Source organism: Beta vulgaris, chromosome 8, assembly GCF_026745355.1.
Source record: "Beta vulgaris subsp. vulgaris cultivar EL10 chromosome 8, EL10.2, whole genome shotgun sequence".
NCBI classification, from domain to species: Eukaryota; Viridiplantae; Streptophyta; class Magnoliopsida; order Caryophyllales; family Amaranthaceae; genus Beta; species Beta vulgaris.
This window is the reverse complement of record NC_079209.1, coordinates 46,528,095-46,672,273: the sequence shown is the minus strand read 5'-3', so window position 1 is coordinate 46,672,273 and position 144,179 is coordinate 46,528,095. Positions and strand designations below refer to the sequence as shown.

At 36.0% G+C, this 144,179-nt stretch overlaps 6 protein-coding genes and 2 long non-coding RNA genes across 12 annotated transcripts; 6 read left to right on the top strand and 2 right to left on the bottom strand.

Moving 5' to 3' along the window:
- The first annotated feature begins 25,750 nt into the window (after positions 1 to 25,750).
- LOC104884246 (zinc finger CCCH domain-containing protein 64) lies at positions 25,751 to 38,371 on the top strand. 3 transcript variants are annotated; one of them, XM_010668867.4, is made up of 11 exons: positions 25,754 to 25,929; positions 26,031 to 26,304; positions 27,511 to 27,640; positions 27,751 to 27,870; positions 28,080 to 28,197; positions 30,177 to 30,619; positions 30,824 to 31,109; positions 33,668 to 33,761; positions 37,284 to 37,429; positions 37,520 to 37,834; positions 37,914 to 38,371. In XM_010668867.4, exons 1-10 carry the CDS (start codon positions 25,846 to 25,848, stop codon positions 37,652 to 37,654), a joined length of 1,830 nt encoding a protein of 609 aa, XP_010667169.1. In that variant the 5' UTR covers positions 25,754 to 25,845; the 3' UTR covers positions 37,655 to 37,834; positions 37,914 to 38,371. The 3 variants fall into 3 exon arrangements, with proteins under 3 accessions (XP_057247376.1, XP_010667169.1, XP_048491299.1); XM_048635342.1 differs by lacking the exons at positions 25,754 to 25,929; positions 26,031 to 26,304 and adding an exon at positions 26,425 to 26,486 and having other exon boundaries at positions 27,539 to 27,640; XM_057391393.1 differs by lacking the exons at positions 37,284 to 37,429; positions 37,520 to 37,834; positions 37,914 to 38,371 and adding an exon at positions 33,888 to 35,864 and having other exon boundaries at positions 25,751 to 25,929.
- Positions 38,372 to 49,199: 10,828 nt separating this feature from the next.
- LOC130589759 (uncharacterized) lies at positions 49,200 to 50,789 on the top strand. Its single transcript, XR_008967402.1, has 2 exons — positions 49,200 to 49,929; positions 50,601 to 50,789. It is a non-coding gene; the product is annotated as an uncharacterized LOC130589759 (long non-coding RNA).
- A 6,993-nt stretch (positions 50,790 to 57,782) lies between these two features.
- LOC130589620 (uncharacterized) lies at positions 57,783 to 58,874 on the top strand. Its single transcript, XR_008967167.1, has 2 exons — positions 57,783 to 58,020; positions 58,686 to 58,874. It is a non-coding gene; the product is annotated as an uncharacterized LOC130589620 (long non-coding RNA).
- Positions 58,875 to 62,444: 3,570 nt separating this feature from the next.
- Positions 62,445 to 63,065, bottom strand: LOC125492720 (uncharacterized). Its single transcript, XM_048635434.1, has one exon. It carries the CDS (start codon positions 63,063 to 63,065, stop codon positions 62,445 to 62,447), a length of 621 nt encoding a protein of 206 aa, XP_048491391.1.
- Positions 63,066 to 66,534: 3,469 nt separating this feature from the next.
- On the top strand, positions 66,535 to 77,860 carry LOC104884245 (uncharacterized). 2 transcript variants are annotated; one of them, XM_010668866.4, is made up of 13 exons: positions 66,535 to 67,276; positions 68,461 to 68,550; positions 68,639 to 70,879; positions 70,967 to 71,101; positions 71,663 to 71,782; positions 71,883 to 71,999; positions 73,453 to 73,554; positions 73,645 to 73,752; positions 73,843 to 74,214; positions 74,369 to 74,662; positions 75,660 to 76,037; positions 76,124 to 76,367; positions 76,872 to 77,860. In XM_010668866.4, exons 1-13 carry the CDS (start codon positions 67,198 to 67,200, stop codon positions 77,554 to 77,556), a joined length of 4,965 nt encoding a protein of 1,654 aa, XP_010667168.2. In that variant the 5' UTR covers positions 66,535 to 67,197; the 3' UTR covers positions 77,557 to 77,860. The 2 variants fall into 2 exon arrangements, with proteins under 2 accessions (XP_010667168.2, XP_010667167.2); XM_010668865.4 differs by having other exon boundaries at positions 66,537 to 67,276; positions 75,651 to 76,037.
- A 2,309-nt stretch (positions 77,861 to 80,169) lies between these two features.
- Positions 80,170 to 86,293, top strand: LOC104884244 (uncharacterized). 2 transcript variants are annotated; one of them, XM_048634492.2, is made up of 5 exons: positions 80,170 to 80,652; positions 83,160 to 83,260; positions 83,362 to 83,468; positions 85,877 to 85,955; positions 86,054 to 86,293. In XM_048634492.2, the coding sequence occupies exons 2-5, from the start codon at positions 83,258 to 83,260 to the stop codon at positions 86,099 to 86,101; spliced, it is 237 nt and encodes a 78-aa protein (XP_048490449.1). In that variant the 5' UTR covers positions 80,170 to 80,652; positions 83,160 to 83,257; the 3' UTR covers positions 86,102 to 86,293. The 2 variants fall into 2 exon arrangements, with proteins under 2 accessions (XP_048490449.1, XP_010667166.1); XM_010668864.3 differs by having other exon boundaries at positions 80,171 to 80,652; positions 83,127 to 83,260.
- A 6,473-nt stretch (positions 86,294 to 92,766) lies between these two features.
- LOC104884243 (WD-40 repeat-containing protein MSI4) lies at positions 92,767 to 105,858 on the top strand. Its single transcript, XM_010668861.4, has 15 exons — positions 92,767 to 93,174; positions 93,992 to 94,055; positions 94,795 to 94,881; positions 95,378 to 95,440; positions 96,209 to 96,274; positions 96,398 to 96,472; positions 96,583 to 96,658; positions 100,396 to 100,591; positions 100,707 to 100,788; positions 101,938 to 102,011; positions 102,259 to 102,370; positions 102,454 to 102,528; positions 104,226 to 104,302; positions 104,696 to 104,795; positions 105,228 to 105,858. Exons 1-15 carry the CDS (start codon positions 92,891 to 92,893, stop codon positions 105,327 to 105,329), a joined length of 1,533 nt encoding a protein of 510 aa, XP_010667163.1. The 5' UTR covers positions 92,767 to 92,890; the 3' UTR covers positions 105,330 to 105,858.
- Positions 105,859 to 125,038: 19,180 nt separating this feature from the next.
- LOC104884242 (transmembrane 9 superfamily member 7) lies at positions 125,039 to 131,112 on the bottom strand. The gene is made up of 7 exons (XM_010668860.4): positions 130,852 to 131,112; positions 129,664 to 129,828; positions 129,347 to 129,456; positions 129,166 to 129,271; positions 128,970 to 129,082; positions 126,561 to 126,702; positions 125,039 to 126,478 (listed from the first exon to the last, which is right to left on the bottom strand). Exons 1-7 carry the CDS (start codon positions 130,963 to 130,965, stop codon positions 125,321 to 125,323), a joined length of 1,908 nt encoding a protein of 635 aa, XP_010667162.1. The 5' UTR covers positions 130,966 to 131,112; the 3' UTR covers positions 125,039 to 125,320.
- Positions 131,113 to 144,179: the final 13,067 nt, after the last annotated feature.

Sequence of the window (144,179 nt, the reverse complement as noted above, 5' to 3'; positions counted from 1 at the left end):
AAATATAAACAATACAAAATGAAATATATTATTACAATACAGGTAAGGTATAGTATAAAAATCAAAAGTATAAAAAAATTACAACAAATTAAATCTAAAACATAAAACTAAAAAAATTAAAAAACAAATTAAAATTAAAAAGTAAGAAACCAAAGAAAACAATAAACTGAATTGTACATACTAGATACCACAAGGAAACAAAAATTCTCAACAAACGAAAATCATTCGTCAGCCTAACATATATTTATTCTTAACAAACTAAAATGAAAAAAACAAATCAAAAAGAAAAAAAAATGAAGTGCTTCGACAACTTTCCAGATCAAATCGTCAAAAAACACAACACCACAACGAACAAGTGAAATCCAGATGGCCGCCCGCCGCACGAACGACGAAGGACTGGACCGCACGAACGACGAACGACGAAGGACTGGACCGCACGAACGACGAAGGACTGGACCGCACGAACGACAAAGGATGACTGGAACGACGAAGGACGACTGGAACGACGAACCAACTCTTCGACTCACGAACGAGACCCCCGACGAAGAAAACCAGACGAAATCGCGTGATGATGATGAAGCAGAAAAATCTCCGATGTGAAAAAAAACCAGACGAAATCGCAACCGGCGACGAAGAGTAGAGAGGAGAGATGGGGCTGGTCTGATTTCGACAAACAAGCAACAGAAGGATTTAGGGCTTTAAGTTTCAACGGCCGAACAAACGAAAAGGAAGAGGATGTGAGGATGACGACCGGAATTCTACACGAGAGAGAGAGAGGGAAATTCCGGAGTGAGATGTGAGGGAGGGAAGAGAGAGAGGGGCTGGGAGCTTTGAGAGGGGGAGTTTTGAGAGGAGAGAGGCGCCCAGTTTATTTATATTTAGGGTTTACATGAGAGAGGGGGAGATATGAGAGGGGAAAGGCGCGCGCCCCACTTAAAGATTTTTACGATTTAAATTTTTTTTTAGCTATATTGCTGCGGTTTCCACGTAGGACCGCAGCAATATATAAAAAAATATTTTTTTTTTATATATTGCTGCGGTTGCCACGTGGAAACCGCAGCAATATTCACTGTTCAGGGGCCCACATGTTTTCAAAATTTGCCCGTTGACTAATATTGCTGCGGTTTGGCGGGAACCGCAGCAATATTGTAATTTTCAATTTTTTTTTCTTTTTGCGTGTTATATTGCTGCGTACAGGTAATACCGCAGCAATATCAGCGCAGCAAATAGCATTTATTCTACTAGTGTACTTTAAATTAAACCCTCTTTAAAAGTGTTTAAAAATCTTTGTAATTATTAAATTTTCAACTATTAATACTTCCTAGTATAGTACTACCATACTAGTTGTTGAACCCTAGTTTTGATGATGACAAAGAAACAAAGATGCAAACTAAGTAGTGAACTAATGAGTTATTTAAGTGTATGGTGTTTAAGGTATCAATGCAAGGAACTGGGAGAATACGAAGTCAATGAAGAAGTCAAGAGAGGATTTCAAAGGCTAAGTAAAGAAGTTTCTATGTTGATACTGGAGCAAGCATTGGATCAAGAAAATAGAAGCTAGGCGTTTTATTTTCTAGTTCCAATGTAAAGGAACAAAGAAAGAATGGTAAGGAACGTGGCAGTATTTGAGAATGAGAGTTTGTTCCTTTGTAAGGAACAAACTAAGTGGCACTTAAAAATATGTTAAAGGAACTAGTTAATAAAAGGAATAGACTTAGGCGTGAAATATAACGGTTAAAATATAATGAGTAAGTCATGCCTAATTATAGGAAATTAGTTATATCTAATTTCAAATGATAAAATCAGTTTTAAAAAAGAAAATCTGTTTTAGAAAAGATTTTATTTTTCGGAAAATAAGAAAATAAATATCCGGTTGTTAGAAAGATTTTTTTAAAGATATTATTTTCTTAAAGATTAAAATTCAGATTTAAAGATAAAAAGAGTTTATAAAAACTGATTTTCGGATAAGCTCAAGGAACTCCTATTACTTAGGAGTAATGGCTGATTATCCACGTTCATTATAGTTCATGGGATCATGGGACATGATGTAAACGTGTTCCTTAGGGGAAGGAACATCATGGGTAAATGGATTAAACTGTACTCTAATTAATCCCACGTTCTTCATGATTACCCTATAAATATAGAAGTCTAGATAAGTTCCAAATTGTGTCTGACTAAGTAATTAAGTGAGTTTAACTTATTAAGTGTCAGTGCCTTCATTCTCTCATAATAGCCATTTGTTCTTTGCCTTCTTACTCTAATTCCACTAAGCTTATTTCGATCAATTGTATTTTGGTTTTTGGGGTAAGGGAACTTTGAGTGAAGTTCTGTAAGAGAAAGGCTTTGAGTGAAGCTTGTATGTGTGAGAAAACTTCGAGTGAAGTTGAGAGGAACTGCTGTTAAGGGAACAGTGGTTCAGGAACTTGAGTTTAGGAACTCAAGGTGTGGCTCGAGTTAGAATTAGGTTGTAACAAGTTGTTTGGCCTAATTAGTGAAAGTGTTGAGTTTAAAATCCCTAGTGGTCGAGGTTGTTTCTTCTTGTTGGGCCCAAGAAGTTTTTCCTCGTAAAAATCCCTTGTGTTCCTTTAGCTTGTTTATTCGTTTAAGTTTTAATTTCCGCAAAAAGTTACGTTTATTTCTACACCTACAATTCACCCCCCCTCTTGTAGTGTTCCTAGGGAAATAACAATTGGTATCAGAGCTAGAACTCACGTAAGATAGGAAACCCTATTGAGAAAAAGATCCAAGGAACAATGAATACCACCGAGAAACTTGAAGAAGGTTATTCCACTCAAAGGCCTCCTATGTTCAATGGGAAGTACTACAACTATTGGAAGAACCGCATGGAGATATTCATCAAGGCTGAAAACTATCAGGTATGGAGAGTCATTGAAGTTGGTGATTTCGAAGTCACAACTACAAATGACAAAAATGAGGTAACTCTTAAACCCCTCTCTGATTATGACAAATCTGATTTTGAAAAAATGGAAGTAAATGCCATGGCTATTAAACTTTGCATTGTGGACTTGGACCCCATGAACATAATAGGATCATGGGATGCAAATCCGCAAAGCAAATATGGGATTTACTAGAAGTAACCCACGAAGGAACTAATGAAGTTAAAAGATCGAAAATTGATTTACTTATGAATCAATATGAACTGTTCTGCATGAAATCCAAAGAAAGCATCCGAGACATGTTTACTCGTTTTACTAACATTATAATGAGTTGGCTTCTCTTGGAAAGTTTATTTCATCTGAGGAACAGGTTCGAAAGGTTCTTAGGAGTCTTCCTAAGGACAGATGGATGGCTAAAGTCACGCTCTTCAAGAAACAAAAGACTTCACTAAGTTCAACTTAGAACAGCTGGCAGGGTCACTTATGACTCATGAGCTTCACCTTGATACTGAATATGGTGAAAGCTCCAAATCAAAATCAATTGCTCTCAAAGCAGATGATGAAGATGATTCGGACTCTGAAGAAGAAGAAGCAGCCCTCATGGTTCGAAAATTTCGAAAGATGTACAGGAACATGAAGAATGGAAACTTCAAAGGTAAAACTAAGAAATTTTCTAACAAAGCTGCTTGTCATAAATGTGGAAGTACAGATCACTTCATCAAGAATGTCCTCTTTGGGAAAAGACAAAACCAAAGAAAGGAACAAGGAACGCTTTGCTGAAAGGAACAAAGAATCAAAAGCACCTTTCTCTAAGGCAAATGTGCGCAAAGCTATGATAGCTGCTTGGGGAGATTCAGAGACGGAAGAAGAAGAGGAACAACCAACTGAAGAAACAGCAAACCTTTGCCTCATGGCAAACACTGACGAAAAAGAAGATGAAGAAAAATTGAGGTAAGTCAACATGGACTTGAGTCAGAACTAGATGGTAAAACTAGGACTGAAATATATGATCTTCTTTATGATGCAATTCTTGAATGTAGAGATGAACGTGAAAAACGTGAACAAACGGAACAAGCCTTAAAGGTTTGCAAGGAACACATAGAATGGCTTAAGAAAATGAGAACTGATGTCGAAACTAGATTTTTGATTTTTTGATAAAAACTTAAAAATCAAAGAATGTTATGAGAGTTTGAAAAATGAAAATTATCTAATTAATTTAGAGATTTCACACTTGAAGGAATTTGTCCCTGTTCTGAGTTCCTTTGATATAAGATCAACCCCTTTGAAAGGATACAGATCTGAGATTGAAAAAATAATAAAGAGAAAAATTATTTTAAAGGAACAGATCTGTAATCTTAAAAAGGAACTGGTTGTCGCAAGGAACAGAGGCAAAATCATGAAAGTTCCTAAGTGGATTGAGAAACAACAGACCAAAGGAAGGAAGGTCTTGGTTTTGAAAACTACAAGAAAAGGAACAAGACAAAGAAATATGTTGATCTACCTAGTGATAAGTTCTGTATGTATTGTGGCAAGGTAGGTCATTACATAAATCAATGTCAATAAAATCTGAGATGATTGGGAAAAAGTGACAATAAGTAAGAAAAAATGGGTTGTCAAAACAAATCCTAGTCAAGAACAGGAACCCACGAAAGATGGGGTTCCTTCAACTAACAACTAGTTGATTTTTGCAGGTTGGAGTGAGGGGGAACAACACTTGGTATCTCGATAGTGGTTGTTCCAAGCACATGACAGGAGACAAAACGAAGTTTCTCTCACTCACAACCTATGAAGGTGGAGTGTAACATTTGGTGATAATAAGAAAGGTAACATTGTTGCTATGGGTAAGGTCGGTAAGTCACCATTACACTCCATTGAAAATGTATTTTTAGTTGAAGGTCTAAAACATAATCTATTAAGCATTTCTCAATTCTGTGACAAAGGAAATACTGTAAAATTTGATAAAGAAAAATGCTTAATCATCAACATTAAAACTAAGAAGGTTATTTGGAAGGAACAAGGAAAGGGAACACATACATTGTGGATCTAGACCTTGTTCCTCAAATCAATTTAACTTGTCTTAGTGTTATTGAAGATGATTCACTTCTATGGCACAAGCGTCTAGGACATGCTAGCTTTTCATTACTTGAGAAACTTAGATCAAAAGACCTTGTTTTAGGATTACCATCCATAAAATTTCATATTGATCAAGTTTGTGATGCATGTGCACGAGGTAAACAAGTAAGATCCTCTTTCAAATCTAAAACGATTGTAAGTACCACTAAACCATTAGAGTTAATTCATATGGACTTATGTGGACCCATGAGAATTCAAAGCAGAAGTGGAAAGAGGTATGTACTTGTGATTGTAGATGACTACTCTAGGTACACTTGGGTTATTTTTCTCTAGTAAAGATGAAACTTATGATGAGTTCCTTGTCTTTGCTAAAAGAGTTCAAAACCTAAGTGGACATAAAATAATGCACATTAGATCAGATCATGGCAAGGAATTCGAAAATTATAAATTTGATGACCTAAGCAGAGATAATGGCCTAGATCATAATTTTTCTGCCCCTAGAACACCACAACAAAATGGTGTTGTAGAAAGGAAAAATAGAACTTTGGAGGAAATGTCTAGAACCATGTTAATTGCTAGTGAACTTCCAAGGAACTTTTGGGCTGAAGCTGTTAATACTGCTTGTCACATAATTAATCGTGCCATGATGAGACCTATCATTAATAAAACTCCTTATGAACTTTACTTTGGAAAGAAACCAATATCACCTATTTTAGAACATTTGGTGCAAATGTTATGTGCATAATAATGGAAAAGATAATCTTGGAAAATTTGATGCAAGGAGTGATGAAGCAACATTTTTAGGATACTCCTCACATAGTAAAGCTTATAGAGTATATAACAAAGAACTATGTGTGTTGAAGAAAGCATTCATGTAATCTTTGATGAATCTGACAAACATAAATCCAAGCATACAGGTTGATGACTATGAGATAGGGTTAGCACAACCAGTACAAGGAACACGATTCACAAGAAAGAAGAAGTGAAAGAGGAAAGGAACGAGGAATTGAAAATAATGACATCAATGAGTTTCCTGTTCCTCAAGGAGGAGAAGATGTCCTGTTCCTCAAATGAAGGAACTGAGTCCACCGAGGCTAACAGAGGAACAACTGAGCAGAGTTCCTCATCCACTCAAGGAACTCATGAGGAACAACATGTTCCTATAAGAGAGTTTCAACCAAAACCTTGGAGATTACAAAATCACATCCTGTGGAACTCATAATCAGCGACATATCCAAAGGTACGCAAACTAGATCTCAGTTAAGGAACTTTTGTGCATTTCATGCGTTCCTATCAATGATGGAACCAAGAAATCATGAAGAAGCCTTAACTGACTCTGATTGGATTATTGCAATGCAAGCTGAATTAAATGAGTTTGAAAGAAACAAGGTATGGCATCTAGTTCCTTCATCTAAACAACAAAAAGTAATTGGCTTAAAATGGGTGTTTAGAAACAAACTAGATGAATATGGAACCATTGTAAGAAACAAAGCTAGACTTGTAGTAAAAGGTTATAACAACAAGAAGGAATTGATTATGAAGAAACCTTTGCTCCTGTAGCTAGATTAGAAGCCATTAGAATTTAATTGCATTTGCTGCTTACATGGGATTTAAATTATATCAAATGGATGTTAAGTGTGCATTTTTAAATGGCTATCTAAACGAAGATGTATATGTTGAACAACCCCCTGGTTTGAAAATAAATAATCTCCCAAATCATGTCTACAAGCTTGATAAAGCTCTTTATGGGTTAAAACAAGCACCTAGATCATGGTATGAGAGATTATCTAAGTTCCTTTTAGAAAACAATTTAAAAGAGGAAAGGTTGATAAAACCTTGTTCCTAAAATCTAAAGGAACTGATATTTTGATGACATCATATTCGGAGCTACTAATGAAACATTGTGCAAAGAATTCTCAAGTCTCATGAGCAATGAATTTGAAATGAGTATGATGGGTGAGTTAAATTTCTTTCTTGGACTACAAATCAAACAAACTGAAAAGGTATAATTGTTCACCAACAAAAATACATAAAGGAACTATTAAAGAAATATGGCCTCGAAAATTCAAAGATAAATCACACTCCTATGGGAACTTCAACTAGATTAGATGAAGACTCCATAGGAACAAGTGTTGATCAAACAAAATATAGAGGAATGATTGGTTCACTTTTGTATTCTAACTGCTAGTCGTCCAGACATAGCTTTCAGTGTTGGTTTGTGTGCTAGATTTCAAGCAAATCCAAAGGAGTCTCACCTCACTGCTGTGAAGAGAATTCTTAGATATCTTAAAGGAACAGATGATCTTGGACTCTACTATCCAAGAAGTGATACATTCGAACTAAAAGGATATGCAGATGCAGATTATGCTGGAGATCTTGTAAATAGGAAAAGCACCTCAGGTATGGCACAATTCCTTGGTCATAGTTTAGTTTCTTGGAGTACCAAGAAACAAAACACAGTTGCTTTATCCACTGCTGAAGCAGAATATGTAGCTGCTGCTGCATGTTGCTCTCAAATGCTTTGGATAAAACAACAACTTAGTGACTATGGAATAAACTTTGAATGTGTTCCTATTTATTGTGACAATACAAGTGCTATAAGTATATCTAAAGATCCAGTGCATCATTCTAGAGTAAAGCATATACATATTTGACATCACTTTTTAAGAGAAAATGTTGAAAAAGGTTTGATTAAACTTGAGTTTTGTCAAACTGATTATCAGATTGCTGATATCCTAACTAAGCCTTTGCAAAGAGATAGATATGAAAAATTAAGGCTTGAGTTAGGTTTAATAAAAATTAAGTGATTGTTCCTATGTCAATTCCCCCATGTTTGAATCAATTTGAGTGACTTTGTGTGCTAAAAATAATTGTGTTTAATTGCCTAAGACCATTGCAAATTGGAATGTTGCAAAACATAAACATGAAATCAAAGAAATTAAACAACTCACAAATGTCACATAATACTCCCCTTACTGTTCCTAAGGTCAAGAAACATGCATGTATGAAGGAATTGATATGTAGCATTAGTTGTTCCTATAGCACAAGTTCCTTAGCATTTATTTTCTTTCAAAAATTAAAATTCATAAAAATCCGAAAAATCCAAAAATCCAAAAATAAGGGGAACCAGTTTAATCAAATCTTGGTTCTTTTTATCTTTTCGTTTTCTTTTCTTTTTTTTTTATTTTTTTGCTTTATTTTTTCCCGCGTGTAATAATTACTATTACATGCAAAACTTCCTCTTAATTCATCTAAGAAACCGTGTTCCTCTAAACTCTTCATCTTCACCAATCCGAAACCTCATCACACCCTTGATACTCCATAAAAACCTCCAAACCTTCAAATCATGGCAAAAACTTCAAGAAACTCCCTTTTCCCAAAACAACACCAACTTCAAAAATGGAAATTTCTTCATCTCCAACAAAACCCTTGAAACCGACATAATTCAAGAAAACCCCATAGAGGAACACAATTAGAATCTCCTAGAAGGAGTGCGAGAAGAAAATTATTGGGGAAGACGATGAAGAAGAAACCCCGGAACAATCTCAGGGGGAAGAAGAAGAAACTGCACCTGTTCCTTCCAAAGGAACTGTTTCTTCGTCTTCCAAGAAAAGGGTCGAACGAAGTGAATCTAGGTATGTTTGGGTTTTGCGTCGATTTAGAATGGGCAATATAAATTGAATTTCAGAATTAACCTCCATTCTAAAGGAACAAGGCATGGAATTCTTGTTTGAATTCGCCTTTAATAATGCTCTTGTTCCTCTAGCTATGGATGATTTGTGCAAATTTTGTTAATACAATGGAACTTGCACAACTGAGTTAGAGGAAAGAAAATAAGGTTTAATCAAGCAACTTTAAGCAAAGTATGGGAAGTTCCTTGCAAAGGAACTGATTTGTATTTTAAAAGGAAAGGAACTGTTTCCTTTCCGAATTTTCCTCAAGACAAAATCTTAGAATATTTTGGAGGAACAGCTGGCCAAAACAAACTTAACCATAACCTACTCTCTCCCCTTCACAAAGTACTTTTAACTTGGTTTGGAGAGCACTCATTCCTCGAACTGAAAAGAGGAATGAAGTGGGTCTCTTGGATATGTGTTACATGTTTTGCTTGGACCACCATATACAAATCAATTCCCTTCCCTCTTCATTCAACATCTTAACTACTGTATTGAGAAATATGTGTTATTGGTACGGTGCCTTGATAACTTCTTTACTTCATCACTTTGAAGTAAGACTTACGGTTGGACCACATAGGAGTCAAAAAGGGAACATCTTGAATGAGAAGACCTAAATGGACTTGGTTGTCTGTCCAAGAAGGTGTTCTCATTCAAGGAGAATGGTTCCAGTTCCTCAGGAAAAGAAAACTGCCCAACTGATTAGAAGAAGATAATGATGTAATCTTGGATAACCCTGTTCCTAACGCGGAGGAACCAAACCTAAGAGGCGCAAACACATTGCCACTAAGCCTAAACCCTCTGTTCCTTAGAGTGAGAAGAGCACTCGTAAAAATTGCTCCGTTCCTGTTCCTTCCAACAGGACTCTCCTTTAGTCCTTTCGGATAATGAGGAACAGGTACCCTCACTCTCAAGGAACCTACTCCACCACCATCTCCCAAACTCTCTGTTCCTTTCACAAAATCCCTCCATTTCACCTTCGTCCTTCTCTGTTCCTTCCAGTTTTGAGCAGTTGAAGGATGAAATAAAAGGCCAAATCCTTTTGCTTCCACCTCCACAACTCTTCCACCCACACCACCATTCTTCCTCCCATTTATCACCCTTCACCTTCTGTTTCCATTCCGGAACAGATGAGCCTTCCATCAAACCCTCCCAGTTCCTTCACAACCACCCATCTGCCTCAGTTCCAAGGGTAAGGAACAGGAAATCCGGATGAATCAACTGGGTTAATGAAGTCTGCTTCCTGCCAACATATGATAAAATTTTACAATCATCTTCATTGGACTTTGGATGCCAAAACTGATACTATGTAAGTCTTATGAAGAATTGAGTGATACGTGGTTGCGCAGACAAAAGAAGATGGACTCTATGGCTCGTACCTTGGAGGAGCTGAAGGAACAGGTTGACTCAACATGGGGTGGTGATGAAAAATTGGAGGATGTGGTTGAAGAAGAAGTTGTAGAGGAACACCATTCCCCTTCCCTTTCTTAGTTTTTTTTTTGTTTGTTGTTCCTGTTTCTTATCAAGGAACACAACTTTTGTTTTTCCTTTTTTTTTCTTTCTTTGTTTTGTTATGGAACAAGTGCTATATAATCAATGACTTTTGCTATATGTCTATGTTCTAAATGCTTTGCATAATTTCTTCCTTGGAATGGCTAGTATTATGTGATTGATGTTTGAGCAAGTTTACTCTTTGATTTTCTAACTTAACCACTAATGGTGCTTGCATATTGGTCTTAAGGTGTTAAATCAATTCATCAATTCATGCAGAGTCTATTCTTTTTGAGGATGACAAAGGGGGAAAAGGATTTAAGGAACAAACTGTACATAACTTAAAAAATGAAAATTGAAAAAAATTAATAAAAATGGATAAGGTAAATGAAAAATCAAAAATAGGTTAAGGTAAATGAAAAATCAAAATTCAGTTACTCACATAATTGTGTTTTATTTTTCATTTTCTTCTTTATGTTTTTATTTCATTCACTTATATTATTTGTTATTTTCCTTAGTTTGTACCTTTGTTGTCATCATCAAAAAGGGGGAAATTGTTGAACCCTAGTTTTGATAATGACAAAGAAACAAAGGAACAAACTAAGTAGTGAACTAATGAATTATTTAAGTGTATGGTGTTAAGGTATCAATGCAAGGAACTGGGAGAATACGAAGTCAATGAAGAAGTCAAGAGAGGATTTCAAAGGCTAAGTAAAGAAGTTTCTATGTTGATACTGGAGCAAGCATTGGATCAAGAAAAATAGAAGCTAGGCGTTTTATTTTCTAGTTCCAATGTAAAGGAACAAAGAAAGAATGGTAAGGAACTGTGCAGTATTTGAGAATGAAGGTTTGTTCCTTGTAAGGAACAAACTAAGTGGCACTTGAAAAATATGTTAAAGGAACTATAATAAAGGAACTAGACTTAGGCGTGTACATATAACGGTTAAAAATATATGGTAAGTCATGCCTAATTATAGGAAATTAGTTATATTCTAATTTCAAATGATAAAATCAGTTTTAAAAAGAAAATCTGTTTTGAAAAGATTTTATTTTTCGGAAAATAAGAAAATAAATATCCGGTTTTAGAAAGATTTTTTTAAAAGATATTATTTTCTTAAAGATTAAAATTCAGTTTAAAGATAAAAAGTGTTTATAAAACTGATTTTCGGATAAGCTCAAGGAACTCCTATTATTTAGGAGTAATGGCTGATTATCCACGTTCATTTATAGTTCATGGGATCATGGGACATGATGTAAACGTGTTCCTTAGGGGAAGGAACATCATGGGTAATGGATTAAACTGTACTCTATTAATCCCACGTTCTTCATGATTAACACTATAAATATAGAAGTCTAGATAAGTTCCAAATGTGTCTGACTAAGTAATTAAGTGAGTTTAACTTATTAAGTGTCAGTGCCTTCATTCTCTCATAATAGCCATTTGTTCTTTGCCTTCTTACTCTAATTCCACTAAGCTTATTTCGATCAATTGTATTTTGGTTTTTGGGGTAAGGGAACTTTGAGTGAAGTTCTGTAAGAGAAAGGCTTTGAGTGAAGCTTGTATGTGTGAGAAAACTTCGAGTGAAGTTGAGAGGAACTGCTGTTAAGGGAACAGTGGTTCAGGAACTTGAGTTTAGGAACTCAAGTGTGGCTCGAGTTAGAATTAGGTTGTAACAAAGTTGTTTGGCCTAATTAGTGAAAGTGTTGAGTTTAAAATCCCTAGTGGTCGAGGTTGTTTCTTCTTGTTTGGCCCAAGAAGTTTTTCCTCGTAAAAATCCCTTGTGTTCCTCTAGCTTGTTTATTCGTTTAAGTTTTAATTTCCGCAAATACGTTTATTTCTACACCTACAATTCACCCCCCCCTCTTGTAGTGTTCCTAGGGAAATAACACTAGTCATTAAAAACCCTCAAAAACTCATACTTTGACAATTAAAACTCCATCATAAGCATAATAAAAATTTCAGCAACTTATAATGTATCTAAAACCCTTCAAAACATGCTTAAACATACTAATAATCATAAGAGTACTCAATTTCATAAACTATAATATAATACTATGATTTTCCAAATCATAAAATCCTAAATATCCATGTTTTGATACTTAAACCTTAATTTAAACATAATAAATAAACCTGAACATTAATTACTTCACTATTTAAATTACATAATCTAACATTTATATTTAAATCATCAAACTATAAACTTTAATCAGTAAAACATTAAATCAATCCTCAAAAGTATAAACTTAAAATTAAATAAAAATAGAGGAGGAAGAAATAACCAAAGAGAGGGAGGAGGGAGGAGGGACGACGACACAAGAAGGAGGCGACTGACGTCGGGTTACTACGGCCGGTGCTAGTGGCGATGGTCCGGCTAGTGGATGCCGGTGGCTGTCGAAGAAAACTAAAGGAAGAGGAGAAAAATCGGGAGTAAGAGAGAAGAGGGGTGAAGGCCGAAAAAGAGAGGGAGAAGGAAGAGAGAGAAAATTTTGGAGTTTGGGGTTTGTGGTTTTGGAGTTTATACAATTAACCCTCTTACGCTTAGGAAATTGTGTTTGTACTTTCAATAATTATTTAATGATTCGATACTTGGCATTGTTAGGTTCCTCTAATCCATTTTAAAATCCTTTTTACTAAACTTAAATATGTATAAATTATTTAAATAATTTTCAAAGTATGACTAAATAAATTATTTCATTACTTAAAATCATTAAATAAATTAGCTGACGACATAGGTCAATTCGCTTTCATAAGAAGAAAAAAAAATCAATAATATTTATTAAATGCAGAATTGATTCACATAATTCTACTATATCATGACAAAATGTAGTTTATTATTTATTTGCATCTATTATATCAAAAAAAAAAATTGATTACTTTTTGTTTTTTCAAACACGAGTAGGAAATATGTGGCATTTTTCTAGGCAACCAGTGACTTCCGGTACCCATGACCTAACCTGAAAAATTTTGTAATATGAAAATAACAGCTCAATCAAACACATTAACAATGCTATGCATAAGTTGAAGAGGAATATGATAGGTTCTTTTTCACCGATGCAATTCTTTTTCAAGATGCTAAAGGATTATAATTATTTTTAGTGGCACAAAAGGGAAGAAGGCACCAATGTGCTAAGTGATGTACTCTTCGCACACCCGAAAACTACCGATCTACTGCGTTTATTTCCTTATGTATTAATATTAGATGCAACCTACAAAACAAATCGTTTTCAGATTTCGCTTTTGGAAGCGATAGGTGTATCACCAAGTGGTCAAAATTTCCATGTCGGTTTTGCTTTCATAAAGGATGAGACAACGGGGAGTTTCTTGTGTGTGGTACGACAAATAAAGATGTTATTTGGCGGATAGCAAGAGCCAAGAGTGATTGTTATGGATGGGGAGTTGGCACCATGAAAGCTATTAAGATTGTATTTCCGCATTCTAGAGCCTTTTATGTAGATGACATATTGCAATGGATGTTGAACGATATCTTACTAATTTACTAAAATGTAAAACATATTGTCGCGCCTTCAGTGTAAGGTGGCACAGAATTGTTCGAGCAAGGACATGGGATGAGTATTATTCACATGTGGAGCAATTATGCAAGTAGTGGTTTCGTTTACCTGCAATGTTATCTTATGTAAATATGACATGGTTAGAGCCATACCGAAAGAAGTTGTCACTCGATGGACAAAACATGCTTTACACTTTGGCGCGGAGACAACAAATAGGTATGTATAATGTTCGGCCCCAGCTGTGGCTGGAAGACAGTGTTTATTAGTCGTTGGAAGGTAGCTGGTGCATTGCGAAGGCCGAATGGCATTGTCAGCCACCCATAGATCCCTTTCTCAGTAATGAATGAGGTCTTGTCTTGATCTTCTGGCCACATCGGAATTTGATGAAAACCAGAGTAAGCATCCATGAAGCTTACTAGTGCATGCCCAGCCGTGAAATAGACTAACCGATCTATTATTGGCAGAGAAAAATTGTCCTTTGGACAAGCCTTATTTAGATCAGTGTAGTCCACACACATCCTCCAATTTCCATTAGGCTTAGGGACCATGACCACATTTGCTATCCAATCCAGATAATAAGTCTCCCGGATGAATTTAGATTTCAACAGCTTCTATACTTCTTGATCGACGGCTTGATTTCTGGCCGGACCCAAGTGTCTCTTCTTCTACCGGATTGGCTTTTGACTAGGATATATGTTCAGCTTGTGAACGGCAACTTCGGGATCAATTCTCGGCATCTCTTCTACCGCATATGCAAAGACATCTTCAAATTCTTTTAACAGCTTGACCAACTCGTCTTTGATCTTGGGATTTAGAACAGACCCAACTTTCAGCGGCCTCTTCGGACGTCTTTCATCCAAGTAAATCTCTGCTGGCACTTCCAGTGGCTCCGGCTGCTCTAGTCTAATTCCCATGATGGAAAGCTTTTTCTTCTTTGATGGCCATGCACTTCCTCTTCTTGCTCGGCAAGAGAATGGACGGTTTACTCATTTAGGGGGCCTTCGCCTGAGTTCTATTTACCTCAGTCTTCAAATCATCTATCAGGCCTTTCAGAATCTCGCTCGCCTCAACATCTATTGCCTTTGGCTGTTCTGATTTTTCTCCCATCCATGATGAGGGTTTTAAAGTAGTAAGGTAGCATTCTCTTGCTGCTTACCGATCTCCATATAGATATCCGATCTTCCCTCCATCACACTCGAACTTCATTAACATCAAATGAGTAAGAATCACTGCTTTGATGTGGTTCAAGGTGGGTTGCCCGAGAATGACATTGTAAGCCATCAGATCTCATACCACCAAGAACTTAACAAACAGCGTTCTGGATGCTTCCTTGTCCCCTACCCTGACGGGCGAGGTGACAGTCCTCATAGGGTGGACTACTCCTCCTGCAAACCCAATTATGGGATGATGGACTGGGACTAAGTCAGTCTCGTTAAACTTTAATCTTGACAAACAGTCTGTGCTGATGATATCGGTCGAACTCCCGGTATCAATCAAAATCCTTCTTACTCTTATATTGGCAATTTTCATCTCCACAACCAAAGGGTCGTCATGGGGGGTTCTTATAATTTTCCCACGATCCAAATCACTGACGACTACCTTAGGGAAGGGGTCAAACTCTGCTTGATTGGTAAGTATGATCTGGTCGAGTTCCCTATGGTTAGTTCTTATGCCCTCGGTTGGTTGGACCTCCTGCAGCACTACCCTCCAGATATGACAAGCACTACATCTTTGTCAATACTTTCACTTTCCTTTCTTCAGTTTTGACGGTCATCTCGTTTCTGAAACTTTCTTCCTCTTTGGGGTAGATATGAATTCATCTTCCCTTTACGAGCTAAATCTTCCAGAGCTCTCTTCAGATGCTTGCATTCATTCGTTTCATGACCACAATCGTTATGAAAGTGGCAATATTTGATCTTATCCCTGTTTCTGTAGGGAGTTTTCATTTCAGCTGGCGCCTTTCATTCATGTTGATCTTTTCCCTCCATAAGAATGGAGTATTGATCTTTAGTGAGTTCTATAGGTTTCGCCGATGTCGCTGGTTCACTTCTTTTACTTCTTTTGGATGAGGCCATTGAAGTCAATGCCCAAGTTTCAGCTTTCTTGGGATTGTTCTTCTTTGGCTGAACTACTTCTTCAGTCTTCTTTACTTTCGGATGCTTTGCCTCTGCACACACTTCTGTTGCATGGATTAATGCTTCAGCCTCCTGGAGGGCTTCGGTGAGAGTGGTGATCTTTTTCTTTACCAAATCAAATTTTAAGCTTCCTGGCCTCAGACCCTTTATGAAGGCGTCAAAGGCCACTCCGGCATTCAGATCCTGAATCTGCAATGCTTCTAGGTTAAATCTCTTCACAATACTTCTTAAAAGCCTCCTCTGGTCCTTGGATGACCTTCCCCAAATGCATGCTAGTTTTATGTTCTGTCGATTTGCTACAAAATGACTAGTGAACATAATACTAAGCTATGTGAAATTATTCACTGAGTTAGGAGGAAGGTTATTGAACCACTTTTGCGCTACTCCTTTCAAAGTAGCTGGAAAATTCTTACACCAAGTAGCATCATCGACTGCTTGAACATACATCTGATGCTTGTATGCTGATAGGTGATCGTGTGGATCAGTAATTCCGTTAAAGGGTTCTATCGTGGGTAGCTTAACCTGTGGGAACATAGGAGACTCCATGATTCTGGCCGAGAATGGGGTCAACCAGTTAATCTTGAGTTCCCCCGAAGGTCCCTCAGTGGGTATGTGCTCCCGTCGATATTCCTTTAACATAGGATTAGAAGAGGTGTTAGCTAGGCCTGGACGCCTATACACTATAGGTTGCAATACAGTTTTCTCTTGCCTTGGTTGGACAGCAGATGGTCCTTGACTCCTTCCTGTCGTTCTGGATGGCAGTTTTAATGGAGGATCTCTCAAATAAGTTGTGGACCCTGAGGTGAGGCTGAGCATTGTAAGGTTGCTGCCTTCTTTGCCTCCAAATACTCCCTAGCATTTGTCTCCATTTTGTGACCACTAGGAGGTATATTATCTCCTGGACAGACCACCAGCTTCCAATCCATTTTCCTCTGGGGCACACTGACCGCCGGCTACTTTCCTTTCGACACCCGCTTGGACACTTCCTGCCGAGGAGGCCTGCTTGTCCCTGGACGGCCCTCTTGAGACTGTCCCCTGGGTGGAGCTTTAGCAGTCGGGTCTGGATTGACTTGGAAAAACAACATGTTGTTCTTGATTTGCTCCTCCATGACAGCAACCATCCTGGCCTGAATGTCATTCCATACTGTTTCCAAATGGGTAGCCGTAACTAGACGCTCAGGATTTTCTTGAATGATAGGCTCCCTGCTTCGTCCAGAAAGGTTGACAATAGCAGGGGGCCTATCTCTTCCCCTTGGTGGCCTTTCATCGCCCACTGTATCCTCCACTTGAATCTCAACTCCGGTTTCTAGCCACATTGGATGAGTGACAATTAGTCATTGTTGCGTCTCCCTACAGACGACACAAAATGTTACGTAGTGCTAGACTCGTAAATTAATACTATTATACCCAATAGTAGGTTCCATAATAAGAGACTTGTGCAACACTGCATGGACCCAAAACCTTAACCTGAGCTCCGCTTTTAGGCCTGCAAAAAAGGGACCGATCCTGGAGGTTTAGATGGTATTTCCCCCCTCCGAAACTTAAGTCAGGTATCAAGATTAAAAAGGAAACTTTTAGAGAGAGAAAGAGAATTTATGGCAGAATAACAGTATCCCGCTTTGAAAAACGTACCTTTCCCCTGATTTCAAGGACTATTTATAGTGATTGTTGTACCTTGATGTCACCCTAATTTGAGAGAAACTGATTGACTGAGTAATAATTATATAACACGTGGCGATCATTGATTGGAGTGTACACATCATCAATTCTTAAAAAGATATCCTTTGTAATGCTGGGCCTAAGTACAGATTGGGCCAGAAAGAGGGCTAGTACAACTCTCTTTGCTCAGAAAGGTGTAGTTTAGGCCATGCATCTTTCTGGACCATGTAGTTTTGTGCACCAGTAAAAAAAAAAAGCCACGTGTAAGGACAAGATGGAGCCACATGTCCTACTTATAGCCGTTGATTTTTAGGCTATAACACTTTCTTTTGTTTGTTTTGAAAAACCAGTAGTAATGCTACTCTTTTGGCTCTTGAAAAGTTCCAAAGCAATCATAGCATTACTATAAGCACTCTTATGACTACCAACATGCTTTTTTATTATATCTAATCTATTTCAATACTTGAAACCATTGCTAACAAAAGCATCACTTTCGGTCATGTTATCATCCTTGAATAAATAGCAAGCGAAATAAAATGCAACCTCCTTTTCAACAATATACTCTAGCTAAGACCAAGTGTCGAACCAATCCACATTAAATCGATGATTTTCGGCTCGATAAAAGTTTGAGGAAACAGAAAATTTGTAGGATGACAAGGTTTTCTATCAAGGTATGTTCATGTTTATATTTTCAAGGTGAAAATACTCATCTAGCTCCTTATACCGGGGTCTTGTGGAAGATTAGCAATATCAAATTTGTTCAATTATTCACAAACAAGATGGGTTTTTGGAAATGTGTGATGGAGAAGAATGTTATTCGCTTTGTTGAGAGGAAGATGGTGTTCATCTAATTGAGATGGATGAGGAAGATTTTGTTCTTTTTCTTGAGGTGATGAAAAGATTTGGAGGAGGAGAAGGTGGATGAGATGGAGGAGGTGAATTTTGAGTGGGTGTTCTTTTAGAAAAAAAAAACTTGATATATCCCTCGTATTTTTCCTTTTGAAAATTATATTAATAATTTGAATGAGATTAAATAAGTCGATCGAATAGGTCATCACAATACAATAAAGCACACCAATACAATCACAATACAATCAAGAACATCATACATGATACATCATTTAAAATGATGATTTCGAAATCACAATTTGCCATCTTATAACCTAATTCCTAAATCACAACACAATCATTCTACTATCAATTTATCATCCTAACCTTAGTAACCTAATTCCTAAATCATAAATTCACAACACAATTATTTTACCTTCAATTTGGCATCCTAACCTAATTTCTAAATTACAACACAACCATGATTTCAATTTTCAGCAATAAATAAATTGCAAATGACAAATTTTCCAGCAACAAATGAACTCCAAATGACAAAATTAAATCATGATTCAGTTTTCAGAAACAAATGAAATCCAAATGACATAAATACACAATCCTTAGTAGCCTAATTTTCAGCAACAAATGAAAAAAAAAATCAATTTTCAACAACAAATGAAGAAGCCAAGAAGGTCAAGAAGAATACATGAAGTATGAAGAACTGACGACGAAAGTTGCTGGAGTGAGTAAACACGTCGCACACACTATTAAGCCTGCTGAGTGCCGCCGAAGAAGAATTGAAGAACTGAAGACGAAGAATGAATGGTGACGATTAACGACGAAGATCTGAAGAAGCTCAAGAAGCATAGAGTGGCTGAACGAAGGATTGAAGAATGGCGAGCACATAGATTGATGAATGAGCGGTGACTGTCAACCGTCGACGACAAAGGAACGCGTGACAACGTGGTGAGTCGTGGGATGTGGCGAGATTTGAGAACAAGAAAGAGAAAGATCAGTTAGGGTAAGTTCAGCGTTTTTTCTAGAATTAGTGGTTGGTCAAGTGATCGCATGTAGGTCCGCCACTGCTGGTTTGTCGATGCCCGCTGACAAGGCTATTAACGTGACCATTGTGGCGTTGGGTTGCACTACCAACTCCTTATGCTAGAATTGTGGTACAAGGTACACAACACACTATTACGTTTTATGATAAAATATATACTACAAAGAGATACATTGTTTAGAATAGTGTTGGTCCCATTACATTGGTGATCCATTTATTTAAAAAATTAATAGCAATTGAGAAAAACTACCTTTTGATAGTAATGGTGGAGATTTTGGAGAAATCGTGAGAGAAGGAAGAAAGGTGGAAGAGTTATATACTACTCCCTCCGTCCCATTTTATAGTTCCCGTATTCCATTTTGGGTGTCCCAAAATGTTGTTCTCATTTATCTTATTTCCATTTTTGAACATCACCTTTTTACCCTCTTTCTCCACCTTTTCACATGGCTTTTGACACCCTCGCTCATTCAATGTTCCTTCAATCTCACTGGTTTGGTATAACAAAAAAATATTTTTTTCACTCTCTCTCTCTCTCTCTCCTCTTTTCACATGTCCACCCATTTGATGTTCTATTTCTTTTTCATTTTTAATGACAATAATTCCAAAAAAACATAACAACTCTCAATGCAAGCACATAATAATTGTTGTTTTATTACTTCCCGTGCCCAACGTAAAACAGGAATTATAAAATGAGATGGAGAGAGTAATTTACTAATGAAACAACCTTTTCAATAAAGGACTTTTGTTTCCTTTTCCTCTTTAGTCCTTTCTTGATTTTATTTTCTTTACCCTATACTCCTATAGAAACCAAAGACTCACCAGATGTTGAGTTTGTCTTATAAGAGATGCCTGATGGTAAGCCCAATATCAAAATGAGGATTATCCTAATAATAACTAGGTTATTTTTTTCGGTGACTAATTTAATTCACTTAGTAATTATGCCTAATTTTATATTAAAATTAGACCGTCTGTTTTAATAATTTTTGTCAGATGTTTTACTTATATCTTAATATAAATACGAGATGTACATCGACAAATGTGGAAAAATAAGAAATTGTTGAGAAACGGTGAATTGGAAATTTTCACTGTTCAAGCAAAGTGAATGTCCTGACATGCATTTACCCGCATGTTAGGAAAGTTTTTCGTCCGCGCAGAAATTGTTGAAAATGTAATGTTAAAACAATATAATTTTGCCTATAAATACCGGTGTAAGAAATCAGTTCTTCACATCAATACATATACAATACTATCTGATATATTTACGTAACTTCTCTCTCTATTTCTCACAACACGTTATCAGCACGAGTGTTCTACCGGATTTTTTTTAAAGTCAAAAGAATGGGAGATCTAGTGAAAAGACAATTTAACATACTAGATCTATCTGGGCAAAAGTTTTTAGAATGGACGGTGGACGCCCAAATGAATTTAAAGGCCCAAGGACTGGAACATACAATTAAAGATGTGACAACCCAACAAGGGGATGCAACTACAACAGCCGCATCAGTTAAAATTGCGATTGTACAAGAAAAGGCAAAAGCCTTAGTCCTCCTAAGACATCATTTACATGAAAGTTTAAAAAGTGAATATATACTTGTGGATGATCCAAAAGAACTATGGGATAGCCTAAATGAAAGATATGGGCATCACAAAAATGTGCTCCTCCCAAAGGCACATTATGACTGGACCAATCTGAGGTTCAGGATTTTAAAACGTCAGTGATTACAATTCAACATTGTTTAGAATTGTATCATTGTTAAGATATTGTGATCATCCCATCACAGAAGAGCAAATGATAAATAAAACGCTCTCCACTTTCCACGCCTCTAATATCATATTGGCAAAACAATACAGGTTCAGAGCTTTCAAAAAGTACTCTGAGCTAATCTCAGTACTACTTGTGGCTGAACAAAATAATGATCTTTTGCTGAAAAATCATAATCTTAGACCTACGGGGTCTTCAGCCACTCATGAGATAAATGCAATAGAAAGCTCTAATCCACCAGAAGCAAATGCTATACATAGTGGTGGACGCGGTAATTACAACGGTCGTGGGAGAGGACGTGGTAATTACCTGCCGAGGGTGTGGACGTGGCAGAGGCCGATTTTCCCCAAGAAATAATATTTTAAACATTCTGATAAAAATTGGGGACAATCATATGAAAACCAGAGGGAGACTCCTATAAAGGAAATCATACTTGCCATGGATGTGGCATGACTGGGCACTGGGGCCGCACATGTCGTACTGCCAAACATTTGGTAGAACTATATCAAGCTTCAATAAAAAACAAAGGAAAAAATGCTGAAGCAAACTTTGTTAATGAAGCCACTACATCGATGCCCAGCCTTGATGTTTCAGATTTTTTTATGGATGATGCTGAAGTAGAAATAATTTGTTTAGATCACAATCATTAATGTGCTTAGTTTATTTAACTGCTTCAATATCCACTTTCATGTATTCGTTCCTTATTATTAATAAAATATGATTTTTTTCTTATCTATTTATTTATGAAGATATGAATTCATCAGAAGTTGGAACAAAGAACAATGTCTCCTGGACAGTGGGACAACACACACCATATTGAAAAATAAAGAGTATTTTTCAAAACTTACAATATTCCAAGCAAATGTTAGTACAATTTCTGGGACAGCCAAGCTAATTGAAGGCTCTGGAAAAGCTGCATTATATTTCCAAATGGGACAAAATTGATAATAAGACGCATTATATTCGAGTAAATCTCGAAGGAACCTCATAAGTTTCAAAGATGTACGTCAGAATGGTTACCATTTGGAAACAATGACAGTGAACAAAGAGGAATTCATATGCCTAACGGAGAAATACGGCAAGAAATACATCTATGAAAAATTGCCAGCAATTTCCTCGGGACTATATCGCATAGATATACGTCCGATTGAAATTAATATGATATCTAACCAGAAGTTAGATAATAGAAAATCATTTACTCTATGGCATGACCGATTAGGCCATCCCGGCACAGGAATGATGCATAGAATCATTGAAAACTCAAATGGACACTCTATAAAGAATGTCAAAATTCCTCGGTCAAATGAATTAACATGCTCTGCATGCTCACTTGGCAAATTGATAATCAGACCATCTATAAATAAGATTGCCACTGAATCTCCAATGTTTTTAGAAAGAATTCAAGGAGATATTTGTGGGCCTATTCACCTGCATGGGACCATTTCGTTATTTCATGGTATTAATTGATGCCTCTACTCGATGGTCACATGTGAGCCTTCTGTCAAGCAGAAATGTTGCATTTGCAAAACTTTTGGCTCAAATAATTCGATTAAGAACTCAATTCCCAGATCATACAATAAAGAAAATAAGATTAGACAATGCTGGGGAATTTACATCCCAAACATTTAATGACTATTGCATGTCTATTGGGATTATTGTTGAGCACCCTGTACCTCATGTACATACACAAAATGGTCTTGCTGAATCATTAATCAAAAGACTACAATTAATTGCAAGACCATTAATAATGAGGTCAAAATTGCCATCTACTACTTGGGGTCATGCTATATTACATGCAGCAACATTGATAAGATTAAGGCCGACAGCCTATCACAAATTCTCACCATTACAATTAGTATTAGGTCGAGAACCGAATATCTCACATTTGAGAATTTTTGGGTCGTGTACATGTACCTATTGCTCCGCCCCAACTACTAAAATGGGTCCACAAAGAAGGATGGGAATATATGTTGGATTTGAATCTCCATCAATTATCAAATATTTAGAGCCAACAACTGGTGATCTATTTACGGCTCGATTTGCCGACTGTCATTTTAATGAGTCGGTATTCCCATCCTTAGGGGAGAGAAAGTGGACCCACAAAATATAAAATCGGAAATTACATGGAACGCATCGCAAATGTCGTTTCTGGACCCGAGAACAAATTCATGTGAACAAGAAGTCAAGAAAATTGTTCATCTGCAAAGTATTGCAAACCAATTGCCAGATGCATTCACAGATTCTAAGAAAGTGACAAAGTCACATGTACCTGCTGCGAATGCTCCGGAACGGATTGAAATTCCTAATGACAATAAGGCAATTGAAAATGAGTCAATAGCACGTCGAAAACGTGGCAGACCACCCGGTTCTAAAGATTTAAAACCGAGAAAAATGAAAAGGCAAGGGGAGACAACGAACGAAATTAATATAAATCTCCCAAAGAGCATGATGAAAACAAAAATGAAGACAAACGTGTTCCAGAAGAAAAGGAACATGAAAGCATAGACAACAATGAAACTTCAATTAATTATGTTTCTACAAAGAGACAATGGAATCGAAAAGATGTTGTCTTGAATGAAATTTTTGCTTACTCGATAGCGGTTGAAATGACATACGATGAAAATGATGTAGAGCCAAATACAGTTGATGAATGTCGCCGTAGAAAAGATTGGCCAAAATGGAAAGAGGCAATTCAAGCAGAATTGAGATCACTTGAAAAACGTGAAGTATTCGGTCAAATAACCCAAATACCAAAAGGTGTAAAACCAGTTGGGTACAAATGGGTATTCGTGAGAAAACGAAATGAGAAAAATGAGGTTACTAGATATAAGGAAGATTAGTAGCCCAAGGCTTTTCGCAAATGCCAGGGATTGATTATGATGAGACATATTCTCCAGTAGTCGATGCAACTACACTAAGATTTCTGGTAAGTTTATCAGTTTCTAAAGGATTGCAAATGAGATTGATGGATGTAGTGACCGCATATTTATATGGATGTAGTGCCCAAAGAGATGTTCTCAATAAAATTGAGAAAATCACTCTATGGGTTAAAACAGTCTGGAAGAATGTGGTATAATCGTCTTAGTGAATACCTATTGAAAGAAGGATTCAAAAATAATCAAATCAGTCCCTGTGTTTTCATTAAGCGATCAAATTCAGGATTCGCGATCATTGCTGTATATGTCGATGATTTGAACATTATCGGAACTCCTAGAGAACTTGAAGCGACTGCAAAATACTTGATGAAAGAATTTGAGATGAAAGATCTCGGGAAGACAAAATTTTGCCTTGGCTTGCAAATGGAACATCTAAGAAATGGGATTTTTGTCCATCAATCAAACTATACAGAAAAAATTCTAAAACGTTTTTTCATGGACAAAGCCCACCCAATAAGTTCTCCAATGGTAGTGCGTTCCCTGAATGAGAAAGATGATCCATTCAGACCACGAGAAGAAAACGAAGAAATCCTTGGTCCTGAAGTACCATATCTAAGTGCAATTGGTGCCTTAATGTACTTGGCTAACAATACTCGACCTGACATAGCTTTTTCAGTAAATTTGTTAGCTAGATACATCAATGCACCAACAAAGAGACATTGGAATGGAGTCAGACACTTATTACGTTATCTTCGAGGAACACAAGATCTTGGATTATTCTATCAGTCGAGACCAAATGCGTCACTCATTGGATATGCAGATGCTGGCTACCTATCAGATCCGCAGAAGGCTAAGTCTCAATCCGGATATCTATTCACTTATGGAGGTACTGTAATATCTTGGAAATCCACGAAGCAGACTTTGACGGCCACGTCATCAAATCATGCAGAATTAATTGCTCTTTATGAAGCTGGAAGAGAATGTGTATGGCTAAGGTCAATGATCAAGAATATCCAAGAAGAATGTGGGATGGAAACAATAACAACAAATCCAACTATCATCTACGAAGACAATACTGCATGCATCACCCAAGTAAGCGAAGGGTACATCAAAGGAGACAGAACTAAACATTTATCACCAAAGCTCTTCTTCACTCATGACCTCCAAAAGGAAGGGACGATCAACATCCGACAAATCCAATCATGTGAGAATCTTGCAGATTTATTCACCAAATCCCTTCCGGCGAAGAAATTTGAAGAATTAGTCCGAAAAATTGGAATGCGTCATCTTCGTGATGTATGCTAAATTCATGGGGAGTATTATATGCGCTGCACCCTTTTTCCCTTCGATCAGGTTTTTATCCCACCGGGTTTTTCCTGACAAGGTTTTTAATGAGGCAGTTGATTTTAAGCATATAAGGATACATAATAGTTGTACTCTTTCCCTAATTATGGATTTTTCCCACGGGATTTTTCCTAACAAAGATTCTTAATAAGACAACGTCTATTATGAATTATAAGTGGACATTCAAGGGGGAGTGTTTAGAAACAGTGAATTGGAAATTTTCACTGTTCAAGCTGGCATAGTGAATGTCCTGACATGCATTTACTGCATGTTAGGAAAGTTTTTCGTCCGTGCAGAAATTGTTGAAAATGTAATGTTAAAACAGTATAATTTTACCTATAAATACCGGTGTAAGAAATCAGTTCTTCACATCAATACATATACAATATTATCTGATATATTTACGTAACTTTTCTCTCTATTTCTCACAACAGAAATGAAATAATCTTGTTAGGACTTGGGGACTCTTTAACCAAATAAAAAAAACGAAAGAAAGAACAAACGCTTCCTTTCGGTATTTCTCGTTCTCTCTGTCTCCCATGGCTTCTCCTTCTCCTCCCCGGATTCTTCTCTCCGGCGACGTAAACGGCCGTCTATCCGCGCTCTTCAAACGCTTCCTCTCGGTATTTCTCTCTCCACCATTTTCAACCCACCATAAAACTCAACTTAGCTCTTTAATTCAATTACTTCCTTTTCTAACTCAAAAACTTGTATCAAATTTCAGGTAAACAAATCAGCTGGCCCATTCGACGCTTTACTATGCGTCGGACAATTCTTCCCAGACTCAACAGAACTTCTTGAAGAATTTATGGAGTACATAGAAGAGCGTCGTGATATTCCTATACCCACTTACTTTATCGGCGATTTTGGCGTTGCGGCACCTAAAGTTCTCTCTGCTTCAGTTAAAGATCCCGCCAATCTAGGGTTTAAAATGGATGGTTTTAGGGTTTGTAATAATTTGTTTTGGTTGAAAGGCAGCGGCAATTTCACTCTTTTTGGTTTGTACTTCTTTTCTTTCATGATTCTTTTTACCTTCTATCTATTGCATGAATTTGGTGATTTAGATGTGGGAGTTTGATTATTTTTGTTAATTAGGTTAGCGTTATTCGTTTCTGGTAAGCTGAACTGGATTGATGGTAACACTTGCACGTGGTTATTGCTTTAGAAGTTGGAATTTGTTGTAAGTTGTGGCATTTCCTTTTGAACTGGATTTGTTATTTTTGGGTAGTAAGGTCTGCTCTTTTGGACTGAATTAATGAAAATTAAATTCAGTTCAGACAAATTCATTTCATTTCAGTTTAGTTAGTTTCCTCTTACAGTTTCGTTCATTTCAGTTTAGTTCAGTTCAAACAAATTCAGTTCACTTCAGTCCAAAAGAACATAGGCTAAGTTGGGGGGATTGTAGATAGGTAATAAAAAGCGAGAAGATCGGTCTTGTACGAGAGAACAACTTAGTGGGAGAGGTAATTAGAGAATGCAGTAGGGAAGGTGATGAATTGGGTTAACGAAGTAGCATAATATTATATGGAAAGTGAATTGGTATGTCTGGTGATAAGTTGAAGTGAAGAGTAGGTATGTGTTTGAAATATTAGTGACTTTTTTGTTGGGAGGGAATTATGAGGGCGAATGCTAAATGAAATGCACTCAAATGGGAAGGCTTACTTAGGATCATTTTATCAATGGAAGTAGTATGTGAGTATGACATTCAAGTATATTTCACGCAAATATTTTTATAATACCATCAAGAGAATTAAACACTTCGGTATAAGCACGGTGAAAAGTTAAGCAATGAAGAAATGGTTGCTTAGTAGCATGTATTACCTTAGATGCTTAAGAAAGCATATCTATGCGACTATGCCTCATGGAAGAATGAGGTATTTGATTGTGGTTTTCAGACATGATTACAACTTCCCTTTTGCTTTTAACATCAAATGGAATGGGCAGTAGATGGTAGAGGAGGAATAATTGTAAATTTTGGGCTCTGCTGTCTATATATTGCCATAGCAAATGCTAGCAGACATAATGGCTATTTGGTATGGCAAAGTCAGCTCACTTAACATATATTTGTTTCCTCTGCATCTGGGTGGACTGAGTGCAGTCAAGGGTTAGCTGTTTTTAAATCAAATCAATATTAGTATTATGGTTCATCTTTGTATGTTAATAGTTCCTTTTGTATTATGCTGATTTACCTCATTGATAATTAGGGTTGTCTGTGGCATACTTATCTGGTAGGCAATCACCAAGTGGACAACAATTTGGAACATATAGTCAGGATGATGTGGATGCGTTGCGGGCATTAGCTGATGAGCCTGGAGTAGTTGATTTGTTTCTAACATATCCTTGTCAGTTGCTTTATTGTTGGCTGCCTACTTTTTCTTCCTTACGAGCTATAATTGTTAGTAGTCTTAATAGTGGTCTAGTTTGGGTTTCTTAACTAGTTAAACTAATGAATGGCCTAGCGGAGTTACAAATAGGACTTCAGCCGGTGATATACCACCTGGGCTATCGGACTCCCTTGGCAGCGATTCCACTATAGCAGAATTGGTAGCAGAGATTAAGCCTCGGTAAGTTATGATTATATTCTGTTTATAGAAATTGCTACCGATGCATGTTTTGAAGTGGCTGTGTTAGGCTCGTAGTTTACATAGATGGGGCATTGATTTACATACATGTTTTAAGCTGTTGCATGGATGTTATTTTAGTAGAGAATCTCCTCTTTTTGTCTCTTTCCACTCGCCTTGAGTTTTCTAACATTGGGTTTTCTACATGATAGCTATCACATTGCAGGTTCAAAGACTGTCTTTTATGCTCGTGAACCATACACTAATATTGATGCTGTGCATGTAACCCGTTTCTTTGGCCTTGCTCCCGTAGGAAATAAAGAGAAACAGGTTCAATCTTTTTCATAAGCATTATGCAGTTCAAGTTTCATACATTGCGCTGCTACCTCATTGTACTTTTTTCTAGAAAGCTTTTGCGCATACCAGTCATTTTCCTTAATCATAACTACTAATAAGATGAACCTTGAACTGACCTAATTTAGACAGTCCTTACGGATCAGGTCGTAAGTATAGAGATATGCAAAGATTTAATTAATGAATACTTAGCTAAAATTGGTTACTAAATTCAGTCCCATCCACTTGTTTTGGGAACAGAAAAATCTGGACCATGGACCTGTGCGGTCAGATTGTTGGTGTATAAGGACTATGGAAAGAGGAAAAACTATGATGAAGCAAAGCTTGCAAAAAGGGCATGGTTTCTTGTCACCCATCTAAATTTTACCTTGTCTCCATGTTTCGTTGTCTTCTCTGGGTACCTGAAAATTTTAGGGAACCTTAAACTGGAACCAGCAAGCCACCAGATTTCTGAGACTTGATAATTCGTTAGTTGATGTTAGAAGGGAGGAGTTACATCTAATCTCTGGCCTCATATACTTTAGTCCTAATGTCATTTTGACCCTTGTTTCTTCTTCTAAGCCCAAAGCTATCACTATCTTGATTACACGATCATGGAAAGTCACCAGTTAAATTACAATCCCATTCCTGAATCATGAAATCCTAGGTTAATGTTCATGCTGAGACGATGGTTGCTGGCATCGGCAGCCATTGCTTTTTCTCAGAAGCTTTGCAACTTTTGAGGACAGATCTGTGAGTTTCTAGGCTTGATCCATATATGTTGAGCCTCTTATGCAAATTCACTTTATCTAAACTGACTTTGACTAAATGAAGTCGAGATGCTGATGGAAACAATTAGTGCTTCTAGAGGCTTAATAGAAATAAAGTCCAGCAATGATGATGAACAAGCTAAGGACGTTGATGAACCTAGAAAAGTCTGAAGATAAAATGCTCTTGAAACTGCTATGCTTGCAGGAGTCAAGGTTGTGGATGATGAGCTTGATGATGGGCATTTTTACATAAATGCTTAGTTGGATATATTAAAGGAAATCAAACAAGGATGTACACTTAATTTATGATCTTGAAAGTGTTGGAAACCCTCAACCTTAGAATTTTGGTCATATCAACAAATACATTATAGAAATCTAGTCCTTCGAACAAGGAACCGTAACCAGTTAATAACTATTTTTCAAATTTCTGCAAGAATGTTTAGTGTCCCTATTCGACGATTATGATAATGATTCAGTTGTTAAAGCATCTCAAGGATAATGCTTTTTTCTTTTCTCTAATGGTACTTAGTGGCGACTGGCACAACATCATGGGTGGTGATTCTTTGCATCACTTTCATTTGCTAAGTTTTCAGTAAATGATAAGCTGTTAGGTTATCTTATATTCTTCGTCGGGGAATTGGAGGGCATTTAAATGTTTTCTTGTTCTCCAGGAGATGTCATAAGCCAACTACTATTTACCCTGTCCACCACTTAATACTTTATATTTGTATAGGTTTCTTAGTGACATAATAGTTACAAATATGGTAAGTGGTCAATGGAGAACTAGGATGAGTGAGTGATTGCAGTTGGTAGGTGGTAAGTGGTGCCCGTGTTTAACAAACATGTATGAATAGTTTTCCTCTTAGCATTTATACACATCTTATGGGTTGTGTATTCGTGTCGGCCGCCATGCCCAGATTGTACCTTGTCAACTCATGGGTCATGGGCTTGTCCATAAACAAAATGCTATTGACTACGCATGTCTCCAAACAAAAGGTAGTCTGAGGAGGAAGGAGAATGAACAGTTCAATTAGGGAAAGACATCCTTCATGTACTGGTCATGTTCCTTTCTCCGAACTCTGATTGTTCAGTTCAACGATTCTTTTGTTGTGAGTGTTATTTTATACGTTCTCTCTATGATTGGTTTTCTGCTCATATATGCTGTTTGGGCCTTTCTAAATCTGTTTTCATTTGTGTGATTTTCAGAAATTTATGCATGCTATTTCTCCAACTCCAGCATCAACTATGACAGTGGCAGAAATAAGCACAAAACCTCCTAATACGACTTTATCTCCATACACAATTGTTGATGATACACCTAGAAAAGAGACTACCAAAAGACCAGGGGACAGTACTCTTGATGAACAGTATTGGCGTTATGATGTGAAAAAACAAAAGCAAGGCAATGGAAATGCAGAGAAGCTCTGTTTTAAATATTTGTCATGTGGTTCATGCCCACGAGGAGACGACTGCCGTTTTCGGCATGATGAAGACGCAAGAGAGCAATATATGAGAGGTGTATGTTTTGATTTTCTTAATAAGGGGAAATGCGAGAGGGGTCCAGAGTGTCAATTTAAGCATGACTTGGTTGCAGAAGGTGAAAGTATTGCTAACAGGAGGTCCAGATCTCATATGGCAAGTACTAATAGGTTGGTGGATCATTTAAAATTAACATTTCTTTGTGTGTTTTTGTATTGATACTTTTCTATGAGAATGTTTTGTCGTGTTGAAGGTTACGCATTTATTTTAGTGCTTCTGTTTCGTTGGACGACTTCTTAATGTCTATTGAACATGACCTGTTTTTCATGCTCTAGCTTAAATAATAACCTAATACATGATTGCACACATGTCAGGTCAAAAGAATGCTGGTTTTGTTTGTCAAGCCCCAATGTGGAGTCCCACCTAATCATTAGTGTTGGAGGAAACTTATACTGCGCATTGGCGAAAGGCCCACTGGTTGATGATCACGTGCTGTTAATACCAGTCGAGCATTCTCCCAGCACTTTATCTCTACCTCCAGATTGTCAAAGAGACCTAAATAGATATCAGAGCAGTCTTCGTAAGTACTGCAAAACCCAAAGGAAGGAACTCATCTTCTTTGAATTGATATCTAAACGAGGCACTCATGCTAATCTCCAGGTGAGGGTTAATTCACTGTTTATTAGTACCCACATGCATGAAAGACAGATGTCTCCTTTATGGCTCACAATTCCATCTATATTTTGTTCTTCCTTGTTGTACATCAAATTACTTGTACAATGTAATCTATGTCAAATTTTCCTTTTCAATTATAGTGCTTACTTTTGACCCTTTGGTTGGCGTATGTTATATACTTCGGCTGTCCGACTCCGAGCTGAATGAGAAACAGAGTGTTTAGTATATACCTGTAGGAAGTAATTGTCCTGGAGACCTGGACGCTAAGCAACTTGGAGATAAGCACCATCTTGATGCTTGTATTGGGGATTAAGGTTTCACTGGCGTTCTGTTCTGACCTTGTTATTCTACTGTGTAAAAGAAACAGCAATATATATATATATATATATATATATATATTATATATATATATATTATATATATAGGAATTGGATCTTGTGAAAACCACTCCTAGGCTGAAAACTGAAAACAGATGACCTAACCTAACCATTTTCGCACCACCCCAGAATTCACCTCTTCCTGCGACACCATCTTCTCCGATCTCCAATCCCTAACTCAACAAACTTCCCACAACAACATCTTCGAATACCAACTTATCTCCGACGCTTCCATCCGCCTCCACACCTCCCTCCTAAATTCTCTCTCCCCCCCAATCCTCAAAATGTGGCGTCCTTCACCGCCCTCACGCGCGCAAGTCGCCGGCGCGTATCGATCACTTCGAAAGAGTTTTTCGGCGGAAGGAACGCTGAGTTCCGACGAGTTTCGGGAGTTTGCTGTAGTTTTGTTTGCGGATGCTGTTGTTTCAAATGCGTCGAGATTTGTGGCGAGTAGTGTTTGTGTTGGAGTTGCGGGGATTGGTGGAGTTGGAATGGCAGCCAGAGTTGGAATGGCAGCAGAGTTGGGGGTGGTTTGATTGGGTTTGTTATTGGTGTTTATGCTCTTGGGGTTGCTAACTTGCTACTTCTGTTTATGTTAGCTTGGGTTAGGTTAGGGAATTGTGTTTGAAAACAGATGTACAATTAAAAGTTACTCTTATAATATTAAAAGTTACCCTTATAATATTAAAAACTACCCTTATAATACTCACATAATAAAGTTATCCTAAATGAACTAAAAGTTACCCTTATCATATATAAAGTTGCCTTTGAAATATATAAAGTTATCCTTAATATAATGAAGTTACCCTAAAACGGGTAAAAGTTACCCCTAAAGTATATAAAGTTACCCTAAAAATGGTAAAAGTTACCCCGTTTTCAGTTTTCAGATTAAGAGTTGTTTTCAGCGGATCCTACCCCTATATATATATATATATATATATATATATATATAATCACATGAGAATACTTCTTACATGAGAAATGAGAATGAATCTCAACCATACGATTGGATTGGATTAGAATATTTTTTTTCTAATATTCATTTTTTGGAGTTACATCACTTTTTAATTAGAGTTACATCACTTATTCATAAGAGTTATATCGCGTAAAATTCATTCTCATTTCTCATACAAGTATGCATTCTCATATGAACTCACTTCTATATATATATATATATATGTATATAAGTAAGTCCATTTTCAAGATATTACATGATAGAAAAATTGGCCTCATAAGGGAAAAAAAGGTTATAATTTAGCCAAAATGGATTACATATTGGTTATATGGGAGTACAACAAAGTGTTAATTAAGGGAGTACTAGAGTTAATCAAGTAGAGTAATAGAGTTGATTAAGGGAGTACAAGAGTTAATCAAGGCAATACTAGAGTTCATTCAGTAGAGTTAAGTCGTCAACTGATTATAGCTTTTAATATTAACTTCGAACATTTGTAACATTAGTACCATTAACAATAGCTTGGAAACTACTTTAAAGTAGACTTGGTTAATGGACAAGGTGGTCCAATGCGTAAGGTTTGGTCAAAGATTTTAGTGTGTTTACTAACGGACAGGGAGTTAGACAAGGTAAATACAAGACCAATACTTAGGCTAATAATTTCATGAAAGATGATAGAAATGGTAAAAAAAATTACTCCTATCCCCTATCTCCTTACTTCTTTATTGGCCCTCCCTTTTTGAACCGCTGTTGACCCAGCCTGCTCTGTCCCCTTGATAAGGCGACCCACTAATGACCTGACCTGCTGGACTGCACCAACCAAGTCCGACCCACCCAATAACCTGATCTACTAAAGTTCAAGACCCATGTATATATATATACTCAAAAGCTTGTAAATAAATTCAACTTATTTATTCATCCCTGTGAAAATATTATAACTGATGATATTAGAATGCAATAGGTTTATACTGCTCTTTGATGTGGAACCTGAGATTCATCACTTTTGTCTTGATTTATTTAGAATCTTGTCAATTGTCTCTGAAACTGAATCTTGCTTGTGTGAGGCGAATGCAATTCGCTACAGCAAGCTCCAGTTTTAATCATTTAGTAAAGACCAAATAACAACCTGTAAATTATATTTGGGTACAGATTGTATGATTTGCATTTCAATTTATATCAATATAGTGCACTTATAGTTAATATCTTTTGTGTAGGCAGTACCTATTCCACAGACCAAAGCATCTTCTGCGAAAAGTATATTCAACTTAGCTGCTAAAAAGCTGGGTTTTGATTTTGAGACAATTAAAGGTACCTTTAATCTATGATTAGCTGAGGCACTGCCATTGACTTCTTTTTGTTGCCTTTTCTGTCTTTCATGCTTTGCTATGAGTGGAAATGAATTTTCTTAAATGATAATTTGCCTGTACATGCTAGGGTTGCAGGTTGAGATGTATGTCCTTGTTAGCTGGAGTGTCAAATTTTAAGGTTTTTCTTCAGGACATGCAGTAGTTTGCGGCATGCATAGGAGTTGAGAGTTGAGACTACTCACTGATTACTTAAGCTCAACACGATTGAAGTTTGAGTTGGATGCCTAGATAGGTTCCCTCTCAACTCAAACCTAAGCTCAAGTTGAGCTTAAAGGAGATGACTGATGCTCTCCTCAATCTGACTCAAAAAGCTCATGACCAACTCTTAGCTATTACTCCCATGCTCTCTCTTTTACTTCTACCATATATACTTTGCACTTTTGCCAACACACAACTTTGAGCGTTAATATCTTTAATTGTGTAAAAGTAAAAATTAGAAAAAGTTGATAAATCTATATAGTGACGAATCTAAGAAGATCTCACATTTAAATGTTTTTCACTTATATACTAGTGGACAAATATGGTTGAACACTTGAACTTTGACTTTGAGGATTTTTTTGGGGCATAGGGGGATAACAATTAGAGAAGGTTGCCAACTGCTACCTTTTACAGAAGCACTTTCCTGACGTACTCTGCTCTTGTTTTGGTGCTACCATAAGAGTGATGGTCATGGAGCTGGTGAGGGTACGGAGGAGAGAGAGAAAGTGGAAGTAGGGAGCCATGAGTGAGGTTTTGGAATGTAATATGAAAGTTTTACAAATTCGACTGATAAAGTAAAGGTGGCGCTTAGTTAGCTCTTAATTTCATATATGCAGTCATGTGAGAATGTTCTTTTTTTGTCTAAAGTCTAAACTCTAAAACCTGGCAAAAGGTAGTTTCATAAATGGGAGAGAGTCTCTAAAGGATGTTCTTTTTAGTAAAGAAAAAAGAAAATTGAGCATATATTGAGTCACAAAGCACCCAATAAAAAGGAAACTCCTTTAGTAAACTCACTTTGCTTTCCTCCTAATTTGGCGGAATATGTATGGAGAAAAAGCTGTTCTCCTTCCTTTTCTTCCTATCATCTATGTTACTTTGACTCTACATCTTCTCCTGAACTCATACATATTTATGTTGGACTGTTGGACACTCATCACTCCAACAATGGGGTTGGAATTCTTACCCGACACATCGGTTTTTGACCAACACCTCAAGTACCTTTAACCACATATGTATGTGGATTTAATTTGTAAAACAACAGGAAAAGAGGAGAAAATTATTATGCTCACTGATGGGATTAAAATTGAAGTTTATATGAGATTTAGCAAACAAATCAATGTTATGTGCGAAACGTGTGCAAAAGTATTTTAGAATAAGGAATATATATCATGTATGCTGTATCCTTGTATCTATGTTCAATTTTGGGCAGATGTCCCTGTGTCCGAAATTTGAGCTGCCACGTGTCTGACACACATGTTTGTGTCTAAGTAACCTAGCCTATCAATGGGAAAAACCAAATAAGCTGTGAGAGAGATGGAGTTCATATCAATCAATTCTGAGATTGTCTGAATGTCAAGTTGAATCAAGTTACTGAAATATCTTTTGGCTTGGTCCGACCTTTCTCACCTGGGGAACAAATGAAGAAATTGCAGAACGGGAAACTTCCATTGGACGAAGTCTCAAGAAGGTAGACAGTTTTGCTAGATAAGAATGTCTCATGCTGGGATCAGCAAAAAAATAAAGCTCTATCCTCCTGTCTTTCACTTTCCTAAAGTCCGTACGAATGATAATTAAGTCTTGAGGATAATGATAAGGGTTATGCTCTTTTTTGTGGAGATTAGATGTTTGGTAGGAAGGAGTGGATTGAAAAGAAACAAATGGAATGCAATAAGCATCTTTCCTGCATTTGATTTAAACAATTAGATAAATTTTCCAACTACTACCTTTCCAACATTCACATCTCTGACGTACTCTACTCTTGCATTGGTGCATGGTAACAGTGGCGGTTGTGTGGTGTTGGTTGTGGAGGTAATAACTTAAGGGAGGCATGAGAGAGGTTTTGGAATGTGGTATGAAAGAGGTTAAGAATTATAAATTGAATGCTTAACAAACCCTTAACTACACATTTATACCCATGAGTGATTTGTTTTTTCTTTTTCTAGAATCTGGCCAAAGGTGTTCCCATCAATCTGAAAGTGTCTCCAGTCTCAAAAGGTTATTGTATCCAAAATAAATATAAGTTGCAGAAGCTATTGAGTCATGAAGCACCTAAAGAAGGTTATAATTGGGAAATATTTCTAACAACTATAATAGAAACGACGGACGAATAAAAGAAGTGACTAAAAACACCTTTATTAAACTCATTTTTTCCCCTCTGAAATTAGCGATATTTATATGGAGAGAAAGCTGCTCTCCTTCCTTTTCTTTCTGTTTTATCATTTTTGTCACTTCTGACTCTTTTTTATGTCTCAACTCTTACACATGTTGGACATTCATAACTCTGACAGGGGTATGGAATCCTTACCCGAAACTTTACTTTTGAATTAGGTTTTTCCGGTGTTCTCATTGAAATATGTGGGCGCTTTTTTCAAATGGGTGTATTTAGGGGTCTCTCACAAAAATATCTGTAGATGATCAAAGATCTAGAAGCACAGTTGATCAGCCTCGACGTAGTGCTGGTCCCCTGGACCGACCCATCCCGAGGACAATCTTTCAAATACACATTAATTTACCTTTCTTTATTGTTATTGCTGATTCCTCTCAATGAAATTTTCCATGCGTCTTCGTCTTTGCTGATTCAGTTGATGCTGCTCATTCGTCAGGATGGCTCGACGTGGGTCCCTGGTTTTATTTAACACCTCTATTATCTTGAAGACCTATTCATTGAGAAAATTCGTAAAACGAATGGGAAATACTAGAAAATTATTGTGCTTACAAATGGGTTGAGATCACATATTAGATGAGAACTAGCAAACAGTTCATTGTGAAATGTGTGTTTACTTGGTATATAATTTGGAACAGATATAAAAGCTCTGTAAATCAGGAATATGTTTCATGAATGTTGTGCCCTTGTACCTGTGTGCACCTTTAGGATAGTGTCCCTGTGTCTGAAAATTTGAGCTGCAATGTGTCTGACACTCATACTTGTGTCCGAGTACTCCAGTTACTAAAATTTAACAAGCTGTAAGAGATGCAGAGTTCATATCAATCAGATCTGAGATCATCATTTTTTGCTTGGGGTTCTGGTGCTCAATCCCACCTTTTTCATTTAGACAAGAATTTGGGGAACTCTAAAAGGTTGAAAGTCCTGCTAATGTAAGATCGTTTCATCTGGCTCAGCAAAACGCAAAGCTCTATTTTCTTGTTTTCAATATTCTAAAGTCATTATCTGTTCAGCTTTGGATTTTGACCACATAAACCCACCCCGTATCTGCTGCTGCATTAGGCTAGGTATCGTCAGTGTGTTTTTTCAATGTTGTTGTAGGTGATAATGATTCTGAAGCAAGAGAATTGTTGAAAGCAAAGTTTGAAGGTGCTTCTGGTTTCTTCTATGTGGAACTTCATGATGGCACGATACTGGGACACACTATAGACGAGAATGAGAATTTCCCTGTTCAATTTGGTCGTGAGGTGATGCTTTAAAAAGATAGCAAATACATTAGCGTTACTGACTAATGCTTGATGTCTGTGGGGTCTAACTCCTTTCGTAATGTTTGCTAGGTTATGGCTGGCCTGCTCAAAATGCCCGATAGGGCTGACTGGAGGAATTGTAAGCTTAGCAAAGATGAAGAAGTTATAAAGGTGGAAGATTTTAAATCTCAGTTTAAGAACTTTGATCCCAGTGAAGATGTCTGATTTTAGAGAGCTCGGAATGTGATCCCAATGAAATTGAAGATAATCAGACTTTGGAGGCGTAAAAGGCTTGCAAATGAAGATTTGTTTTTTGCATGTCTTCTATTCTTTTGCTAGGCACTTGTATCTTAAACTTTAGATCTCATTGATGTTTTGCAGGAATCATGCTGAGTTTCATGAAAGGTACTTCCGAATTTCATTGAACATTTTTTTCTTCTGTTAACGTCTGTATGTTGATTCCATGTTTCTGGACCTTTTGCAGGATTGGTGTTCTGTATTCACAGCTTGAAGCAAGTTTACTTTGAATCATTACAGAAAAGACAAGTCAGACTATCTACAGTTACACACTACCTTCTATTTTTGTTCTTTATTTGTGTACTATGAGAAAAAAAAATTGCTTAGAAGAATTCCTCTGGGCTGTCCTCGCACAAAGCCCCTACCCCAAAGGCCCATTACAAGCCAGACACCCCCCAACCCTCCTCCCCCCTTAAATCCCAAGTTAATTCTCGATGTTGGAATTGAACCGTAAACCTTGCTAGGGAAGAAGGGAAAGCTCACCACTTGAGCCAATCTCAATTTCTTATGTACTATGAGAGTCGGCTAGTGTTTTAAAGTTTAATGAATTGCTGCATATCTGGAGTTGTAATCTTAACCTACATTCATACTGTGTTTTGCTTCTGGCTCACCCTAATTCAATTGATAGAAATATGTGCTGCATTAGACTTGGTTTATTCTAATACTGAAGTATGTTCAAGTTTCATACTAATAAAAAGACAAGGAAACCTTTCAGAAAAAGGGATAAAAAAGACAGAAACCTTTCAAAAAAAAAAAAAAAAAGACAAGGAAACCTTTTAAAAAAAAGAAAAAAAAAATAAGACAAGGAAACCCTTCAAAAGAAAAACAGACAAAGGAAAAATAGGTTAAGTGGGCCTATGAGACGGTGTCTGTACATAAAGTTTGGACCCAAATTCAAATATGATATGAGGTCAGAGGTCACCTAGATCCAGGTCTGCCCTGTATTATTGGGTTTATTAATAATTGGATTGAGACCTTGAAAATTTTGTAGGGTCTACGCAGATTTTGATCTGTCCAGTGTCTATTGTTATCCGTGTTTACTGATGTCATCACCATGTCTATTCCAAATATATCAAGTTAAGCTTGATTGAGTGGTAAGGAAAGAACCTTTCAATTTTAAGGATGAGAATTTAATCTCCATTAGGGACATTTTGGAAGAGGGGATCACCTTATCATTCCACGCACTCTCAAAGTGTATATTCGTTAACCTGCGATGAGTTAACCTGTGAGAAGTTTCGGTTTGATAGAGCGCTTCACCTTAACATGCTAAAAAACATGTCTACTCCAAATACTATAGTGCTAAACTACTAATGTAGATATTTATGAAATTAAATTTTCATTTACTGTTTACTATGCATCAGTTAGACCAACATTGATCAGAAATATTTATGCTAGTACCCTTGGACCCACATTAGACAAATTGTTATCATAAATAATAACACAAATTATTAAATAAGACGGTCTACTTTTAATATAAAACTAGATCTAGTCATTAAATAAATAAAATTAGTTATCAAAAGAAATTAACCTAGTCACTATTAAGCTAATTCTCTTTTTGATATTAGGCTTATCATTGTTTAATTTTAATTTAAAAGTAGGTGGTCTCTCTTACAAGACAAACTCAAATAACAATATAAAATGATGATTGATCATACGAAGGGAGTATGGAGATGCGTACGCAATAGGAAATGACTTATTTACTTATAGTTTTCTTTTGACATATTAATTTTATATTTTTACATGGATATTCTTTAATCACGTGCAGCTTCTAGTGTTGGTGTTTTTGTAGGCAAACTTAAGCGAATGTTGTATCTAAAAAAGAACAAAAGTAGTTGAAATTGATTCCCGTGAACATGAAGTTCCACAAATTTCTTGAAAAAAGCAGGGCGAGGTTTTCAGCTTCAAGATCAAACTTTTAGAAAGTATTCCATTTATTAATTCTGTAGTGCTCTTCTTACCTTTTTTTCAAGATAATCATAATAACTTCTTGCATCCTGCACGTGTTGAGAAAACATAGGAGTGAATCCCACATTGATGAAAACAAGATTTTTTACTTTTAAAGTAATACGAATTTAGAAATGAACAGGTAATACTATATTTAACCTAGTTTTGGTTTAAGCCGTCATTAGTGCTAAAAACACATCTGTAATATGAAATTCCTCAAGAGCAATAAAACTATTCTCTCTCTCTTTGTTCGTGGACGTAGCCAACATAGCGTTGGTGAAACACGTAAATATGTGTGTTGTTTATTATTTCTGCATTCATTATTTGTTCGAACTTACCTCTGTTATAACACATTGGTATAAGAACTTTGTTTTTCAATCTGAGTGAGAAAGATGTCTGGGTTGAATGTGAAAATTGATAAATTCACTGGGAGAAACAGTTTCAGTCTGTGGCAAATCAAGATGCGGGGTTTACTGAAGTAACAAGGGTTTTGGGCATCGTTGGCAAAGAAGTCAACGGATTCAGTCACCCCTGAGATGGATGTTCTGGAGGAGAAGACACGTTTAACAATTATGATGTGTCTTTTCGACGACACAATCATTGAAGTTGCGGAGGAGGAAATCGTCGCTGGTTTGTGGTTGAAGTTAGAAAGTATATACATGACGAAATCCTTAACTAACAAGTTGCTCTTTAAGCAACGTCTGTTCAGCCTGCATATGCAGGAAGGTATATCTCTGAGGGACCATTTAGAAAATTGAATACTATCTTACTAGATCTTCGTAATATTGATCTTAAAGTAGATGATGAGGATGCTGCTTTAATTCTGTTAGTATCTTTGCTTTTATCATATGAGAATTTTTTGGATTCTTTTATTGTTGGGAAAGATAGTTTATCATTAGAAGAAGTAAGATCTGCTCTTCATACTAGAGAGGTTTGTCATCAGGCATCTGCTTCTAGTCTAGAAAATCAAACATCGAGATTAGTTGTTATTGGGGGTAAGGGACAAGAAAAATATGGTAAAAAGAAATTGAACTATAAAAATTCAAAGTATAAGAGTCTTAAAACTATTTGATGTCTGTAATTACTGTAAGGAGAAGGGGCATTGGAAAAATGAATGTCCTGAGAAAAAGAAGCAGCTGGAAAATAATGAAGGTTTTGCTGATGCTCTGGTAGAAACTGATGGTAACTCTGAGGAAGATTTGGCGCTAGTTGCTAATAACCAGTCATGTTATAGGGATGTGTGGGTTCTTGACTCTGGGGCGCCATATCATATTAGTCCATGTCGGGTGTGGTTTTTGACTTATGAGCAGATAGATGGGGGCAATGATTCTATGGCCAAAAGTGCTGTCTGCTAAGTAGTTGGAATAGGCTCCATTAGGTTGAGGACTCATTATGGTATATTTTTGCACCTTGAATGAAGTTAGGCATGTTCCATTGATGACAAAGAATCTAATATCTTTGAGTCTTCTTGATAGTAAGGGTTTCAGTTTTTAAGGTGAAAGTGGAGTTATGAGTGTCTGCAAAGGTTTGAAGGTGGTTGTGAAAGGTATTAAAAATGGTACCTTGTATTTTCTTCAAGGTTCCACTGTGACAAGAATTCCACTGTTGTTGCATCCTCTGAGATTCACAAGGAGGATATGACCAAGTTGTGGCATATGAGGCTTGGACATATGGTTGTAAGGGGGATGCAAATTCAGTCGAAAAGAGATCTTCTATGTGGGCACAAGGTGCAAGATCTGGAGTTATGCGAGCATTGTGTGTTTGAGAAGCTTCATCGTAGCAAGTTTCCCAAGGCCGTTCATAGGACAAAGGACATACTTGAGTATATCCATTCTGATTGTTGGAGACCTTCCCGAGTTATATTTATTGGAGGTCACATGTATTTTGTGTCGATGAACATATAAGAATTACTGGAGTAATTATGATGAAGCATAAAAGTGAGGCTTTCAAGAGTTTCAAGCAGTGAAAGGCTTTGGTGGAAAATCAATCTGGAAGGAAGATCAAAAGGCTGTGAACTGATAATTGTCTGTAATTTTGTTAGTCTGAGTTTAATGAGTTCTGTAAAAATGAAGGGATTGTTGGCCATCATACAGTCAGGGATACTCCATAACATTACAAGAACGCATGATTCAGAAACTAGAGCGAGGTGCATGCTCTCTAATGCTGGGTTAGCTACAAGATTTTGAGCAGAAGTTGTAAGTAAAGCTTGCTATCTAATCAACCGTGGACCTCACACAGGTATTGATTATAAAACACCTTACGAGGTCTGGTTTGGTAAGCCTGCAGATTATTCTTTGTTGAGAGTTTTAGGTTCTACAGTTTATTATCATGTAAGTGAGGGTAAATTAGAACCTGGAGCTAAGAAGGGTGTATTTGTAGGTTTTGGGAGTGGATTTAAGGGCTACAGAATCTGGTCACCTTATGAGAGTTGAGTTATACTTAGTAGAAGTGTAATATTTGATGAAAATTCTATGCTTAACTCTCTTGTGAAGTCCAGTGTGGTGTCAGTAAGTAGCAATGTTGATAATCAGGTAGAGCTGTAAGTCACTCATGATGAGAGTGAATCATAGCACCAAGGTGTAGAAGATCAACATGATGCTATGAATCTTCTAGTCATCAATCTGTCTCATCTAAAGCACATCGACCTAGCATAACACTTGATAGAGCTAGAAGAGTTGGTGTGGGACCTCCAAGGAGGTATGGCTTTGAGGATATGGTTGCTTATGCATTACAGGTGGCTGAAGGGGCGGAGTTGGACACTCATGAGCCATCTACCTATAAAGAAGTTGTTTCAGGTAGTGAGTCTGCTCAATGGCTCGCTGCAATGGGAGATGAGATGGAGTCTGATCTGGATAGAAATCAGACTTGGGAGCTACTTAAACGTCATAAGGAGAGAAAGATTGTCACATGCAAATGCGTTTTCAAGAAGAATGAAGGGACCTCACCTTCTGAGGGGGTCACGTATAAAGCTCGGGTTGTTGCAAGAGGTTTCACGCAAAGGAAATGAGTTGATTATAATGAACTTTTCTCACCAGTGGTCAGACACACTTCTATTAGGGTGTTACTAGCGATAGTTACACATCAGAATCTTGAACTTGAGCAACTAGATGTGAAAACAACTTTCCTACATGGGGGGTTAGAAGAGGATATTTATATGACTCAACCATATGGGTTCTAAGTTCCTGAAAAAAGAAGACTATGTTGTCATGTTAAAGAAGTCCTTGTATGGGCTAAAGCAGTCTCCTAGACAGTGGTACAAAAGGTTTGGTAGTTATATGATTGAGTTGGGCTACAACATGAGTTTGTATGATTGTTATGTATATCACAACAAGCTGGATGATAGATCAATGATTTATCTAGTCATGTATGTAGATGATATGCTCATAGCTGCAAAGTCCAAGTCTGATATTCAGAGGTCGAAGGGTCTTCTCAGTGCTGAGTTTGAGATGAAGGATTTGGGTGCTGCAAAAAAGATTTTAGGGATGGAGATTTATATAGGAAAAGAAATTACAGAAAGCTTTTCTTGTCAGAGAAAGGTTACATTTAGAAGATTTTGTTAAGGTTTGGCATGTCAGCAGTTAAGCCTATAGATACTCCAAGTGCATCCAATAGTCATTTGTTTGTTGCCTTTGCACCTAAGTCTGCTGAGGAGAAGGAATAAATGAGTCGGGTTTCTTATGCCAATGGAGCTTGATGTATGCCATGGTTTACACTAGGTCGAATCTTAAACATGCAGTCAGTATTGTTAGTAGGTTCATGGATGATCCTGGTAAGGAGCGTTGGCAGGCAGTCAAGAGGATTGTTCGTCACGTTAGAGGTACGTTTGATGTTGGTCGCATTTATGGGAATGATACTCAATGTTTAGTTACTGGTTATTCTGATTTTGATTATGCTAGAGATGTTAACAGTAGAAGGTCTATGACTAATTATGTATTTACTCTTGGTGGTTCTGTTGTTAGTTGGAAGACAACTTTGCAGGCTATAGTTGCTTTGTCTACTACTGAGACAGAGTACATGGCGTTGACAAAGATGTTAAAGAGGGAATATGGTTAAAAGGGCTAGTTAGTGATTGTGGTTTACATCATGATCAGGCTACTGTAAGTCGTGACAGTGCAATATGCTTAGCTAATGATCAAGTCCATCATGAGAGGATTAAGCATGTTGATGTGAGATATCATTTTCTAAGGAGTGAAACAAGGGTTACAGGGAGAATCTGGGCGTTGTGATCAATGCATCTGTTAATCTAGTTATCTGGTTCATTGTGAGAGGATTCAGCTTAAGGTGGAGATTTGTAAGATAATGCCTTGAATCGGTTTAAGTTCATCAAATTGGTGTTGTCGCAGGCTCACACAGTCAAGTCAGGCAGTGCCGCCCGACCGGGCGATGTCGAAGGTCTATGCTGGGGTTTGGAAGCAGGGAGCCAGATGGGATCGGGCGTAGTTACAGAAGACGACCGGTCGATGGTCGTCACGTGATCGGACCCGAGAGCATTCTGAGTTTAAAATAGGCCGCCCAACCAGACCGGATGGTGGTCAATTTGACGCGGGGTGATTTCCAAACCGAGTAATCTTGAAGTGATTTCATTGATCAATATTTATAGGGTTTACAAAATATAAATCCTAACTATGTTAGGAATAAAAAGATATAATAATTACATTAGCTACACCTTGATATTCTGCTTCAACACTTTACTGGGATAGTGTGACCTCACGCTTTGATGAACAAGAAATAAAGTTGTCCCTAAGAAAACAACAGTAGCCCAAGGTGAAACGACGTGTGTCAGGACACCCACCCCAATCAATCTCAGTGTAAACAATCAAATGCATAAAGGTGGAAGGATATCAATATAACCCATGATCAATAATACCTTGAATATAATGAAAGCAACATAGTGAGACTCCATGGTAAAACATCCCTACGACATCAAATCATCTGATTATGTCAGACGAACTTCCACGGATACCAGCACAAGGACCACTGGTCCAACATCTGAAAAAACCCATACTAACAATCGTAGATTCACGAACCAAGTTTTTCAGTTGGTAATTGTTCGAACATAAATCAATATCAGACTTGTAATTCCCCTCAAAAAAAAATATTAGACTTGTAATTTGCAAATCTTGGGGTGCTCCCATACACATTATGTTGCATATTAATTACACATTTTGCTTAAATAAATAATAAGTAAAATGTGCAAGTATAAAAAGTGTAAAAGAAATATAATGTGAAAGAGATATTTAATTTTACATGCTTCTAAAAACACTACAATAAAAGCTTTATAAGTTGTACACCTAAACTTCTTTTCGTTTTTCACATTAACAAACATCCAAATTCAATACAATTCCATGTGTTTGGATCCTCTAGAGTTCTAAAAAAACTCTACAAAGTAGAGTTGAATCCTGACCATATATTATAAAATCAAGGGCTCATGATTAATGAGAAAGAAACATATATGGGTAGGATATTCGGGGGAAAAATAGGGGAAATTGGATTAATGTATCAAATAGATTTTGTCACTAACTGCTAGATCATCCAATATATCATGTCTGATGTTTTCCACCGCCCTTTTGTCTTGAATTCATGAAATGGTGACCCATGTTTTGTTCCTGTCCCGCAAAATAACAATTACAATTATTTTCTGCAGGGTGCGAGGGAAATAGAAAATGATGATATTGGCAAAAACTTGCATGAATAACCCAATTTTCTTGCATATTACCACCGGATTAGATTAATCAATTTTTTTGACATAGAAAAGGTTTGCATAATCAAAATTCGAATTACAATATAGAGCTATGAGTCTATGACAACCAAACAAGAAACATAGCGCAGACTAATTAACACTAAAGCGAGCCTATCTAGTTAGTGGCGGATTCAGTGGATTCAGTGTGGGTTCAACTGATCCCCATAGATCCGGGACAAAAAAAGAGAAATTGGGAAAAATAAATATATAAAACGTAACACATTATATCAATTAGGGCCTTAACGGCCCGTTTGGTAGTTGGTCATAAATGGTGGTAATGAGAATGAATTTGTGTGTAAATTTGTGAAAAATATCATTGTCCATTACCATGATAATGCTAATTTATCCTAAAGTGTCCACTTTCTTCTTGAATTTTCATTCCTATCCAATACCACCTTGTAGAGTGGTAATGAGTGGTAATGAAAATTGCTTCCCCTTGGAGACAAAAACACAAGTTTAGGGGTGAGATTGCTTGTCCATGGAGAAAAAATGCCTCCCCATGGAGATTTTAAGGGTACTTCCATAATAAAATTACACTTAAAATTCATTCCCATTACCGCAATTTATTAACGACTACCAAACGGGCCGTTAGGGGTGTTGTAGCTCAACGGTAAGGCATGTATATTACTATTTGTTCTTCCGCTCAATAGTCACATGTTTGAGTCTCGCAATGTGTTTCTTCTCTTTCTCTGTTTGTCCTCCCCTTTAGGCTTACAACTTACTGCATTATTCTATTATCCTTGGCCTTTCTTTTATTTCTTTTTTTAACCTCCTTTTATTTTTTAAGCTCTCTTATTTTATATAAATCTCTCCCTTCCACCAAGTAGAGATATAGTAAAAGGTAATGAATTTGGTTAATTTCCATTATCTTTTGTTTACATCATACTTGTGCTAGCTAGATGTCAAAGTTTCATATTTTGTTATACATATACGTGTATATATATGGTTTTAACTTTTAACACTTAATTGATAAGTTAATTCAATGAAAAAATTCTTAATAGTTAATACCCAATTTGTAGTTTGTATAACTCTGTAGCTTATTAAAAAATTGATAGTGTTCCATTACTACAAAAAATTAATTACCATATTTTTTTTGTAATGACGTAATCAAGAACGAAAGTCTACCTAAGTATAATTGTTGAAAGTTTAATTTTTTTTTTCCTTTTCTTTAAAAGATTGTAACTCCAATTAAAAAAATTTAATTTGAAATTTATATTAAAATTATTCCGAACCTACATGGCCCAATTTCTGGATCCGCCATTGTATCCAGTTTTTCCCCTATAAGAAAAACTAGCAGCTTGTTACTTTAACCATTCAAATAACTCTTTTGGGCGATATATATATGGTGGAGTTGGGTTATATGTCGTGCTAAAAAACCTGATATAGTGAGATAGAGTATGTTGTGAGATACTAACCTCATACGATTTTCAAAAATAGATTGCCACATTCAATCTTGTAGAACCACAAGTTCAAAAGAAGATAAATCTCAAGATTGTTGAAAAGAGAAATTTTCCTAGGATTCTACAAATTTTACATATTAACCATTTTAAAATACGTTTTATTTTAACCTTAAAAAAACCAGGGGTGGGGAATCTATACCTGTAACACCCCGATAATTCTCTCTTTCTAGAAAATACTTTTATAACAAATCTAGAGAATTACCCAGGCATTATCGCCCGTGTGATAACGTTTCGGCTTACTCAGAATTTTGCAGCGGAAAACAATTTACTAAAATAAAATCAACTTTATTGAACTTATGAAATAAATGACAACTGTTTGGAAACTAAAGCACACCAACTAAAAACCTCAAACTTAAGTAAAGATGTCCCTACGAAAACAACTTAAACTATGCTAAGTATAAGCCTCTCCATTCCAGATTCCCAATGTGATGCATCTGCGAACCTGTAATGTCAATGCAATACTGACTCTGCTCACCAGAAGGATCATCACAGGATCAATAGGCAAAGCCATGATCACACACACAAACAAGCACGTAATCAGCGAAGCTGAGTACTACATATCAGACATAAATAATCCTAAGCATGATACTACAACATAACTTGTAGAAATAAATAATAATAAGCATATAACAAACTGCAGATGACTCTTACTGAACTAGACTCTAAACTTTTATTTCTTCTTTAAATGGAATAGTTATGGGACGAGTTGTCTATACTGAAGTAGGAGATATGGGAGCTACCACATATTCCAATTGACCTGCGATATCGAGGATCCTTTGAGCTAAAGAGGAAAGGTGATCAATCCAATCCTAGGAAAATACATATCACGCCGGACTATGTATCCCAACCCTTAGTGTCCAACTCTAGACGTGCACCAGTATAAAGTCTATAACCTACTCTCGTTTTGTAATATCCCGTATTTAAATGATACAAATTGTCGGGTTAATTATAAATTAAATCTTTTCAAACTAACAAAAACAAGAATTTTAGGTATTAAAATGTATAATGAGCTATTTTAAGTTTCCTTTATTTAATCTAACTTGTGGACAATAAAACAAGTATATACTTAAGAAAAAATAGAAATTACAAAAATGCCCCTATGAATCTAACTCTAGCCCATCTTCTTCCTTCCTCCATTTTCTTTCTCTGGCAAATTTTTTTAGTAGTGTTCACACATGAAATCAAACCCTTTAACTCTATCTTCTCCATTAGTCAATGAAGTTGTTACAATATCTCATAAAATCCGGGAAGAAGCCCCCAAACTGTGAATTCTCAACCTTCTTCCATTAATGTATCTTGACCCCAAATTCATATTTTTCACATGATAAACTGAACAGCAAGGCAATGGCAACCTCCAACAAGTTCTATAAATACTGATTGATTCCCAAGTTTTGCCAACACAAACAAAACCAAAAATCAGAATTTTGTTAGCCAAAATTACCACTGCTTTCCTCCTCTGTTTTTGGGTGAGCTAACACCGCACCCCCACCAAACCATTACTTCACCACCCTCGTCTACTGCCGCTTTCCCCTGCCACCGCCCGCGCCACCCAGTCTAGCCCCTGCTTAGCGTGTGTTTAACTCTCACGCTCGCACTCCCTCCTCCTCACGTTACACTAACACTCCCTCTTCGACCAACCTACGCTGCGGTCTGCACCACCACGACACCACCACCACCTATTTTACCATCGAGAACCACGAGAAGGACGCTACCCAGCCACCGCCACTACCCAGCCAACCACCGAACACCCACACGCACTCCCTTTCTCTCTCCTCGGCCCACCTGCGTCGAGCCTCCACCACGAACGAAACCACCTTCGCGGCTCCGCCACTTCGACCCTCAGCCAGTGCCGCGTTGCATTCTCCATTTCCGGCGAAGCACTGCTGTCGCACGTCCTCTGCCGCAAGGTTCTGTTTCCTTTCATTTCTCTCTTGATATAATTCTGCTTTACTAGTTTAATGATGATTTGTGGGCTCATTTAATATATGAGCCTGATTATTGATATATGGGCCTAAAATATGACAAACATATTAAGATGTAATCTAGATAAACTAATGCATCCTAAGGTCTAACTATTATATCATAAATCCATGTACAAACTTGTTAAAAGTAATCAACCTATATATATTACTATTCTAATTCTTCAACTCTAACGTTAGTCATAAAAACTTGATCTAATTTATTGTCATGTGAACAAGATAAATTAATTACTATAAAATTTGACTTAATTTACATACATACGGAAACTCGTAACTCATACATATCCACTAAATCTGGGTAAGCATACGTTACTGATAATCAAAATAAGTTCTAATGTGAGTTAGATGTACGAAAATAAAACGATTATTTTAAATGAAGGAGGTTATGATAATAATATGACTTCATGTAATTTCTCAATAAGTAATGTAGGCAAAGACATATAAAAAAATATATAGGAGATAAGTCTTAAGGATTAAGATAATTATTAATATTGTTTAATAATTGAACTTGATTAGTGATTTTGGGCCTAATGTACCTAACCATATTTTACTAAAAACAATTCACGTAAGTTTATGAAATGTTGATGCTAGTACCTATTGACTACCCATTTATATTATTGGAAGTAATACGTAAAATTACAACTAGTTACTAATTTACTACAATGTTAAATGTAAAATCTAAGTAATATGACTTAGCTTAATTAATTGGCAAGTTGGGTGAAACAAGTTTAGCAAATATAATACTAGGTAATCTTATCCTTTATTTTATTAAAGTTCATATTATTAACCTTAATCTATCAATATTTAAATATGACAAGTTTTTATAAAAGCTAATACAATAGTAATAATAATAGTAATAATTATTTAAGTAATAAGACGGTACTTATAAAGTTTAGTAAATAAGTGAATATACATAGTTCCGCAATTATTATGGTTAACGAGTCAACCTTATAACTATAATAATAACATATGAGGAATGTTACGATATTAATCGTCTCGTTATCAATTATTGGTTAGATTAAGGAAAAAGGGATATTACAAGCCTCCCCCGACTATCAAAGTTACTAAGCAGGATTTGAGGTAACGTCTACTGCTAACACCCGCATTCCCTTTCTAAATATCTGTTTTATGATGATATTTATAATGTTTATGTTAAATGTATGCTTTTATGGATTGCGGGATATGAAATACTTTTTATAAACATGATATTTCATGACGTTACGTAATTTATTATGACTTTCGAAAGATTAAAGAATATGAGTTCATGATGATTGTGAAGTATAATGTATAAATAAAAAGAAATGAAACATGATAAACAAAAGTGAAAGATGGTTCTTGGCAGTACGATGTTATGTTGGTCGTGCACGTACCGTTCTATTCTATGGCGGAAACGCCACCTTCTGGTTAGGGGCAATTGTCCCTGGTGGCACCGCACTATGCATGGCTTTATGCCACCTTCTGGTTAGGGACATTGTCCCTGGTGGCTATTGCCCTATGATTATGATGATGATGATGATGATGGGAGACGTCCCTGTATGTTATACTCGCCAAGTTACCAATAAGATAATTATGATGATGATTATGATATGAAGATAATAATGAATTTATGTTTACATAAAATGTTTATGAAATGTTTTTACTCTATTCTCTCTCCTCCCTGTTTGCAACTAAAATGAATTGAAATGAATTTACGATGTTAGAGTAGTATGTTACTGGGCCTCGGCTCATGACGTTTTGCTTTTCTGTTTTAGGTAATGACGGGGATGACGGAATGGCGTAGCAGTGAGGAATAATTACTACTTAAATTATGCAGACTCTTATTAATATGTATTCTAAGCTTGAGAACATTAGTTTATGAACCTTAATTATGTTTCACCTAGTTATTTACGCATTTCTAAGTTAGTTATGAAGTTTAATATTTATAAAGTTACGTTCTTTAACGAACTTATGTTGCCTTGTATTTTCCAAAAGGAAAGTACGGCAGTAACGCACCGACTAAGTTAAAGTCTTCCGCTGCTAAGTAAGAGCTAATTAATGAATTAACGATGCTTAGGAGTCGGGGCGTTACAGAATGGTATCAGAGCCAATGGTTCCGAAACCTTAAGTAAAACCTTAAGGTTTTACGTATTTCAATTAAGAACTAAAATGGTTTAGGATAATACTTTAGCTAACATGAGATAATAAAATAAATAAATAAATAAATAAAATAAAATGGTTGTAGATAAATAAGGAAATCAATAATGAATATGAGTGTGAGAGATAGGACGGGAATGGGAAACTTTTACGCTACTTTAACGCTGTTGACAGAGTATGTTGCTGGCAATGAGTATGTCATAAACGTAAAATATTTTATGTGTTAGACATGGCCTCAAGCGAAAGTGACCCTATTAATGGAGGAAACGCAAACCACGAATCCGAGGTCACGCTCGAAGAAATGAGGGCAAGGATTGACGCATTGCGTAGCGACCCTGTTTTTGGAGATGCCACCGGAGATGCTAGTGATAACCGAATGGATTTAATGAGGCTGATGATGATGGAGCTTTTACAAGGAAATCGACAAAGGCCTAGAACTGAACAAGAAGAGTGCTCAAACATGTTCAAGAGGTTCTCGGCTCATAAGCCCCCAACTTATGATGGAAAGCCAGACCCCACTGAGTTTGAAGAATGGCTCAACGGCATGGAAAAATTGTTCGATGCACCCAGTGCCCCGATAAGTGGAAAGTTAACTTTGCAGTCTTTTATCTGAAAGGACAAGCCGATCTCTGGTGGAAAACTGCCAAGGAAATGCAACAGCAACCTGGATTCGGATGGGAACATCTAAAGGAGGCCATGCGCAACCAGTTTTATCCTCAGTCATTGCAACTCCAAATGGAGTCGGAGTTTATTCATTTGAAACAGAGGAATATGACAGTCTTGGAATACGCGTGAAATTCAATGAACTTGCTCGATTCGCTCCAGACTTGGTTTCCACTGATCGTCAACGGATGAATCGTTTCGAAGGAGGTCTAAACGTTGACCTTCAGGAGAAACTAGCAGACATATGAGCAAATCCTATCAGGAATTGTATGATAGGGCCATCAATGTCGAACGCAAGACGAAACTTAGAAAGGAGGTGTTTGAGAATGGTAAGAGGAAAGGAAAACCTCAAGAAGGCCAATCAAGCAACAGTTTCAACAAGAAGTTGAATACTGGTCACATGGAGGAAATCGTAATCAAAGACAAGTTCCTCGGTGCAACAAGTGTAACAAGCAAGGCCATTGGGCAAGGGACTGTCGTAAAGGCACGACCAATGTTATCGATGTGGTAAACAAGGCCATATAGTGAAAGATTGTCCTGTTCAAGAACAACGAGGCCACAAGTGAACAACCATGGCTTCACAAGAATCAAGGGAATGGACAAACTCCACTTATAGCGGCAATGCGAACAACAATCGTAATCCTCCGAGAGGACCTCCACAAGCTGGGAGAGTGTTCATGATGCAAAGAGAAGAAGCTGAAGCTGATGATACCGTCATCACTGGTACTTTCCTTCCACTCTATACCCGGTTGTGTTCTTTTTGATTCTGGAGCTTCACATTCATTTATATCTACTGCATTTTCTAGAACTTTGAATGCAAAACCATGCCCTAAATTCTCTGCCATGTCAGTTTCCATCCCAAATGGTGAATCTATCTCATGTGATGTCATGTATAGAAACTGCCCTATCCTTATAGGAGGCTATGAGTTCCTAGTTGACCTAGTTCAATTTGAATTAACCGACTTTGATGTGATATTGGGAATGGATTGGTTATCCAAGTACCAAGCCGACATTAATTGCCTTAACCATGAGATAACCCTTAGAAGACCTGATGGGTGCAAGGTTTCTTATCGAAGAAGAAAAGCCAAACCCGTATTATCTCAACCTCAAAAGTATTCAAACTACTTGCGAAGGGTTGTTACGGATACCTTTGCAATGTAATAGACCTAACAAAACCTGAAGACTCTTTGTCCGATATCCCTATAGTAAAAGAGTACCCTGACGTGTTTCCAGAAGACATACCTGGTATGCCTCCGCAAAGAGAAATAGACTTTAGCATCGACCTTATTCCGGGAGCTGCCCCTATCTCGAAGGCACCATATAGAATGGCACCAGCTGAACTGCAAGAATTGAAGAAGCAACTAGATGAATGCTCGAGAAAGGGTACATCCGACCCAGTGTTTCACCCTGGGGTGCACCAGTCTTGTTTGTAAAGAAGAAAGATGGAAGTATGAGGTTGTGCATCGATTATCGAGAGTTAAATAAGATTACCATCAAAAATAGATATCCCTTACCCGCATCGACGATCTTTTCGATCAGCTGCGAGGTGCAACCATTTTCTCCAAGATAGATTTGAGGTCTGGATATCATCAACTTCGCATTAAGCCAGAAGATATCTCAAAAACCGCCTTCAGAACTCGATACGGCCATTATGAATTCACGGTGATGCCCTTTGGGTTAACCAATGCCCCAGCCGTTTTCATGGACTTGATGAACCGAGTTTTCAAGCCCTACCTTGATAAATTCGTTGTTGTATTCATCGATGATATCTTGGTATTTTCAAGAAACTCAAGTGAGCACGAAGAACACTTGAGAAAGGTGTTGGAAATACTAAGAGAAAGAAAGTTGTATGCGAAGCTGAAGAAATGTGAGTTTTGGTTGAAAGAAGTTGCCTTTCTAGGGCACATCATTTCTGAGAATGGAGTCTCCGTTGATCCTCAGAAAATAAAAGCCATAATGGAGTGGCCTAGACCCACCAATGTCCCCGAAATTCGAAGTTTTATGGGTTTAGCTGGATACTACCGAAGATTCGTCCAAGACTTCTCAAAGATAGCTATGCCTATAACGCGATTGGTGAAGAAGTCGGTCAAGTTTGAATGGAGCGATGAATGTGAAGAAGCTTTTCAGGAGTTAAAGAAACGCCTTACCTCTGCCCCAATTCTAACCCTTCCTTCTGGTACAGATGGCTTTGTAGTGTATAGTGATGCCTCCAAGCATGGATTAGGATGCGTGCTGATGCAAAACGAGAAGGTTATAGCATATGCTTCTCGACAACTCAAACCGCATGAACAAAATTACCCAACCCATGATCTTGAACTAGCCGCTGTCGTATTTGCCCTGAAAATCTGGCGACACTATTTGTATGGTGTTCCGTGCAAAATCTTTACCGACCATAAAAGCCTCAAATACATCTTTACCCAAAAAGAGTTGAACTTAAGACAACGTAGGTGGCTAGAACTCCTAAAAGACTACGACCTTGACATTCAATATCATCCTGGAAAAGCAAATGTTGTAGCTGATGCCCTAAGTCGAAAAGCTCACCTAAACACAACCGTGACCCTACCAAAAGCTATAAAAGATGATCTTTGGAAAATGAAAGTGGAGATCATTCAGAGAAAAGAAGGTGCGTACTTGAATGCATTGGAGTTGAGGCCAACATTGTTGGGAGACATAAAGGAGGCACAAGATGGAGACCCAGAGTTAGAGAAAATAAAGAATGATGTGAAACAAGGGAAGTCGCCAGGATTTGTGATCCAAGAGGATGGTACATTGAGATTTCAAGGAAGGTTATGTGTCCCCAATAAGGAGACATTAAAGAAGAGGATTTTAGAAGAAGCTCATAATAGTCCTTTCTCAATCCACCCGGAGGAAACAAGTTATACAAAGATTTGAAACAGACATTCTGGTGGAGCAACATGAAGCAAGAAGTCGCTGAATTTGTGGCAAGATGCTTGACTTGTCAAAAGGTCAAGATAGAGCACCAAAGACCTGCAGGGCTCCTACAACCTTTGATGTCCCTACTTGGAAGTGGGATTCGATCTCCATGGATTTCATAATGGGACTACCACCGTCAACTCGAGGCATGAACTCTATCTGGGTGATTGTGGATAGATTGACGAAATCCGCGCATTTCTTAGCTATAAGAAATAATTGGAGCTTAGACAAGCTAGCTGAGTTGTATATGAACACATTGTCAGGCTACATGGAGTTCCGAGTTCAATCGTATCTGATCGAGACTCAAGATTCCAGGCAAAGTTTTGGAAAGAATTGCAAAAAGCTCTTGGCACTAGACTCGACTTCAGTACAGCCTTCCACCCAGCAACTGATGGTCAGACGGAACGGACGATCAGACCCTGGAAGATATGTTAAGAGCATGCATGTTAGATTTTCAAGGAAGTTGGGAGAAGTACTTGCCACTGGTAGAATTTTCTTACAATAACAGCTACCAAGCTAGCATCAAAATGGCCCCATATGAAGCACTCTATGGAAGAAGATGTAGAACACCCCTTTGTTGGAGTGATATTGACGAAGCTCGAATGATCGGACCCGACTTGATACAAGAAACGACAGAAAAAGTACGATTAATTCAGACCAGGATCAAGACTGCACAGAATCGACAGAAGATATGCAGACCGACGAAGGAGACCACTAGAGTTTATAGTGGGTGATCATGTTTTTCTGAAAGTCTCACCTACTAAAGGTGTCATGCGATTTGGTCAATCTGGTAAGCTTAGTCCAAGGTATATCGGCCCATATGAGATTCTCGAGCGAGTGAATGACGTGGCTTATCGACTGGCACTACCGACAGACCTAGATAAGGTGCATAATGTCTTCCATATATCGATGTTAAGAAAGTACATACCTGATCCAAGCCATGTGATTAGGCATGAACCTTTACAACTGAGGAACGACTTGACTTACGAAGAAAAACCGATTGAAATCCTTGACCGTAGGGAAAAGCAGCTCAGAAACAAAGTAATTCCCATGGTAAAAGTTTTATGGGCCAACCATTCGTCGACTGAAGCAACTTGGGAAGTTGAAGATCAAATAAAAGCGAAATACCCTCATCTATTTGCTTAGATTATTATGTATGTTTATCATGTCTGATCTGCATATGTTATCTAAAGTATGAATATGTTTACGTTCACTAATAATGATTTTTGATATGAACTGTATGACCTTATTTTGACTTACTAAGTTTCGAGGACGAAACTTTTTCTAAGGGGGTGAGGATGTAATATCCCGTATTTAAATGATACAAATTGTCGGGTTAATTATAAATTAAATCTTTTCAAACTAACAAAAACAAGAATTTTAGGTATTAAAATGTATAATGAGCTATTTTAAGTTTCCTTTATTTAATCTAACTTGTGGACAATAAAACAAGTATATACTTAATAAAAAATAGAAATTACAAAAATGCCCCTATGAATCTAACTCTAGCCCATCTTCTTCCTTCCTCCATTTTCTTTCTCTGGCAAATTTTTTTAGTAGTGTTCACACATGAAATCAAACCCTTTAACTCTATCTTCTCCATTAGTCAATGAAGTTGTTACAATATCTCATAAAATCCGGGAAGAAGCCCCCAAACTTTGAATTCTCAACCTTCTTCCATTAATGTATCTTGACCCCAAATTCATATTTTTCACATGATAAACTGAACAGCAAGGCAATGGCAACCTCCAACAAGTTCTTAAATACTGATTGATTCCCAAGTTTTACCAACACAACAAAACCAAAAATCAGAATTTTGTTAGCCAAAATTACCACTGCTTTCCTCCTCTGTTTTTGGGTGAGCTAACACCGCACCCCCACCAAACCATTACTTCACCACCCTCGTCTACTGCCGCTTTCCCCTGCCACCGCCCGCGCCACCCAGTCTAGCCCCTGCTTAGCGTGTGTTTAACTCTCACGCTCGCACTCCCTCCTCCTCACGTTACACTAACACTCCCTCTTCGACCAACCTACGCTGCGGTCTGCACCACCACGACACACCACCACCTATTTTACCATCGAGAACCACGAGAAGGACGCTACCCAGCCACCGCCATACCCAGCCAACCACCGAACACCCACACGCACTCCCTTTCTCTCTCCTCGGCCCACCTGCGTCGAGCCTCCACCACGAACGAAACCACCTTCGCGGCTCGCCACTTCGACCCTCAGCCAGTGCCGCGTTGCATTCTCCATTTCCGGCGAAGCACTGCTGTCGCACGTCCTCTGCCGCAAGGTTCTGTTTCCTTTCATTTCTCTCTTGATATAATTCTGCTTTACTAGTTTAATGATGATTTGTGGGCTCATTTAATATATGAGCCTGATTATTGATATATGGGCCTAAAATATGACAAACATATTAAGATGTAATCTAGATAAACTAATGCATCCTAAGGTCTAACTATTATATCATAAATCCATGTACAAACTTGTTAAAAGTAATCAACCTATATATATTACTATTCTAATTCTTCAACTCTAACGTTAGTCATAAAAACTTGATCTAAATTATTGTCATGTGAACAAGATAAATTAATTACTATAAAATTTGACTTAATTTACATACATACGGAAACTCGTAACTCATACATATCCACTAAATCATGGGTAAGCATACTTTACTGATAATCAAAATAAGTTCTAATGTGAGTTAGATGTACGAAAATAAAACGATTATTTTAAATGAAGGAGGTTATGATAATAATATGACTTCATGTAATTTCTCAATAAGTAATGTAGGCAAAGACATAAAAAAAATATATAGGAGATAAGTCTTAAGGATTAAGATAATTATTAATATTGTTTAATAATTGAACTTGATTAGTGATTTTGGGCCTAATGTACCTAACCATATTTTACTAAAAACAATTCACGTAAGTTTATGAAATGTGGATACTAGTACTATTGACTACCCATTTATATTATTGGAAGTAATACGTAAAATTACAACTAGTTACTATTTACTACAATGTTAAATGTAAAATCTAAGTAATATGACTTAGCTTAATTAATTGGCAAGTTGGGTGAAACAAGTTTAGCAAATATAATACTAGGTATCTTATCCTTTATTTATTAAGTTCTATTATTAACCTTAATCTATCAATATTTAAATATGACAAGTTTTTATAAAAGCTAATCAATAGTAATAATAATAGTAATAATTATTTAAGTAATAAGACGGTACTTATAAAGTTTAGTAAATAAGTGAATATACATAGTTCCGCAATTATTATGGTTAACGAGTCAACCTTATAACTATAATAATAACATATGAGGAATGTTACGATATTAATCGTCTCGTTATCAATTATTGGTTAGATTAAGGAAAAAGGGATATTACAAGCCTCCCCCGACTATCAAAGTTACTAAGCAGGATTTGAGGTAACGTCTACTGCTAACACCCGCATTCCCTTTCTAAATATCTGTTTTATGATGATATTTATAATGTTTATGTTAAATGTATGCTTTTATGGATTGCGGGATATGAAATACTTTTTATAACATGATATTTCATGACGTTACGTATATTTATGCTTTCGAAAGATTAAAGAATATGATTTCATGATGATTGTGAAGTATAATGTATAAATAAAAAGAAATGAAACATGATAAACAAAAGTGAAAGATGGTTCTTGGCAGTACGATGTTATGTTGGTCGTGCACGTACCGTTCTATTCTATGGCGGAAACGCCACCTTCTGGTTAGGGGCAATTGTCCCTGGTGGCACCGCACTATGCATGGCTTTATGCCACCTTCTGGTTAGGGACATTGTCCCTGGTGGCTATTGCCCTATGATTATGATGTGATGATGATGATGGGAGACGTCCCTGTATGTTATACTCGCCAAGTTACCAATAAGATAATTATGATGATGATTATGATATGAAGATAATAATGAATTTATGTTTACATAAAATGTTTATGAAATGTTTTTACTCTATTCTCTCTCCTCCCTGTTTGCAACTAAAATGAATTGAAATGAATTTACGATGTTAGATAGTATGTTACTGGGCCTCGGCTCATGACGTTTTGCTTTTCTGTTTTAGGTAATGACGGGGATGACGGAATGGCGTAGCAGTGAGGAATAATTACTACTTAAATTATGCAGACTCTTATTAATATGTATTCTAAGCTTGAGAACATTAGTTTATGAACCTTAATTATGTTTCACCTAGTTATTTACGCATTTCTAAGTTAGTTATGAAGTTTAATATTTATAAAGTTACGTTCTTTAACGAACTTAGTTGCCTTGTATTTTCCAAAAGGAAAGTACGGCAGTAACGCACCGACTAAGTTAAAGTCTTCCGCTGCTAAGTAAGAGCTAATTAATGAATTAACGATGCTTAGGAGTCGGGGCGTTACACGTTTCACTTTACGTTGCATTCATTTTTATACTTGTGTTGACACCAACCAAGCACATAACACTCACAACTAATAATCACATAAACATCATAAAATTCCTTTTTAATCTTAGAATCAACAAGTGTTCACAACTTATCATTCAAGACCCTTTAACTTCTTTTATTCTTTACTAACTTGCCTGTTGAACCTAGCCAACAGTAAACTGTACTTATATAGAGTATAACTCATACTTACCAAATAAGATCCACGGTTCTTATAAGATAAATAAATAATCTCAAAGAATCTATGTAACACATGATTCCAACTTACTTACATTAATTCACTCACGAATTAATACCAAAACTGAACTTATCTGCTTGCATCAAACTTCCATACAAACAGTCATACTCATAATATTCTTAGTTTACATGTAGCACACAAGGCAAAGTAACATGTAAAGCAATTTCAGTAAATCATATATATGAACAACAAGGTCCTATACATGATACTAATAAATAAAAACATCCCTAAGGCATGTTTCTAAACCATATAGCACGTAGACTATGTACGTACCTTGTGTAAACGAACGGTAGGCCACTTTTTCGTCTAAAAGTCCCCTACTATGAATTCTCCGCCTAGAAAATAAAATAACAAAGTAAATACTTGAACTAAAAATTACAGCAACTTTAAAAACGTCCCAAACCCTTTTAAACGTCTTTAAAATCGTTTTTATGTATTAAACTTTCTTATTTTTAATCCCTAGTATAGTACAACTATTCTAGTGATTAAAAATCATTAAAAACCTTAAAATACAACTTTCTGAAATTCCAGCATTTATAAAAATTTATAAACTTCTGAAAATATTTTAATGCATAAAAAATCATATTCTAATCAAAACTCATATTCATACTTTAAATATATAGTTTCTAGTGATTTAAAACCCTAAAAACATATCTTTCATAATAAAACGAAAATAATAAATCTGAAATTATTATTTTTATACATATGAAAACCGAAAATATATTCTTCATATAAAATAATAATTAAATCATAAACATGCTAAAAACAATAAAATAATGTAAAAATAATACTTTAATGGAATCTTAAGAAGAAGAAAAGAAAACAACCACAACAAGAGGAAGGCAAGCGCCGGACGCATGTGACAGCAGCAAGGAGGTGCGGCAGCAAGTCTTGGCTCAAGAAAATATTTGTGACGTTTCTTGTTCAACAAGAAACGTTACTTAGCGAAGAAGAAACGATCTTGAGAGAAAATATGAACTCACGCACAAAGAGAGAGGAGAGAGAGAGAGGAGAGAGAGAGGAGGAGGAAAATATGAATGGCGTGATGTATATAAAATAATTGTGTGGGATAAAATAATTGGGTTTTAGGATATTTACAAAAAGACTAATCCTTTTAGGTTTAGGAAAAGAGATAAGATTTAAAAAGATTTGATGACTAATAAGATGATCAACTTAGACTTTAATCATCAATAGACTCTTTTCCTTTTTATCCTTTTAGGAGTTTCGATTCCATTAAACTTCTTTTTAAATAAATACTTTTAATACTTAAAGCTTTTATTAAACATGCTTAATTAAAACTTTTCAATTTTATTAAGCTATGAAAATATTTTTAGTTGACTTTTAAAAATAGTCAACCCCTTTTTAAAAGTCAAATCATTTTCCAAACTCATTTGGGTTTAAATATAACTACATAAATATTTTAATATATTTATGAAAATCCTTTAAAAATATGGGGGATTACAATCTTATTGTTATTATTTTTTTTAGTAGTTTATTGAAAAATCAAACTTTTTTTTCTTATCATCATCATTATGTATATGTCTTTATTATTTCAAGACACTAATTATGTCTTGATATAATATGCTTATGTAATATTTTCTATGCTCTTTAAGAGTTCACTAGTTACTGGGCCTATACGATACCCCGAGTAATTTAAGAAGACTTTAAAGCTATATCGTTAGGGATTGATATTATTTTCACAACGGAAGTCGTATCTTAATGGTTGGATAATGACTTATGAAGTTAGATTAGTAAAGAGTCAAGACCTCTTATAAACATTACTTCACTTTGATGAGCAACAAAAGAATATATTAAGGAATTGTAACATGATACTACATAAGCATTTAACATGAATGAGGTTGACACATGACAAGCTACAAATTTCTCCACACAAGTTTTTGATATTGTTGACACATAAGCATTTAACAAAAGAGTAACTTTGATATTGATTTTTGTAGATAGTTTTATCTTCCCACTATGATATATATACATAAGTAAGCAATAACTTCTGTTAACTTTTTTGGTTTTGATTTTTCAACCAACTTTATATAGTCTCTATAATGGATAAATCTAGACAAGTGTGTAACTCTTAGACCGTTGACATTTTATAAGCTAATATATCTCATATCCAACTAGAGATATACTTCATAAATAAAATCATGCTACAGTTTTTCTTTCTTTTTTTTTTTTTTTTGGAAGAGGGGGTTGTTTGTAGTTGGGGGTTGGTCTGTATTTATATTCATAATTGAAGATATAGATATAGACGTATAGTTTTAAGTACACAAGGTTCAAATCCTAATATGATAGACATTTAGTTTAGGCATTGTTCAAAGTTCGAATTCTTAAATATCATTTTTAATTTTAGGATATTGTTCAAGGTTCGAATTCTCATCCCAATAATATGTTAGACATTTACTTCTGAACTGTTTAATCTTGTACCAAGCTTTGAACTGACTTGCTGGTAGGTTATTAGGAATTTTCTTTGAACCAAATATCTTTCTTAATAAATAAAAAAAGTCAGGAGGATGATATTTGATATCCTCATCATCTCTTGTGTTGTGTTATTGTAAGATCATAAAGTTGCATATGGTCCTGCTTTGGACGGCTCAGCCTTCAAATCTGAAGTCTTTATTTGGTTTTTCCTTGAGCCTTTAATTCACTTTAATTGCTCGTCCTTTGCCTTCTTATCAAAAGAAAGTGGAAGCATTTCTCACACGCCTCCACTTCCTATAAGTATGTTATATATTTATATGTATGGATAGTTACCCACTATTTTCTTTAGCACAGCGAATTTGAAATGCTACTAGAGGGGTTACTTATTTATTTCAATTTTTTGTATGTAAGATATGTTATTAAATTTTTCATATTTCATCATCAAAATGAGTGGCCAAAATTATAAAAAAAATGTACTTCATCCATTTTTTATTAATTGCAATATATGGATATTTGCACTATTCACATTCAATGATTCAACCGTATCACCATTAGTTATGGTTCTTTACATACGGAAAAATATAGTCATGTGGGGTTTTTTTGATAATTTGGGATTTTATTGCTTCTTGAAGGGGATCAATACAGATGGCCTCACTAGGACCAAAAAAACAGTCCATTACATGATTGAGCAAGCACCAACAGTTTCAGAAACTATAAGTTAAATGGCAAAGCTACAGCCAAGCAATAAAATCATCAGTTCTAGCAAGCCCTTGCTTTGCTAACCCATCTGCGACGCTATTTGAGGCTCTTCCACAATGGCAGATTGTGACTTGGAGACCCATAGAGTGAATGTTTCGAATGAAGTTCAGGATGAAGTGAATATTCCAAGGCCCCCCTGATTTTTCGTTACACCATTTGACTGCGTTTGCGGAGTCGGATTCCACTATAAGATGATGCTTTATGAATTCCGGGCTGCTTAGAGATATTTTTAGAGCTCGATGAATGGCAAAAATCTTCGCCAGATTAATCTGCATGGAAGGTATTGGGGAAGAAAAGAGGCAGCGAAACTTCCCTGATGAGTCTCGAAGTACTCCGCCAATTGAAGACTTGTTGAGAGAGGGCTGTAGCGAAGCATCTACATTCCATTTTGGACATGAAAGAGGTGGTGGTGACCAAATCCGTAGCTTGGGGTCAGGAGCTGGAGGTGTAGACATGGTTTTGAGTGAACTCCAACGAAGACACTTGGGATTTCTTTGAATCTCTTCTAGGCGATAAGGGAAGAGAGAGTCCCAACCTTTAATCCACCACCCAATTCTTAGTAATATTAGTTCTCGAATCTGAATTGGGGCCATTGAAACTCCCTTGAAAATACGACAATTCCGCTCCTTCCATAAGGACCACAGAATTATGAAAAAAATTGCAGCCCACACTTTTTTGAAAAAATTGTCGCCATAGGGAGCCCTCCATTGGAGAAAAGAATCACGCAAATCATAAGGGAAAACCCATTGAATCCCCCATATATTAAGCCACCAACTCCAAAATTTTCTCGAGAATACACAGTGAGTGAAGAGATGATTTGTGTCTTCGGCAACGACCCCACATAAAACACAACAAATATTATCAGCCGGTATAATACCAAGTCGAACCAATTTAGCTCGGGTGTTTAGCTTGCCAAGGATTGCAAACCATACAAAAATTTCAATCCGAAAGGGGACTAAACCTTTCCAAATTCCATTGATGGGCGAAGGATTATTAACAAGAGAACTCTTTGCCATTTCGGCCTTGAAAGACTTGACTGAAAAAATTTCAGATTTTTGTGGAGACCATATGAAGGAGTCTCGTTCCTTAGGCTCGAAATAGACTTGCTGGACGATGGTGAGGAGAGACAACCGCTCTTCACAGTCACGAGGGCGCAAACATCTTTTCCGCTCAAGGGACCATTCCCATCTGGAGCCATCCCAAAAACCCGAAGGATGACACCATTCCATTCAAGAGAGAACTCAGAAGAAAGAGCCTTGGGCATAATACTTTAATGGTGCAATCACCCACCCATAAATCAAGCCAAAACCGGGTGTGAGCACCAGACCCGACTTTTTTGCGAACTTTTGAAAGAACAATTGATCTGGAAATCTCGTTGTTCAACATAGCTGAGCAGATATTTCGCCATAATCCTCCTTTTACCGGAGTCGCAAGAGAGGAAGGAGTGAAATGGATTTCATAGCCATATTTCTCCTGGATCACACGCCTCCAAAGGGCATTAGGCTCCGTTATGAATCGCTCCGTCATGTGGGGTTTTATTAGATTTATCTTGATATATACTTTTAATATAATTTTTTTATAATTTTTACTAAAAAGTAATTATATAAATAGTTAAAGTTGTATATTAGCAAGCGTAAAATCTCAAATATTACTATTAAGGATAGAGGAAGTATAATATTGATGAACCTTTTTAAAAAATAATATGGAAGTGTACTTTAACAATAGATGAAGGTGATATACGGGAGATGAAAAAATTGAGTTAGTAAAAAAAAATATAGAAATCTTTTACAAATTGCACATCAAATCTTATTTAGATGATGTGTCAGTAATCAGTATCACACTACAAACAAATTTTTAGAAAAGGTTTCCACATATTCTAACTTATTTATGTTCATCAAATAGAATCCTATAATATGAATGCTCAGAACATGTATTTTATTATGTTAGTAGCTTCCAAATAAAGAGGCTATAAATATCTTCTTCTGCTGGAAGTGTGCTGTTATTGCACTACTTACAACAATTAGGGATGGTTAATGGGTTGGTTTATGTCAGGTTAATCATTTAATTTTTGAATTTTTTCTTGGTATTGGAGCAAACCTTTTCTTTTAGAGCTATGTAGTTTCTAAAGATTTATGCACTAGCATCCAACTTTTTACCTAGTTTGTTTGTAAGTTTGGTTACCTTTTGTTTTAACTAATTGATTGGTTTATATATCAAATCGTCTTTTACAAGAATTTGTCGTGAATGGACCCAAAGGCTCAATAAGTATTAAGATAAATTCAAATTAAACATATTACTGGATAAAGTCTTTAATTAATAAGGACTTTTTAAATAGCTTCCAATTAAACATATTATTGGATAAACTCTTTAGTTAATATGGACTATTTAAAAAAGAAAAAGAGGTTAATATAGGCCACAATTGTAGGCGTATTAGGCTGGAAAATATATTATAAACTATAATGTAGAACGTCTAAATTGAGTAACAAGTCAACAACATTGCACTCATTATGTGCTTGTTTGACTAACAAGGAAAAAAAAACATAGAAAGTGGAATTTTATTTTGTGAAACTTTGTAGAGTTGTTTGTTTGATACAAAGGTAGTGAGTGACATTCGATAGAAAGTTATATTTTTTAAAAAAAATGGAGGAATTAACTTACATATTTTTTGGACTTTTTTAATTTCTCGAGAAATAAAACTATATAAGCATTTAAATTTTTTGAAAACTTGCACTTCATATTCTCAATTAAACGACCACTAACTTTTCATGTCTTCGAAAAATAGAAATAAATAGTTTACAACATAACACATAATGTATGATGAAATTGGGAGCGCAAGGGAGTGATAAACACATAGGAGTTGTTATTGTATAAAAAAGTAAAAAGCATAAGAGTATTTATAGGGGATTTGCTAATACATTCCATAGGCACAAGCATTACCGTAAACAAGAACTAATTCTTTTCTTATAGGGCTTTTGATTCTTTTTTCTATAATTTTAATTGGAATTTTCTAATAAACCAGTAACAAAGAAATTTAAAAGTTATTCATTTATAACTTAATATATTCACATTAGTATTCACTTCATTCTCTTTTATTATGTCAATGTTTTATAACTAATACAATAATATAGCACACTGGGCCACGTGTAGGGCAACAATGGTGGTCTAAGCAGCTTGGATCTAGGCGGCATTAGACTAATCACCAGCAGACGAGGTAGTGGAAAACGGAGTGATACTCATGGAGATTGATCGTCATAGATTGGAGTTGTGAGGAAAAATTGAACATAAAATTGCACGTGAAAAGATAAATTAATTTAATTAGGATTTCAGGATAAATCTAAATTCTTGATACCATGTGAAGATAATGAGACGCCTCCCCGAATATAGAAGTTCAGGCATGTATATATATAGATATAGATATAGATATAATTAGGATTACAACCAATTGAATAATTACAATAATATCCTTAGATATATTACTCAATTAGTAACTTCGGAATCAAGGCGGATAAGAGAAAGATTTTGCATTTTACAGTTTGTGTAAGAAAAACGAGGAAAAAGAAAATTACATGTATGATTTATGTAAGAAAAGATAAAAAGAAGTCATTACATTAAAGGTAAGATGAAAATAAATTTATTTCAAAGTGCCGATACATTGTAAAAGTGGATAGATTAAAAGACAATCAAGCAACTGAAGAACCACAAATTAAACAAATCAAATTAATAGATAAATACTACTATAAATTGAAAGTGAATAATAACTCAATTGATTAGAACTTTCCTCCCAATTTAATGAGATCCGTAGATTAATTTTCATCTATTATCCTTGTGTCCTCTCTAAACCTACAAAAAAAATACTATAGATTTTTAGGTAATTTTTGTCCTAAGAGTCACAAGACAAAGTAAAAATAAAAAAAGTAGGGCACTTGTCTTAAAAGGCAAATCAGAGAGAGATTGAATATGAAGAAGGATGACGTGCTTAAACCTGTTAGACACATGACCACCTTTTAACTATCTCAAGATTGCTGACAATCCAACAAATGCATGGTAATGAGTCAAAGCAGCCTCCATTAAACTATCACTTTCTTATTTTTTATCTATATTTTTTTCAAACTTCTTTTGGCTGATCTCCAACAAGTGGAAATTTTACCTTTCAATACTTTCACTATAATTCCATATTTCACCAACTTGATATACTTAATAATTTTTTTTTTTATATAGAATCTTCTCTTGTATCTTTCTCTCTCTAATTAAGGAAATGGGGGATTAATCTCTTTTTTAATCTACTGTACTAGATACAATTAGTATACCAGAGTGTATTAATTTTTATTAATTTTGTCAGTTATTGTGTATTATTTCATAACTATTGACAGTAGAAAACGGTTCTATGGCAAGCAAAGCTCTGAGCTTTCGCCAGCTTTAGAGTGCTCATATTCTGAGTTGCAGAAAAAAAGGAAGTGGGCAAAAATTAAAGCAAAAAAATAAATAAAAAGATTGCTTGATTTTTGGGTTTTCTGTAGATTAGATTCTTATTGCTTGAGCATTACTGCAATATCTGGGTTACTGGGTGTTCTGTGATTTTGCATAAAGACACCCTCCTTTTTTTTTTTTGTGGGTTATTTTGTTCTGTACTTGATTAGAGATTTAATTATGTGTTAGTACTATATAGTTTTCTATGATTGATAAAGTTGGAATTCAGTGATTGGAATTTTGACACTACTTCATGGGATGGGGTTGATGCTGCAAGTCACTTGGCAGTTGATGAATCTATGCATCATTGCTATTGTTGTTATTCCAGGATCTTCAGGTAATTTTCTAATTTCCAATGTGCAGGTTTTTTCATTTTTTTGAGATTTTGATTTTGTAAATGTGATTTAATTGCTACTTTTACTATAATGTCATCTGGGTTTTGTTCTTTTAGTTTTCTGCTATTATATTACATCTTTTGCTCATTTTGTTTGGGAGTTTTTCTAATATTATTGGAAGATTTGGGATGTACATAATGCTGAATGTTGTCTATATGGTGGCCATGGAGCGGCTCAGTAATTTAGTGTCATTTCTTGTGGATTGATGCAACAGTAATCTCTCTTTTAGAATTTGTAAGGTCTTAATTATGATCAAGCTTGAAAGTAATGGCAAAATTCTAAATGTATTAATATTGTGTGTGAGCTTTGAGCTACTTTTGGGGGTTCTACAGTTACCCTGTTTCTCGTTCATTTCTAAGGTTTTTGGCGGATCATATCTACCCTCCATTTCCGGAAGTGGGTGAAATTTGATTCTCTTCTTCTTCTCCGGTCACTGAGGGATATTGTGGTTTTTCTAGCCTGATGAATTGCCTCAGTTTCTGATTCATCCTTGTTTGATACTGGACAATGTAATGCGGTAAAATGAGATCGATTAATTGTGTTCAATACCAGCAAACCTAAGGGTATATTTAGTTTGACCATCTGTGATTCTTGAATCTTAGTAGAAGACCACTGAAGAAGTCCTCTCTTCCTATAGTGCATTAGGGAGTATCTTAGTATCATGAGTTATGTCGCTGCTGTTTTTTAGCATAAGTGAAACAAAGATCTCAGATCAGAAAATTGAAGTTAATGGACCTATTTCCTTTTATGGTTTGTTTCTTGAGGATTTTGGTTTGTGCTTCCTTCTACTATCTCCAATTTTGGAATTTTTTTGGGAAACAGTCTTACAGTTATGGCCTGGTTGGTATGCGGTACTAAATAGCAGTAATGATGATGGAATTCTATATCTCAAGTTTGGGGTTGGACAAGCGTTACCATGGAACATTGAGACACGAGTTTCTATGCAAACCTGCGCATGAATTTGTTACTGTTACCACTATAATGCTTAGTCTAATTTGGTTAAGGAACAAGCTTCTTACAACTAAAACTCTTGTGGACCCCCCTAAGGGCATATTAAGTTAATGTAAAACTGGATGTCTGCAAGCTTGAAAGCCATTTTGACTTCTATGATCTTACTTGTCTGCAGGTTTCAGCGAACCTCTGTTACCGGAGTCTTCATCTCCAATCCCTTCCATAGAAGCACAGGTGCCTAGTTCCATATATGAACGAGGACCTGGTAAAGTTGTTAATTTTTTTCATATCATATGCTACTGCTGCGCAGGTGAATACTTTAACCTAATCAGTGTAGCTCATCTATTATTTAGGTTCGATTGTCCAACCTCCTACGGCATCTCCATCAATCAAGTCTTCTCCAGTTCACCAGATAATTGAAGGTCCGCCGCCATTCCTGTCACCAAGACAATCAGCTACGCTGCCATCACACCATGATATTGCTGCACCACAAATTGCTCATGGTTCAGCTCCACCAACATCTGCAGAATCACCAAATTATTCTTCGTTTCCTGTGACAAAGGCTCAGCATGATTTGACTCCGCCTCCTGTAATTGTGTTATCACATGATTCAGCACCGCCTTTACCAGTTGCTGAACCACCACACTATACAACTCCACCTCCCAGTGCTAAGCCATTATATAATTCAACTATAACACCGTCTGCTGAGCCACCGTATGCTTCAGCTGTCCCACCAGCTCAACTGCCAATCGTAGAGCCACCAAAGGCTCCACGAACTCCTCCAACAGCTCTGGTCCCATCACATACTTCAGCTCAGCCGCCAGCTGTTGAGCCTCCTCATAGTCCGGCTTTTCCACTGGCTGCAAAGCCACCAGATACTAAGCCTTCATTGCCTGTTTCAGAGCCACCACGAGGAATGACTCTATCACCTTCTTCAACCATGCAGCCCCCTCCTATTCCTGCTGCTGAGTCCCCAATTTTTGCAACTCCACCAGCTGTTTTGGTCCCGCCACATCCTTCACCGCAGTCGCCAGTTGTTGCGCCTCCTCATAGGCCAGCTCTTCCAGTGGCTGCAAAGCCACCGGATTCTAAGCCCACATTGCCTGTTGCAGAGTCACCACGAGGATTGACTCTATCACCTTCTTCAACCATGCAGGCCCCTCCTACTCCTAGTGCTGAGGCCCCAATTTTTAAAGCTCCACCAGCTGTTTTGGTCCCGTCACATGCTTCATCTCAGTCACCAGTTGCTGAGCCTCCTCATAGGCCAGCTCTTCCAGTGGCTGCAAAGCCACCGGATTCTAAGCCCACATTGCCTGTTGCAGAGTCACCACGAGGATTGACTCTATCACCTTCTTCAACCATGCAGGCCCCTCCTACTCCTAGTGCTGAGGCCCCAATTTTTAAAGCTCCACCAGCTGTTTTGGTCCCGTCACATGCTTCATCTCAGTCACCAGTTGCTGAGCCTCCTCATAGGCCAGCTCTTCCAGTGGCTGCAAAGCCACCGGATTCTAAGCCCACATTGCCTGTTGCAGAGCCACCACGAGGATTGATTCTAACACCTCCTGCACAGGCACCACCAGTTCTTCCTTTGCTACCCCCTGTAATGTCACCACATCCTTTTGACATGCCATCTCCTCCTGCTCCCCTAAGTGCATCATCTCCTCTGCCTCAACTGGTGCCTCCTGCCCCTCCTCCAACTTCTATAGTGCCTTCAAATGCTTCACTTCTACCCCCTTTAACGGCTCCCCCTAGCCCAGATCCCCCAACAAGTTTACCTTCAACATCCCCTCCTAAGCCACCAAATGCTTCACTTCTGCCGCCTCTGATGGCTCCCCCTACCCCAGATCCCCCAACAAACTTACCTTCACCATCCCCTCCTGAGCCACCAGCTGCTTCGGCACCCCCACCTGAACTGGTTCCACCAGTTGTATTTTCTCCTCCACCTCAATTGGTCCCACCACCTGCCGCTCCTCCAACTTCTGAGGGTTCTTCAAATGCTTCGGTTTCGCCACCTTTCATGGTGCCTCCACCAGATATACCTTTACCTCCCCTAACTGCTCCGCCTCCTTTGATGGTGCCTCCACCAAATTTACCTTTACCTCCCCCAGCTGTTGCACCACCTTTGATGATGCCCTCACCAGATTTACCTTTAACACCCCCAGCTGCTCTGCCACCATTGATGGTGCCTCCACCAGTTTTACCTTTACCTCCCCCAGCTGCTCCGCCCCGTGCTTCAGCTACACTTTTACCTCCTATGCCATCACATGCCTCATCTCCCCTGTCTCAACCAGTCCCACCTCATGCTCTGTCTACACCACCACCTGTACAGTTACCTCACATATCCCCTCCACGTTCATCCATTCTACATGGAGCAATTCCACCTTCCGCTTCTCCTCCATTCCCTTTATTGACTCCTCCCCTCGCTCCAGCTTCTCCAGTAATTCCATCCCATCCTTTATCTTCCCCCCCACCCTCTGATTCCTTTGTTCCACCATCTCCAGCAATGCATCAAACTGTTCCTGTTGCACCCCCTCATTCTTCTCAAAGAAAAGAAACACAGAAAGGGGCTCCTCCACCATCACTATCTTCTCCAAGTATGTCAGCACACGTTAAAAGCTGCAGATCACTGCATTCTAATTCTCGATTATTATAACTTATATGTGTTTCTGCCTTTATTGCAGAGGCATCACCTTCTTCAAGAACACCGCCAGAAGGTGCACCACCTGTCCACCAAGCTACCCCAAGATCCCACCCTCCTAGTTCTCAACAAATAGAAGCACCAAAGCATGCTCCTATCTTCAGATCAAATGCTTCAGGTACGCCATCAGTTTTTGGTGACTCTTTCAGGTAGGAGCCAATGTTATTCACTTATATGAATGTGCTATCATTAATACAGTGAAGTAAAATCTCTTTCCATCCCAGATAAATAATTCACTCTTAAGCCACTTCGGTATTGTTTTCTTGATTACTGTTTCGAAGGGGTTGGGGGGAGTTGAAGCAAACACCAATTAAAAAAGTCTGAAACGTAGCCTTATATGAGGTGGAGTGAAGGTATCTAGCCTTAGTATATACTCTAATTATATGCTACACTGAAACAGATATGAGACTATCCATTTTATTCTAGAATGTGAAGGAGATTTGTTCCTCAACATTCATAATTACTTTGTTTAGGGGTTGCTGCGGGGGTTTTCTCTTTGACCTTTTACCATCCATGACAGGAATTTACAGTGGTCATGTGTAGGGTTCTAGCTTAACTGTGCTCCGTGTTGCTTCCGCACTTTGAAGTTAATATGTATGTTCATTGGATTTGCACGCATTGACCAATACTATTCATTGACCCAGTATCTAAATTTTCTTTGGGTTTGAACATGTTATAGAGCCTCATACCACTCCTTCATCCATTTCACCTTCAAGCAATGACCCTATTCGTGGATCGATGGCACCGCCAGGTAGAGCACCAGATCAATCACCAAGGAACAACATTTCACCATATCATGGTAAGAATATGATGATATGTACATTTTTGTGATAAAGAATGATTTGTCTCCTAGACTAAAAAATCTGCTCCTTGTTTTGTGGGATTATCTCCTTGCTAAGCTCCTGCAGAGCCCAAAGTTGAGAGTCACAATGCGACTGCTCCTGCCCCATTCTCCTTCAGAGTGTCTCCTGCAAACAATAGATCTTATCATTCTACACCTCGTTCTCCAGTTAAAGGTACTGTTCGGTTGGTTTTATTCTTTATGTTGGAATAAAGGCATAGCTTTCTCTGACCAAGTTTTGAAACCAATTATAGGAGGCTAGGAACATACATCATAAAATTGTTTTATACTTGTGTAAGAAAGTGACTATGGATGAGAAGCAGATGACTTATTGCACATATGGGCTAAATAAAATGGAACTAACTATGGTGGAGATGCAACGCCTTTGGGTTTAATAGAGTTCCTAGAATACAACTTAGTTGTAATTTTAATTCGTGTTTCACATGATTTTCTTGATTTCTTCGGTGCCCTGGATCACTTCATTACCTACATACTTCCTCCATTCATATTTACATACGGGTAGTGCACAAATATAAGGCCATAGACCAAGTAAAGACAAGTAGTCCTTGATACCATGTGAAAAAGTAGATATGTGAGAGTGGTAAGTTACTACATGTAGACATGTAGTGATTAATATTGCAAGTAATTAAGACTACGACAATCTTGATTATACATGAACTAAACACTTCACAAACCTAGCTACGTTTGTGAATATATCTTTTGATTCACGAATCTCAAATCATCTGACATATTCATCTCCTTGTAAGAAGCTCAGTGTCCGATACTTTACTACTAAGGAAGTCTGTCAAAACCACATTTCAAGCATTTTTGTGTAGCCGTCTTATATAGCTCCATTAATGAATATGGCAATATGCCTAGATATAGGTCATTTAGTTGTTACCATTCATGCTTATCCTCTGACTTGCGCCATGATATGGATCTCATTTTTCAGTGGCCAGCACCATCTCCATAAACCTCAATCCATAAGCACCATTACCTAAGAGATAGATGGAAGATCCTGTTGCATCTTCATTCTATCTCCTCCACTAGCTTGAAATCATCAAGGTTTCACATTTGTTGTTGAGACATTTAAAATATGTTATCTTAGTTATCAATGCTATCTCTTTCTTTTGAGGTGGAGTTCTAGGTACATTTTTTCTGAAGGTCAAGGTGAAAGCCCTTATCCGCTAACAATGTCAGAATAATTATGGTGGATGGAAGGGGAGGGGTAAAAAGGAGATGGTAGAGGAACGGAATGGAGGGGAGGGAAAGAGTAGACTGACATTTTTCTTTCAAATCTTCCCAGCACTGGAAGGATGTACTTCATTAAAATGGGAATAAAAATGGATTCCTCTATTTTTCTGTCCTTCCCTTTCCCCATTCTGTATCCGTATAAGGGAAAATGGATCCTACCTCTCCCTTCCCTCCTTTTCCCTTTCCCCATTCTGAATCTGTAAAAGGGAAAATGGATCCTACCTCTCGCTTCCCTCCTTTTTCCCTCCAAATTCCCTTATCGAAAGACACTATAAAAGCTCCTAAATCATTTAACAATGGTTCGATAAAAACATCATCACATGTTGCCAATTAGTATCTATACCATAATACGTTGTCTTTAATTGTTTTGTCAGGATCTCCAACAGCTACACCTCCTCTACCATCTCCCCCAGAAATTGCTGAAGTTTCTCCTGCACCTTCACCTCTCCCGAGGGCTCCACCTGGCTCTTCTGGAAGTAAGTAAAACACTTCTTGAGATGCATCTAAAGTTTCAATATCTGTATAGAGATGGCTTATTTATTGTGAATAATCTTTCCTTTTGCAAGTTCCCTTTCTCTCTCCTAAAATTTCTCCTTCTGGGTCTTCAACAAGGAACAAAAAGAGACCTCTTGCACCAGCAATTCGTTCATTACCGCCTCCACCCCCCAATGAAGGTCCATAAGAGCCTAATCTTGTCTATCTTATATTTTTCTACATCTCTTCTGTTTATATGCATATCCAACACAGGTTAATTGAATTTGTAGATTGTGCATACCTTACATGCCCCGAGCCTTTTACAAATACGCCTCCAGGATCACCCTGTGGTTGTGTCTGGCCAATGCAAGTTGGGCTACGCCTTAGCGTGGCTTTGTATACTTTTTTCCCATTGGTAACGGAGTTGGCCAAGGAAATTGCAGCCGGGGTGTTTATGAAACAAAGTCAAGTTCGTGTAATGGGAGCTAATGCTGCAAGCCAGGACTCAGAAAAAACTATTGTCCTGGTTAACTTGGTACCACTTAACCAGAAATTTGACAACATCACAGCATTTCTGACATTTCAGAGATTCTGGCACAAGCAGGTGGTAATAGACAAATCCATTTTTGGCGATTATGACATATTGTACGTCCGTTATCCAGGTATTACCTTATTGCTTGAGTCCTCTGGAAATCTTCTCCTTTTTCTCTAGAGAAGGTAAAATGTTTGAAATGGGAGAAAAGAGTCAAACTTTGTTTATTTTCATGACAAAGATCATTGATTATTGTACCATTATATTTTCTTTGGAAATTGTAGGTCTTCCTCCCTCTCCACCTATGGCTCCTGCTGACATTGCTGTAATTAATGGCATGCCTTATTCTGTTCAAGACCCTAACCAGAGTAAAGTGCATCCTCTAGGAGTTGATGTGACAAAACAGAGGCATAAGCACAGACTTAATGGCATTGTTATTGGTGCTATAGTTTTTTCAGCTGTTCTTGGTGTGTTAATCTGTTGTTCTATTGCTTGGGTTTTGGTATTCCGGCACACAAAGACTGATCCTCAACCAGCACAAAATCCACGTGTTCTCCCTTCACTTGCAAGATCATCAGGTGATACCTTGTTACTCTTTCACCCTGTATATTCCCTTAACTGATGTGATCTGGCATGAGTAGAACAAGGCTGTATGTGTATTATGTTCTGGTACTCCAAATGATAGTATATGTAAATATTTACGTTGTTGTAATTTATAATTATTATGTACTATCAGTAAACTTTGGGGGTATTTCTACTTGTGCATCATTATCAACTATCAACTACTCGTTTTCCCTCTTTCAGAAAACCCCTTGAAAAAAACACTACTCACTTTCAAATTAAAAAAACTATCAACTGCTTTCTGCTCTCAAATTCTACCTACTACTATGGAAAAAGGGAGGGAGAATGAACCGGCACGGAAGTCAAAGTCCTTCACTTTGGATTAAGTGTGGATCTTGTTGTCTCCGTGATCCTTATGCGTAAAAGATATGAAGAGGAGAGTGGTGCAATGAATCCTGGTTCCCAAAAGTTGAGGGAGCTACTTTTTTAAGTCAGACAATGAAAAAAGAAAGGGAGAGATGAAAGCAATGAACTATCCCGTATTTCAGGTTTCTGGATCTTTTTACTATTTGTTTCCATTTTCTACGTAGTTGAAAGAGTTTGTTTCCGGGCCATCTTGAACTTTTGAGTCATAAGGAACTAAATTAAATGGCTCGCTCTACTATCATCCTTATTTGCTTTGTTGTAGTTGATACTTATTACTTCTAATGTTTGTTAATGGACTTAGTTGCATTTTCTACAAAGGTGAAAAGGGCCTATTCAATTTTGTGGCAAGGTTTTATAAATTGAATCCCCTCCCCCCCACCCCCCAAAAAAAAAAAAGTCCCCAGGTGCGGTATTGTTGTAGGCATAGGGAGAATTTAAGGGGTTTTAGCATCAGCATTATAGCATAGAATGATTGTTCAACTTGTTATTTAACGTCAAGAAGTAATTTTTCTGATCTTTACGTGTAAATTGACATGACACTACTTTGAGATGGAGTATAACTAAAGATATGTATCCCAGGGCCTACAGGAAATTCAACTGGAAGTGGTCCAAGTTCTTCATTGTCAATGGGATCTAGCCTTGGAACATACACTGGAGCAGCTAAGACATTCAGCGCAAACGAGATAGAAAAAGCCACCGATAACTTTAGTCCTTCAAAAATAGTTGGTGAAGGTGGATTTGGTCTTGTTTATAGTGGTGTTCTAGAAGACAAAACTAGTGTTGCTGTGAAGGTTCTTAAGAGAGATGATCAGCAGGGAGGTCGGGAATTCTTGGCCGAAGTTGAAATGCTTACCCGTCTTCACCACAGGAATTTGGTGACACTAATTGGCATTTGTACAGACGAGCAAATGCGTTGCTTAGTTTATGAACTTATTCCAAATGGCAGTGTTGATTCTCATCTACATGGTAGTAATACTCGTATTTGCTTTGTTTCTCTCTCCTCTCACTGAGATTAAGACATCATGAATAACCGTCGGTTTTTATATTTGTAGGGACAGACAAAGAAACTGCTCCTCTTGATTGGGCTTCTCGAATGAAGATTGCACTTGGTGCTGCACGTGGTCTTGCCTATCTGCATGAAGACTCCAGTCCTCGAGTCATTCATAGAGATTTCAAGTCTAGCAACATCTTGTTGGAAAACGATTTCACGCCGAAAGTCTCAGACTTTGGCTTGGCTCGGACTGCTATGGATGAAGAGAATAGACACATCTCTACACGTGTTATGGGGACTTTTGGGTATGATTTTTTATATCTTTATGTTTTGCATGATGATGAAATTGGTGCCTATGAATGCTTACTCTTTTGTTGGAGGACGTATACACCAAATCTCGTGGTAGTTGTCTGAATTGACTGAATATGTTCAATGTTAGTCGTTTAACAGCAATGACTTGCTATATCTCATATTTACTAATTTTTTGTATATGCTGAGAAGAATGGTGCAGCATATTAATGGAACTATGGAAGGTACAAGTAAATAGGATAATGTGAGAAGCATCATGGGCTAGTATATGGATATGAATATCTTAAATTTTTTCAGGCATTAGGAGCTCTTTTGAGTTTTGACAAGACTCAATAGCTGTTAAATAAGACCTTATGATTGTAAAAATTGTTACTGATCTTAAATTAAATACTTAGTGATGGTACAATTATGCTTTTTTAAATAAAAAAAAACGATTAGATCGTCATTACTCTTAACTAGGTTTTCATATTTCAATGATTTGTTTCCTAACTTTTGTTCAGGTATGTGGCTCCGGAGTATGCTATGACTGGTCACCTTCTTGTAAAGAGTGACGTGTACAGTTATGGAGTTGTCCTTCTCGAGCTTTTAACTGGAAGAAAGCCTGTAGACATGTCACAGCCACCTGGCCAAGAAAACCTAGTTGCTTGGACAAGGCCATTTCTCACTACCAAAGAAGGAACAGAATTGATCCTTGACCCAACCTTAGGATCTGATGTACCTTTAGACAGCGTGGCGAAAGTGGCGGCAATTGCCTCGATGTGTGTGCAGCCGGAGGTGTCTCATCGTCCTTTTATGGGTGAGGTTGTACAGGCATTGAAGCTGGTCTGTAACGAGTGCGATGACTCCAAGGATGGCAGCTCTAGACATGGCAGCCATGAAAACCTATCAATGGATTTTGATGCTAAAGCAAGCCCGGTTTCAGAAACAGAGGTCCCTTTGCCAAAACAATTCTCTCTCCAAAGTTATCATCCTGCACTAGATGTTGAGAAGGGTATGTCAGTGTCTGAAAATTTTAGTGCATCAGCGCGGACAAATAGGCAGACGTCAGATACATTCCGAAGACATTCTGCATCGGGTCCTTTAAAGACGGCAAGGGGGCGGAACTTTTGGCAGAGAATGAGGCCGTCTAATGGAAGTGTAAGTGAGCACGGTATAATGTATAGATTATGGGCAGGGTCACACTAAATGTATGTTGAATAACAACTTTTTTAGATTAGTGCTTGCTATTCTTTCTTTTTTTCATGTTTTTTTTTGGGGTCATTAGTCATATTGCTTCTTTCATGTCGATATCTTATGGATGGATGGAAGTGAGAAGAATGTTAAAGGGCATTTTTGGAGGTTATGTTTATAAGTTTGCTCAGGATGGAGGTGAGAAGTAGAATGACTAATAGTTGAATATATGGGTTTGAGGTAAGGCATTCATCTTGTTATTAAAATGTATAGAAGATTTTGTATCAATATCAAATGTAGTGTACGTTTTTCTGGGGCAGATTCAGATGGTATTTGATAGTTGCATGGTAGTGGCACCTATAGCATATTTCAAGTCTCGACCTGGGTCAGGTGAAGGTGCAAGTGCCGTATGCTCTTGGTTAAGTGCACTGCTAGATTATAGATTTACAGTTTACACAATCACTGAAACTATTCCGGTAGAGCCGTAGAGGAATTCGTTAAATTAATCAACAATCATCTTCTTTTTTTGACAACGAGAAATCATACAATAGAAAAGAACAACCAAAATAAAGAACAGGAACAAACAAGCTAATGAGTAATGAAAGGGAAGCTAGTGCTCTGACAAAAGTGCGTTAAAGAAGAAGTCGGAGCCACTTGCTGACGACTAACTTTCATGTTGTGGGCATGCGGCATCCGTGAAACATAGCTACAATGTGGCGAATGTCTAGAGTAGTGTGCTTGATCGACACCTATGGGGTTTAGGGGGAATCAATGGAACGAAGGAGGGGATACAACGTTGTGTAGACCATAATGTGGGAAAACCCCGAGACTTGGGCCCAAATCAAAGCGAGCAAGCAAGCCCGAGCTTGGACCTGGAGGGCTGAATCGACCCGTAGAAGTTGGCTTTGTTGCACAGGAGACGTGGAACCGAGTATAGTCGCCGCCCATGCTGCACGTGCTCTTTGTGTTCGTTTATTCCACGAACCATCAACCCTTATAAGGACCTATGGATCTCGTTGCGAAGGACAACCAAAATCAGCAATTACAAATCCCGTAGGGAGGGCAGAGTCGGAAAGAGCACAAGGCAACCGACATTGACTTTGTGACAATATGACATGTTGTCAACTATCGGCAACATCGCCTTGTAGCGCCTCGATGGAAGCTCTAGACCGGCTAAATACCTGAGCATTACGAGTCATCCAGATTGCCTAAAGGATACCAACAAAGGAAGTTACATGGTCACCATCAATATGCTCATTTGTTTGGCTTGGAGAATGTGGTGAACTAACAAGTCCGAAAATAGTGAAGGGTGGTTGTTGCCTAGAGTGGCAGCCAGATCCCACGAACTTCATGCTTCTAAAGCTCGAGGACAATCACAAAATAAATGTTGACTCATTTTCGCTTCTTCCAAACAGATGGGGTACAACTCGGTTGTCCCAGTGCCGGGACAAAAGAGATTTGCAGTCGTCGCAAGGCTATTATGCCATAGTTTTCAAAGAAACAATTTCCACTTCGACATGATATTCAAACTCCAAATAATGCGAAATAATCGCAAAGGAAGAGGAGATGGCATACTACAAATATCATTTTGTTGTTGATGTAAGACAAGATTATACCCTCTCTTAGTAGTGTACTTACCTGATTTCGTCAAAGGCCAATAAGATTATCCCACGAATTAGCAAGCCCATTTTATCTAACTCTAACACTATCTTTGGAATCTCGCACCAACCTAGTCATCCCTTATTTTCTCCTTCATTTGTTTCGCTTTGAATCTCGAACTACTGTAGACAATTTTTAAAAATAACCCGACAATCTTACCAAATGGATAAAACTAGTCACTAAATGGATTAAACTAGTCATTAAATGAACTAAAGATGTGATTACTAAATGGATTAAAACTGGTCATTAAATATTTTAAACTGGTCACTAAATAGATTAAATTAGTCACTATGGTGGCCCGTTCTACACTTAATTGAACTTGGGTCGTTGCCTAATTTTAAAATAAAAGTAACAGTCTCTTACAATACCAATTAAATGTTGTAATTGATACACCTTACCGGAATTATTATCAAAATCCAATCTTAGACACTAACCAAAGTTTGAAAATACTAACCAATCCCCCCTACATCCCAGCTCGCACCACATAAACTCCCTTCTACCGAGAATTAACTTAAGATCATTTCAAGAAAAAAACGTTGGGAAAAAAGTTTCAGATTAGATTGAAAGACATAAATTTGGATTATTTCAAAAAATAAGTACATTGGATTCACTTTATATTATAGAGATTAGATCATATTACAAATGTCCTACGCCCATAAATTGAATCTCTATTATATAAGGGAAGAGAGGGGGGACACCAAAAATTATAAACCCCATTATACCCTCAACTAACAAAATACAAATGCATTCCTCTCTTGCCATTATACCTCAATTAACAAAAACAATTATAACATCTCTAATTTATTGATCTAACCAAACGAAGAAAATACAATGAACTTTGTGAAAAAAAAATCATAGATGTTATTACATAATCGAATTTTCTATTTGCTTTCGCACGTATCGCGTATTCGCGTGCATATAAGACTAGTAGATGCATAAGTAACTGTGCTACTTATTGTAATATATGCATTGGCGGACCGAGAAGGGTACATGGGGGTACAACTGTACCCCCGAATCCTCTGTATAAGTCTTCCTCTCTCCATGCTCCTCCCCTCTCTCCCCTTCCACTGCAGTATACTAGACCGATGAAGTTCTATAGGTTCTTCTGGGTCTTCGCATCTGCTCGCATCTGTTTCGCCTCTACTCGCCTATATTCTCGACAGATGGGTCCCATACTAGTTCTGCGAACTACGACCAAAGATGCATATGGACGGCGGGTAACGGCAGTCGACAAGGCGACGCCTCTGCACTTTACTTGAATTTCTTTGATTGTGGTCATTATTTTCGGGGGTTTTGATTGATTTTTGGAGTTGTGCGTGGATTGTGATATGATATCCACAATTTTTAGAATTTTGGTTGTTAGGATGAAATTTCTGGATTTTTGGTTTCTTTTTGGGAAGATAAGGAATTAGGCAACAAGGGAGGTTGGATTTTCCCTTGCCGCCCTCACCAGTAAGTTCTTTTTTTTGTTTCTTTTTTTAAATTATTTTGTTCTCAATTTTCATACTTTATAGTAATATATGTTAGATTCTTAAATTATATGAATGTTTATATGTGAATTCTTGATATTTTTAACCAGCTAGTGACTAATTGGAATTGGATCAACTATAGATTTTAGGGATTTAGAAGTTTAGGGATATCAACTATGTGAAATTGTTTTTTTTTTTTTTCAATTGGTATGTGTATGACTTTATATATGTTTTATTTAGTTGAAATCAAATTTGACAATTAATTAATTTTTATTGATTCAATTAGGAAAGACAAATAATACACCTAAATCAGGAAAATTCAATTTATTCGAACTTTGAATTTTGGATATTGGTTGTAAGACTTGTATATCCAATCCAAATCAAACATGTTTTATTTTGGATATCAGTTTTAATACTTATGTATTTAATAAATTTATGCAACTGCTATCAATTTTGTTGTACGTCCGTACCCCCAAAGCGGAGTTCCTGGGTCCGCCACTGCTATGTAGAATTTTTGTTTCCATAATACTTCTGTATGAAGTTGCATAAGAAACAAAAGGTGAAGAACATTTGATGTAATTTAAATTTGTGCATGTCATATTTAGGATTCAAATTTTCGAAATGAATAAGAAAAATCATTTATAAACAAAGAAATCTTAAATCTTGACCAAAGATGGGAGACGGAGAACTTGCTTACCCTTGTGAAATGTTAAAAAATTGAACTAAACAAAAACAACCAGAGGAAAATTACTAACAAAACAAATAATTTAAAGATGATATATCTAGTTGACTTAATATTCAGAGTCCACTCATGGTACACTCGGGTGTACCATGAGCATGGTACACCCAGGGGCATTTTCGTGATTAACTGGAACTTCAGGGGCACGTTCGTAATTCCGAGTACTCTCTCTCCTCTTCCTCTTCCGCGTGCTTCGCTGTCATTTTTTCTGGCGATGCTGCCGCTGCTTTTGTTGCTGCTCATTTTCGTCGATAAGGCGTCGTCTTCTTCCGGCGAAAACGATGGCGGTTTCTTTCTCGCTCTTCTTTCTCGTCGGAATCACAATATCAAAACTTCCAGATCTGAAATTTCGAAATCAAAACTTCGATTTCCAGATCTGAAATTCGCGAAAGATCAATAAAAATGCCGATACGCTCGCCGGTTAGGTTTCCAGATCTGTCTTTCATGGCTGTCGGAGGTATTCATCTTTTTTTTTCATTCTCTCTCTAGATTAGGTTAGGTTAATTGTGTTTTAGTGGTGATTATGTGATTTTGTGATTTTGTGGTTTCAGTGATATGCACTTTTGCAATCAACCAGTGGAGAAAATTTGAGAGCAAAAGAGAGTTGAACAAAATGGGAATGAATTGCTAGTTTCGCTGTCAATTTCTGTTCAGAAAGAACTCAAATGAATGTGTCTTTAAGTTATTTTTATGCGATTGTTGTGATTTTCTTTGTTTTTGTCAAGAGATTGTTTGTGGAGTTTTTTGTGTATTATGGAATTTTAAGTGTTTCCAAATGATTCGAAATTGTTTCACAGGTTGCAAGTTATAGGATTTGATGAATATGAGATTGTAATTTTCTCTCTTTTCTTCCTATGTTGATAATTTGATTTGCATGTTATTATAATACTAGTTGTTGAGGAGAGAGAAAGTAGTTTGTTCATGGTGGTGGTGGTATGGAGCAGTGCTCATTTACATAATTTGTGCTCATTCAAGTTTGCTCATTTTCTTGAATGAGTATTTGTGCTCATTCAAGTTTGCTCATTTTCTTAAATGAGTAGAAATGCTTGTTCATTTGCTCATTTTGCTCATTTACTCATTTGGCTCATTTTGCTCATTTGGAGAAATTAATCTTGGGTGTACCATGAGTATGGTACACCCAGGTGTATTATAAATATTTTCCAATATTCATGTTATATCTAAGGTACTCATAAAATATAACTTTGAGCAAAGTGCCCCCATATTTTTGACCCCCTACAAGCTACAAGGAATGAAACTCGATTAGAAATAATTGCCAACACCCAAAAGTTGTTAAAATCGAGATTCTAGTTTGAATCGGAAATGACCTTTAGAATCGAATAGTAAAATCGAATCATACAACGTAAGATTCTACGAACACGTACAACCAAGATATTGCACTCACTCAATCTTCATTGAGTATACTAAATTATAAGTTAAAAAATCTAAAAATTGAAAAAAAAAATAGTTGTTTATCCACGATATTGGCAATAACTAACAATACATATCTATTATTTGCTATGTTAGCGTGATTTAAATTGACGAGGTCTTTCGCTAATCCAAAGAAATGTATAGAATCGTATAAAATCGTGAATCGAATCGTTTACCATATTTTGAATCGTAAAATCGTAAGATTTTAATATCTAAATCACGATGTTAATAACTTTGCACCACTAGGCCATTACGGCAAAACTCTTTTGATGCAATTGCACTCCTTTCAGTCAAACCCCATAATACTTGCTTAAAACCTGAAGAGAGTCGAGCGCGTGATTTATTATCAACCCGTCTGTCTGAGAGTTAAGCTGCAACAACAAAACCTCCGGCAGATCGCTCATCATCATCATCATTTCTCATGGTAATCTCTCTCTTCAATTTTCAATCCATTTTTTCTTCATGAATCTTTGTTTTTTACACATCCTTGATCTGTGATTTTTTCTCATTAATGGCGATAATCAGGCTCCAGCAGCGAAGCCCATCACTAGTCCTGTTCCTCCATCGCTGTATCCAACCCTAGCTTTTTTTCTCCTCGTCTTTGGCCTCATTGTTACCGCTTCATTCTTTATGTATGTCGATCTCTTCCCTATTTCTTCACTTTTTCCAATTCTTAGAGCATTGATTCATTAATTGATAATGTTAGGGTTGGATAATTCTGTATATGTTGTTTGATTTCATATGTTTGTGGTGTTTGATTGTAATTTTCTGTTTGATTTTTTCATGGATTTGTTGTTCTGATGCTTTTGACATAAGAGAATTGTGATCTGAATCTCTTAATTGGACCTTGTGAATTCGCAAATTCGAGACCTGGCAGCTGGCCGATTTCGGACTATGTTTGTTATGGGAGTATGTTATAAGTGGATTGCTGTTGATGTGATTTTGCGGCGGAGAACTATAGTTACCATTATGTATCATTTGATATGTGGAGTGGATAGTGGAATGGAGCTTGTGTTGTTTTCGAAGCATTTTTGGTGAGAGGTACTAGAGTTTGTGAATGTGAACAAAATCTCAGTTTTACACCTACTTCCTCGGTTTCATAATTCTGGCTACACTTTCCATTGTGGGAAGTTTCACATTACATGCTACACTTCCTTTTTTGACAATAAACTCTCTCTATCTCTCTCCTCTCACATGGGTCCTTTTTCTTCTTACTCTCTACCTCTCTCTACTCCAAAAATTGTTTAGGAGTCCGTGAATTGAGAAGTGTAGCGAATAATATGAAACAGAGGAAGTATTAAATATTGAGGTGTGAAGGGCAGTGGGGGTGGAGATGATGGCGTTGTGGAAATCTGCGAACGGATTATTGGCTATCTACCAGTATTACATCAACACCTTCTTTTGTTGATTTTTGAGTTCTTATGGGTACAGGTACCCATCGACCATCAATCTGCGGTAAAAACAAAATGCTTTGCATAGATGGTCTATGCTTATTAGTTATTACCATTGTCATATGCCAAACAAATGAATATCTCTTCTCAAATTGCGATCTTACCAATGTGACTTCCACTTATATCTTTCCACCCTAATTAACGCAACTTTATGTTATGTTTTCATCTATTTGCCCTTGGTGAAGTTACGACTGTGCTAATTTTTTTTTTTTTGCTACATTCTAACTCTCTTACTCTTAGTAAGTATCTTCAGAATTCTCAACCAAGCTCACTATTTTTAATTTGGAGAAATAATGAAGGTGGAAAAGAGAAGTTCACTAGGATTTGGGTTTAGTGGTCCAACACCCCCCCTTCCCCTTCCTCTTCCCCTTCCCCTTCCCTTTGGGTTCGAGGTATGAGTTGGAGAGGGTTTGCTGAGGTCTTTAGACTTATCCGAATACACAATCTAACAAGCAAAGTAGAAGTTGATAAGGAATTAGTTACACTGAATAATGTGCGACTATTATCATTCTGTTATTTTCTTATATCCATTTCCATGTGATGCTTTGGAATGTTACCTGGTTTGTTTTTCTGTTGAACACTATGTTGGTATCAAATTTGTGCTTTACTGTCTCAAAGTACCTGTCTATTTCAAGGATGCAGATTCTCAGTAGTGGGGGTAGAAATAATTCCAAGGTATTTTTATGGAAGAAAAGTGATTTAACATCTTGAGATGTGCCAAAACAGTGAGGCAATTTCTATAGAAGGATAGCTTGAGAAAGTCGAAGGCATGTTCGACTGTAGTTGTTTGTGCTTTTATTAACGCAAAGCACTTGTAAGTACTGAAATACAAATATGTGTTTGGTAAAGTAGTGTTGGGCAATGGGCACCAACTCTTATAGTATAAGGTACTTATTTGCAGAATTTTATGAAGATGAGCTTTAGGGTAGTGTTTTGTTAAAAATACCAAATTAGCTTTTAGTATGTTCTTTATTGATTTGTAGACTGTAGTAGTTTACCATTCCAGCAGCTAGTTGTGCGGAATACACATTAGCCAGTTACATCAACACCTAACTTGTAAAAGTTAACATCTAGCCACTAATATCTAGTAGCCAATGAGCTATAGTTACTTCAAATATTAGTTTTGCCGGACAAGCCCTAAGTTTATAGAATGTTAGGAGTACTCTTTCTTCTTCTTTCATTTTTCGTTTTTGGTCTTTGGGTATAAAAACCTGGTTGAAATTATCTTTGAATACCCTGAGTGAGACTAAGAGACTAGTATACGGCGCGTTAATTAAGTATGGAACCACCAATAGAGGCCTGGAGCATTTGTATGGAACTAGTCGTATGAGTGAGAAATCCTGATTTGGACTATTGGTGTTTGGACGTGGAGGGATTGAAGTGTGGAGCATTTGTATGGAACTAGTCGTATGAGTGAGAGATCCTGATTTGGACTATTAGTGTCTGGACGTGGAGGGATTGAAGTGTGAACCTAATTGCTTTGATCTTGTATGGTACTGGTGGATAAATGTTCATTAGCTCTGCCTGATCATATTTATCATTGTTTTTTTTTGTTAGTTCTTCGTATTTATCGTACACTTTAATTGTAGCTATGAGGCAACTTCTTCTCGGAAGAACCGGAGTCTTGCTAGAGAACTGATCACTGGAGCAGTTGCTTCTGTTTTCATGGTAAGCTATAATTAATAGTCTAGTACGTTTTTCACTGTTTAATATTAGTGGCCTTTTCACCCCTCTTTAGTTGACACAAATCTTTGTCTCTGTCGCAGGGCTTTGGATCCTTATTTTTGCTCCTGTCAACTGGTGTTTATGTCTGATTATTAGTGCGGACTCTTATCTGTTAGCTATAGAGTAATACTTGAAGTTACCTTGCTTTTACAATGTCCAGTTCTTCCATCTTCTGAATCATGAATTATAATCATGGACCTTGTCAATGTTTTTGTTTTCAATCGATTGTGCACATTAATCATTTATGGTGCACTATTATGAGAAATTGCACTTGGCGATAAGGTTACTACTCCAAAAACTTAAGTATCATGAAATTGATTTAGATAGTTTTACTTTTGGCATGAATGCACCTACTAAAGTCACTTGGGTGGATGCAGTAGGAGAAACAGAAGTTTGTGAGACATGACTCTCTGTTCCGTCTTAATCTTTCTCTTTGTTGTTTCAGTCTTTGGTACTCTAATAATGAAAATTACAAAGGGATTACAGTTTGGATCTATTTATTGAAAATGAATCCAACGAAATCTTGTGATGGTTTAACTAAACACATGGGATGTCGATTTTAATCTATCCCCCTTGGTTATTGAAGTTATGGTAACTGAGCAAAATATAAGAAACTGAATGGAGTATCTAGTACCAAATGACAACAATCGGTCAATTGAATTTATATGCAACGCTAATTCCAATCTATCTTCAGATGTGAAAGCATTAAAAGGCCAAAATGAAAATTAGGTCTCATTTATATAAAGGTTTTTTTTGTGAAGAAAGACCAATTAAAATATGGTTTTTGTGGGGAAACATCACTTAATTTATTTTTTTTTGGAGGGAAGGACCAATTAAAATACTTTCATTGACAACTTAACACCACATTACGTTTTTTCGGCCAAATTGTCAAATTTCCGATGTTGACTTATTTTTCCGTCTAAAACATCATTTTTTTTTGTTTCTCCTCCCCCACCCCGTACGTGCGCCCGACACCCTACGCCTACCCATCAAAAACTCCACCGGAATCCTCCTCCCCCACCCCTATGCCTTACCCACTGGAATCCTCCTCCCCTGCACCATACGATAGGTGAAGCACGAGAGCAGGGACCCACGAGGAGAGAGAGGGGAAACCAGTGTAAAAGGGGTTGGAGGATTTGGGATTGGGAGGTGAAGAAGAGGATGAAGTTAGGAAAAGGAGAGAGAAGGAGAGTGAGGATTTGGGATTGGGAGGTGAAGAAGAGGATGAAGTTAGGAAAAGGAGAGAGAAGGAGAGTGAGGATTTTGGAGTAGGGGGCTAGGGGGGGTTCTGGTAGGTAGGGCGTAGGGGTGGGGGAGGAGGAAAAACAAAAAAAATTGAGGTTTTGGAGGGAAAGAAATTGTCAATGCCAGAAAGTTGACGATTTGGCCGGGAATCGTAATGTGGTGTTAAGTTGCCAACGGAATTATTTTAACTTGTCCTTCCTTCAAAAAAAATTTTAAGTGGTGTTTCCCCACAAAAACCCTATTTTAATTGGTCCTTCCCCACAAAAAAATTCTTTATATGACTATAAAGCGGTTTTATATTAATACATTCTATTCTCCATATGCCATTCTCGTCCTCCGTAAATGTCTCCATTCTACATGAACCACCCATGATTATAAAAGTTGTTGCAAGATTTGAACCCATAAGGCCATAATATACTCTTTATTGAACCATAAAATCTTGTTGGCTTTTTTTATTTTTTTTTATCAAGTAGAGCCTTATATCTTTTGCAATATGAAGGAAAAATGAAATTAACAAATACTATCAACTAGAGCCACTTTTGGTTAGCAATGGTAGGACAACCTCATTTTGGGACCATAAATAGGTGTCTGATTACAAGCTTAGAGATCTAGCTATTCAAGAAATTACTGCAGATTTGGAGAATGCAACAGTGGCTAACTTTTGGGACTTGGAGTATGGATGGAAATGGGATATATTTGCCAACTTCTTACCTAGTCATGCTCTACAACAAATCGAAGCTCACAACTTGAAAGAAGACTCTACTGTGGCGGATACTCTTTATTGGAAAGGCACACCTTGAGGTAAATTTACCATTAAGTCTGCTCTCAATATTATTCGAAATGATGAAAATAATGTTGAGAATAATGATGGTAGCCGGGACATAGTGGGGAAATTAAAAGTGCAGCAAAGAATCTATGTTATTCTATGGCTTGCTTTACATGATAGAATAATGTGCAATGCTAATCCCGCAAAACACTCTCTTACAAACAATCCGATGTGTGGTTTGTGTAGAGTTGTGGATGAAACCACCCTCCATGTGCCTGAGAGACTGCAAAGCCGCAAGGAGATCTGGATAGGTAGGGGGTTCGGCTAATGTGAGTACCTTTCGAACTAAAAGTCTTCAGCAATGGATAACTCGCAACATCAAAATACAAACTCGCAATAACCTCTCACCGGAAACGTGGCCTATATTTTTTGCCACTGTCTTTTGGTGGCTATGGAGGTGGCGAAATTGTGTGATCTTCAACCATACAAGTGAAATTCCTATTGATGTGCTAAGTTATCTCATGTCGCGTTTTGAAGAGACCTTGCGTGTGTTGAATACAAATCTGCTAGATCATGACAACATCAATGGCCCAAGACATGAGGCATTCATTAGATGGATCACCCCACTCCAAGGCTGGATGGTGCTTAACATGGATGGCGTTGTGAAAGGGGAACCAGGGCCTTCATGTGGTGGGGGTTTGATTCGAGATAATACTGGTAAAATGCACTATCCCTTCTCTATTAATCTTGGTTCTTGTCGAGCCTTTACAGTTGAAGTGAGGGTCGTAGATTTTGTGTTTGAAATGGCAAGGAGAATGCATATCAACAAGCTGCAAGTTCAAATGGATAATTAAGTTGTGGCCTTGGTGGTAAATGGAACGGGAGAATATGGTGGAGAATGTACTCATTTGATCAATCAAATGCAGGAAACTCATTAACTCTCCATATTGGGAAGTGCATGTTATCCACTGCTATAGAGAAGGTAATTGCAACACTCCGACAATTCTCTAATTTACAAAATACTTTTTAAATATAAAACTTAGAGAATCATAAAAGCGTTATAGCCCGTGTGATAACGTATCGGCTTATTCAGAATTTTGCAGCGGAAACCATAATAAATAACTTCATAAATAAAACTTAGTCAAACCAACAAAAGTTAAAGTCAACGACAATTGACAAAACCAACTACAATATCAAAGTCAACAATGGAAAGGAAAATCCACTATGATAAATGATCTACACAACTCTCCAAGGCCCGAACCCATGATGCATCATCTTCAAACATGTAAATGGACGATGCACTATTTATCCCTAGGACTACTCACCAAGATGGTTCATCACACGATCAGTAAGGCATAGCCATGATCAACATGCACACACAAAAGCATAAATAATAACAAATAGGACACGGTAATAAACAATCCTAACATGATACTACTACATAATAAATAAGAATAAATAATAATATAATAACCTTGCAGATAACTCTTATTGAACAAAACTTTCACAACCAATATTTTACTTACTTTAAATGGAATAGTCAATGGAACGAGTTTTCTGACTAAAAACCAACCTTCCCTTTAGAAGATGAAGTACGGGCACGACTCCGTATTCCCATAACCTATGATATCGAGGAACCTTTAAAATAGAAATAGGACAAGGTGATCAATCCGGTCCCTGAAAAAGCCATGGGCTACCACCATGTACTCCAACTCTCTACTTGTCCAATAATTCAGATGTGTACAAATCTAAAGCTATTGCTATCCACGTTTCACTTTACATGATTAACCATTTATTACTTGTTACGACTCACAAACAATATATATAATACAATCATTAAACAATAATAAACTTTCCTTTTTATCTTAGGATTAGATATATAGGTGATCAAACAACTTAACAACCCAAGATTAATTTCAACTTTAATCCAATTTTCCTTTATTTGTTGAACCTAGCCACCAATCAACTTTTCAAAGGTATAAAATATCAACTTACCAAATAAGACTCTTGGTCCTCATAAAGTAATGAAATAATAAAAAAGGAACAACATGGTTCAATCATGATCCAAATCAATATATGTATATGTATTAAAACTTATATATTAATCCCTCATATGAATTAATACAATAAAGTTTCCAAATCTTATATGCTTGCATCAATCTTCCATACAAACATAATATAAATCTCTTAATCAACATGTTTCACACAACGACATAAAACATGCAAATCTAACATAATAGAAAATCATATATGAATTTGAAGTAGTTCTTATACATGATACGACATAATTCTCATCCTTAGAATCATAATACTAATCCAATCAACACATACGTATGTACGTACCTTGTCGAGTGGCCACTTTCAGAACCTTAAAAGTTGTCTGAAGAGAATTCTCCGCCTAAAACAACCAATATAAATCCACAATCAATCCTTTATGAATTTACAACAATACTAAAATACTTCAAATCCTTCTTAAAAGTGTTTAAAAACCTTTCCCATCATTAAAACTGGAGTATTAAATCCCCATAGTATATTACTACTATACTAAAACCTCTGAAAACTCATGTTTTAAAATCATCAATCTCCATCAACAATACTCTTTTCAAATTTTCAGTAACATATTACATATTAAAACTCTTTTTAAACATGCTTAAACATATTTAAAATCATAAGAACAATCAATCTCATAAACTATAACATACTACTATGAAATTTCAACTCTTTAAAACCTTAAAAATCCATGCTTTTATAATGAAAAATTCTATTCCAACATAATAAGTAAATCCGAATTTTTATTTTTCAATACATAAATTATATAATCTTAGATTCATAATTAAATCATCAAACTACAACTTTTCAAACATAAACATATTAAAGAAAATCTTAAAAACATAAACTCCGTATTGAAAATAACTTGAGAAGGAAGAAAATAACCAAAGCAAGAAGAGGAGGAAAGCAGGACCAACGACAGCACAACGACGGTTGGCGGCAGCACAACGGCGGTCGGTGACAGCAAAACGACAGTCAGCGAGTCAGCCTGCGAGAGACCGATGGTCGACCGACGTAAAAGAGAGAGAGAGAGGGGAAGAAAAACTTAATAGAGAAAAAGGAGGAGAGATGTCGAAATATTTGGAGAAAAGGAGGAGAGAGAAAATAATTGCGTGGGAAAAATTAAGGTTTATATAGGTTCCCCTTGTGGGCTCAGGATAAGGTGATTGAGCTCAAATAGAGTTTAATGATTAATGAAATTAGTATTTGCGATTCCCCATATCCAATCAGGAGTCCTTTTCCTAATCCAAATAGTGTTTGAGTTCCTCATACCCACTTAGAAATAGTTTTTCCAAATCCAAAAAATGTTTTAAACTTTTCAAATATTTTTCAAAGCATGCCTAAATATTTTAACTTTTTTAAATCATTAAAATAATTCCTTTGACTTTCAAATAGTCAACTGTAACAAAATGAATCATTTAAATACAAATAACTATACATTAAAATATATTTATAAAATTCATAGGAGGATTACAGTAATCGCGAAGTAGATTAGTTGACCAATCAAGGTGTAGTTCAAAGTTGAGTTGATTCAAGTACCCTATGTAGAATTTTGTTTGAGGTTGTAGTAGGTGTGGCTATGCCACGTTTTATCCCCCTAGTTTCTTTGACTAGTTTGTTTTAGTTTATTTCTTTATATTCTCGAGGTTTGTTCCTCTCATTTGGGATAAAAAAAAAATCAACTAGAGCCACTTTGAAGCTGCTTGGATGAAATATCTCCCAACTATTTTTCCTTTGGTATTGAATTTCACATGGCAAGCAATTCATATCACTCTATTCAAATCTGATGTTAGTTCCAATTAAACGAAAGATAACACAACAATTGTCTAACAATATTCAAGCGCTAACAAATTGGCAACAAATAGGGGCATTGTTCAGACTAATAGCTAGTTCACCATGTATAGGTCCGTGGAAGAAAAAAAAAGGAGAAAAAAAAGAGAATAACCAACAAAGATAGAAAATGATGATAAAAGCAGAAAGAAAAAAACTATAGATCATAACAAATTTTAGAATTTTCACTCTTGTAATATTTTGGATGAACACCCCTTATAAATTGATAAAATTTATTAAATTGTTTAGATTTGAAAGGTAAAATCAATGATTGAGATCTTTTATAGGAACGATAATCTACCATACTAAAAACTTGTTTTTTTCGTATCAAAAACTTGAATTTTAGAAGAAGATTATATATATATATATATATATATATATATATATAATATATATATATATATATATATATATATATATTTTGGAAAGCATTGGAGGAAAAACATCACTAGTGATTGAGACAATGCTTTCCAAAATTTCTGCCATAAGTCCCATTTCCATCCCTATGGCAGAAATTTAGTTTTCATTGAACTCATTATACATTTTAAAGGTGATCATTTTGGCCCGGCTCGCTTTTTGGGCTGGGTTTTGGACAGAATTTTTCGGCCCGACCCGATTTTTTTTGGCTCTGGGCAAGCAAAAAACGATTTTTTGCTCTATTTTTTTTTGGCCCGGCCCGTTTTAGCCCGCTAATTTAGACCCGAAATAGCGGGCTTTGGGCACAAATTTCGACCCGAATCTAAGTTAGGCCCGATCGATGGACAAATTTTTTTTGCCGCGGCCCGGCTCAGTCCATGATCACTTCTAATACATTTCATTCAAAAATATATGGATCAAGGATAAATGTCCCTAATTTTGTGAAGCTACTAACATAAATCAGAAGAGCGTGTGGCTCAATCGTCTCTCTCCTCAGGATTATCCAGACACAACACAAACCAGGGTCCCACACTCCCACAATTAAGTCGTGTCGTGTGTTCGTATTTATAAAATGAATTCATCTTCAGCAGAGCAGCTCACTTATAGTATAGACAAGAAGCAACAAAAACAGCACCAGAAAGCTACAAGGAGGAGAGAGAAACAACAACAACAAGAAGAAGAAGAGGAAGAGAAAGAAAGTAACGTCGAGAGGAAGAAGACGAAGAAGAATAATATGAGAGGAAAACATCAACAATCAGCTGTAGATGAAAAGTACGCTCAATGGAAATCTCTTGTACCTGTTTTGTATGATTGGCTCGCTAATCACAATCTCGTTTGGCCTTCTCTCTCTTGCCGGTACTTTCTTTTTTCTTTCTTCGATTTTAGGGTTTCAGATTCTCAATTTCTTGTGTAATTCAGGAAATTTCATACCCTAGAATGATTCAAATGTTGAATTTTATGGAATTTCATGTTGTGTTTGATAGATTCGGAACGAATTTTGATGATTCAGTTTGTGTGAAATGAAATGCTCGCGGTTTTTAGACGTTGTTTGCATGTTAGTTTTTGCTTCGAATTTTATGTTTTTGTTCTTTTCTAGTGCTCAAGTGTATTTTGTGTCCGAAACGTTTGGCTGAGTTCATACTTGAGTCCATCTGGTTTTATTTGCTATTGAACTGTGAAGTTGATGATTTAGTTCGTTTTTACTGAAATTTGGAAGTGTTGGTATGGTTCAAAGAAAAGAGAAAACAAAACTTGATTAGTAGTGAAGTATGATTTATGCCGCCTTGTAATTTCAGTTTTAAGGTTCTTTTGTGTGCAAAGTTGGACTGTTAGTAATAATCCAGATATTTTGATGATATTTAGGGTCAGTTTTCTTCAACTTATTGGTACTTCTTTTCAGAAAAAACCAAGAAAAGTTCAGAATAATTAAGAAAAGTTCAGGAAAAATAAGTTGAAGACAATGCACCCTTAAGCACATTTCAGCCACAAAATTGGCAGATGTGAGAACAATGCTGATTGCAGTGTTTGGAGTTAAAAGATACAGTTAGCACGCTGATTGTGGGGGGTAAAATGTAACAAACTTGATTGACTAGAAGACGTGATTCTACTTACCCTTACAGAACACCATAATAAAATGAGTGTGCTATCTAAGTGTTACCATGACCATGCGCAGGTGGGGCCCCCAACTTGAGCAAGCTACTTACAAGAATCGGCAACGTCTCTATCTCTCTGAACAGGCAATTTTCTTCTTTTCCTCTCCCTCTTCTTATCTCCTTTTGCTCCTCTTAATGGTGCTAGTTTTTATAGTACATTGTTGCTACAGTACAATTTCTACTCTGCACTATAGAATGAGTATTAAGGTGCATTATATGTATATCTTAAGTTGTGCATTCGTGCTCATTTGTTTTCATCCTTAAATTTTCAGATGCCATGTTGTTCGTGTTGTTAGTTCTTATGAAAGCTGATTTCTGCTTAATAACTCCTGTTCATTTTCAACGAAGTTCAAGAAGTGTATAAAAGGAATTATCTCAACACTTTTACTATAATGGGATAAATAAAATACAACTAAACAATCGCGTATCTGATCTGCTGTTCAAAATTCAGATCATAGGTCTGATGGAAAATTCCGTCTTTGCTTGTGCAAGTATGAGCCCCATACCCTGCTCTTGTTGGAAACCCCATTAGAGGGTCAATGGAATGATTTGGACCAAGTAAGCTGTACACTGTGTCATTGTGTCAATTATGTGATTTTTACATTTCCTTTGTGCTCATCCTTTAGTGTATTGCTTAGAAGTATTTTGTATAATCATCCTTCAACGTATTGCTTATATCCAAAGTGTTCTTTTGTATAAGCTCCGTGAATGCTTGTTAGAAAGTTGCCTTCTACAAACAAATTGAATATAGATCTGCTTGTGCTCTTGTATAGGCTTGGTTTTTCCTTTCAATGTGATGGTCATTTTGCTTGTGCTATTTCAGACTGATGGTAGTGTGCCAAATACACTGGTTATAGCAAATTGTGAAATTGTAAAGCCAAGAGTTGCTGCTGCAGAGCATATCTCACAGGTGACCTAATCATTTTGTTTTGTTCCTTACTCTTCTAATATGTGACTGCCTAACTATATATCACTTAAAATATGAATAGGTTACTAGCGTCTAGTGACTTCCAAATTCCAATATATTGCTGCTTCAGATTTTTGAATACAAATGCAATAACTAGCATTCCCTTAAACTATCTTAAGAGACAGTTGGTTTATAATAATAGAGCGAAAAGTTGTTTATTTTGTCATCTTGAAAGTTAACAAAAGATGATAGAAGATAGGGGCTCTGTTTATTATTCCTTATGTCCTTTTTTTTGTTATAAATTTCCTAAGAAGATGAAATTGACATTTTTGTAGCTAAACTAGAGCTTATTATCCTCCCTAGGTAGATTTGAAATGCCTCTTTCTGTTTAGATTTTGTATTTAATACTTCAATGAAATTGTCTTTTCTGTTTATCATCCCATTTCCTGTTTAATTTCAAGTAGTATACTAAACCGTTTTAATTTTTTTTTTGTTGTAGTTCAATGAAGAAGCACGATCACCATTTGTGAAGAAGTACAAGACTATTATACATCCTGGAGAGGTGAGGAAGAATTGTTTATTAATACTTGTGCTCTGGCTATACAGAACTATACAGCTTACTTGCATTTGCTTGTTCATGGTAAAGAATATTCAGTTTTCCGTGCTAGAAACTTTGCTTATTTGCTCCACTCTTATTCCGTTTGTGATTATGCATCTGTGTCATTTGGTGTTATTTTTCAAAAATCACTTGTTTGCTTGAGCTTCTTTTTTTTGAAAAAAAATTAACACAATTATTCTAGCCCTGTTAGGCTGTTTTGAAGAGTTTCTCAAGAACAGACGAATCCAAAGGAAACTTAAACATTTGACATACCTTAATACTTAATTGATTCACTTGAACCTTGTCCTCTGGGTCTCTGCTGGTAAAATCTGTAATTTCTTTGAGCGGGTCCCAGTGTGTATGTGTAGGTTGAAATCTGTTCGTAAAAACATTCTTTTGAAATACTTTATCAGTTTTTTAAGTCTGCAACACTTGCCTTCTGTACTTTTCATATTACCCACTTGGACACTATCTTTTAACTAATGAAGTATATGAAACTAAATGTATGTAAAATATCATTGGGTTTGTCTCAATGTATATTTTCAAAGCATCAGCTTTTTATAATTTTAACTTATAAATAGTTAAAAGATATTAATGAATAAAGTTGGGCATCGGCAAAGGTGAAAGTCAAAATGTTGCAATACTTAAAGAAAGGAGGTAGTGTTTTTTTGTACGCAAGATACATTTGTAAAGAAGACAGGCAACTAAGTTTTTTTTTACACATGTTTGCAGGTGAACAGAATCAGGGAACTAGCTCAGCATAATCATATTGTTGCCACCCATACAGATAGTCCTGATGTAAGATTTCTTGAAACGTGCAGTAGACGATCAATATATTAGTGTCTGACTAGCTTTCTCCTTGGCGTTCTTTCTTCTTTTTCCCTTTCTATGAATAAGAAGTTAATAACTTTCTGTTATCAGGTTTTGATTTGGGATGTTGAGGCTCAACCCAACCGCCATGCTGTCTTGGGAGCTACTCCATCTCGTCCAGATTTGGTATGGAACTGTATCATGTTGTTTTGCTATGATAATGTTTTTCCCCTTGGGTATTCATTTTAATTATCTTTCAAGGACAAGCATGATAGATCACCTTGCGCTATTTGCAGGTATTGACTGGACATAAAGAAAACGCAGAGTTTGCTCTTGCCATGTGTCCGAAGGAACCTTATGTGCTCTCTGGAGGTAGAAAGGCTGTATTCCTAGAACTTGTAGTCTCGACACTTTTTGATGGTTGCGCGACATTTTATTTTCAGAATTGCAATGGTGTTATGAAGTTTAGCTTTGAGAGTAGATTAAACAAGGATATTACCTAATTTGTTGCTATTATTAAAGAAAAGCACGCTGACAATTAATCGAACTAATAGTCAACCACTTTGCTGTCTGAAGTGACCCCCTTCCAACACACACACACACACACACACACACACACACACAAAAAAAACACACACACAACAATCCATGATTTTAATAGTTTTCAGTATCGTTTGTGATCTTTTCCCCCATACCCAATTATTTTGTTTTCTCAAAACTTTTTGTTGAGTATCCAATTACCTAAATTTCCTCATGTTATGAATGGGACTTCTTCTTGAACTGCCACCAAAGTTGTTTCCTGCAATTCTTTCTGATACCCACTCAAACTGAAATTTTGGCTCAGTTGCTACTCGAGAAGGGACATCAAAAATAAAATTGAACAAGTTTTAGGACCACCTAAACTAAATTCTGCGATCATATTGAGTCCGTTTGTATGAGATCATCTTGAGTAGCAAGCTTATTCTGATTTCCCATGCAGCAAATTATTCTATGCCCGTGAATATCAAACCTCTCCCCACCATTTTCTACCGTATCTAACTTCTATTGCATACATGAGAAACTTATAAGTCACAGTAATAGGTGTGTATAAAACATGGGGGGTTCTAACCTCATAAATTTAGGGTGACTCTGTTTCAAGACTTCAAGAGGGTTGAAAATCAATTCTGGACCGTCCAAACTATAGTTGCAGGATTTTATGCTGGATCATCCTCCCTTTCTCCCAACCCCTAAGTTAAATTTTTTAGTTGATTTGACACAAATTTTAAGAATAAATGCTGAATGTAAATAAAAGAAGTGTAGAGGAAGGAGAGAAAATACAAAGTATAAGAATAGTGAGATAGAGAAAGACAGAAATGTGAAAAATATTATTATTTAAACCATTGACTCTGTATCTTAGAACTTTATTTGATAGCATAGTGGCAAATTGCAGGAGTCTTCTGGTTCTAACTTCTATGTTCCAATGTAAAATTTGGTTAGGAGTTACCATAGCTTTCATAATATCTCTTAGATTATGGTCCTAAAGCTATTTTCTTCACCTTATTTCATAAACTTATTGCCAATTCTTGTTAGAATCAGATCAGGTCGGACTAGACGAGAAATATTCAGACCACACTAAACTAGACCTCCTTAATTTTGTTTACTTATTATTGAATATGTTTGATTCCGTATTAGTAATTATTGTGAAAAAATCTAACAAGATCACTTATGGAGAGTTTTTTATTTGTAAACTTGCGTCAAAATATTCTTAAACAAACCAGATGAGACCAGAAAAATATAGGCCATACCAGATCAGCAGATCTTATGATATCTAGACAAGATCACCTGATTTAAGGTGAAGTGACTATAGCTTTTCCTTATTTGATTTTTTTTTGGGATGTTGACCACAGATTTCATGATACTTACTAAGAATATTATAGTTCTTAGGAGATATTGGTGGTTCACTTGTACGTGCTACAAGTTGTATTTAGGGACACATTTAGTACAACTATGGATGTGGTTTTCTTAATTGGATTGGTTTTGTTTTAATTCACCCTAATAAGATTAATAATTAATAATGCTAATTCAAGTGGAACTAGGTTAGGAAGGCGGGAGTCCTTGAATAAGATTTATTGGCTCATTTTACGGTGTACCATCAAACATGAGGGTAGTTTGAAAGGTGGGGTGCTGTGGCAGCAAGCGTGGCTCATGGGTGAGATAAAATGATGGGCTGTTCTGCAGGCTTGAGACTATGTGGGTTAGTAAATATGGACTGATTAGTAATGCAAGTTATTTTTATCCGTAGGGGTTTTCCATGTTGAATTGTGTGTCCTCATTACCATTTTTCTTTTTGGTCTTGAACGTTATGCTCTAAAAGTTGGGGAAATCTTATTAGGTAGATTTTGTAACACATACTGATCTTGAATTTACCCCCCTAACAGACCAAGAAGTAAGAACTAATCGCTTTTTGGACACTGCCACATTATAAATAAAGTAATTTCCCACATGCAAGAGATGTTTCTGCAGCCAAGATACAGTATGCTTAGTTTGCAGTACTAGAGATCATTGGACTCAGGATGATACTCACTTAGCAGGTCCATAAGGATTTATGACCAAAGATAATTCAACCTTTTGGAAGATTATTTTATATCTCACCTGAAAATTGCTTAATATTTAAAGCCTACTTTCTAGGCTTATAGTTCCTGCAAACAGAATCCCAGGAATCATTTGCATCTTCCTTCTTTTCTCCAATCTTCCACTCACCTCCCGAACAGTAGCACCTGCAAAGACAGACAATCATAATTGGTGGTAGCAGGTAGCTTGAATATAAAGTTCCATACTGAACAGCAAAGACTACAGAGTTTAAAGCTGAATCTTCCTTGTACCAATCTATAGCTTCCTGGTAAACTCATCAAGAAGAGTTCTGCAAAAAGCACGAGTGGGGTCTGATGGCAAGCCATATAGCTATAAGGCATCCTTCCTACAGAGATCCTAGTGGCTGAAAGCCTGAAACCATATCCTTCTCCATCAGAGCACCGACACCACCCAAGGCAATGCAAATTTGCATGTATTCTGGACACAAAAGATTTTTTTTTAAAAAAATTGCACATAGCAGCATATATCAATTCCTTATCCCCTCTAGTGGATTAATGTATCTTGGATGGTTTTTAGAAACCCCATTTCTCTTGGCAGCCTTATACATACGCCCTAGAAACTCCATGTAGAGCTCATTATTGTAGGGAAATATGGGGTACCTTGCATCAACCCTTGCTTCCTAGGTAAGAATCCCATAGGAGAGCAGATATATTGGAGTCGACACACAGCAGAATCAGTTGAACCTGGTGCTGTAGGAAACCACAGCTCAGCAAAAGATTTTCCAGAAAGCTCCCCTTAATAAGCTTTATGCCTTACTATATCCTAGGTAAGAATGCCTTACTATAAGCTTTTTGGCTGATGAGGATTATTATATCTATCTTTAAAAAGAGCCCTGGAGATATATTTTTACTCTCATTATCTCATAGAATCTCATTAAGTCTTTACCCAAGCTAACATCATCAGAGTTGCACCTGTTCTTGACGATAGCTTCCCAGCTACCTCTGCACAAACTCTTTGATACTAGTCTATTCTCATGGATCTAATCTTGATAATCATCTTCTATCTAACTGTGGAAATTTGATATTTGGCCAACATTCAGCCATACAAGCATCAGTTCAAGGGACAAGAGCGGTGAAAGTAGTATCAAGTTGCTCAATCATCCTCCCAGTTTCAAAAACTTACATGGTTGCATCTGGCATCCATCCACTTTGCAAGCCCCCTTAAACAACCTAGGAGTGTATCCTTCACTATTTGGTGCCTTATCCTCTAGAGTGAAAATAAAACATTTTTTATCTTCTGGCTTAGTCACTGCAGAACACATCTGATATCTCAGAACATCTGTCAGACAGCTTAGAAGCAACTATGATGTATCAATGTTGGGTACTTTGAGCTGTAATAATTTTTTTTCTTAGTTGTTTCTGACTATTATTCTTATATGATCCCATCTCTGCATTGCTCACTTAAGTTTGTAGAGCATCAATCTTGAAATATTGATTTGCGAAATTTGTCACTTATCAGTGAGAGTTGTTATTTTTCAGGGAAAGATAGGTCTGTGGTTCTGTGGAGCATACAGGACCACATAACAGCAACAGCCTCAGACCCGTCAAGTAACAAGCCGCAAGGATCAGGGGCAACAATAGTGAAACAAAATGGAGAAAGCCCTTCTATTGGACCTCGTGGTATCTTCCAAGGCCATGAAGATACTGTGGAGGATGTGCAGTTTTGTCCAAAAAGGTATATTTCCAATCTCACTTGGTAAATCATATTCTACAACATTTATAACAAATCTAGGGTTCTGGGATTTGCAGTTTCACCATTTGGTTTTGACTTCGTTGCAATTATCTTGAAGTTCTCAGGAGTTCTGCAGTGTTGGAGATGATTCTTGCCTTATACTGTGGGATGCTCGAAGTGGATCTGATCCAGTTATTAAGGTAGGTGTGTCATGCAGTTTTGCCACTTTTAACGGAGTTCTTACACACGTCCTCAGTTGTGCTCATGCATACATACATATGTGTTCTGTCTGTCCAAAAATATTCCTCTGTTGTTACTTTAGAAGGAAATTTTTATCTCATCCAATCCATGTGATGTAGACCTACCCAATAACTCTCCTCCTCTCTCTCTCTCCCTCTGTCACTCACTCTTTGTATCCCATGTGATGTGCCCTCCCCTGCAATCTCGTTCTCTTTCAATTAATTTTATTTTTTGTTCTTCTTCACTTTCTTCGGAACAGCCTACTTCGCTATTAGTACTCTTAAAATGCCTGCTGTACCTAAAAAGAAGATCATGAAGATGAAGAGATTACTATCTAGAGCAGATTCTAAATGCAATTCTTCACTTTTGACTTGGCATAGTGCCATTTGTCTTATATTTTGTTAAGAAAAAACGAAAATCAAGAATTTCTCGAAATTAAAGATTCTTGAAATTAGAATAACTATAACTAACAAAAATAAGTAATTGAAGTATGATTTCCTTTCAATAGCCATTCTAATAGATAGAAGATCACTGGAGGATAAAGATCTATGGACTTTTAACACTGACCCTTTCCTTCAGAAAACTAACAGTGATCCTTTTACAGCCCGTTCAATAGACGGTACCAAATGGCGGTAATGTTAATGAAATTATGTATTTTTTGCAAAGAAAATCAGCAACTTATTATGGTAATGGAATCTCATTCTTATTATGTGAGTTGCTTCACGAATTTTACCTTCAAAGTTCAAAGTGATAATGGATGGTAATGAGATTTTGTGAAGAAAATCACGTGTTTGGATGTGGACAAAATCATTACCATGGATATTGACAAGATATTTTCTATAGAAAATTACATATAACTCTATTACCATTCCATCATTTTAACTATCTCCCAAAAGAGCCGTTAGTTCCACCTCATTGACATCTAAAAGTGAATTGCAAAGTGTGTTCCACTAATACCCTTGGAGTGACGCCTAAAACACGTCATCACCATAGAAGGCCTTGGTGTAGCTGCTGAGGTCATTGCATCGTCATTATATGTGATCGAGTGTCTCATTTGTTTGTTATGCCACTTTGTAATGACTTTGGTGCTTTGATCTATATTTTGACAGGTTGAGAAGGCTCATAATGCTGATCTGCACTGTGTTGACTGGAATCCTGTTGATGAGAATTACATTCTGACAGGGTATGCTCTGCATCAATGCTTTTCTTTTATGATCTCAGTTGGGACTGTAGGTGTGGTCAAATTTGCTTTATATTGTGATTAAAATGGTCTCATCCCTTTTATACGAGACGAAAAATAAGGATGCAGTACTTTCTCTTGATGGGTTAGCCTGGGAGGTTGAAGTATACACATCCTTACCTTAACCAGTGTACCATTAATGTTTAAAGGATTTGTGATGTTCCATGACTTTCCTCTTCTTTTTCTTTAGATCTGCTGATAGCTCTGTTCGTATGTTTGACCGGCGTAATCTTACTTCTGCGGGAGTTGGATCACCTGTTCACAAATTTGAGGGTCATAAAGCTGCTGTTCTCTGTGTCCAGGTTGCGAATAGTTTTACAAAATGCATATGACTACATTCTTGATTATTGTTGCAAAGTCTGTCCATAACATTTTCTCATTCCAGTGGTCTCCTGATAATCCAACTGTCTTTGGAAGTGCTGCAGAGGATGGTGTTCTGAACATTTGGGACTATGAAAAGGTAAAAAAGATCAACAAATTTTCTTTTAACGTTTTTGGAGCCTGAAATAATGAAATGTGAAGAGGAGATTTGAAATAGTTTAGTTGCACACTTATGCACCAAGAGCTGATCCAAGTTATGTAAAAGTATGCGAGGATCCATAAGTTTCATTTTTTATCTTCTCTCGTGCCTCCCAGCCTGGACCTCCTGGCCTTTCTTTCTATTTACTCCCTTTCTTTAGGAGACATAGGAGGTTTTTTTTTTGATAGTTTGGGAGACATAGGAGGTTAATCCTTCTTTTGATGTATTTCCATACTAATAGGGTCCTTATGTGGTCCCATATTCTGTGGGCTCATCTTTCTAGCTGCATTTGAATCTTATTTCTCATGATACATTGGCAGAAGTTGAAATTGTAGGAGGGCTCTGATTGGTCGAACTCTTTCAATGTTCATAGCTAATTATGTAGGAGCAACTTGATAAGTTGATATCTTTTGTAATTCCAATCTCGTCATAAGGGATGCAATCCTTATTATGTCTTTTTTGGTATCTAGTTTCTGGCATATGCCTTACGTCTAGTTAGTTTGTTCTTTCTATTTTCATCACCTCATACTTTCTCTTTCTTCAGTGCTGCAATTTACTAGTGCTGTGTATAAGTTGTTTCGATTTAGATTCACCAATCTGATTTATAGGGTCACCACTAATCTAATTAGGATCAAGAGCGAATTCAGCGGGTTCATAGCGTATCACTATATCAGCCATCTTACTTGTTTCTTAAGGGAACAAGGGTTACCGGGTCAAATTCTTTTGCAGTACTGATGTTTGAAAAACTTGTGTTGGACTTAATCTGTGTTGGTAGATGAATTGAATGTTTTATGGCTTTGCTCATTAGTTCAGTTGTAGTTAAATGTCAATTACTGGATATAGCATAGTATGTGAATGTGGATGCTCAGACATGGGAATGACAAGTGGACGCTTACTTCCCATATGGAAGTCTGCAAATATATGAAGAATATATGAGCCTACCTTGTTAATACTTTCCAACCATGACAAGAACTTTACAGGACAAAGGCTTGTGTAGGAGAGAGTGGTAACTTTTGCATGGGGGTTGATTGTCATCTTGTTCTATTATTCTTAGGCAAAAATTGCAGTGTATGTTTCAGTTCTTAAAAGGAATATGGCAGCCTGAAAAAATTTCTATTAGAATATGAACCGGAATTATTTCTAGCTTGTGCAGGTGAATATTTCATGAATAACCTTTTAGTCTGGAGAGGCTTAACGATGCTGTAAAAGTTGTGCTATAAAGTATAGTTTGATGATTTCTGGAATTATGTTCAATCATGCTGTGGTGTGGTGTGTGGCCTGCCGGTTTTTTATCGCTCAAAAGCCTTAAAGACAATGTCAATTTTATTTGTTATCTTGATTAGGTGGTTGAGGTAGTATGCTTAGAACCTTGTTGTCCGTCTCTAGATGAGTTTGTAGATGGAATAAGATTTAGAATTTTCCTGCTATGCTGTTATTTTTACTTTCTTGACATGAGTTTTTTGAGTATGTCCGATTTTGACATTACTAATGATTTCGCAGTACTTTCTTGATAAAACTTTAATATGTTTTACGCATGTTGTCATATGATGTACACACACTCCTTTTAGTTGTTTTTATTAAAGTGCATCTGTATCTTTGTGCAACTTTTTTGATCTGTTCTCTGTTGCTTTTTCCAGGTTGGTAAAAAGAAAGAGCGTGGGGCTAGAACACCAAATGCTCCTCCAGGTCTCTTTTTTCAGCATGCTGGGCACAGGTTAGGTTTTACTCCCTATATATATGTTTCTATGCTTTGCTACGTATGGTTTGACTAGTTATGCAGGTAAGACCTATGGTCCAAGAATCCTAGAACAGCTCTTTGGGTTCTTTTCTTGGTTTTTCTACAGAAATCTCCCAGAAGTTTTTCTTACATCTCTTTGTACCACGTGTTTCACTGTTCGATCTTTGCTAATGCACTTGAAGGTCTTTATTAGAGGTCTGATTCATATTAAATATTACTTGTTGTCATTGTTGGTTGGCCTGATGCGTTTTTGCTTCGAGTCTTCTATTTGAAGTTTTTGTATGTTTTTTGACTGCTATAATTGTTTAAATAGTTTTTGTTAGATGTGGCCTTGAGCTCACCGTGTGCTTCTCTAAACAATATATACAGGGATAAGGTGGTTGATTTTCATTGGAATACTTATGATGCTTGGACTATTGTGAGTGTTTCCGATGACTGCGATTCTAGTGGTGGTGGTGGAACACTACAGGTAGTGGAGACTTTCTGATTGTTTCTTCCATTGTTCATGTTCTTTGTTCCCCTCGTATATTTAAAAACTATTCAGTTGGAAGCTCAAATCTTTCAATATATACACTGGAAGCCTTGACGTAATCATGATGTAAGTCATCAATTGTTAGCCCATTCAAAGAGAAAGGACTGCATATGAAGACCAAATGTTCATTTGCTCACAGAAGAGAAGTTCGATGTTTGGTTCAAAGCCCTGTTGCCATAGTTCCTCCAACCAATCCCCCTCAACCCCCCAACACACACACACACACACACACCACACCACACCAAAAAAGAAAAAGAAAGAAGAAAAGTTGGATTAACAGGAAGTCGTAGCTTTTCCTGATTTGCTTAGATTGAATGATAATTTTCCAATTGAACTGTTGTCGTCTTCTCACCTAAAATCTTTCCTCAGATTTGGCGAATGAGCGATTTGATATACCGACCAGAAGAGGAAGTTTTGGCGGAGCTTGAAGAATTTAAGTCACATGTAGTAACATGTGCTTCCAAATCCTAAGGTGAGGGAGATGCAGTTTCTTGCTGATAGTCAATGTTGAGAGTACAAGGCCTTCTAGAGTTCTAGATTCCATGAACGGCAGAGTGAGCTGTCTGATGAGACCTTTAAGCTGTTTTAGTTAGTATAGTATGCAGATGCATGAACTTTAGGGCATGTGATTCAGTATTTTCGGAAAAAATTCTTTTAAACTCAAGGTGTCTTTTAATCTTTTGGAGGGTAGGAGGGAGATCTTGTTGCCTGTGGAACGTGGATTCAGTTGTAATATATAATTTTGTGAAGCAAGTAACAGTCTCCAGTTGAAACATAAAACGAGAATTAGAGACCGCATCTAATAAAACTTTAGTTGCAATGTCTTGTTTTTATTTTTTTTATTTTTTAACTATGCCTATGCTTACTGATTTTGAGTGTAAATTTTGCACCCAAAAAAAAAAGGCTGAGTCGAAATTTGTTTAATTTGTAAAATAAACTTTGGTACTGAAGGTGTTAATATATATTCCATCGGCCTCTAAATATAGTTTTCATATTTTCATTTATGTCTATTACATATGAAATTTTCATTTCCTTGTTTGGCATGAGTATCAATGAAAATATTATTTAGCTTTTATGTTTTATTATACTACCTCCTTTAGATTCCTTTTCCTTAATAAACAATTCATATATAGTATATCATCTTCAATTTTTAATTTTACTGTAGTACACCTAAGGTCTCACACTTATGATTTCTCCTTAATATTTGTGTCAAAAGAACATATATCGGAATAGAACGGTTTTTTTTACCAAATATCCGCGACAAATCAAGAAATTCACCATATACCCTCAACGTTTCAGAAATGCACCGTATATCCTTGAGTTTCGAAAATTGTGCACCAGATACCCTTTTTCCAACTGCTGTTAACCACCATTAGATTTATTTACGATTTTACCATCATTAAATCCTAATCCTAATTTAACCTAACCCTAACCTTAATTTAACCCTAATCCTACCCTTAAACCCTTACCCTAACCATATCCCTTGGCAGCCCCCACCCCTCCCCTCCACCCCACCTCAGCCCCTACCCCTCCCACGTCGTCGATGTGCGTGCCGGATTCCCCCACCCCCACCGCCGCAGCTTTTGCTGGTCTCCCCCACCCCCACCGACGCTACGCGTGCCGACTTCCCACCCTCTGCGTCCATTCACGGCCGACCACCCCTCACCCCTTCCCTTCGAACACCAAACCCCTACCCCTCCCCTTCGAACACCAGCTACCTTTGAACATCGGCTACCTTCGAACACCCCACCCCTCCCCTTCGAACACCAAACCTCTCCCACACCACCGGTCTCCCCCACCCATCCCCCACCCTTGAATTTCGTCAGATTTGGGTCAGATTTGGCTAGCAGGGGGAGGGAATCTGCGACGAAAACAGAGGGGAGTGTCTGGTGAGCTTCGCGGGGCTGTGGGAGGGTGGAGGGAGGGGGTTGTGGCAGAGGGGGAGGGAGAGGGAGGGGGTGGGGTGTGCGGTAGAGGGAGGGGGAGGGGGTGGGAGTTGCGACGGAGGGAGGGGGAGGGGTTGGGGGTTGCGGCGGGGGGAGGGGTGGGGGTTGCGGCAGAGGGAGGGGTGGGGGCTGGGCTGGGCTTAGGGTTAAGGATTAGGGTTTAGATTTTAGGGTTAGTATTTAGATTTAGATTTTAGGGTTAGGAGTTAGTTGTGGCAAAATTGTAAATAAAGTTAACGGTGAGTTAATGGCAGTTAAAGAAAGGGTATTTGGTGCAAAAAAATGAAAAGTCAGGGGTATATGGTGAATTGTTGAAACATTGAGGGTATATTTTGAATTTCGCGATTTGTCGGGGGTATTTGGTCTCACACTTATGATTTCTCCTTAATATTTGTGTCAAAAGAACATGTATCGGAATAGAATCATGTGAAAACCTTTGCTTATGTTGAAAACTGCAACATAAAATGAGCAAAAAGATAAAGTGAACTAAAATTTCTTATAGTGAGCAAAAAAAACATAAAATGACGTGGTCGGAAACTACAAAATAGAATGAGCAAAAAGATAAAGTAAGCTAAAATTTCTTATAATGAGCAAAAATAGAAAATGAGAAAAAAAAAACATAAAATGAATGAAAATTTGTAAAATGAGCAAAAAATTTAAATGATTAAAGAATATAAAATGAACAAAAGTTTGTAAAATGACAAACGTTTTTCTTAAAATGAGCAAAAACTTATAAAGTGCAAAAAAGATTGAATAAGCAAAAAAAAGCTTGTTTTTAGCTTAAAGTTAGTTTTTTATCTCTATTATATAAGCCAAGGGAGGAGGTGTGGTGTCCTCTTTTGAAGTGACTAAAATACCCTTAATGATCTAATTAATGGAATGAAAAAAATTACAAAAACAAATCATTTAAAATTCTCATTCCAACTTGCCATTTAAAACAAGTTTAAAATGGTATATGCATCAAATACTTCAATCAAAAATTAAATGGACAAAATATTTATACCTTATAAAAAAAGATGGCATACATAACGTGCACATGAAAAATCTGAACATTCACTACCTTTGATATTCTTTCATTCAGTTAAACCAACTCATTATTTTTGTTTTTTCTATTCAATATTCATTCACAAAAAATTAATGTTAACAATCACTCACAACCTTTTTATTTTTTTACATTAGCGAATTATATATCTAAATTCATCTAACTATTGAATTTTTCACATTTAAGTTTAATCATAAATAATGTACGAATGGAGTATCTAATAGAATAACAAATTTTGAAATTAACGCACGCATAGCGTGCATATGAAGGCTAGTAACTAATATATAAAGGAGAATTCAAAAGGCTGAACATAAGGTTGCGGTGTTTGACGTCATCATTATACTCATTAGTCAATGAAGATTTTGCTTTGTATTAGCACAACAATATACTATAAGATATAAAACTCTCCATGACTATATTTTCAAGAGACTAAAGATCGTAAGAATTACCTACTATTAAAAGTTTGAATATCCAAAAATTATGAAGATCAAATAAAATTTCAATACATATTGCTAAAATACATATATAGAGTTTTGGATATAAATAAATAGAGTTCAGTTTATAATGATATACTTAAATATTGTAAATCGATTATAATTTTTAATATATATATTCATAAAACTTATAATTTTTGTTACCATTAGAAAGTACTTAAAAGAAAATTTCAAAACGAGTTTCATTTATATTCTAGGAGCCCAAACTATGTGATTGAATAAATCCTCCTCTATCTGTTGCGGATCGAGGGCTCTTTCCCCTTCTTTCACTTTCAATTCGTAATTTTATCATTCGACTATATCCACATTTTTCCTTCTTGAGAAGGAATATGTCTTTGCATACAGACAGGATTTGAACCTGTGACCTCAAGGTTATGAGCCTTGCGAGCTACCAAGTTGCTTTACTCCGCGGCGAAGAAAGACCTGGGAACGAATGGACTGCTTTTTTGATAGGTACACTTTTGCTTTGTGGTGTTCCACCTCTTGCTTGTTTTTGGTCCAAAGATGAAATTCTTAATGATAGTTGGGTGTATTCGCCTAATTTGTAAAATTAATAAAAATATATTCTAAATAAAGCGAAACAATGTATAAAGTTTACAATACGAAGAAATAGAGTTTGGTATACAATGAAATACTTATGTATTTTGAATTTATTATAATTTTTTTAATATATAATAAGAAAATGTATAATTTGTGTACCTTTGGAAAGTAAATAAAAAATACTTTGAAATGAGGTTCTTTTATAAAATATTTAATGTTTGGGGAAAGTAAGACATTTTCCTTAATTTTATATTATATATTTATGATGCATGTTACTCCCTCCGTTTCACAATATAAGGCACGCACGATGTTTGAGGTCGAACTTTGGCCGTTAATTACTCTCAATTTATGTTGATAGAAAATTTTAAACAATAATATTATTATATTATTTTTCAAGACGAATCAAACGGTATAATTTTTATAATTTTTATTTATCGTATTTGAGAGATATTTGTGGTCAAAGCAAATTTTCGTAAAGCGTGAATGCCTTATATTTTGAAACAGAGGGAGCATAAAACTTCATTAATTATTTTAAAAACAAATAAATAAATAAACACACAATTATGGGTCAACTTAAAATGACGTATACAAGAGTATTGATTTCATGTTTTTCTTTTATGAAAATACATTGCAATTAGAATTATTGATGCTCTCCTTAACAGGGAAAGGGTTCTCCACAATGACACTGTAGACTAATTGAAAAGGATGTAGCGCAGCTTGGTAGCGCCTTTGTTTTGGGTAAAGAATGTCACGGGTCTTATTCATGTTAAAATTAGTATTATGACTTCCTAAAAAAAGTATATATTTTTTTCCCTGTTAAGCTAATCACATGTTTTCGTTATCATTTTGCTTTTTGTTGAATTCTTACCTAGGGGTGAAATTTATTCAGATGAAATCCTACCCAATTCAGATTAGTAGTTTGGATTGGACTCGAACTATTTTCGAATAGGATTCGGGTTGAGTATTTTTGGGATATTGGAGGGATTTCGTTCATGTGATTTTTTTTCCCCAAATAATGAAAAAAGAGAAGACATAATACAATAATTACATAGAAAACTGAAATAAATCTACAACACTAACTATATATATATATATATATATATATATATGTATATATATATATATATATATATATGTATAATATATATATATATGTATATATATATATATATATGTATATGTATATATATATATATATGTATTTATATATATTTATATATATGTTTGGATTCATCGAAAACCACGTTTAAATAGAAAATTTTACTCATTTAGAAACTTTTGCTCATTATTCAATTTTTTTCTCATTTTATATGTTTGCTCACTTTAAGAAACATTTGCTCATTTTACGTAATTTTTATTCGTTTTTAAATTTTTTCCTCATTTTATATTTTTGACCACTTTCAGAGAGTTTTGCTCATTTTACTAATATTTGCTCATATAAGAAAATCGAAGATTTAGCTTCATTAATTTCTAGTAATTCATCTAGATTGAAGAATAATTTCTAGTAATTTAGATATATTGAAGCATGTTTTTCTAGTAATTCAGCTAAAATAATAGCCTCAATTTTATGGAAGATTTAATCATCTATGAGGATTAATGGATTATAATCCTGACTTCTTTGATTATTATGTTAGTGCTTTTAAAATTGTTGTAGGCTACTATTACATGTCTTTCACTTCTGATGATGCAGCTCTGTGCATATCCCGGCTATTGCATGACCTGAAAGATATCGATCCTTATTGAGCTTTGAGGGTACTCTTATTGATTTTGCAAAGGGTGCTAAACACCCCATTTAGTTCTTTGCCAATCCAAGGGCTATTTTAGAGATGGATAACGTTAAAAAAGTCTCATTTTACTCTTGGCCAAATTCTTAGTTCTCCTATCACCCAAGAAGCCTATGCGTATGCATTTCAAATGTTTGAGTTATTTCTTGTTGGATGATACCTTGGCTAAGAGATTCAGATGAACGGGGTTGATCACACGTGTTGACGAATAGGTTGTGTCCTCTGTGTTCAATCGGTCTAATCCAATGACATTCTTTTTTAAAACGAAAATCCTTTCCTGCTTAAAATATTTCCCCTTTTTTCCCTTTCATTCATTCCTCTCATCGTGAAATATTCCTACCAGGGTGGTTCTTCATGAAAGGGCGAGAGAAAGGCCCCCTTACTATAGTATAGATAGGCTCGAAGCTATTTGACTTTGATTGCAGGGTATCGTCAGATACTCCTTTAATAAGATAGAAAGGGCTTTTTCAGCTTGATCGGAATCGATTCTATGATTGAGTAACATATACATCCAAATGTTATAGGACAATAAGAATGCACTTCCCAAAAGCTAGCTCAAGAGGAGAGCCCATTATCCTATGTAAATCATACATCAACCTCCCATACGGTCGATGTGGGATCCTTTCCCTAGGATCAGTCTATAACACCAAACAGTGCAATCAAGAATAAGAAGAGAGCAAAGCGCATGTGGAATGGACACTGAAAATTTATATATGTAGAAAGTCATATTGGATGAATTCTTATGTTCGGTATGAAGGGAGATCTTTCATATCGGGTGAGTTCTAAATCTCTTGAATTATGCTTCCATTTCTTCATCCTAAACTTGTACTGCCCTAGCCTTTCATCAGCCCTCGCGCACAGGTTTAGGACAAGAGCTCAACACAGTAAAAAAGCAGGTACTTTGCTTTAGGTCTCACTTCTCAACCCCTAGCACTGGCGAATTTTTCCACTCAGCTGCCTAGGATTCTAAGCCCAATAAAAGAAGACCAAAAGTGCCCCCTGCTTGACTCGCATCTCGACTTTTAATAACATGTGTTAAGCATATAGCTTCCAAATTTGCTAATCGGATCTTTTAGTTGCTAGTCACCTCAGCTCAGCAAAGAAGTCCGGTTCTTGGCTTGAAAGCAGTTGTCTTTAATTAATATAAGCATTCCGGGAAAATAGGTTGCGAAGTGGGGAAGACTTTGCGATTGTACAAGTGTGCAGAATAATTATGTTAACCTGATTAGGTTAACCCTGACAATTAATATATATAATGTTACAATACAGGCTTAAGACTAGTAAAAGTCCACACTATCCTTTTACACCTCTAATACACCCCCTTAATCTTTACAAGGTGAAAAAACGGATAGATTGAAAACGATGCTTAGTAAACAAGTCAGTAGAAAGGCCCTTAGTAAAAATATCAGCAACCCGAGACTGAGTAGGAACATGTCGAACAATAAAACCCGGAGGTTGACGCACATAAACCTCTTCACAAAGAAACCCATGAAGAAAAGCATTTTTGACATCTAATTGACGAATAGTCCATTTAAGAGAAATACCAATAGTAAGAACTAAGCGAACAATAGTAGGCTTAACAACAGGACTAAAGGTTTCAAAGTAATCCATACCTGCCTGCTGGTGATTTCCAAAAACGACAAGCCTGGCTTTGAACTGCTCCACAGAACCATGATAATTGTATTTAATCCGACAAACCCACTTACAACCAAGTAAATTCTTATCATAGTTGCGAGGTACAAACTCCCATGTGTCATTATTAATTAAAGCCTTATATTCATCAAGCATAGCCTGACGCCAACGAGAGCCTTTAGAAGCTTGTTTAAAATTAGTAGGTTCAGGCTCAGTGATAATAGTTTTTAAGTTCAGTAAAATTTTAGGCTTAGACACACCATCGTTTAGACGAGTAACCATCGGATGACGATTAATGACAATAGGAGGAGACGACAGAACATGAGGAGATGGGGGCGGAGAGCCGCGGGCTAGGGATACAAAAGGCTTGGGAGAAAGGGGAACACTGAGGCCAGACCCGATGAGGGGAAGTGTCGAAGACGCATGAAGCAAGCCAGCACTGGACCCAGCGAGCCGAGCAGGAGCTGACGGAGGGAGTGAGGCGAGCCAGCGTGTGTTGGTGCCTCGACGGGTCAGACAGACGCGGTAGAGGGGGATGGGGGAGGCCTAGCGAGCGCTGGGCTGGCAGCTGGTCAGGCAGACGCGGGAGGCGAAGTAGTTGGGAGATGGGGAGAACCATCTCGCAAGGGAACATCATTGTTGCGTGGGGAAGACAAAATCGTGACACGACCAGGGGACACACTAGGTGACAAAACATTTGTGGGACTCCAATCAAAATCTAAGACCATGGGCGACGTGTAAGGCATGGTGGATTGAGAACCCACAAGAGTACGATAAGGAAACTTATGTTCATGAAAAAGAACATGACGAATAGTGGACACTTTGTTGGTAGTAGGATCAAAGCAACCATAACCTTTATAATCCAATGCATATCCAATAAAAACACATGTTTTAGATTTAGGTTGCAGTTTGTTAATTTTAGATTACAAGAACAAAGGGAAGCATTCACAACCAAACGTTTTCAAAAAATGATAGGAAGGGGGACGATGAAACAATTTTGAAAGGGAGAAACACCCCCTAAAACTTAACTGGGTTAATCTATTAATGTTGTAGGTGGCAGTGTATGATGCATCAACCCAAAATTCAGCAGGAAAATCAGAATGAATTATCATATTACGAGCCATTTCAATTATATGATGATATTTGTGTTCTGCAACACCGTTCTGAGCATGAGTATGAGGACAAGATTTTTGAAAAATTATTCCATGGTCACGAAAATGTTGTAGAAGAGGAGAATTATCATATTCCCTAGCCCCATCACTTTGAAAAATCTTAATTTTGCAATTAAAGAGATTTTCAACCATCTTTTGAAACACAAGAAATTGAGAATGACCTTCCGATTTTCGACGTAAAGGATAAATTCATGAATATCGCAAGAAATCATCAACAAACACAACATAGTAACAATATACTTGATTTGACAAAACAGAAGATTGCCAAAGATCACTGTGAATTTTATATAATGGATATGGAGAAACATGTTCAACTGAATCAAAAGGTAAACGATGTATTTTTCCTAACTTACAACCAACACAATCATCATGAAACTTAGTAGTACATGTGATATAATTATTCGAACATAAAGATCCTAAGATCCTAGAGGAGGTATGACGAAGACGAGCATGCCAAACTGCACCCGATTCCTTAGTGGCTAGAAAAGCAGGAACTGGAGACTCAGGAGGAACAACAATGGGTTGAATAGGGTAGACACCTTGCTTACTGGATCCCCGAAGCAGAACCGCCCCCGTTGTCTAGTCCTTAACAGAAATAAAAAAAAAATTATCAAAACTCACAACACAATCATTTTCTTGACACAACTTATTAACTGATAATAAATTATGTTTCAAGTTAGGAACATGACAGACAGAAGACAACTTGAGGGGACAACTTGTAGTTTTTAAGGTCAAATTACCAGTACTTTTAATGGGGGAGTAAGGTACCATTACCAACTACAACAAAACTAGCACTAGTGGAAAAAAACCTTATATGTCACTTAGTATCAAAAACCGCATCCGAAAATCAACCAAAAAATGGGAAGGATATTTGGCCAAAAAAATCTGATGCAGTCCTCCCAAGACCGCATCAGATTAAAAAAACCGATGCAGTTTTTTTAAAATCTGATGCGGTTTGGTGGACCGCATCAGATTTGGTGCGATTTTTTCAATTCGGCCCAGCACAAAAAACCGCGACCCATGAAACATAAACAACCCAAACTGTTTAGAATCCCATACTCAGCCCAGCATCATGTTGTTTCTAACCTACCTCACATGTGGCCCCCCCTCTCTCCTCACACGCGACCTCTCTCTCTCCTAACTCCCTCCTCTCTCCTCACAAAATTTAACTCCCTTCTCTCTCTCTCTCCTCACACGCGGCCCCTCTCTCTCCTCAAACCTTAACTCCCTCCCCTCTACCCCTCCTACTCTCCTCAAACCCTAACTCCCCAAATTCTCACTCACCTCTCTTTCTCGTCGAGCGAAAAAGAATATCGAAAAATATGAGCGAAAGTGCGAAAATGGAAGATAAAAAATGAAGAACGAAATGAAGAGCGAAACGAAGAATGAAGAATCGAAAATATGTACACAAGAAATTGATTAGGTGTTTTTTTTCTTTTATTTTGAGATTTTGTTTTTAGATTTGGTTTTGGATTAGGTTTTTATTTCGTTTTTTTTCGGCTTCCATTTTCGTTTGATTTTTTTGTTCGAACTCTTAATTTTCCTTCGTTTTCTATAATTATTTCCTTCGTTTTCTAATTTTCATTTTTTTTTCATATATGTTGAAATTTTAGATCTAATTTTCGTTTCGTTTTTTTCGTATATTTTGAAATCTTAGATCTAATTTTCGTTTCGTTTCTAGATCTAATTACTTCGTTTGGTTATTGATGCATACAACAGACATACTTTCTAAAACACAGTTAGTTGTTTTTATGTTTTAGTAAAAATTGGTATGCTTGCTAACAGGAAGCTTTAATTAGTTTCAAATTCTGAATACTGAGTTGTGCTTAAACACTTGGGAAACTGTAATAAGAATTAAGAACTACCCTAAACTGTTGATATCTTTTATGATCGATCAATTCGTTTGATTACAATACTGGCATTTTTTGTCCAAATTTTTAATTTGAGAATATATTTTGATTTCTTTGCACATATCCTGTAAATTACCGTGTTCCTTTTCTTTTAACAAAAAAAAATTATATATTGAAATTTTAGATCTAATTATTTCCTTCGTTTTCTAATTCTCGTTTTTTATATATTGTCGTTTATTTTGGAATTTAGTTCTTAATTTTCGTATAGTCTCAATTTTTAGGTTTGTGATTTTCTGTATATATGTTAAATTATTACTTTTGTGTATTTGTGTCATTTTTTTATTTATATTAATCATGAATTTATGTTTAGTTTATATATATAAATTATTATTTATATGTATTTTGTATAATTTTCGTTTCTGTATATTTTTATTGATGGTATATAATTTTTGGTAATAATGTATATTTTTTATTGTTGGTATATTAATCATGAATTTATGTTTCTGTATATTTTCGTTTCTTAATTTTTGTTTGTGTATATATATAATATTCTTATTTATATGTTTGGTAATAAAATAAATGTTGCGCCCAGATTCTTATTTATATATGTTTGGTAATATGTTGGTAATAATATTGCGCCCAGATGAGTTGAGTCTCAATTGAGAGGAATGTAAAGCTGCAGGTCTGCAACTTTTTTTTACCACTTATTTGCACATACGGATGAGGTTCTTATGTAAAAGTGCATCAATATGTAAATTTAGTGACGCGATTTCAAGGTAAAATTGCATCATCAGTAAATCATTTTCTGATGCGGTTTTGGACCGCATCAGAAAATGTTTGTAAGCTGTTGCGAACCCACCTGATGCAGACCAAAACCGCATCAGAACGGCCACTTTTGATCGCATCAGGTGGACTTTTTTCCACTAGTGCAGACCCAGTATAAGGAGTTTTAACTGAAAACTTACCATCCTGAGGGGTCATCTGAGAGGCAGGTGCCGAATTTGGGTACCAGACTGAATCATTAGCTTCACCACCAACAGACAGTGCAGCTTAGGCTCAAGTGATACTTTCAGATGAAGACGGAACAAAGATGGAATTGAATCTTTAAGGACAATAGGCAACTTGATGACCTAGAAACCAACATAGACCACAAGTATCGGAAGTTGGGGTAGAGTTTAAATTGCTACTTGATGAATTACTCCCTACTGAAGACAAATAATTAGTAATATAGTCTAGGCAAGGCATACTATAGGATGACAAGTCAGAATATTTACTCATACCATTTAGGCGTCCCCGATTAGCATGATTGTTGTTGTTATTTCCAGAACCACGAGAATTATTGTTTTTATTATTACCACCCTTACCCCGATTATTTTGACTTCGACCATTATGCCCCCCTCTATATCTATTATTTCTCCCTCGATTTCGGCCACCGGAATTATTCTTAAAGGGGGAACCAAAACTAGAAGACTGAACAACCACCAAGGCATGATGCGAAGAGGAATCAGAACCATCTTTCGAAATTTTTAGGCATTGTTCATGAAGCAGAAGCTTGGGACGTAAATCATCAAAACTAAGAGGAAACGGGTAATGCAGCAAAGTAGTAACAATATGATCGTACTCAGAATCATGATCCAAACCAAACAACGTATGCTGAACTAAATCCTGATTAGAGACAGGACACTGAATATCAGCTAAGGAATCAGTAATAACCTTAATCCCACGCAAATAACAATCCATAGACAAAGAATCACTCTTCCTAATACGAGTAAGACAACCTTTCAATTCAATAAAGCGAGCCATACTAGCATGCATAAATTTAGATTGTAAACGATTCCAAATTTCCACAGAGGTGGATAAATCATGGACATCAACAAAAACGTCACGAGACAAGGTGGCAAAAATGAACGTGGCGTTTCGGTTTCTAATGCACAATTTTGTGAATATTTGTGTGTGGATCAACAAATTAAATCCAGGATTTAATTTGTTGATCCACACGCAAATATTCACAAAATTGTGCATTAGGAACTGAAACACAACGTTCGTCAATAATAGTAGCAGGGGGAATTGAAACAGTTCCTTCAACCATACCAAGTAGTTGATGGGAAAGGAGCAAATAAGTAATCTAAGTTTTCCACAACAAATAATCCTCAGGAGAAGAGAGGGTGATCGTTACCAAATTACTGAGATTAGGGGCAGAAATTTGTGGTAGTGTAAAGAAGGGCGCCGATGACGCTGTGGAAAACGGTGGCATGATAGCAGTGGCTGGCGTGGCAGATGGCGACAGAAATCCCGGCGGAAATCTCTGTGGGGTGCGCGACAACGAGGGAGACGACGGGCAATGGAGAACCGCAGAGGAGAAACCGAGAAGGGGACTCGAAAAACCCCGGCAACCAACAAAGAAGGAGGCAGCGATGGGCTGCGATGGTGCAGCGTCTAGAGGCTGCGATCCAACTGGGTCACGCACAGGCATGGGCGGTGCTAAGGCAGCCGCGACGGCGGGTGCGACGGTGATCGAAGGTGATGTAGAGGAAGATGAATCCATAGCGTTAAAAGGAAAAAAAAACTTTTAGAAAAACCTAGGCTGTGATACCATGTACAAGTGTGGAGAATAATAGTGTTAACCTGATTAGGTTAACCCTGGCATTTAATATATATAGTATTACAATATAGGCCTAAGACTAGTAAAAGTCCCTACTATCCTTTTACATACAATATTACTCTAATAGCGACCAATGTTCGAATGAATAAGTTTGTTCTTATTCAGAATCTAGTTTCATGCCATATTTTCTGCTTCTAACAAGCCTCTTAGCGTGAGGGGAATCAACCCAAGGCCAAAAGGATCTACTCCTAGCTGGAATAGACCAGACAGGTCAGACAGAATGAATTCTATTGTTGTTGCTTCATCCACCACCCCTGCATTTTTCTTATCTATGTCCTCCCACCCCCCACGAAATGTAGCTTATGCAGAACCAATTAGTAGCTCTTGATTAAGGCCAAATTTATGTTCTTTTCAAGGCTACTGACATGAGCTAAAGAGGAACCACAAATTGACTTCGGGGATGAGGATAGGAATAAGATCGGGAATCAAATTCATCCATTGTTGGCCTCTATTTATAATATCGATTCATAGCAAGTTTTATACAATTAAACAACCATATAATATGTTAATGCAATGTAAAAATATTAGTATATGTTGGTTCATTAAAACACATAAAAAAACTAATATTTGGTGACATGTTATTGTGCAATCGAATTACTAGAGACCTAATCCAATTGTCCAATTATCTTATTAGGCGTAAGAACAGTTCTCTATGTCTTGCTTAGTAATAATAAGCATGTGAGGTGATAAAAGCATTTAACATACAATCATGCTTATAAATAATATAATAATATATCGAAAAGAAATAAAAAGAGAAGGGGAGACATTAGAATATACAAGAATGTGTTAATTTCTTTGAGATCTATATTATGACACGTAATTGTTAGTAAACAATAAAAAATAAAATTGGAATTAACTCTCAAAAATATACCTTTGTCGCTTAGGTCTTGTATTACGGTCTGCATGATGAGCAATCTTGAAACTTCAATGCAAATCAATGGAATTGGAATGTGCTTGAATATGAATTTGGGTATTTTAATGTACGTAAGTATATGTTGTATGTGTTGAACTCATAGGAAAAGAGTATTAAGCGTAGGGAAAAATCATTCGAAGAAAGATAGGCAAAGGAGACTGAAAACGAAGCAAAAGGGTAAAATAAAATTGTGCACCTGGCGCACAGCTTATGCGTCGCGTGCACTGGCTTTGTGTTTATGTGTTTGTTTACGACGTCGACGTCGCGCGCGTGTAATATGTTGCGTCAGACGTAATATTAATCTGGCCGATTTTTTATCGTTTTAAGATTCTTTTTTATCCTTTATGAAATATATCCTTTTAAATCCAAAATCAACTATATTTAGGAATAAAAATATTATTTTTGAAATATCTTTTAAAAATTAATTATCGAGAATAATTAATTTTAAAATATTAGAAATACAATTAATTATCGAAATAATTAAATGGGGCTTTAAAAGTGGGCTTGGATTTAATTAGGCTTTATATTTCTGAAACGCTTTTGGACTTAACTTGTTTGATTATTCTTCTTATTTTGGGACCGGACCAATTAAGTCATCATTGAGTAAATGGAGAGACATGATTTGGTGTCTAACTGTCTATAAACGTCGTGAGAGAACGCGGCATAAGGAGAGAGCCAATTGTCTTGGATAACTGGAAAAGTAAGAGAGAAACAACATTGTGCGTGTTAAATCGCATCAGTCGTGCAACCATGCTGATCAGACGGTGCAGATAATGAGTTTTCAGTTTTCACCGTAAGGAGTGGTTTTCACGTTATATATATATCTCTATTATATAAGGGAATGGGGGAGCTATGGTGTCCCTTAATGAAGAGACTATTTTACCCTTTTTCCTTTCTAAATTACAAATTCATTTACAAACCAAAGGGGATTCAAACAAAAATACTGGAAATAAAATTATAACAATCATTCACAGGTCAACTAAAATAATAGAATTGCATAATTTACATCATACACATCACTCAAATGAGGAAACTTTACAAAAAGCTATAAATTAATTTACAAACTATAACCAATACACTATAACGTCAATACATACTCACAAAAATTTGACTTGAAATCAAAGTGTCCACTTTCTTCACAATATACAAAGTAGTGTACTTAATTCAAAAATCAACTAAAAATTTATAATATTAGAATTCATAAATAAATTCAATAAATTTTCTATTTTGTTCATAGAATTTAACTTTTAAAAAAAACGGTGAGAGACTTAAGTGACAGAGACTAAACCATTTTAATTTTTTAACTAAAAACAATTATAATTCGTATGTCTAATGTTCAAATTTTGACTTTTACATACTTCGAAAAAAATCGAAAATCTGTCTTGAAAAAAATCCAAGCACGCATCACGTGCAAAAAATTCTAGTCTATTATATAAGCTAAGGGGGGAGCTATGGTGTTCCCTTTTAAAAATACTTATATATATCCTTAATCTCACAAAAAATAATAAAGAAAATATTTTCTTAATTCTTTCCTTATATACAAATATGGATAGTAAAGAAAGTTACATTAGCAAAAGGAAATACAGAAAAATGTGTAAAAAGAGGAAACTCACAATTGAAAATGTAAATTGATGACTAAGGCTATGTTTAGTTCACCTGAAATTTTCTGATCTGAACTTATCTGATCTGATCTGAACTTATTTTTTCTGATCTGATCTGATCTGAACTTATTTTTTCTGAACTGATCTGATTACAAGATCTTATCTTTTAGATTTCTCTCAATATATAAGAAACAATATAGTCATGTGGGGTCTTGTTTGATTCGTCTCAATGAGTACTTTATTAATAGTCAATTATTATAATTTTTACTAATATGTAATGAAAGATATTTAATAATAAAAATGAGTTTTTAAAACTGACTGATCTGAACTGATCTGATCTGAACTTATTTTTTCTGATCTGATCTGATCTGATCTGATTAGATCTGAAATAAGCAAAAATAAGTTCAGATCAGATCAGTTCAGATCATGCTTATATTTAAAAATCATTATATCTTTCATTACATATTAGTAAAAATTATAATAATTGAATATTAATAAAGTACTCATTGAGACGAATCAAACAAGACCCCACATGACTATATTTTTTCTTATAGATTGAGAAAAATCTAAAAGATAAGATCTTATAATCAGAAAAAATAAGTTCAGATCAGATCAGATCAGAAAAAATAAGTTCAGATCAGATAAGTTCAGATCAGAAAATTTCAGGTGAACTAAACATAGCCTAAATCAATTTTCAAATAATTATAAAAACAAAGAGTCACAAGATTCTTAATATCTAAACTCTCAGTTGCAATAACAATTTCAAATAACATGTATTAACAAAACCATATAAGAATTGAGAAACTTAACTAGAGAATATTCATTTTTAAAATTTTTTGGGGAGCACAATCAGTTGGGATAATAAATATTTAAGATATAAACATGCATCATCAAATAATATCAATTTATAATTTTTTTTATTAAAGCACTCCTCACCATAATATGCCTAAAAACCTATATTACCCAATGAAATTAACTTGAACTATTACTCATGAAATACACATATAAAGTATATGCATCTTTAAATAAATAACATAACATAACCAAGATCATTGTTTAAAAAGAGAGTTGTTGAATATTCTTCCATATACAAGATAACATATCCTACCTCGACTTAGTTGTTTCTGGAAAACATTACTCTTTACACTAGCAATGCGAATAAAAAATCATAATGCTCATCAAATATTCACCATAAATATCACACTCTTAAGTTTGTTTTTTTAACACTTTTTGATGTTACTATTAATATTAATAAAATGTTGCACGCATCGTGTGCATATATTACTAGTGTATATATATATATATATATATATATATGGGCAAGATGACATGAGAATGCTCCTTACATGAGAAATGAGAATGAATCTCACCCACGCGATTGGATTAGAGTTACAACACTTGTTCATTAGAGTTATATCCTCCTAAAAAAATTTGAGCCCAAAAAGAACATTTTTTTTTTTTGAATTTTTTTCTTCTAATATTCATTTTTTGGAGTTACATTACTTTTTCATTAGAGTTACATCACCTATTCATAAGAGTTATATCGCGTAAAATTCATTCCCATTTCGCATATAAGTATGCATTCTCATATGAATATATATATATATATATATATATATATATATATATATTATATATATATATATGAACTCCTGACCCTTTAGTATCCACTCTTAATTACCTAAATATCTCTAACTACCAGCAAATATTACAAAATTAATTCAAATTTCTATTATATATGACAACACATGGGAGGCACCAAAAAAATAAAATATAGACTAAGCAAAAAAAGGCTAACTACCTACTTTAATTAAACAAAAAATAAGACCTCCGTATTTTTAACTTTGTTATATACGAAGAAGTTTATATGCGAAAACACTTTTTTAGATGATAACAAATTAAGGTTTAGAACATATGCAACATTTTTTAGAACATACTTAATTACTGTTATGAAACATACTTAACTTTTGAGAAAACCTGAAACAATTTGTAGAACATATGCAAACAAGTTTTAGAATTACTTAACATTTTGTTTAGGAAATATACTTAACTTTTTAGAACATATACAACACTTATTAGAACATACTTTTTAGAACATATACAACACTTATTAGAAATAAACTTAATTTTTAGAACATATGCAACACCTTTTATAACAACATACTTATTAAACTTTTTTTTAGTGTACATAAGTTTTTTTTTAGGAAGTATATACTTAAATTTTTAGAGCATATGTTTCATCACATATTTTTGTCCCATGTTAATTTTGTGATATATTTTGTTAATAATAATAAAAAATGATGTTCTACGTGGTTGTTCTTATAGGCTTTAAATATAGTAAAACATATGTTCTAAATAGTTCTTCTAGTGTTCTAAATAGTCCTTGTTGTGTTGTAAATAGTTCTTATTATGTTCCAAATAGCTCTTACTATGTGCTAAATAGCTCTTGTTATGTTCTAAGTATTCCTTGTTGTGTTCTATATAGTGTTTGTCATGTTCTAAATAGTCGCACTAGAGTTTGATGTTCCTAATGTATAAAATTCATCAAAAAAAATATAAATAGTATTGTATCCTTTATTTCTGCATTTTTGGAATTTAAAAAAAAAAGCAAAAATCAATTGAAAATTACCAAAAACACACTAAAATTTCTGGGAATTATTTTACTTTCTTTCTTCTTTGGAACATGTTAAAAGTAATTTAGAAAATACTTGAAATAATTTGGAACACATATAAAATATTTAAGAACATACTTGAAATTATCTAGGAAATAAGCTTGGAAATTTAAAACATGTATATCACTATATGTATATGTGTTGATTAGGTTCTTACGTAAAAAGATGTTTTCCTGTTCTAGAAACCATAACATATGTTCTATAAGTTATTGTTCTAAAAATCATGCATATGTTCTAAAAAATATCCAATATGTTCTAAAAAGTATTGTATATGTTCCAAAAAATGTTGTGTATGTTCCAAACATAATATATTATCACATATGATATATGTTCTTACATAAGGACTCATTCTCACCTGCACCTGACAACTTGTTATAATTTTCACTTATTAATAATTAATAAGTTTGGTATGGATACAAGGCAAAGACTTTTTTTTGGGTGCATAAAGTCGCATATAGCAATGATATAAAACGGATTTCAATTCCAACTTTAGCATTTTTTTATCTTCCGAAATACGAAAAAATCACAATATGTCCCCATATGTACAAGGAGATGCAAATTTTATCATCGTGAGTATGGTACACCAAATTATATTTTGCTCATTGCTCATTTGAAATACTTCATCCGTTTCAATTTAGTTATTGACACTTTTAAAATCACGGACTCCTAGGCAATTTTTGGAGAGGAGAGATAGAGAAAGAAAATGTGATAGGAGAGAGCGAGAGCGAGAGAAAGAAGTTATTACCCAAAATGAAAGTGTCACAATTAAATTGAAACTTCCTAAAATAGAAAGTGTCACAACTAAATTGAAACGGAGAAAGTAACTCAAATAAGGAAAATGGGTTGAAAAGGAAAGTTCTAATAACCTTATCTTATTTGCCTTTCGTTCCTTGACCCCCATTGCCATCCTGTCTTAAGAAAATATATTTGCAAATTCAAACATTTTTTTTGGTGAACCATACCCGATTTTCGAAATTCATTTTTGGATCCGATTAATCCTGATTCGAGTCAGGTCAGGCCCCAATTGGGGGGGAGCTCTCCCAACACACTCTGCTACATTCCCAGGGCTCGAACCCGAAACCTCTGGTTAAGTTAGAACAACTCCCTTACCAGTTGATCTAAGCATGTGTTGGTAATTCAAACATTTTGGTACACAGTCATATAAGTGATACAAGTGTTCTGTTAGCAAAATATATATACATCGTAATTGCGATCCAAAACTTCTTTTGGACTGGACATGTAATAGTTAGTTTTTGGTTTATCAAGTATGTATGACTTAATATAGTTCTTATTAGTGTTAGTTATTTCTATGCGGTTGTATTAGCATTAAGCTGTACTCCAATGTTTAATAAATGGAAATTTTCTCGTTATCTAAACAAAAGTAATTGCTCCAAACCTTGCAGCCATGATATAGCAATTCTAACCATGTACTCGGTCTTTAAAAATTCAAAATTGAGTGGCAACTTGCCGAAAGAGGAAAATTAGAACATCAATTGCCACTGGGATATATGATTCAAAATTGTTGCATTGAAATGTTACCCAGACCATAATCAGATTCTTATCAAGGGCTTTACAATTTTTTATTATTGAGAGCAGAACTTTATCTCAGTTTGCTCCATTCTTTTTAAAGAAAAGAAAAGAAGTGCGCTCTAAATTTAAGTGGAAGAGCGAACCACTGGAGTCCAAGCAGTGTTAAACGCTTCGGGAAGTCTCTGTAACTGACACTTCGCCACAAATGATACTCTTCTTCAGAAACATGATATATACGTAACAAGTGAAAATATGTTCATGACCACAAATAACTATCACAAGCATATCAGCAACATGCTATTAACTAATATAAGAATCAAATAAAAGTGATTTGAGCTGAAATTAAGGAAAACATTGCAGTATGGTGTATTAAAAGTGTGATCCAGTCACAATACTATGAGAAGTAATATTCTGAAAGCACATTAGTACACAGCATGACCTACACTAGCACCTGCAAAATGATATCTTTTTCTGCATGGCTGAAGCTCCACAGTTCAGCTGACCTTGAAGAACATACACATCTACATCAAAAAATCTTCCTAACTCGTTCTTCTGCAGTTTGGAGGTGAATACCACTGAGAATTCACTCACTAGAACCCGAAAAAACTCGCCTTGTTGCAATGATTAGTCAATCTTCACAGATGAGTAGATCTTTCTGACAAACCAGAAGCACGCATAAAAGCCAATTGTGCCGGTCAGTACAAAGAACGCATATGAACCAATGAGCATATACCCAAAGTAAAGGATCCCAGAAACCAGCTTAGTAATTTCCAGCTTTGTGAAGAAATAGAAAATGGAGTACAAGAACAAGTAGAGGGCAGAGGAACCAGCTGTCAAGTATGCCCTCCACCACCAATGATAATCTTCACTGCACAACTGAAAGTAGCAGAGCACTATGGTAATTTCAGCACATGTGATTATCAAGATGACAAACACGATGAAAAGGAAGCCAAAAATGTAGTAGAATTGGTTCAGCCATATGGATGTCAGTATAAAGAAAAGCTCAATAAAGACTGCTCCAAAGGGAAGGATGCCTCCTATAAGAATAGAGAATATGGGCTTCATGTACCAAGCCTGCTCAGGTATTTGCCTAGGGATTTTATTTGTTTTGACTGGGTCGTCCATCGGTGGCTTTTTAAATCCCAAATAACTGCCAACAAAAACCAGTGGAACTGATATGCCAAACCACAACAGCATCAACGCCAGCATAGTTCCAAAAGGCACAGCCCCTGAAGATTTCTCCCCCCATATCAGGGTGTTCAATACAAAGAAAATGCCAAAGAGTATTCCAGGGAACATGAAGGCAGTTTTCAATGTGTTCTTTTTCCACTCAGTGCCTTTGAACATCTTGTACAAACGAGCTGAGGAATAACCACCAAACAAACCCATAAAGACCCACAATAGAACCATTGCAGTCATTAGCCCACCACGGTTAGAAGGGGAAAGGAACCCAAGCAGTGCAAACATCATAGTGACTAGGGTCATTCCAAAGATTTGAACACCAGTTCCAACATACACACACAAGAGACTAGAGTTTAGAGGTGGCCTGAAAGCATCCCCATGAACCAATTTCCAGCCAGTTTCTTCCTGAGCCTCATCTTGAGTCTCCAATTGGTTATAGTTGGCAATGTCTCTGTAAAGTGTTCGCATCATGATCATGGCAACCATTCCAGAGAGGAAAAGGACGATCATCAAGGAGTTGATGATGGAGAACCAATGGATCTGATCATCATTCATTAGAAGATATGTATCCCATCTTGATGCCCATTTAATGTCACTCTCCTGAATAGTTGAGAATAGAAAAAAATGAGGTGAGGAAGAAACATGAAAGAAATGTACTTCTTATTTCTAGAGAAGAACATACCTCAAATGTGACATCATAAGTAAACACAACCTCTTTATCAGCATCAACCTCTTGTGGCGGGGTGCCACTTTGAATAATGTTTTTCGTGCAAGTTGCTAATTGAGTATCTTGATCTTTCCACTCCTTGTACTCATGAGCAATACTGTTATAGGAGCAAAGAGATTTATAGGACAGCAATGCAGAGCATGTAGACGGAATAATACAAATTACAACTGCAATGAAGAGATGCTACAGATTTCAAAAAAAAAACATGGATCAAAAAATTTGAATTGAATAACATTGTATGAATGGGTATCAACATTCACGTGTAACAACTAAAGACTGATTAATCAAAAAAGTGCAACAAGCTAGAAACTGAATGAAACTCTTCATCAAGCAAATAAAGCAACCCCACAAGCATGGAGTCTGAGCATAACTAGCTATAGCCCTTTACAGAGAGACCTAAACACTGCACGGGACCAGGCGGAAAGAGAGTCCACCAATCTGAAGGACATTCTATGCAAAGAGCCGTACTCAACTTGCATAATTATTCGACAATGAAGAGAGAAAAAAGTATCAAAAAAGGGGCTAGGCTCAGGTGGTATGTACTGTCACCAGTCACCACCACTCATCCACAGTTCCATGCCTTAAGAACTAAAGGAATCAACATCTAACAGATTGCTATCGGTTTCTGCACCAATAATGTTATAGAGAATTGTACAATAAAATAGAGGGAAAAAATTAGCCTTCCCCTGAACTAGTTCATTTCATAAATCTTAGATATATTTCTAAAAGAGCTCTTCACCATATTTCTACAAGAGGTGGCATGAACTCATCAGTCCAAGTGGCAGAAAGGTAATTTACTTTTAGCTAATGAACTGATCATTTACTAGCACGGCCCTAAGAAGTTTGTGCTACTCCTCGTTACCATAAATTGGAGACCCTGTACTGCACCACGATATATTAATTCTCTATTTCTCTCTATACTTTCAAGCCAGATGATAAGTCCTAACTTACACTCTGGAGAGAGGGACAGCAAAATCAGAGGTGAAATCTCCTGTGAAGGAACATGAGACGATTTATGGCAATACTAGTGCAGCTTACCATCTTCAATTGTCTCTTTACGGTCTAGTTTAACAATTCAATGAGTTGGAAATTTAAACTTTTTGAAACTCCTCCAATTTTCCTTTTCTGGGCCATATAAACAATATGCTTCATTTGCCATGTTTCATCACAGCCATCATAAAAAGCTTAAAACATATTATGAAAATAGCTCCGACTGATCCCCCTCAACATGGAGTTTGAATAGCCAACATAAAATAAGGATCTTGTCTCAACATTATGTCCTTGACTTCGCCATCAATCCCAACCCTTCAGAACCTTGGAAATGTAATTATGCCGAATGATAGGTAATGCAAAGCGTGGGACATATATATTATAGGCTCTATGCCACCCAAGCTATGACCAACACAGTGAAGAGCCAATTGCACATGAAATGATGAGGAGCAGCCAGCCAATATACAAATGGGCCATTATTTCAACTAGGACATAATGTTAAAAATATATATACCTAACTTTCTATTTAAAAGAAAAAACCAAGAGACTCACTGTATAAATAAATTTTTTAGTCAATAAAGCTTGCTGAGGAAAAGTGATACTACTATGTAGCTTTACTTGAAAATTACTTGTCAGTTGTCACATATGCATATGTGACTACGCTCTTTCAACTTAAAAAGTAAGTTTTACGCTTGTTAGGTTCATAAAAGTTCCGATAAAGGCAAATAAGTTGTGTAAGTTTATTTCCAGGTTAAAAAAGTTTGATAAGGGCTAATAAGTTCACATCGTGTCTAACAAGTTGAGATAAATTCAGAGATTTCCAGTGGAAAAACAAAACATCTTGTGCCATTGCAAGCATCATCGGTATAATCATCTGGCCCAGGAAATTCACATAGTGCAGTAGATAAATGTTAAAAACTACTCCAACTAGTCCACAATGCCTCAATAGACAGCCAGCACAAGCTCAGCAACAAAAATAGGACCACAAGCCACCTTTGACCTTGCCTTTGACCTTAAATAACATGCTTATATTATATCTGACATTCACTGTATACATAACACTGTTTAACAAAATCACTTGTAGCAATAACTCCATAGCCATAGTATCATACACAATGATAACATGCAAAAAGCTCTGCTGACTGAGTAAGGCTAGAACAGTTGAATGATATCACTAAAAGTATTAACAAAAACAAGGCATACATAAAATAAGATATTGAAGCAACATTTGATACTATGAAATTCATGAGGTAAAAGAAAATCAAACATTTAACCAAAAATGAATAAGGAAACATGAAATCACAATGCACCCATTAAGAATACAAAAAAAAAATGAAATCATCGACGGTTGCAAAACAAAGATAGGAAGCAAACCTGAGAGGAGTAACTTCAAAACCAACTATACGAGCAACATCTGTTTCCAGATCCTTGTGGTACATGACTTTGAAGATTAAATGGTTGTGGATAAAGTACTTCTCCTCATTAGTCTGTTACAACAAGTTTCAGCAACAAAATCAGGTATAAGGAGCAGCACAGCATCCAGAGGTAAATGGAATTGAGTAGGACTTACCCCAGAGTACTTTCCTTTGAATCCTACACGAAACCCATGCTCATAGACCTTGCCTTGTGCGTCTCTCCTTTGCCTTATCACAGCAACTGGAAGGTTGTCCAGAATCCTGTTAAACCACAAAAAAATGTGAACAGACAGAATCGAGCCTTGGTTTACAACCTTCATCAACACTAGTACTCACATGTTAACCCGATATTCATCATTGATCATCTCCTTAAAATTTTTTGCAGCCTCAGCATCAAGTTTTACACGGCAACCGACCTGACATGCCCGTTCTTCTCTCATCTTAAACTGTTATACCAAAAGAAATGTCAGGCTTGGGACAGCAAAGCTAGTTCATATATATTATAAATGACTGTTGTGAGGTCTAAAACTGGTTTACAGTGGAGATGGAAAAGACACTGAGAACATATTCTAGAATCTAGTCAATTAGTAAATATATATATATATATATATATATATATATATATATTTATATAAAAGAAAAGGTAAGCTTACCGTGTACACGGAATTCTCTATACGATCACCACGAAGAACTTCTCCCAAGTTCTCCGCACTGTTAACAATCTTTTGAGGCTTACAATATTTCAAGAAATAGTAATTATAAGGGAGCTGGGTCTTTGTAGATGAAAGTTTATTGACCTTAACTTGAAGGGGATCTCCCTGCACCAGAATCCAAACAAAAGATACAACAATTATTTGATCCTTGATTAAAATATTCTCGTATACAGAAACATTTTATTCATCCACAAAATGAACAACAATTAGTTAAAGCCTACATATTGCAACAAATGAAAACAGGATATTGCAATTTAGACCCCTCACCCCAGTTAAGTAAAACACCCAAGTTTCACCCGTTTTATGTAATACTCCCTCTGTCACAAATTATTTGTTCCATTTTCCATTTTGGGGTGTCTCAAATTATCGCTCCATCGTTTTATAGTATCAATTTTTTCTCTACTTCTCTCGAAAGTTGAAACCAACATTCACCTACCAACTTTTTCCTATCTTACTACAATGCACGCCAACTACCTATGGAGCAACTAATTTTGAGACCAAGGGAGTAGAAAGCTAAACTAGCAAATAAGCAACCTAACACATTTGAAAATAGTACATCTTCACAAATACATCCAACATAAGAATTTAACTGGAACCCTTTCCTATGTCATTCCCTCTAATACTCTGATCCTCAATTCAACAAATAAATGATCAGCTTTGTGCTAGCATAGCCTGGCAACCTATGACAATATCTATCATATAAGAAAGTGACATATGCTGCTATTCCTGCACATCGTCAGCTTGACATATACAGCTCAGAGTGAGATAATCACTTAAAATCAAAGATCCAATCAAAACAATAAATCTCCCAAAATCTCAAACATCAACAAAATTCCTTCCCTTAACATATGTTGCTGTGAAGAATTCAAATGAAAGCAAACCTAAAAAAATCAACATCCCAAATATCTAGATCAAATACCACATATATTCATTCCAGAAAATCAGATCCAGGATAGAGTGACTACAGCACAAATCAAAACAGCTTAGATCCTAAAACCCTAAATCCCCAAATTGATTAAATCAACATTGCACAATCCATAATACGTAAAAAACAGTGAAGATGTAACAAAAAAAGAAATGATTAGTAAATCACCGACAGTCGGATATTAGAGAAGAAGAGGAACAAACCCTTTGGAAATCTTGAGGTGCAACACCAGGAAGGTAAAAGGAATGAGCTTGTGAGAAGAGGAGAAGAACGCAGAGGAGAGAGAAGATCCATGAGCTGCTGCCATGGATTCCCATCTTCGATCTTCAGATCGAAATCAGGAGAGAGAAGAGGAGAGAGAGAAAAGAGAGGAGAATGAGTAACGATTGATTGCAGAGTGGTAAAAGGAAAATGACCAGATTGTTTAATACTACTAGTAGGAGAGGTCAGAGGAGGAGAAGCAAATGTATGGATTCGTGAATTTGAAGATTTCTCTTTAAAATGTTTTCAAACTATAGAGTAATCTACTAGATTAATGACTGGATACTCCTCCGGTCATTATTAGTTTACCCGTTTATTTTGCACAAAGTTTTAGAAGAAATGATATCGTGGGACATAGAAGAAAACAAAAACTATTATTTTATGTTAAAGTTGAATGTATGTGTGATGGAAAGTTAGTGGTCACATTCCAAAAATAGAAACAAAAGAAATGGGTAAACTAATAAGGGACATCCCAAAAAGAAATACGGGTAAACTAATAAAGACTAGAGGTAGTATGTTGCACTTGCACATAGGAGATAGGACTGTCATTCCGTCAATGATGTGCGTCGAGTTCGAGATTGAGTTAGCTCGACTCGACTCGTTAATATTTCGAGTCGAGTTTGAGTTGGGTCTAGTTGATTCAAGTTCAGTCGGGTTGAGTTTTGACCGGATAGATTTCGAGTAGTTTACAAGTGTCTCATGTTAAGAACAAAAGCAATAATAAAGTAGGAAAATATTGAACTTAGGTATTTTTCTATTGATAATTAAGTATTCGAGCTTCTCACGAGTTTTCGAATCGAGTATCGAGTTGCTCAACTCAACTCACCAACGTCTCGAGTCGAGCTCAAGTTCAATTCAAGCTCACTCGAGTGTCGAGTTTTGACCGAGTTTTAACCGAGTCGATCTCGAGTAGCTCGCGAGTTATCTCGTCTCATTTACGCGCCTAGTTGCACATGGTGTTAAAGTTAAATATTAGGAAAATACTCCCTTTGTTTTTATTAATTTACCCATTTAATTTCTTTGAGCATAGAATTTTAGCAGAATTAGGTATGTGAGTCATATAAGGAAAGAGAAATTAATTTATTAGTGTGTAGTATTGAAGTTAATGTTGTGGGTCAAGAAAAGTAGAGTGAGAATGTACAAATAATAATAAACAATTAGTATTTGGGATCGGGTGTTGTCCCGGGTTGGTATTGTTTTTCGAACTTGATATGTATTTTTTCCATTCCGATTAAAATATATTAAGGAAAACTCAACATTTAAAAGGTACAAATATAATAAGGTGGACACTTAAAGCATGATTAAAAGTTGTTTGAGATGGTAATTGTGTCATGTATAATAGCAAGAGGTCATGGGTGCAAATCTTGTTGCAAAGCTAATTTTTACTTTTGTTTATTGACATGACTTGTGTACACATTGGACGAAAGAGAAATTAATTTATTGGTGTGTAGTATTGGAGTTAATGTCATGGGTCAGGAAAAGTAGAGTGAGAATGTACAAATAATAATAAATAATTGGTGGGACCATTTTAAAAACAAGAAAAATAAAAAAGAAATGGATAAAATAATAAAAGACAACAAAAAATATGGGTGAACTAATAAAATCAGAGAGAGTATAAAAAGGCAAAGATGGAAGTATATAACAAAATAATCTTGTTTTGTGAATGTCATTAAAAAACTTAAATGGACATGATTGACACTAAATTTAGTATGGACATAAAGCTGGCATGCATATCTCTATAGGCGGGAAACAACAAATATGTAGAAAAAAAGTTACTATGTTAAAAAATAATATATATAAAAGAAAAGTAACTATAAGTTAAAGAAATGTGACCATAAGAAAAAAAAAAAAAAGGAGGGTTTCATATCTCTATTATATAGGTGATGGGGGAGGAAGATGGTGTTCTACTTAGAAAAAATATGATATATATTGAACAAGTTAATAATGGAACTAAATTTGAAATTTCTATTAAATACTCCCTCCGTTTCCTAAAGATCTTCTCACTTACTGTTCCTACAGATACCAAGGAAAATCAAATTGTGTGGGGCATGTTGTGAGTAAAGTAGGAGAGAGAAATGGGTTAAGATAAATAAACAAATAAAAAGGGGTTAAAGTAGGAGAGAAAAAGGGAGTAAAATTGAATTAATAATGTAATGGTGAACCATATGATAGTGACATGAGAGGGTAAATAGGGAAATTTGTTTTGCCAAATAAGGAATAAAGCAAAAGAGGGAAGATCTTTTGAAAACACCCTTAAACGGAAAGAGAGAAGATCTTTAGGAAACGGAGGGAGTATTAAATTAAGGATAATGATTTCCTCTTCTTACATATGTGTTAAAAACTGTGATAAAAAAATAAACTGACAATATAATTTGATTGACACGGTCAGAAAAAAAATAAAAAAAGAATTTCATATTAATAATCATACTGATAATATTTTAAAACCTAATTGTTTAAATCAAACTCTTCCACTTTATTAATATTCAACGATTGAACCTGATATACAAATTCTTCCACTTTATTTGAGCACAAACTTTCTTATGCTTTATATATATTTCCTTCTCTCAATACTATACTCGAATAATGATGAAAAAATAACTAAAAAAACTGACGTAACATTGATTTAAGAAAAATATATTAAATAAATTATAAATAATTATAAATATATGTTCGAATCAATTTTTTATAACGTTGATGAATAACTGATTGAGAGAAATAACGTCAATATGACAAAAATTTGCTAGTAGTAAAACAAAATAGGAGTAACTATATGTTGTATAGAAACACTGTGTAAGAAAAAAAAAGTTGCTATATTAGAAAGAGACATAATCATGGTACTTACTCTCTTCATTTCTTTTTAGTTTAATCACTTTGATTTGAGGGAGAACTAAGAAAGAAGTACAAAAAGTATGAGAGATAAATTGAAAAGTGGAGAGATAAACTAAAAAGTGAATTAATATATTAAAAAATAGATAACATGGGTAGAAAGTAGAAAAAAGTAGGTGAAATATGTTACCAATAATAAGAAAACTAACAGTGTGTATGTTAAAAAAAAAAAAAAAGACCGAAAAAGAAAGTGTATAGATTAAAAAGAAACAAATGAAGTATAAAAAATGGTGATCATATTTAGAAAAAAAAAGGATCATTATGTTAGAATATAACATGTTTAAAGATGAGTAACTATAAGTTGAAGATAGCCATTATATGAAAAAAAAAAAAAAAAGGTCTACATTTGGAGGGTCAGACAAGGCCTCTCGTATTGTGGATCATGTCCATACGAGTTTTATTGTTAACTTAATTGGTAAAGTCTTATGGGGGTGATACCTAATGCTTGGGATTGAATCTCGTCTATATCACTACACCATTAACGCGTATTTTGTAATAGATCACTAGGAGTATTGTGTTGAGAAATGTATTTAGATCTTACTATTATTAGCTCTTAGGGTTACATACTTCAATACAGTATTATTCAGGTATTGTAATCTCATACTTAAACAAATGTGATTTCCTTCATTTTTTGCCATTCAATGACGAAATGTAAGAAGAAAAAATTTATGTTTGGGAAAATTAAGATTGTTGATATGGGTATTAACATAAGATTTTCCTTGCAGATTAACATTAATAAATGCATTTCCATTGTTACTATTTATAATCGCTTACGAAATGAACTATTAAGAGCTTATTTTGCATCCTTGTAACTTTTGAGTTTTTACTTTAATAATTTTAAAAGTCATATAATATAAGTATTTTAATTAACTTAAAGTTAGTCATAGTTCTACTAATCTTGTTAATATTGGAAACTAAAAACAGAAAACTAGTAACTAAAAACGATAATGAACAAGCTCTAAAAATTTAAGCTTATGTTGTCTTCCCTGAAAGAAGTTGGTTAGTCTTCTATTTTGTAGTTGACGGGTGTATGCTTAATCTATCGGGTTTGGTCTTATAAATTTGAATTTTTCTTGTCTAAACTAAACTTAATTTACTATTAACTTAATTTAAGATTATTAATAATGAACTTCCTACACCTATTTTTTATAGTCATTTTCTTTATTTCAAACTCTTCAATACTCCTCTTTTAAGTAAAAGAAGCTCTGTAGATTGGGATGTCTATACTATTCATAATTACTTGGTTACAACCTTACCTAAAGCACAAGATAGAACTCACTCAACCCCATGCATCTTTGTAGTTCAGGTTACCCCCTTTCACATATGGCTTACTATTGCTTAGATACTAAAATGCGCATTGTAATAGCTTATATTTTTTAAACAACTATCATTAGTTTATTAAATTTTAATATTTTATTAACTTAATTTTGTTTTGAAATTATTTTATTAAACACAAGTTAGTAGTTGATTATATTTGAGTTGTTTATTCATTGGGTTTTGAAAAGAAGAAGAAAAGAAAAGCAAATTTATTCCATCAACTCCATTTCCTTTCTTTTCCTTCGTGTGTCATTTGGAGGGAATACACCCATTTGCTTTCTTGTCAAAATTCTAAAGTTCACCAAATTAATCTCCAATTCCTGGAGATCACAATCTTGAAAATTTTGGTATCAAATTTACCAAAAAGAAAACAAAATACAAAATGAAGAACCAAGGAAGAACCCTTAGGTTCTCTCTCTCTTCTGTTTTCACCAATCTGTTGCTGCAATTTTCTCCAACATGCAACTCAATTTTGTTCTTTTTTTCTTCATCAAAGTTGTAGATCTTTTTGAGTTATTGAATTTGGGCTCAAAATTTTCTTCAATCGGAGTTCGGAGCTATGAGTTATGGCCTTTGCAAGTTTGGTGTTGCTGCTGTATTTTTTATGCATTGCTGTTGTGTGTTCTTTCGTGCTACAGTGCTTGCAACCATCATCTCCTTCATCTCTTATGTGAAGGTATAAGTTATAAGATTTCTTCCTCCTTTTATGTGATTCCAAGATTCAAGTCCCTGTGCAAATGGATTTTATTTTGTGATTTTTATAACTAAATTCAGTTTTGAATCTTGTTATAGGTTAGCAATATCAGTTTGTGGTAGGTTGTTGAATTCAAAAATTGAATCTTTCTCCTTGTTTTGAAGGTTGTAATTCAAGTTTTGATTTTTCCCAAAGTAGTTGTGGACTAAGTAAAATTTTGATATGTTACGCTGGTTTTCAAAGCTTTCAAAATCAAATTATGTATTTGTCCAATTCCATTATATTATGAAATTATAAAAGTACTAATGGGGTTATATATGTATGGTGATTGTTGGAGTTTGTGAATGCATACTAATTAGTGAACAATTGAAATGGGTTTGGATTGCACCCCTTGAAAGTTCATAGACCTAAGAATATTTTTTGTTGTAGTTTTATTAAGGGTTGATGAGGCTAGTTTCCGAATAGCTTTTAATTATTGTATTGTTGTTGAGGTGTATTATGATATCGATTTGTGGAACTCGAAGGAATTAAAGAAGCTTTAAAGTTATGAGTTATTGGATATGAAGCTTAAGAAAATGGTTTGCAGTTGAGGTAACCTTTATGTTCAGCAAAATGAATTTACATGCTCATGTTATATTATGTTTTCAATATCACATACCGTTATAGTCATGACCATGATTATAGATGCATCTTTATGTATAAAGATTTTTGTTCTCTTATTGGAATTGTTCGGAAATATTTGTGTTTCTTGGAATATGATTTGAGTGTGATAACGAGAAAATGATTTCGAAATTATTTTAGTTGGCTTAGCTTATGACTGAGATGAATAGTGGGCAAGGTATACAGTTGGAGGAAAATGATTTAGATATGAGTTAAGACCAGATAAGGTCGAATATTGTGTTATGTTATATTATGTTAAGTTTCTGCCTGTACTTGCCAGAGATTTCTCTTACGTGACTACACTATGCCAACGGAATATTTTAAAGGATGAATCCTTTTCCGAACAATTACCAAGTTAGTTTCTTATATGAAAAACGTTTACGAATCACGGGTTGAAGTGAAGTTACTGAGCTTTCCACTCATTTTAGTTTTTGTTTGTTTTGTATTTCTCTTCTGTAATTGTAGGTTAGTGTGGGAAGCTCGTAATGGATCAAAGAGGAAGAGTTTGGTTATGAAATTATAATTAGATTTATTATTCAGAGGTTGTATTTAAGAGTATATATCTTTATTTGAGAATAAAATATTATATTGTTTTGGAAATCGAGTAAGGTATTATGTAATCTGTTATTTGCTTTTGAAGAAGATTTGTTATGGGCTTATAACCCACAGGTCCAGGATCATTTTATAGGTTATGTTTCCTGCGAGTGAATATAATTTGAGGTTATTAAGTGTTAATTGAGATTAATGAATGTTATGTGTGATTAGCTAGCAGCTCGAAAGTGCGGGTTGTTACACGCATGCTCAACACTTCTCCTCGTGTTAATTTAATTCTCGAAGTTTGAGTTCTTATACCCTTCCCTATGTTTAACCCAACAACCACCTTATTTCTCATTGTTGATCGATGATGTACTATGGACCTGAGCTAATCAATGGTGTAGTATGGACATGCCCAGCATCAACACAAAAATGTTGCAAGAACCCTTAAGTCGACCCCTCCATACGTCCATTAAGACTACTACCATGTAGCCCAACTCCTTGGTTTTACAATTTGGCTAACCCACCTTCCTTCCAACACAAACCATATCACCAACAAGCAACCTAGCCCGACCTCTCTTCTACCTCCATCCCAACTCCAACCCTTCTTGCTCTCATTATCATAGCTAGACTGCAAAACCATCTCAACAACACTAAGTCTGCTAGAAATGCCCAGATTTGAATCATATCAACACAAGCTTTGAAAGACCCTAAACAACACTAAGTCTGCTAGAAATGCCCCAAGCCTGACTATGACATTTTTGTCTCTTTCCAAAGCTCACAATATAACTGGTTATGAAACTTTTTTCTTCTACGCATTAAGTACCATCTCAACAACACTGAAACAATACAAGGCTTGTATTATTTGTGACTTGAAATCTTGCAAAAATGGCATAAGGCTGACTTTGAATGCAGATTTCTCTCAATATATAAATGTTTTGATATGATTCAAATTGGCGGTGAGATCTTGTTTATATATCTTTCCAACAACAGGTCATATGCCCAATTTCGTTGAGAAACGAAAAAGTTATGGCTGTTTTACGAAGCACTATCGAACTAGAATTTCGTCCGATCGGGTCGGGCGACATCCACCCGATCGGGCTCCCTCAGCGAACTACGACCGGGCTTAAAAAGCCCGATTGGGACCGAGACATCAGCCAGTTTGAATTTGATTACCGCCCGACCCGACTAGGAGACGTGGATTTTGACGCAGAATGCCTGATTTCTTTATGGATTTTGTGCGGAGTATATTCTAGGGTTTATTAGGGTTTCCTTATGTTATAAAAGGACCCTCTTGGTATTCATTATATACACAACTATAGACACAACTTTTAGCCTCTACTATTCTTAAGACTCGTAATTATTCTCTCTGTTTTTCTCCATCATAGTAGAAGCTCTTGATTCCCCCTCTTGTGGACGTAGGCTTATTTTGCTTGAACCACGTAAATTCTTGTGTTCTGTCCATTTATCTTCTTTATTGTTTTTCTCATCCTTATTATATCATTGACTTGTTCCGCATTGATAATACAACACCCCATTTCCTAACAGCTTGGGTTGTCAGTATAGGATTTCACTAAAGTAGTGATCACTTTAAAACCGTTAGCTTCATGATCAAGATCATGACAGATTTTGCTAGTTTTCTCTATAATTAGTTTCCTTATTGATCCCTTCACTTATTTGACATGAACAATGTCTTCCTCCAAGGCAACCTCATTAAAACCATTTACATGGATCAACCAACTTAATAGTCATATCTCATCCTCACTATGTTTTTACGTTTATATATTTGGACCCCCATTTCGGGAACCCGTGGTAACATCCATTTCTTTTGGGCTGCCCTTGCACAGGGCTACTCACCCAGAGGCCCAACAAGCCCCAAACCCCCCTTCCCCCACAACAATATTGAAAATTTGCTTCCACCAAGATTTGAACCTTGGTCTCCCATGTGGGAGGTAGGAAGACATAAGATTAGACCCAAGAACCTTAGGCTCAAACAATCCAATAGAGCTTGGTATACAAAGCTAAAAGCTTTCTCTATTCCCATAAGCTTAACAACTCCATTATTCAAACCGTCTTTCTTTCTCTACCAACATGGCTCCTTCTTTTTTACTTATTGGTTCATGTTGACGACGTTATTATCATTAGACCTCATAAACCCTACTTAAACGATTTTCATGACCTCCCTTGTTGCTTGTTTTTCTTCAAAGGACCTTGGCCTTTTCACCAACTTTCTTGGTGTTGAAGTTGTTCTCAACTCTCATGGTATCTCAACTGAACAAAGTATTAGATGTAACCTTCTCACTCGCTATAATATACAAAATACGCACCCTTATTTACAACACTTAGACCTATATTCACCAAATCCATTGACTTACTTATTTCTAATCATCTTGAATTTCGTGCCATTTTGGGTCATCTTCAATACCTCTTCCTAACGTTGCATATGCACGAAAAAAACTATCTTAAAATGTGTTGTCCTACAAAACCTCATTAGTATACATGAAATATCACGTATATTACTCAAACGGAACGATTCATCAAGGTCTTCAACTTTACTGCAACATATCATCGCGATTACGTGCTTCAATTAATGTAGATTGAGTTAGTGATTAAAAAACACTTATCTTTGTAAATCCATATGCTTAGTTTAGCTTGGTCCAAATCAATTCTTATGGAGCTTAAAGAAGCTTCTTCAACATAAACAGAATATTAAGTCGTGACGAATACAATAATAGCAACGGTCCTATGATAATGTTATAATATACTTTTTGAGCTTGGCATGAAATTAAGACAATAACGATGATTTATGCAATAATCTTATGGTTGCGCACTACTTTTCCTATATCCCTTTTTCCACTTTTGCATGAAGCATCTTGTCTTGGCTTTCTACTTTGTTTTTGAGCAAGTTCAATTGGGTATAATGCAAGTCCAAAATAATTTATGATGATAATCAGTTTGCGGATGCATTAAGTGAACTCTTGTTTAATTATGCTTCTAAACATAACTAAACAAGATTAAAATCACCCAAAGGTTGTTCCTTGCACGCGCGCGCGCGCGGGGGGGGGGGGTTGATAGGGAAATCGTTTCCTTAATAGATCATATTGAGTTTTACTAACTTAGTGGACACGATAATGGGTTTAATGATGTATAATCCAAAGGAGGAGATCGAGATGATATTGTGGAATCCTTCCATTAATAAATTATTGCTACTTCCTCCTTGTCCTTTTCACTTACACCACTCTTATTTTATTTGTGTTATGGGACATCCCTTTAAGAAACGATAACAATGTGATCACCTTTTGATTTTACAATGATGTTGATTTTCATAGACGACATTGATTGTCATTAATTCACTCAAGGATCACCTTTGGAGGATCCAAACTAATCACAAGATGAATAAATATGCATGTTTGGGGTCTTTTATAGAATATAATGTATTGGTTGATATATCGTTTGAACCTTGGTCTCCCATGTGGGAGGTAGGAAACCATACCATTAGACCCAATAGTTCTTGGTTAAGATTATATATATATATATATGTATATATGTATATATATATATATGTATATATATATATATGTATATATGTATATATATATATGTATATATATATATGTATATATTTATGTATATATATATGTATTTATATATATATATATATATATACATATATATATATATATGTATATATTTATATATACATATATACATATATATATATATATATACATATATACATATATGTATATACATATATACATATATATATATACATATATGTATATATATATATACATATATACATATATATATATACATATATATATAAATATATACATATATACATATATATATATACATATATATATAAATATATACATATATATATATATATATATACATATATACATATATACATATATATATATGTATAATATATATTATATATGATATATATATATATAGTATATATATATATATATATATATATATATATATATATATATATATATATATATATATATATATATATATATATATATAGGCTCAAACAATCCAATAGAGCTTGGTATGCAAATCTAAAAGCTTTCTCTATTCCCATAAGCTTAACAACTCCATAGTTTAAACCCTCTTTCTTTCTCTACCAACATGGCTCCTTCTTTTTTACTTATCGGTTCATGTTGATGGCGTATTATCATTAGACCTCATAAACCCTACTTAAATGATTTTCATGACCTCCCTTGTTGCTTGTTTTTCTTCAAAGGACATTGGCCTTTTCACCAACTTTTTTGGTGTTGAAGTTGTTCTCAACTCTCATGGAATGTTTCTCAACTGAACAAAGTATTAGATGTAACCTTCTCACTCTCTATAATATACAAAATACGCACCCTCGTTTACAACACTTAATCCTATATTCACCAAAGCCATTGACTCACCTATTTCTAATCATCTTGAGTTTCGTGCCATTTTGGGTCATCTTAAATACCTCTCCCTAACGTTGCATATGCACGAAAAAAACTATCTCAACATGTGTTGTCCTACAAAACCTCATTAGTATACATGAAATATCACGTATATTACTCAAACAGAACAATTCATCAAGGTTTTCAACGTTGTTGCAACATATCATCGCGATTACATGCTCCAATTAATGTAGATTGAGTTAGTGATTAAAAACACTTATCTTTGTAAATCCAGATGCTTAGTTTAGCTTGGTCCGAATCAAATCTCATGGAGCTTAAATAAGCTTATTCAACATAAACATAATATTAAGACGTGAAGAATACAATAATAGCAACGGTCCTATGATAATGTTATAATATACTCTTTAAGCTTGGCATGAAATTAACACATTAACGGACGATTTGTGCAATAATCTTAAGGTTGCGCACTTCTTTTCCTATATCCCTTTTTTCACTTTTGCAGGAAGCATCTTATATTGGGTTTCTACTTTGTTTTTGAGCAAGTTCAACTGGGTATAATTCAAATCCAAAATAATTTCCAGTGATAATCAGTTTGTTGATGCATTAAGTGAACTCTTATTTAATTATGCTTCTAACCTTAACTAAACAAGATTAGAATTACCCAAAGGTTGTTCCTTGGGGGGGGGGGTTTAGTAGGGAAATCTTCCTCAGTAGATCGTATTGAGTTCTAGTAACTTAGTGGACACGATGATGTGTTTGATGATGTATAATCCAAAGGAGGAGATCGAGATGATATTATGGAATACTTCCACTAAGAAATTATTGCTACTTCCACATTGTCCTTTTCACTTACACCACCCTTATATTATTTGTGTTATGGGATTCATCCCTTTAAGAAATGATAACAATGTGATCGCCTTTCAATTTTACAATGATGTTGATTTTTTATAGACGAAAGTGATTGTCATTAATTCACTCAAGGATCACCTTTGGAGGATCCAAACTAATCACAAGATGAATAAATATGCATGTTTGGGGTCTTTTATAAAATATAATGTATTGGTTGATATATCGTTTGAAGGATTTTCATATTGGGTTAGAAAGACTCATCTTATTTCGTTTGACTTTAAAATTGAGAAATTCTTCTTTTTGCGACTATCAAAGTTTACTGAGAAATCTTAGAGTGTGCCTTTGTTCTTCGTGAGTCTCTAACTTCTTTTGGTGCGTTTTCTCGAAATTTTTGCATATAGTTTTTGGAAAAAGGATGGCGGGGAGGATCAATGGTGGCTAGGATATTCTATACAAAATGAATTTTTGTTGTATACTTTGGGAGAACGGAGATTTTAGGCATCTCCTATATTCGGAACAATAATATCTAGAGTTGGGAACATTTTTTCATTTAAATTTACAAGTATTCAAATACAAGAACACGGAAAATGGCCATGTAGTCACTTTAATCAAGAAAATCCTTATACTTTTATATGGAGATGGAGGATGTTCCAGTCTAGAGGCTCACTTTCAAATGTCAATTACCAGTTAAGTTAGTGACTTGACTAACTCATGGTCTCAAAACTCTTAACCTGGAGGAAGAAATATGGCACATATTGCTACATATGGGCTTTAGAAGCTAAGTCCCAACTAAACTTCAAATTATTGGCCATAATAGTATTTGAAACAATTGATCGTCTCTTTTGCTTCTAACAAAAATAAGAGAGTTATGGAACCAATCTATTATCTAAGGTTGTTACAAAGAACTATTCCAAATATCTCACTAAAAGAAATTGTGTTATATCTCAACAACAAAAGAAAATTCATGTTATATTTATCTTTCTTCATCGGAAACTTTGGAAGGAATGTAAGGCCACCATTTTCAATTATGAGGCTTAAAGCGTATATAATATACTCCGTTGATTTCGTATTTCTCACAAGGATTGATATTTTTGTAAACATGACTCTCTCCATGCTTCTGGTTCTATCTTGTGGAGGAGCTTTCTCATCTGTCCCATCCATCCTTCATTTCTTGTTACGTTGGAATCACCTTCTACATCATTTCTCAAATTAAATTTCGACCGCTTAGTTTGTTCAACCTCAAGAACAATCAGGGGTTCTTCTTCACAATTTTGCCAAAAATCTTATGAAGGTGTATACCTACAACCTCAAGAAAACTAGTGCTTACATTGACGAAGCAACAACTCTTCACTGTGGGATCCTCTTAGCTATGGATGAAGATGAAAGAAAAATCATCATAAAAGGGTGATAAATTCATCACTACATTAAGGATCAACACAAAAAGAAAATGCATTATCACTACGTGGCTGGAGAGGTGGTGTTGCATAAATAATCTGAAAAGGCAGACTTTGATGACCTTTTTCCGTTAACAAGCACATAACTCAATCTAAATTGTCATGTAAACCTGAACCCGTTTCTTCAAAGGCTGATGAGACCTAGTGTTGCCTAATTTTCTAGTTACCCCGCGAGTTGCGAAATGAGAAAAATGAATTATGGTCGATTTTGGTTCATTTTTGGCGAATTGACAAATTCAAAAGGTGAATAGGGTAGCGAATTAAATTAGGTAACACTGACTAGACCCCACACCACCTAATCCAATTAAACCCGACCCAATTTCAACCAGATTTAAAGTGATACAAAGTTCCCTACCTAATACCTATACTAAACTTATCCACCAAAGATTGAAATCAACCTAAATCTCAAATTTACCCAAAGCAACCTGCAATTGTTGATTTAGATGGGGCAT

Excerpts from the sequence above, each read along its gene's own strand:
- LOC104884242 (XM_010668860.4), bottom strand. The coding sequence starts at position 130,965 with ATGGGAATCCATGGCAGCAGCTCATGGATCTTCTCTCTCCTCTGCGTT. Across the intron at positions 129,457-129,663 it reads TAGAGAATTCCGTGTACACG|TTTAAGATGAGAGAAGAACG; the intron begins GTAAGCTTACCT and ends TTGGTATAACAG. Across the intron at positions 129,083-129,165 it reads TCAAAGGAAAGTACTCTGGG|ACTAATGAGGAGAAGTACTT; the intron begins GTAAGTCCTACT and ends TTGTTGTAACAG.
- LOC104884246 (XM_010668867.4), top strand. The coding sequence starts at position 25,846 with ATGGCTTCTCCTTCTCCTCCCCGGATTCTTCTCTCCGGCGACGTAAAC. Across the intron at positions 26,305-27,510 it reads CGGCAATTTCACTCTTTTTG|GGTTGTCTGTGGCATACTTA; the intron begins GTTTGTACTTCT and ends ATTGATAATTAG. Across the intron at positions 30,620-30,823 it reads CATATGGCAAGTACTAATAG|GTCAAAAGAATGCTGGTTTT; the intron begins GTTGGTGGATCA and ends CACACATGTCAG.
- LOC104884244 (XM_048634492.2), top strand. Across the intron at positions 83,469-85,876 it reads GTTACCGCTTCATTCTTTAT|CTATGAGGCAACTTCTTCTC; the intron begins GTATGTCGATCT and ends CTTTAATTGTAG. Across the intron at positions 85,956-86,053 it reads CAGTTGCTTCTGTTTTCATG|GGCTTTGGATCCTTATTTTT; the intron begins GTAAGCTATAAT and ends TCTCTGTCGCAG.
- LOC125492720 (XM_048635434.1), bottom strand. The coding sequence starts at position 63,065 with ATGGCCCCAATTCAGATTCGAGAACTAATATTACTAAGAATTGGGTGG.
- LOC104884243 (XM_010668861.4), top strand. The coding sequence starts at position 92,891 with ATGAATTCATCTTCAGCAGAGCAGCTCACTTATAGTATAGACAAGAAG. Across the intron at positions 94,056-94,794 it reads GTCTCTATCTCTCTGAACAG|ACTGATGGTAGTGTGCCAAA; the intron begins GCAATTTTCTTC and ends GTGCTATTTCAG. Across the intron at positions 94,882-95,377 it reads CTGCAGAGCATATCTCACAG|TTCAATGAAGAAGCACGATC; the intron begins GTGACCTAATCA and ends TTTTTGTTGTAG.
- LOC104884245 (XM_010668865.4), top strand. The coding sequence starts at position 67,198 with ATGGGGTTGATGCTGCAAGTCACTTGGCAGTTGATGAATCTATGCATC. Across the intron at positions 68,551-68,638 it reads CATATATGAACGAGGACCTG|GTTCGATTGTCCAACCTCCT; the intron begins GTAAAGTTGTTA and ends TCTATTATTTAG. Across the intron at positions 70,880-70,966 it reads ACCATCACTATCTTCTCCAA|AGGCATCACCTTCTTCAAGA; the intron begins GTATGTCAGCAC and ends CCTTTATTGCAG.